Below are 144179 nucleotides of genomic sequence, written 5' to 3'. Positions count from 1 at the left end.
CGTAATTCACAGTGAGAGAGTGTGAGAGGAGTGGGATCATTTAGAGTGAGAGAGTGAGAGGAGTGGGGTCATTTACAGTGAGAGAGTTGAGAGGAGAGGGGTCATTCACAGTGAGAGAGTGTGAGAGGAGTGGGGTCATTTACAGTGAGAGAGTGTGAGAGGAGTTGGGTCATTTACAGTGAGATTGTGTGAGAGGAGCGGGGCCATTTACAGTGAGAGAGTGTGAGAGGAGCGGGGTCATTTAGAGTGAGAGAGTGTGAGAGGAGTGGGGTCATTTACAGTGAGAGAGTATGAGACGAGCGGGGTCATTTACAGTGAGAGAGTATGAGAGGAGCGGGGTCATTTACAGTGAGAGAGTGTGAGAGGAGCGGGGTCATTTACAGTGAGAGACTGTGAGAGGAGCGGGGTCATTTACAGTGAGAGAGTGTGAGAGGAGCGGGGTCATTTACAGTGAGAGAGTGTGAGAGGAGTGGGGACATTTACAGTGAGAGAAGTGAGAGGAGCGGGGCCATTTACAGTGAGAGAGTGTGAGAGGAGCGGGGTCATTCACAGTGAGAGAGATTGAGAGGAGCGGGGTCATTTACAGTGAGAGATTGTGAAAGGAGCGGGGTCATTTACAGTGAGAGAGTGTGAGAGGAGTGGGGTCATTTACAGTGAGAGTGTGAGAGGAGCAGCGTCATTTACAGTGAGAGAGTGTGAGAGGAGCGGGGTCATTTACAGTGAGAGGGTGGGAGAGGAGCGGGGTCATTTACAGTGAGACATTCTGAGAGGAGCGGGGTCATTTACAGTGAGAGATTGTGAAAGGAGCGGGGTCAATTACAGTGAGACAGTGTGAGAGGAGTGGGGTCATTTACAGTGAGAGAGTGTGAGAGGAGCGGGGCCATTTAAAGTGAGAGAGCGAGAGAGGAGCGGGGTCATTTACAGTGAGAGAATGTGAGATGAGCGGGGTCATTTACAGTGAGAGTGTGTGAGAGGAGCGGGGCCATTTACAGTGAGAGAGTGTGAGAGGAGCGGGGTCATTTACAGTGAGAGAGTTTGAGGGGAGCGGGGTAATTCACAGTGAGAGAATGTGAGAGGAGCGGGGTCATTTACAGTGAGATTGTGTGAGAGGACAGGGTCATTTATAGTGTGAGAGTGTGAGAGGAGCGGGGTCATTCACAGTGAGAGAGTGTGAGAGGAGCTGGGCCATTTACAGTGAGAGAGTGTGAGAAGAGAGGGGTAATTTACTGTGTGAGAGTATGAGACGAGCAGGGTCATTTACAGTGAGAGAGTGTGAGAGGAGTGGGGTCATTTACAGTGAGAGACTGTGAGAGGAGCGGGGTCATTTACAGTGAGAGAGTGTGAGAGGAGCGGGGTCATTTACAGTGAGAGAGCGTGAGAGGAGTGGGGTCATTTACAGTGAGAGAGTGTGAGAGGAGCAGCGTCATTTACAGTGAGAGGGTGTGAGAGGAGCGGGGTCATTTACAGTGAGAGAGTGTGAGAGGAGCGGGGTCATTTACAGTAAGAGAGTGTGAGAGGAGCGGGGTCATTTACAGTAAGAGAGTGTGAGAGGAGCGGGGTCATTTACAGTGAGAGGGTGTGAGAGGAGCGGGGTCATTTACAGTGAGAGAGTGTGAGAGGAGCGGGGTCATTTACAGTAAGAGAGTGTGAGAGGAGCGGGGTCATTTACAGTGAGAGTGTGTGAGAGGAGCGGGTTCATTTACAGTGAGAGTGTGTGAGAGGAGCGGGGTCATTTACAGTGAGAGTGTGTGAGAGGAGCGGGGTCATTTACAGTGAGAGAATGTGAGAGGAGCGGGGTCATTTACAGTGAGAGAATGTGAGAGGAGCGGGGTCATTTACAGTGAGAGAATGTGAGAGGAGCGGGGTCATTTACAGTGAGAGAATGTGAGAGGAGCGGGGTCATTTACAGTGAGAGAGTGTGAGAGGAGTGGGGTCATTTACAGTGAGAGAGTGTGAGAGGAGCGGGGTCATTTACAGTGAGAGAGTCTGAAAGGAGCGGGGTCATTTACAGTGAGAGTGTGTGACAGGAGTGGGGTCATTTACAGTGAGAGAGTGTGAGTGGAGTGGGGTCATTTACAGTGAGAGAGTGTGAGAGGAGCGGGGTCATTTACAGTGAGAGAGTGTGAGAGGAGCGGGGTCATTTACAGTGAGAGAGTGTGAGAGGAGCGGGGTCATTTACAGGGAGAGAGTGTAAGAGGAGCGGGGTCATTTACAGTGAGAGAGTGTGAGAGGAGCGGGGTCATTTACAGTGAGAGAGTGTGAGAGGAGCGGGGTCATTTACAGTGAGACAGTGTGAGAGGAGCGGGGTCATTTACAGTGAGAGAGTGTGAGAGGAGCGGGGTCATTTACAGTGAGACAGTGTGAGAGGAGCGGGATCATTTACAGTGAGAGAGTGTGAGAGGAGCGGGGTCATTTACAGTGAGAGAGTGTGAGAGGAGCGGGGTCATTTACAGTGAGAGAGTGTGAGGGGAGCGGGGTCATTTACAGTTAGAGAGTCTGAAAGGAGCGGGGTCATTTACAGTGAGAGAGTGTGAGAGGAGCGGGGTCATTTATAGTGAGAGAGTGTGAGAGGAGCGGGGTCATTTACAGTGAGAGAGTGTGAGAGGAATGGGGTAATTTACAGTGAGATAGTGTGAGAGGATCGGCGTCATTTACAGTGAGAGTGTGAGAGAGGAGCGGGGTCATTTACAGTGAGAGAGTGTGAGGGGAGCGGGGTCATTTACAGTTAGAGAGTCTGAAAGGAGCGGGGTCATTTACAGTGAGAGAGTGTGAGAGGAGCGGGTCATTTAGAGTGAAAGAGTGTGAGAGGAGCGGGCCCATTTACAGTGAGAGAGTGTGAGAGGAGCGAGCTCATTTACAGTGAGAGAGTGTGAGAGGAGCGGGGTCATTTACAGTGAGAGAGTGTGAGAGGAGCGGGGTCATTTACAGTGAGAGAGTGTGAGAGGAGCGGAGTCATTTACAGTGAGAGTGTGTGAGGGGAGCGGGGTCATTTACAGTGAGAGAGTCTGAAAGGAGCGGGGTCATTTACAGTGAGAGAGTGTGAGAGGAGCGGGGTCATTTACAGTGAGAGAGTGTGAGGGGAGCGGGGTCATTTACAGTGAGAGAGTCTGAAAGGAGCGGGGTCATTTACAGTGAGAGAGTGTGAGAGGAGCGGGGTCATTTACAGTGAGAGAGTGTGAGAGGAGCGGGGTCATTTACAGTGAGAGTGTCTGAAAGGAGCGGGGTCATTTACAGTGAGAGAGTGTGAGAGGAGTGGGGTCATTTACAGTGAGAGAGTGTGAGAGGAGCGGGGCCATTTACAGTGAGAGAGTGTGAGAGGACCGGGGTCATTTACAGTGAGAGAGTGTGAGAGGAGCGGGGTCATTTACAGTGAGAGAGTGTGAGAGGAGCGGGGTCATTTGCAGTGAGAGAGTGTGAGAGGAGCGGGGCCATTTACAGTGAGAGAGTGTGAGAGGACCGGGGTCATTTACAGTGAGAGAGTGTGAGAGGAGCGGTGCCATTTACAGTGAGAGAGTGTGAGAGGAGCGGGGTCATTTACAGTGAGACAGTGTGAGAGGAGCGGGGTCATTTACAGTGAGAGAGTCTGAAAGGAGCGGGGTCATTTACAGTGAGAGAGTGTGAGAGTAGCGGGGTCATTTACAGTGAGAGAGTGTGAGAGGAGCGTGGTCATTTACAGTGAGAGAGTCTGAAAGGAGCGGGGTCATTTACAGTGAGAGAGTGTGAGAGGAGAGGTGTCATTTACAGTGAGAGTGTGTGGGAGGAGCGGGGTCATTTACAGTGAGAGAGTGTGAGAGGAGCGGGGTCAATTACAGTGAGAGAGTGTGAGAGGAGCGGGGTCATTTACAGTGAGATTGTCTGAGAGGAGCGGGGTCATTTACAGTGAGATTGTCTGATAGAAGCGTGGTCATTTACAGTGAGATTGTCTGAGAGGAGCGGGGTCATTTACAGTGAGAGAGTGTGAGAGGAGCGGGGTCATTTACAGGGGGAGACTGTGTGAGAGGAGCGGGGTCATTTACAGTGAGAGAGTGAGAGAGGAGCGGGGCCATTTACAGTGAGAGATTGTGAGAGGAGCGGGGTCATTTACAGTGAGAGATTGTGAGAGGAGCGGGGTCATTTACAGTGAGAGAGTGTGAGAGGAGCGGGGTCATTTACAGTGAGAGAGTGTGAGAGGAGCGGGGTCATTTACAGGGAGAGAGTTGAGAGGAGCGGGGTCATTTACAGTGAGAGAATGTGAGAGGAGCTGGGTCAATTACAGTGAGAGAGTGTGAAAGGAGCGGCGTCATTTAAAGTGAGAGAGTGTGAGAGGAGCGGGGCCATTTACAGTGAGAGTGTGAGAGGAGCGGGGTAGTTACTGTAACAGTGTGAGAGGAGCGAGGTCATTTACAGTGAGAGAGTGGGAGAGGAGCGGCGTCATTTACAGTGAGAGATTGTGAGAGGAGGGGGGTCATTTACAGTGAGAGAGTGTGAGAGGAGCGGGGTCATTTACAGTGAGAGAGTGTGAGAGGAGCGGGGTCATTTACAGTGAGAGAGTGTGAGCGGAGCGGGGTCATTTATAGTGAGAGTGTGTGAGAGGAGCGGGGTCATTAACAGTGAGAGAGTGTGAGAGGAGCGGGGTCATTTACAGTGAGAGAGTGTGAGAGGAGCGGGGTCATTTACATTTAGAGAGTGTGAGAGGAGCGGGGCCATTTACAGTGAGAGAGTGTGAGAGGAGCGGGGTCATTTACAGGGAGAGAGCGTGTGAGAAATAGAGTGGTCATATACAGGGAGAGAGTATGAGAGAAAAAGAGTGGTCATTTACAGGGAGAGACTGTGTGAGAGAAATAGAGTGTTCATTTACAGGGAGAGACTGTGTGAGAGAAATAGAGTGGTCATTTCAAGGGAGAGAGTATGAGAGATATAGAGTGGTCATTTACAGGGAGAGAGTGTGTGAGAAATAGAGTGGTCATTTACAGGGAGAGACTGTGTAAGAAATAGAGTGGTCATTAACAGGGAGAGTGTGCGTGAGAAATAGAGTGGTCATTTACAGGGAGAGAGTATGAGAGAAATAGAGTGGTCATTTACAGGGAGAGAGTGTGTGAGAAATAGAGTGGTCATTTACGGGGAGAGACTGTGTACGAAATAGAGTGGTCATTTACGGGGAGAGACTGTGTAAGAAATAGAGTAGTCATTTTCAGGGAGAGAGTGCGTGAGAAATAGAGTGGTCATTTACAGGGAGAGATTGTGTAAGAAATAGAGTGGTCATTTACAGGGAGAGACTGTGAGAGAATTAGAGTGGTCATTTACAGAGCGAGAGTATTAGAGAAATAGAGTGGTCATTTACAGGGAGAGAGTATTAGAGAAATAGAGTGGTCATTTACATGGAGAGAGTGCGTGAGAAATAGAGTGGTCATTTACAGGGAGAGAGCGTGAGAGAAATAGAGTGGTCATTTACAGGGAGAGAGTGCGTGAGAAATACAGTGGTCATTTACAGGCAGAGAGTTTGTGAGAAATAGAGTGGTTATTAACATAGAGAGACTGTGTAAGAAATAGAGTGGTCATTTACAGGGAGAGAGTTTGAGAGAAATAGAGTTTTCATTTACAGGGAGAGACTGTGAGAGAAATAGAGTGGTCATTTACAGAGAGAGAGTGTGTGAGAAATAGAGTGGTTATTTACAGGGAGAGATTGTGAGAGAAATAGAGTGGTGATTTACAGGGAGAGACTGTGAGAGAAATAGAGTGGTCATTTACAGAGCGAGAGTATTAGAGAAATAGAGTGGTCATTTACAGGGAGAGAGTATTAGAGAAATAGAGTGGTCATTTACAGGAAGAGAGTGTGTGAGAAATAGAGTGGTCATTTACAGGGAGAGAGTGTGTGAGAAATAGAGTGTTCATTTACAGTGAGAGACTGTGTGAGAAATAGAGTGGTCATTTACAGGGAGAGAGTGTCTGAGAAATAGAGTGGTCATTTACAGGGAGAGACTGTGTGAGAAATGGAGTGGTCATTTACAGGGAGAGAGTGTGTGAGAAATAGAGTGGTCATTTACAGGGAGAGAGTGTGAGAGAAATAGAGTGGTCATTTACAGGGAGAGACTGTGAGAGAAATAGAGTGGTCATTTACATTGAGAAAGTGCGTGAGAAATAGAGTGGTCATTTACAGGGAGAGACTGTGTGAGAAATAGAGTGGTCATTTACAGAGAGAGACTGTGTGAGAAATAGAGTGGTCATTTACAGGGAGAGAGTGTGAGAGAAATAGAGTGCTCATTTACAGGGAGAGAGTGTGTAAGAAATAGAGTGGTCATTTACAGAGAGAGAATGTGTGAGAAATAGAGTGGTCATTTACAGGGAGAGAGTATGAGAGAAATAGAGTGGTCATTTACATGGAGAGAGTGTGTGAGAAATAGAGTGGTCATTTACGGGGAGAAACTGTGTAAGAAATAGAGTGGTCATTTACAGGGAGAGACTGTGTAAGAAATAGAGTGGTCATTTTCAGGGAGAGAGTGCGTGAGAAATAGAGTGGTCATTTACAGGGAGAGAGTACGAGAGAAATAGAGTGGTCATTTACAGGGAGAGACTGTGTGAGAAATAGAGTGGTCATTTACATGGAGAGAGTGCGTGAGAAATACAGTGGTCATTTACATGGAGAGAGTGCGTGAGAAATAGAGTGGTCATTTACAGGGAGAGAGCGTGAGAGAAATAGAGTGGTCATTTACAGGGAGAGAGTGCGTGAGAAATACAGTGGTCATTTACAGGCAGAGAGTGTGTGAGAAATAGAGTGGTCATTTACATAGAGAGACTGTGTAAGAAATAGAGTGGTCATTTACAGGGAGAGAGTTTGAGAGAAATAGAGTGGTCATTTACAGGGAGAGACTGTGAGAGAAATAGAGTGGTCATTTACAGAGAGAGAGTGTGTGAGAAATAGAGTGGTCATTTACAGAGCGAGAGTATTAGAGAAATAGAGTGGTCATTTACAGGGAGAGAGTATTAGAGAAATAGAGTGGCCATTTACAGGAAGAGAGTGTGTGAGAAATAGAGTGGTCATTTACAGGGAGAGAGTGTGTGAGAAATAGAGTGGTCATTTACAGTGAGAGACTGTGTGAGAAATAGAGTGGTCATTTATAGGCAGAGAGTGTCTGAGAAATAGAGTGGTCATTTACAGGGAGAGACTGTGTGAGAAATGGAGTGGTCATTTACAGGGAGAGAGTGTGTGAGAAATAGAGTGGTCATTTACAGGGAGAGAGTGTGAGAGAAATAGAGTGGTCATTTACAGGGAGAGACTGTGAGAGAAATAGAGTGGTCATTTACAGGGAGAAAGTGCGTGAGAAATAGAGTGGTCATTTACAGGGAGAGACTGTGTGAGAAATAGAGTGGTCATTTACAGAGAGAGACTGTGTGAGAAATAGAGTGGTCATTTACAGGGAGAGAGTGTGAGAGAAATAGAGTGCTCATTTACAGGGAGAGAGTGTGTAAGAAATAGAGTGGTCATTTACAGAGAGAGACTGTGTGAGAAATAGAGTGGTCATTTACAGATAGAGACTGTGTGAGAAATAGAGTGGTTATTTACAGGGAGAGACTGTGAGAGAAATAGAGTGGTCATTTACAGGGAGAGAGTGTGTGAGAGAAATAGAGTGGTCATTTACAGGGAGAGAGTGTGTAAGAAATAGAGTGGTCATTTTCAGGGAGAGAGTGCGTGAGAAATAGAGTGGTCATTTACAGGGAGAGAGTACGAGAGAAATACAGTAGTCATTTATGTGGAGAGAGTGCGTGAGAAATAGACTGGTCATTTATAGGGAGATAGTGTGTGAGAAATAGAGTGGTCATGTACAGGGAGAGAGTGTGTGAGAAATAGAGTGGTCATTTACAGGGAGAGAGTACGAGAGAAATAGAGTGGTCATTTACATGGAGAGACTGTGTAAGAAATAGAGTGGTCATTTTCAGGGAGAGAGTGCGTGAGAAATAGAGTGGTCATTTACAGGGAGAGACTGTGTAAGAAATAGAGTGGTCATTTTCAGGGAGAGAGTGCGTGAGAAATAGAGTAGTCATTTACAGGGAGAGAGTACGAGAGAAATACAGTGGTCATTTACATGGAGAGAGTGCGTGAGAAATAGACTGGTCATTTACAGGGAGAGAGCGTGAGAGAAATAGAGTGGTCATTTACAGGGAGAGAGTACGAGAGAAATAGAGTGGTCATTTACAGAGAGAGACTGTGTAAGAAATAGAGTGGTCATTTACAGGGAGAGACTGTGTGAGAAATAGAGTGGTCATTTACAGGGAGAGACTGTGAGAGAAATAGAGTGGTCATTTACAGAGCGAGAGTATTAGAGAAATAGAGTGGTCATTTACAGAGAGAGACTGTGTAAGAAATGGAGTGGTCATTTACAGGGAGAGAGTTAGAGAGAAATAGAGTGGTCATTTAGAGGGAGAGAGCGTGTGAGAAATAGAGTGGTCATTTACAGGGAGAGACTGTGAGAGAAATAGAGTGGTCATTTACAGAGCGAGTGTATTAGAGAAATAGAGTGGTCATTTACAGAGAGAGACTGTGTAAGAAATAGAGTGGTCATTTACAGGGAGAGAGTGAGAGAGAAATAGAGTGGTCATTTACAGGGAGAGAGTATTAGAGAAATAGAGTGGTCATTTACAGAGAGAGAGTGTGTGAGAAAAAGAGTGGTCATTTACAGGAAGAGAGTGTGTGAGAAATAGAGTGGTCATTTACAGGGAGAGTGTGTGTGAGATATAGAGTGGTCATTTACAGTGAGAGACTGTGTGAGAAATAGAGTGGTCATTTACAGGGAGAGAGTGTGTAAGAAATAGAGTGGTCATTTACAGGGAGAGAGTGTGTGAGAAATAGAGTGGTCATTTACAGAGAGAGAGTGTGTGAGAAATAGAGTGGTCATTTACAGGGAGAGACTGTGTAAGAAATAGAATGGTCGTTTACAGGGAGAGACTGTGTGAGAAATAGAGTGGTCATTTACAGAGCGAGAGTATTAGAGAAATAGAGTGGTCATTTACAGAGAGAGACTGTGTAAGAAATAGAGTGGTCATTTACATGGAGAGAGTGTGTGAGAAATAGAGTGGTCATTTACAGGGAGAGAGTGTGAGAGAAATAGAGTGGTCATTTACAGAGAGAGAGTGTGTGAGAAATAGAGTGGTCATTTACAGAGAGAGACTGTGTAAGAAATAGAGTGGTCATTTACAGGGAGAGTGTGAGAGAGAAATAGAGTGGTCATTTACAGGGAGAGACTGTGTAAGAAATAGAGTGGTCATTTACAGGGAGAGTGTGAGAGAGAAATAGAGTGGTCATTTACAGGGAGAGACTGTGTAAGAAATAGAGTGGTCATTTACAGGGAGAGAGTGTGTGAGAAATAGAGTGGTCATTTACAGGGAGAGAGTATTAGAGAAATAGAGTGGTCATTAACAGAGAGAGAGTGTGTGAGAAATAGAGTGGTCATTTACAGGGAGAGAGGTGTGAGAAATAAAGTGGTCATTTAGAGGGAGAGAGTGTGTGAGAAATAGAGTGGTCATTTACAGGGAGAGAGTGTGTGAGAAATAGAGTGGTCATTTACAGTGAGAGACTGTGTGAGAAATAGAGTGGTCATTTACAGGGAGAGATTGTGTAAGAAATAGAGTGGTCATTTACAGAGAGAGAGTGTGAGAGAAATAGAGTGGTCATTTACAGGGAGAGAGTGTGAGAGAAATAGAGTGGTCATTTACAGAGAGAGACTGTGAGAGAAATAGAGTGGTCATTTACAGAGAGAGTGTGAGAGAAATAGAGTGGTCATTTACAGGGAGAGAGTGTGTGAGAAATAGAGTGGTCATTTACAGGGAGAGACTGTGTAAGAAATAGAGTGGTCATTTACAGGGAGAGAGTGTGTGAGAAATAGAGTGGTCATTTACAGGGAGAGAGTGTGAGAGAAATAGAGTGGTCATTTACAGGGAGAGAGTGCGTGAGAAATACAGTGGTCATTTACAGGCAGAGAGTGTGTGAGAAATAGAGTGGTCATTTACAGGGAGAGACTGTGTAAGAAATAGAGTGGTCATTTACAGGGAGAGAGTTTGAGAGAAATAGAGTGGTCATTTACAGGGAGAGACTGTGAGAGAAATAGAGTGGTCATTTACAGAGAGAGAGTGTGTGAGAAATAGAGTGGTTATTTACAGGGAGAGATTGTGAGAGAAATAGAGTGGTCATTTACAGGGAGAGACTGTGAGAGAAATAGAGTGGTCATTTACAGAGCGAGAGTATTAGAGAAATAGAGTGGTCATTTACAGGGAGAGAGTATTAGAGAAATAGAGTGGTCATTTACAGGAAGAGAGTGTGTGAGAAATAGAGTGGTCATTTACAGGGAGAGAGTGTGTGAGAAATAGAGTGGTCATTTACAGTGAGAGACTGTGTGAGAAATAGAGTGGTCATTTACAGGGAGAGAGTGTCTGAGAAATAGAGTGGTCATTTACAGGGAGAGACTGTGTGAGAAATGGAGTGGTCATTTACAGGGAGAGAGTGTGTGAGAAATAGAGTGGTCATTAACAGGGAGAGAGTGTGAGAGAAATAGAGTGGTCATTTACAGGGAGAGACTGTGAGAGAAATCGAGTGGTCATTTACAGGGAGAAAGTGCGTGAGAAATAGAGTGGTCATTTACAGGGAGAGACTGTGTGAGAAATAGAGTGGTCATTTACAGAGAGAGACTGTGTGAGAAATAGAGTGGTCTTTTACAGGGAGAGAGTGTGAGAGAAATAGAGTGCTCATTTACAGGGAGAGAGTGTGTAAGAAATAGAGTGGTCATTTACAGAGAGAGACTGTCTGAGAAATAGAGTGGTCATTTACAGGGAGAGAGTATGAGAGAAATAGAGTGGTCATTTACAGGGAGAGAGTGTGTGAGAAATAGAGTGGTCATTTACGGGGAGAAACTGTGTAAGAAATAGAGTGGTCATTTACAGGGAGAGACTGTGTAAGAAATAGAGTGGTCATTTTCAGGGAGAGAGTGCGTGAGAAATAGAGTGGTCATTTACAGGGAGAGAGTACGAGAGAAATAGAGTGGTCATTTACAGGGAGAGACTGTGTGAGAAATAGAGTGGTCATTTACATGGAGAGAGTGCGTGAGAAATACAGTGGTCATTTACATGGAGAGAGTGCGTGAGAAATAGAGTGGTCATTTACAGGGAGAGAGCGTGAGAGAAATAGAGTGGTCATTTACAGGGAGAGAGTGCGTGAGAAATACAGTGGTCATTTACAGGCAGAGAGTGTGTGAGAAATAGAGTGGTCATTTACATAGAGAGACTGTGTAAGAAATAGAGTGGTCATTTACAGGGAGAGAGTTTGAGAGAAATAGAGTGGTCATTTACAGGGAGAGACTGTGAGAGAAATAGAGTGGTCATTTACAGAGAGAGAGTGTGTGAGAAATAGAGTGGTCATTTACAGAGCGAGAGTATTAGAGAAATAGAGTGGTCATTTACAGGGAGAGAGTATTAGAGAAATAGAGTGGCCATTTACAGGAAGAGAGTGTGTGAGAAATAGAGTGGTCATTTACAGGGAGAGAGTGTGTGAGAAATAGAGTGGTCATTTACAGTGAGAGACTGTGTGAGAAATAGAGTGGTCATTTATAGGCAGAGAGTGTCTGAGAAATAGAGTGGTCATTTACAGGGAGAGACTGTGTGAGAAATGGAGTGGTCATTTACAGGGAGAGAGTGTGTGAGAAATAGAGTGGTCATTTACAGGGAGAGAGTGTGAGAGAAATAGAGTGGTCATTTACAGGGAGAGACTGTGAGAGAAATAGAGTGGTCATTTACAGGGAGAAAGTGCGTGAGAAATAGAGTGGTCATTTACAGGGAGAGACTGTGTGAGAAATAGAGTGGTCATTTACAGAGAGAGACTGTGTGAGAAATAGAGTGGTCATTTACAGGGAGCGAGTGTGAGAGAAATAGAGTGCTCATTTACAGGGAGAGAGTGTGTAAGAAATAGAGTGGTCATTTACAGAGAGAGACTGTGTGAGAAATAGAGTGGTCATTTACAGATAGAGACTGTGTGAGAAATAGAGTGGTTATTTACAGGGAGAGACTGTGAGAGAAATAGAGTGGTCATTTACAGGGAGAGAGTGTGTGAGAGAAATAGAGTGGTCATTTACAGGGAGAGAGTGTGTAAGAAATAGAGTGGTCATTTTCAGGGAGAGAGTGCGTGAGAAATAGAGTGGTCATTTACAGGGAGAGAGTACGAGAGAAATACAGTAGTCATTTATGTGGAGAGAGTGCGTGAGAAATAGACTGGTCATTTATAGGGAGATAGTGTGTGAGAAATAGAGTGGTCATGTACAGGGAGAGAGTGTGTGAGAAATAGAGTGGTCATTTACAGGGAGAGAGTACGAGAGAAATAGAGTGGTCATTTACATGGAGAGACTGTGTAAGAAATAGAGTGGTCATTTTCAGGGAGAGAGTGCGTGAGAAATAGAGTGGTCATTTACAGGGAGAGACTGTGTAAGAAATAGAGTGGTCATTTTCAGGGAGAGAGTGCGTGAGAAATAGAGTGGTCATTTACAGGGAGAGAGTACGAGAGAAATACAGTGGTCATTTACATGGAGAGAGTGCGTGAGAAATAGACTGGTCATTTACAGGGAGAGAGCGTGAGAGAAATAGAGTGGTCATTTACAGGGAGAGAGTACGAGAGAAATAGAGTGGTCATTTACAGAGAGAGACTGTGTAAGAAATAGAGTGGTCATTTACAGGGAGAGACTGTGTGAGAAATAGAGTGGTCATTTACAGGGAGAGACTGTGAGAGAAATAGAGTGGTCATTTACAGAGCGAGAGTATTAGAGAAATAGAGTGGTCATTTACAGAGAGAGACTGTGTAAGAAATGGAGTGGTCATTTACAGGGAGAGAGTTAGAGAGAAATAGAGTGGTCATTTAGAGGGAGAGAGCGTGTGAGAAATAGAGTGGTCATTTACAGGGAGAGACTGTGAGAGAAATAGAGTGGTCATTTACAGAGCGAGTGTATTAGAGAAATAGAGTGGTCATTTACAGAGAGAGACTGTGTAAGAAATAGAGTGGTCATTTACAGGGAGAGAGTGAGAGAGAAATAGAGTGGTCATTTACAGGGAGAGAGTATTAGAGAAATAGAGTGGTCATTTACAGAGAGAGAGTGTGTGAGAAATAGAGTGGTCATTTACAGGAAGAGAGTGTGTGAGAAATAGAGTGGTCATTTACAGGGAGAGTGTGTGTGAGATATAGAGTGGTCATTTACAGTGAGAGACTGTGTGAGAAATAGAGTGGTCATTTACAGGGAGAGAGTGTGTAAGAAATAGAGTGGTCATTTACAGGGAGAGAGTGTGTGAGAAATAGAGTGGTCATTTACAGAGAGAGAGTGTGTGAGAAATAGAGTGGTCATTTACAGGGAGAGACTGTGTAAGAAATAGAATGGTCGTTTACAGGGAGAGACTGTGTGAGAAATAGAGTGGTCATTTACAGAGCGAGAGTATTAGAGAAATAGAGTGGTCATTTACAGAGAGAGACTGTGTAAGAAATAGAGTGGTCATTTACATGGAGAGAGTGTGTGAGAAATAGAGTGGTCATTTACAGGGAGAGAGTGTGAGAGAAATAGAGTGGTCATTTACAGAGAGAGAGTGTGTGAGAAATAGAGTGGTCATTTACAGAGAGAGACTGTGTAAGAAATAGAGTGGTCATTTACAGGGAGAGTGTGAGAGAGAAATAGAGTGGTCATTTACAGGGAGAGACTGTGTAAGAAATAGAGTGGTCATTTACAGGGAGAGTGTGAGAGAGAAATAGAGTGGTCATTTACAGGGAGAGACTGTGTAAGAAATAGAGTGGTCATTTACAGGGAGAGAGTGTGTGAGAAATAGAGTGGTCATTTACAGGGAGAGAGTATTAGAGAAATAGAGTGGTCATTTACAGAGAGAGAGTGTGTGAGAAATAGAGTGGTCATTTACAGGGAGAGAGGTGTGAGAAATAAAGTGGTCATTTAGAGGGAGAGAGTGTGTGAGAAATAGAGTGGTCATTTACAGGGAGAGAGTGTGTGAGAAATAGAGTGGTCATTTACAGTGAGAGACTGTGTGAGAAATAGAGTGGTCATTTACAGGGAGAGATTGTGTAAGAAATAGAGTGGTCATTTACAGAGAGAGAGTGTGAGAGAAATATAGTGGTCATTTATAGGGACAGAGTGTGAGAGAAATAAAGTGGTCATTTACAGAGAGAGACTGTGAGAGAAATAGAGTGGTCATTTACAGAGAGAGTGTGAGAGAAATAGAGTGGTCATTTACAGGGAGAGAGTGTGTGAGAAATAGAGTGGTCATTTACAGGGAGAGACTGTGTAAGAAATAGAGTGGTCATTTACAGGGAGAGAGTGTGTGAGAAATAGAGTGGTCATTTACAGGGAGAGAGTGTGAGAGAAATAGAGTGGTCATTTACAGGGAGAGAGTGCGTGAGAAATACAGTGGTCATTTACAGGCAGAGAGTGTGTGAGAAATAGAGTGGTCATTTACAGGGAGAGACTGTGTAAGAAATAGAGTGGTCATTTACAGGGAGAGAGTTTGAGAGAAATAGAGTGGTCATTTACAGGGAGAGACTGTGAGAGAAATAGAGTGGTCATTTACAGAGAGAGAGTGTGTGAGAAATAGAGTGGTTATTTACAGGGAGAGATTGTGAGAGAAATAGAGTGGTCATTTACAGGGAGAGACTGTGAGAGAAATAGAGTGGTCATTTACAGAGCGAGAGTATTAGAGAAATAGAGTGGTCATTTACAGGGAGAGAGTATTAGAGAAATAGAGTGGTCATTTACAGGAAGAGAGTGTGTGAGAAATAGAGTGGTCATTTACAGGGAGAGAGTGTGTGAGAAATAGAGTGGTCATTTACAGTGAGAGACTGTGTGAGAAATAGAGTGGTCATTTACAGGGAGAGAGTGTCTGAGAAATAGAGTGGTCATTTACAGGGAGAGACTGTGTGAGAAATGGAGTGGTCATTTACAGGGAGAGAGTGTGTGAGAAATAGAGTGGTCATTTACAGGGAGAGAGTGTGAGAGAAATAGAGTGGTCATTTACAGGGAGAGACTGTGTGAGAAATAGAGTGGTCATTTACAGGGAGAAAGTGCGTGAGAAATAGAGTGGTCATTTACAGGGAGAGACTGTGTGAGAAATAGAGTGGTCATTTACAGAGAGAGACTGTGTGAGAAATAGAGTGGTCTTTTACAGGGAGAGAGTGTGAGAGAAATAGAGTGCTCATTTACAGGGAGAGAGTGTGTAAGAAATAGAGTGGTCATTTACAGAGAGAGACTGTCTGAGAAATAGAGTGGTCATTTACAGGGAGAGAGTATGAGAGAAATAGAGTGGTCATTTACAGGGAGAGAGTGTGTGAGAAATAGAGTGGTCATTTACGGGGAGAAACTGTGTAAGAAATAGAGTGGTCATTTACATGGAGAGAGTGCGTGAGAAATAGAGTGGTCATTTACAGGGAGAGAGCGTGAGAGAAATAGAGTGGTCATTTACAGGGAGAGAGTGCGTGAGAAATACAGTGGTCATTTACAGGCAGAGAGTGTGTGAGAAATAGAGTGGTCATTTACATAGAGAGACTGTGTAAGAAATAGAGTGGTCATTTACAGGGAGAGAGTTTGAGAGAAATAGAGTGGTCATTTACAGGGAGAGACTGTGAGAGAAATAGAGTGGTCATTTACAGAGAGAGAGTGTGTGAGAAATAGAGTGGTCATTTACAGAGCGAGAGTATTAGAGAAATAGAGTGGTCATTTACAGGGAGAGAGTATTAGAGAAATAGAGTGGTCATTTACAGGAAGAGAGTGTGTGAGAAATAGAGTGGTCATTTACAGGGAGAGAGTGTGTGAGAAATAGAGTGGTCATTTACAGTGAGAGACTGTGTGAGAAATAGAGTGGTCATTTATAGGGAGAGAGTGTCTGAGAAATAGAGTGGTCATTTACAGGGAGAGACTGTGTGAGAAATGGAGTGGTCATTTACAGGGAGAGAGTGTGTGAGAAATACAGTGGTCATTTACAGAGAGAGAGTGTGAGAGAAATAGAGTGGTCATTTACAGGGAGAGACTGTGAGAGAAATAGAGTGGTCATTTACAGGGAGAAAGTGCGTGAGAAATAGAGTGGTCATTTACAGGGAGAGACTGTGTGAGAAATAGAGTGGTCATTTACAGAGAGAGACTGTGTGAGAAATAGAGTGGTCATTTACAGGGAGAGAGTGTGAGAGAAATAGGGTGCTCATTTACAGGGAGAGAGTGTGTTAGAAATAGAGTGGTCATTTACAGAGAAAGACTGTGTGAGAAATAGAGTGGTCATTTACAGAGAGAGACTGTGTGAGAAATAGAGTGGTTATTTACAGGGAGAGACTGTGAGAGAAATAGAGTGGTCATTTATAGGGAGATAGTGTGTGAGAAATAGAGTGGTCATGTACAGGGAGAGAGTGTGTGAGAAATAGAGTGGTCATTTACAGGGAGAGAGTACGAGAGAAATAGAGTGGTCATTTACATGGAGAGACTGTGTAAGAAATAGAGTGGTCATTTTCAGGGAGAGAGTGCGTGAGAAATAGAGTGGTCATTTACAGGGAGAGACTGTGTAAGAAATAGAGTGGTCATTTTCAGGGAGAGAGTGCGTGAGAAATAGAGTGGTCATTTACAGGGAGAGAGTACGAGAGAAATACAGTGGTCATTTACATGGAGAGAGTGCGTGAGAAATAGACTGGTCATTTACAGGGAGAGAGCGTGAGAGAAATAGAGTGGTCATTTACAGGGAGAGAGTACGAGAGAAATAGAGTGGTCATTTACAGAGAGAGACTGTGTAAGAAATAGAGTGGTCATTTACAGGGAGAGACTGTGTGAGAAATAGAGTGGTCATTTACAGGGAGAGACTGTGAGAGAAATAGAGTGGTCATTTACAGAGCGAGAGTATTAGAGAAATAGAGTGGTCATTTACAGAGAGAGACTGTGTAAGAAATGGAGTGGTCATTTACAGGGAGAGAGTTAGAGAGAAATAGAGTGGTCATTTAGAGGGAGAGAGCGTGTGAGAAATAGAGTGGTCATTTACAGGGAGAGACTGTGAGAGAAATAGAGTGGTCATTTACAGAGCGAGTGTATTAGAGAAATAGAGTGGTCATTTACAGAGAGAGACTGTGTAAGAAATAGAGTGGTCATTTACAGGGAGAGAGTGAGAGAGAAATAGAGTGGTCATTTACAGGGAGAGAGTATTAGAGAAATAGAGTGGTCATTTACAGAGAGAGAGTGTGTGAGAAATAGAGTGGTCATTTACAGGAAGAGAGTGTGTGAGAAATAGAGTGGTCATTTACAGGGAGAGAGTGTGTGAGATATAGAGTGGTCATTTACAGTGAGAGACTGTGTGAGAAATAGAGTGGTCATTTACAGGGAGAGAGTGTGTAAGAAATAGAGTGGTCATTTACAGGGAGAGAGTGTGTGAGAAATAGAGTGGTCATTTACAGAGAGAGAGTGTGTGAGAAATAGAGTGGTCATTTACAGGGAGAGACTGTGTAAGAAATAGAATGGTCGTTTACAGGGAGAGACTGTGTGAGAAATAGAGTGGTCATTTACAGAGCGAGAGTATTAGAGAAATAGAGTGGTCATTTACAGAGAGAGACTGTGTAAGAAATAGAGTGGTCATTTACATGGAGAGAGTGTGTGAGAAATAGAGTGGTCATTTACAGGGAGAGAGTGTGAGAGAAATAGAGTGGTCATTTACAGAGAGAGAGTGTGTGAGAAATAGAGTGGTCATTTACAGAGAGAGACTGTGTAAGAAATAGAGTGGTCATTTACAGGGAGAGTGTGAGAGAGAAATAGAGTGGTCATTTACAGGGAGAGACTGTGTAAGAAATAGAGTGGTCATTTACAGGGAGAGTGTGAGAGAGAAATAGAGTGGTCATTTACAGGGAGAGACTGTGTAAGAAATAGAGTGGTCATTTACAGGGAGAGAGTGTGTGAGAAATAGAGTGGTCATTTACAAGGAGAGAGTATTAGAGAAATAGAGTGGTCATTTACAGAGAGAGTGTGTGTGAGAAATAGAGTGGTCATTTACAGGGAGAGAGGTGTGAGAAATAAAGTGGTCATTTAGAGGGAGAGAGTGTGTGAGAAATAGAGTGGTCATTTACAGGGAGAGAGTGTGTGAGAAATAGAGTGGTCATTTACAGTGAGAGACTGTGTGAGAAATAGAGTGGGCATTTACAGGGAGAGATTGTGTAAGAAATAGAGTGGTCATTTACAGAGAGAGAGTGTGAGAGAAATAGAGTGGTCATTTACAGGGAGAGAGTGTGAGAGAAATAGAGTGGTCATTTACAGAGAGAGACTGTGAGAGAAATAGAGTGGTCATTTACAGAGAGAGTGTGAGAGAAATAGAGTGGTCATTTACAGGGAGAGAGTGTGTGAGAAATAGAGTGGTCATTTACAGGGAGAGACTGTGTAAGAAATAGAGTGGTCATTTACAGGGAGAGAGTGTGTGAGAAATAGAGTGGTCATTTACAGGGAGAGAGTGTGAGAGAAATAGAGTGGTCATTTACAGGGAGAGAGTGCGTGAGAAATACAGTGGTCATTTACAGGCAGAGAGTGTGTGAGAAATAGAGTGGTTATTTACATAGAGAGACTGTGTAAGAAATAGAGTGGTCATTTACAGGGAGAGAGTTTGAGAGAAATAGAGTGGTCATTTACAGGGAGAGACTGTGAGAGAAATAGAGTAGTCATTTACAGAGAGAGAGTGTGTGAGAAATAGAATGGTTATTTACAGGGAGAGATTGTGAGAGAAATAGAGTGGTCATTTACAGGGAGAGACTGTGAGAGAAATAGAGTGGTCATTTACAGAGCGAGAGTATTAGAGAAATAGAGTGGTCATTTACAGGGAGAGAGTATTAGAGAAATTGAGTGGTCATTTACAGGAAGAGAGTGTGTGAGAAATAGAGTGGTCATTTACAGGGAGAGAGTGTGTGAGAAATAGAGTGGTCAATTACAGTGAGAGACTGTGTGAGAAATAGAGTGGTCATTTACAGGGAGAGAGTGTGTGAGAAATAGAGTGGTCATTTACAGGGAGAGAGTGTGAGAGAAATAGAGTGCTCATTTACAGGGAGAGAGTGTGTAAGAAATAGAGTGGTCATTTACAGAGAGAGACTGTGTGAGAAATAGAGTGGTCATTTACAGGGAGAGAGTATGAGAGAAATAGAGTGGTCATTTACAGGGAGAGAGTGTGTGAGAAATAGAGTGGTCATTTACAGGGAGAAACTGTTTAAGAAATAGAGTGGTCATTTACAGGGAGAGACTGTGTAAGAAATAGAGTGGTCATTTTCAGGGAGAGAGTGCGTGAGAAATAGAGTGGTCATTTACAGGGAGAGAGTACGAGAGAAATAGAGTGGTCATTTACAGGGAGAGACTGTGTGAGAAATAGAGTGGTCATTTACATGGAGAGAGTGCGTGAGAAATACAGTGGTCATTTACATGGAGAGAGTGCGTGAGAAATAGAGTGGTCATTTACAGGGAGAGAGCGTGAGAGAAAAAGAGTGGTCATTTAGAGGGAGAGAGTGCGTGAGAAATACAGTGGTCATTTACAGGCAGAGAGTGTGTGAGAAATAGAGTGGTCATTTACATAGAGAGACTGTGTAAGAAATAGAGTGGTCATTTACAGGGAGAGAGTTTGAGAGAAATAGAGTGGTCATTTACAGGGAGAGACTGTGAGAGAAATAGAGTGGTCATTTACAGAGAGAGAGTGTGTGAGAAATAGAGTGGTCATTTACAGAGCGAGAGTATTAGAGAAATAGAGTGGTCATTTACAGGGAGAGAGTATTAGAGAAATAGAGTGGTCATTTACAGGAAGAGAGTGTGTGAGAAATAGAGTGGTCATTTACAGGGAGAGAGTGTGTGAGAAATAGAGTGGTCATTTACAGTGAGAGACTGTGTGAGAAATAGAGTTGTCATTTATAGGGAGAGAGTGTCTGAGAAATAGAGTGGTCATTTACAGGGAGAGACTGTGTGAGAAATGGAGTGGTCATTTACAGGGAGAGAGTGTGTGAGAAATAGAGTGGTCATTTACAGGGAGAGAGTGTGAGAGAAATAGAGTGCTCATTTACAGGGAGAGACTGTGAGAGAAATAGAGTGGTCATTTACAGGGAGAAAGTGCGTGAGAAATAGAGTGGTCATTTACAGGGAGAGACTGTGTGAGAAATAGAGTGGTCATTTACAGAGAGAGACTGTGTGAGAAATAGAGTGGTCATTTACAGGGAGAGAGTGTGAGAGAAATAGAGTGCTCATTTACAGGGAGAGAGTGTGTAAGAAATAGAGTGGTCATTTACAGAGAGAGACTGTGTGAGAAATAGAGTGGTCATTTACAGAGAGAGACTGTGTGAGAAATAGAGTGGTTATTTACAGGGAGAGACTGTGAGAGAAATAGAGTGGTCATTTACAGGGAGAGAGTGTGTGAGAGAAATAGAGTGGTCATTTACAGGGAGAGAGTGTGTAAGAAATAGAGTGGTCATTTTCAGGGAGAGAGTGCGTGAGAAATAGAGTGGTCATTTACAGGGAGAGAGTACGAGAGAAATACAGTAGTCATTTATGTGGAGAGAGTGCGTGAGAAATAGACTGGTCATTTATAGGGAGATAGTGTGTGAGAAATAGAGTGGTCATGTACAGGGAGAGAGTGTGTGAGAAATAGAGTGGTCATTTACAGGGAGAGAGTACGAGAGAAATAGAGTGGTCATTTACATGGAGAGACTGTGTAAGAAATAGAGTGGTCATTTTCAGGGAGAGAGTGCGTGAGAAATAGAGTGGTCATTTACAGGGAGAGACTGTGTAAGAAATAGAGTGGTCATTTTCAGGGAGAGAGTGCGTGAGAAATAGAGTGGTCATTTACAGGGAGAGAGTACGAGAGAAATACAGTGGTCATTTACATGGAGAGAGTGCGTGAGAAATAGACTGGTCATTTACAGGGAGAGAGCGTGAGAGAAATAGAGTGGTCATTTACAGGGAGAGAGTATTAGAGAAATAGAGTGGTCATTTACAGAGAGAGAGTGTGTGAGAAATAGAGTGGTCATTTACAGGAAGAGAGTGTGTGTGAAATAGAGTGGTCATTTACAGGGAGAGAGTGTGTGAGATATAGAGTGGTCATTTACAGTGAGAGACTGTGTGAGAAATAGAGTGGTCATTTACAGGGAGAGAGTGTGTAAGAAATAGAGTGGTCATTTACAGGGAGAGAGTGTGTGAGAAATAGAGTGGTCATTTACAGAGAGAGAGTGTGTGAGAAATAGAGTGGTCATTTACAGGGAGAGACTGTGTAAGAAATAGAATGGTCGTTTACAGGGAGAGACTGTTTGAGAAATAGAGTGGTCATTTACAGAGCGAGAGTATTAGAGAAATAGAGTGGTCATTTACAGAGAGAGACTGTGTAAGAAATAGAGTGGTCATTTACATGGAGAGAGTGTGTGAGAAATAGAGTGGTCATTTACAGAGAGAGAGTGTGAGAGAAATAGAGTGGTCATTTACAGAGAGAGAGTGTGTGAGAAATAGAGTGGTCATTTACAGAGAGAGACTGTGTAAGAAATAGAGTGGTCATTTACAGGGAGAGTGTGAGAGAGAAATAGAGTGGTCATTTACAGGGAGAGACTGTGTAAGAAATAGAGTGGTCATTTACAGGGAGAGTGTGAGAGAGAAATAGAGTGGTCATTTACAGGGAGAGACTGTGTAAGAAATAGAGTGGTCATTTACAGGGAGAGAGTGTGTGAGAAATAGAGTGGTCATTTACAGGGAGAGAGTATTAGAGAAATAGAGTGGTCATTTACAGAGAGAGAGTGTGTGAGAAATAGAGTGGTCATTTACAGGGAGAGAGGTGTGAGAAATAAAGTGGTCATTTAGAGGGAGAGAGTGTGTGAGAAATAGAGTGGTCATTTACAGGGAGAGAGTGTGTGAGAAATAGAGTGGTCATTTACAGTGAGAGACTGTGTGAGAAATAGAGTGGTCATTTACAGGGAGAGATTGTGTAAGAAATAGAGTGGTCATTTACAGAGAGAGAGTGTGAGAGAAATAGAGTGGTCATTTACAGGGAGAGAGTGTGAGAGAAATAGAGTGGTCATTTACAGAGAGAGACTGTGAGAGAAATAGAGTGGTCATTTACAGAGAGAGTGTGAGAGAAATAGAGTGGTCATTTACAGGGAGAGTGTGTGTGAGAAATAGAGTGGTCATTTACAGGGAGAGACTGTGTAAGAAATAGAGTGGTCATTTACAGGGAGAGAGTGTGTGAGAAATAGAGTGGTCATTTACAGGGAGAGAGTGTGAGAGAAATAGAGTGGTCATTTACAGAGCGACAGTATTAGAGAAATAGAGTGGTCATTTACAGGGAGAGAGTGTGTGAGAAATAGAGTGGTCATTTACAGGGAGAGAGTGTGTGAGAAATAGAGTGGTCATTTACAGGGGGTGAGTGTTTGAGAAATAGAGTGGTCATTTACAGGGGGAGAGTGTGTGCGAAATAGAGTGGTCATTTACAGGGAGAGAGTGTGTGAGAAATAGGGCGGTCATTTACAGGGGGAGAGTGTTTGAGAAATAGAGTGGTCATTTACAGGGGGAGAGTGTGTGAGAAATAGAGTGGTCATTTACAGGGAGAGAGTGTGAGAGAAATAGAGTGGTCATTTACAGGGAGAGAGTGTGTGAGAAATAGAGTGGTCATTTACAGGGAGAGACTGTGTAAGAAATAGAGTGGTCATTTACAGGGAGAGAGTGCGTGAGAAATAGAGTGGTCATTTACAGAGAGAGTGTGAGAGAAATAGAGTGGTCATTTACAGGGAGAGAGTGTGTGAGAAATAGAGTGGTCTTTTACAGGGAGAGACTGTGTAAGAAATAGAGTGGTCATTTACAGGGAGAGAGTGTGTGAGAAATAGAGTGGTCATTTACAGGGAGAGACTGTGTAAGAAATAGAGTGGTCATTTGCAGGGAGAGACTGTGAGAGAAATAGAGTGGTCATTTGCAGGGAGAGAGTGTGCGAGAAATAGAGTGGTCATTTACAGGCAGAGAGTGTGTGAGAAATAGAGTGGTCATTTACAGGGAGAGTGTGTGTGAGAAATAGAGTGGTCATTTACAGGGAGAGACTGTGTGAGAAATAGAGTTGTCATTTACAGGCAGAGAGTGTGTGAGAAATAGAGTGGTCATTTACAGGGAGAGACTGTGTGAGAAATAGAGTGGTCATTTACAGAGAGAGAATGTGAGAGAAATAGAGTGGTCATTTACAGGGAGAGAGTTTGAGAGAAATAGAGTGGTCATTTACAGGGAGAGAGTTTGAGAGAAATTGAGTGGTCATTTACAGGGAGAGAGTGTGTGAGAAATAGAGTGGTCATTTACAGGGAGAGAGTGTGTGAGAAATAGAGTGGTCATTTACAGGGAGAGAGTGTGTGAGAAATAGAGTGGTCATTTACAGGGAGAGAGTGTGTGAGAAATAGAGAGGTCATTTACAGGGAGAGACTGTGTGAGAAATATAGTGGTCATTTACAGGGAGAGACTCTGTAAGAAATAGAGTGGTCATTTACAGGGAGAGAGTGTGTGAGAAATAGAGTGGTCATTTACAGGGAGAAAGTATGAGAGAAATAGAGTGGTCATTTACAGAGCGAGAGTATTAGAGAAATAGAGTGGTTATTTACTGGGAGAGAGTGTGAGAGAAATAGAGTTGTCATTTACAGGGAGAGAGTGTGTGAGAAATAGAGTGGTCATTTACAGGCAGAGAGTTTGTGAGAGAGGAGCGGGGTCATTTACAGGGAGAGACTGTGAGAGAAATAGAGTGGTCATTTTCAGGGAGAGACTGTGAGAGAAATAGAGTGGTCATTTACAGGGAGAGACTGTGAGAGAAATAGAGTGGTCATTTATGGAAGCAAGTGCGAGAGCAGCGGGGTCTTTAACAGTGAGAGTGTGAGAGAAGAGTGTGAGACCAACAAAGAGCGCGAGGGGGAAAAGGGCATGGAGAGCAGCTGATTGGTGAGTAGGATTGACGAATATGTCTAGTCTTTAAAGTAAAGCTCTTTAATTTGTGTTTAGATCTCTAGTCTTTTTTTCCTCTTTTTCTTAAAGATTGATTCTTAAGTCTAAGATCGATACTGCTGTGTATAAAAAAAACAATTACAATAAAATGTAAAGAGTGGCGATACTAGAGTAATTAATTAAAAAATTGAATAAAATACAATTGGGATGGCAGGATGGGTGATGTGTTGCTGCTGCAGCATGTGGGAGCTGCTGGACACCGAGGTGATCCAGACTGAACACATCTGTACCAAGTGTTTGTAGCTTGAGGAACTTTGGATCTGAGTTGAGGGCCTGGAGTCTGAGCTGCAGACATTGCCCCACATCAGGGAGGGGGAAAGTTAGCTGGACAACTTGCTCCAGGAGGCTGTCCTACTCCTTAGGTAATTCAAATCTGGTCTGTGATCAGGGACAGGAGGGTGTGACTGCAGGTGAGGCAGGTGTGGGGACCCAGGGGGTAGTGTTCGAGGGGTCTCAGCCCCTGCAATTGTCCAACAGTTACGAGGTTCTTGCAAGCTGTGTGGACAAGAGTGGGGACTGCAGGGAGGAGGAGTGAAATGACCACGACACCATGGTACAGGGAGCCATTCAAGTGGGGAGAGGAAATGGGAACGTGGTAGTGGTTGGGGACAGTATAATTAGGGGGATAGATACTGTTCTTTGCAGCTGTGAGCGTGAGCTCCGAAGGCTGTGTCCAGTGCCAGGGTTAAGGACATCTCGTCAGGGCTGGAGAAGAACCTGAAGTGGGAGAGGAGGGACCCAGTTGTTGTCATCCACTTTGGTACCAGTGACATTGATAGGACGAGAAAGGAGGTTCTGCTGAAAGAATTTGAACAGCTAGGAGCTAAATTAAAAAGCAGAACCTCCAAGGTAATAATCTCGGCATTGCTACCTGAGCCACAGGCAAACTGGCACAGGGTAAATAAAATCAAGGAGTTAAATGCGTGGCTCAGAGATTGGTGTGGGAGTGTCGCGGAAAAACGGAGTGAACACTCAGAACCCGGAGGTTTGTCTAGGAAGTCTTTATTTAAGTCATGATATCACGGAGAGCCTAGTCGCATACAACGGAGCGAACCAGTCTCTGCCTAACACCTCTTTACACACACAGATATAGCAAAAGGTTCGTGACAGAAACTTGGGCAATTACAATAGTTTCAAATGGTTTCAACAGATAGCGATCAGTGTTAATGGTTTAACGATTAGACAGGACAATGTCAATGGTTTAGCAAACAGACAGGACAATGTCAATGGTTTAGCAAATAGACAGGACAATGTCATTGGTTTAGCAATTAGACAGGACAATGTCAATGGTTTAGCAAATAGACAGTGCTAATTGGTTACATATCCTGGGCAATGCACACACACAATAGTTTTTTTCTTAGATTTTGCCACCGTATCTGACATCCGGAGCCCCTTAGTCTGGGAAGGTAGCTCCGGCCCTTTGATTTGCTAATTTATGTGCTGGCTGTGTGACTGTTTGGGGACAGTCTACAGTAAATTACATTATACGTGTATTTTAAGTTTATTTCTCTCACAAATATCGGTGTATTTTATTTATTTCACAATTATACGTGTATTTTATTTCATTCCCAATTACACGCGTATTTTATTCCTCCACAGTGAGGAATGAGTTTCAGTTCAAGGGGAACTGGCTCCAGTGCTGGGGTAGAAGGGAGCTGTTCCAGTGGGGTGAGCTTCACTTGAACCGTGACGAGACCAGTGTCCCGGTGGAGCGAATAACTAGGCTGTAGTGAGGGATTTAACCTGAATGTGGGAGGTTCTGGAATGGGGATACGTAGACTTACAAAGCAAAAGGACATGGCAGCATTGCAGGGCAGCTATTTAGGTAATGATTCCCAGAGTGTGACAGGAAGGGACAGAGTGTACAAACATAAAAAACCAGCAGCAAATAGGGTCAAAGGGGGAAAAAATGGTAAAAAGGCAAAATTAATGGCTCTCTACTTAAACGCACGTAGTATTCAGAACAAGATAAATGAATTAACGGCACAAATAGAGCTCAATGGGTATGATCTTAAAGCCATTATGGAGACATGGTTACAAGGAGATCAAAGCTGGGAACTAAATATTGAGGGGTATGTGACTTTTTGAAAGGACAGGCAGGAAGGAAAGGGTGGTGGGGTAGCTTTGTTAGTACGAGATGGAATAAGTACGATAGCAAGAAAGGATCTTGGATCGGAAGATGTAGGATCCATATGGGTGGAGGTAAGAAATAACAAGGGGAAGAAGACATTGGTGGGAGCAGTCTATAGGCCCCCTAACAATAGCTATACTACACGACAGGGAATAAATCAGGAGATAATGAGGGCATGTAAAAAAGGTAATACATTAATCATGGGTAACTTTAATCATCATGTAGATTGGGAAAATCAAATTGGCAGAGGTAGACATGAGCAAGAATTCATAGAATGTATTCAGGACAGTTTATTAGAACAATATGTTGTGAATCCAACCAGGGGTCAGGCTATTTTGGATCTGATAATGTGCAATGAGGCAAGTTTAATAAATGAACTCAGAGTAAAGGATCCCCTAGGAAACAGTGACCATAATATGGTAGAATGTAGCATTCAGTTTGAGAGTGAGAAACTTGGGTCAGGAACAACTGTGTTAAACTTAATTAAGGGTAATTACAATGGAATGATTACAGAGTTGGCTGGAATGGACTGGGAAAGCAGTTTAGCTTTAAAAGGCAGTTGATGAACAATGGCAGACATCTATGAAAATAGTTTATCACTCACAACAAAGATATATCCCAGTGAGGAAGAAGGATTCAAGGAAGGGGATAAACCAACCATGGTTAACCAAGGAAGTTAAGGACAGTAACAAATTCAAAGAAAACACATAGATTGTGGCAAAGATTAGTGGGAAGCCAGAGGATTGGGAACATTTTAAAAGCCAACAAAAGATGACCAAAAAAAGTAAAGAGGGAGACAATAAATTTTGAGGGTAAACTAGCAAGTAATGTAAAAATGGACAGTACGAGCTTCTTTAAATATAAAAAAAGGAAGAGAGATTCCAAAGTGAAGATAGGCCCCTTGGAGAATGAGGCTGGCAAAATAATAGTGGGGAACCAGGAAATGGCAGAGGAGTTGAATAAATAATTTGCTTCAGTCTTTACGGTAGAAGATATGAATAGCATTCCAAAAATACTAAATAATCAAGGGGCAAAAGTGGGGGAGGAAATAAATACAATGACTATCACGAGAGAAAAAGTACTAGGGAAACTGAAGGGGCCAAAGGCCGATAAGTCCCCTGGACCTGATGGGTTGCATCCTAGGATATTAAAGAAAATAGCTGCAGAGATAGTGGATGCGCTGGTAGTAATCTTCCAAGAATCCTTAGACTCTGGAAAAATCTCAGAGGGTTGGAGAACAGCCAATTCAAAAAGGGAGGGAGACAAAAAATAGGTAACTATAGGCCAGTTAGCTTAACATCTGTCATTAGGAAAATGTTGTAGTCTGTTATAGAGGATGTAATAGCAGAGCACTTAGAAATGCATAATCTAATCAAGCAAAGTCAGCATGGCTTCATGAAGGGGAAATCATACCTAACAAATGTATTAAAATTCATTGAGGAGGTAACAAGCAGGATAGATAAAGGCGAACCAGTAGATGTAATATATTTGGACTTCCAAAAGGCATTCGATAAGGTACTGCACATAAGGCTACTTAGTAAGATAAGAGCCCATGGTGTTGGGGGTAGTATATTAGCATGGATAGAGGATTGGCTAACTAATAGAAGACAGAGAGTTGGGATAAGGGGGGCATTTTCGGGATGGCACCCTGTAACTAGTGGAGTGCCACAGGGATCAGTGCTGGGTCCTTAACTATTTACAATATATATTAATGACTTGGATGAGGGAAGTGAATGTACTATTGCCAAGTTTGCAGATGAAACAAAAATAGATGGGAAGGCAAGAGCTGAGGATGGCACAAGGAGTCTACAGAGGGATATAGGCAGTTTAAGTGAGTGGGAAAAAACTTGGCAGATGGAATATAATGTGGGAAAGTGGGAGATTATACACTTTGGCAGGAAGAATAGAGGAGCTGAATATTATTTAAGTGCAGAGAGACTGCAGAAAGCTGCAGCACAGAGGGATTTGGGATGAATCCCAAAAAGCTAACATACAAGTTCAACAGGTAATAGGGAAAACAAATGGAATGTTGGCCTTTATTTCAAAGGGAATAGAGTATAAAAATAGGGACAAAAATAAAAATACAAATACCTGGAAAAACTCAGCAGGTCTGGCAGCATCTGCGGAGAGGAACACAGTTAACGTTTCGAGTCCGTATGACTCTTCAACAGAACTAAGTAAAATAGAAGAGAGGTGAAATATAAGCTGGTTTAAGGGAGGGTGGGACAATTAGAGCTGGATAGAGGGCCAGTGATAGGTGGAGATAACCAAAAGATGTCACAGACAAAAGGTCAAAGAGGTGTTGAAGGTGGTGATATTATCTAAGGAATGTGCTAATTAAGGGAAGAAAGTAGGACAAGCAAGGTACAGATAGCCCTAGTGGGGGTGGGGTGGGGTGAAGGAATCGAAAAAGGCTAAAAGGTAGAGATAAAACAATGGATGGAAATACATTTAAAAATAATGGAAATAGATGGGAAAAGAAAAATCAATATAAATTATTGAAAAAAAAAGGGATGAGATCCTAATAGCAGAATATAGGGAGTTAGGGAGTAAGTTGAAAAGTAGGACCTCACAGGTAGTGATCTCAGGATTACTACCAGTGCCATGTGCCAGTCAGAGTAGAAATAGCAGGATATATCGGATGAATACGTGGCTGAAGAGATGGTGTGAAGGGGAGGGTTTCAGATTCCTGGGGCATTGGGACCGGTTCTGGGGGAGGTGGGACCAGTACAAACTGGAGGGATTACACCTGGGCAGGACCGGGACTGATGTCCTAGGGGGAGCGTTTGCTAGAGTGGTTTGGGAGGGTTAAAACTAAAATGGCAGGGGGAAGGGAACCTATGCAAGGAGTCAGAGGACGGGGAATCATGGACAAGAACAAAAGACAGAAAGTGGAATAAGGAAAGTGATAGAGAAATCAAGGGCAAGAATCAAAGAGGGCCTCAGTGAAAAATAGTGGGAACGGGACAAGTACTGTTAAAAAGACAAGCCTTAAGGCTTTGTGCCTTAATGCGAGGAGCATTCACAATAAAGTGGATGAATTAACCGTGCAAATAAATGTAAACAGGTGTGATATAGTCGGGATTAGGGAGACATGGCTGCAGGGTGACCAGGGATGGGAACTGAACATCCAGGGGTATTCAGTATTTAGGAAGGACAGACAAAGAGGAAAAGGCGGTGGAGTTGCATTGCTGGTTAAAGAGGAAATTAACGCAATAGTGAGGAAAGATATTAGCTCCGACGATTTTGAATCTGTATGGGTAGAGCTGAGAAACACTAAGGGGCAAAAAACGTTAGTGGGGGTTGTATATAGACCCCCAAACTGTAGTGGTGATGTTGGGAATGGCATTAAACAGGAAATTAGAGATGCATGTAACAAAGGAACATCTGTAATTATGGGTGACTTTAATATGCATATAGATTGGGCAAGTCAAATTAGTAACAATACTGTAGAGGAGGAATTCCTGGAGTATATACGGGATGTTTTTCTGGACCAATACGTTGAGGAACCAACGAGAGAACAGGCCATCCTTGACTGGGTATTGTGTAATGAGAAAGAAATAATTGGCAATCTAGTTGTGCGATGCCCCTTGGGGGTGAGCGACCATAATATGGTAGAATTCTTCATCAAGATGGAGAGTGACATAGTTGATTCTGAGACTTGGGTCCTGATTTTTAATAAAGGAAACTACGATGGTATGAGGCGCGAGTTGGCTATGATGGATTGGGAAACGTTACTTAAAGGGATGACGGTGGATAGGCAATAGCAAACATTCAACAAGCACATGGGTGAACTGCAACAATTGTTTATTCATGTCTGGCACAAAAGTAAAACAGAAAGGTAGCCAAACCATGGCTTACAAGGGAAATTAGAGATAGTATTAGATCCAAGGAAGAGGCATACAAATTGGCCAGAAAAAACAACAGACCTGAAGATAGGGAGCAGTTTAGAATTCAGCAAAGGAGGACCAAGGGATTGATTAAGAAGGGGAAAATAGAGTACGAGAGTGAGCTTGCAGGGAACATAAAAACTGACTCTAAAAGTTTCTATAGGTATGTGAAGAGAAAAAGATTGGTGAAGACAAATGTAGGTCCCTTACAGTCAGAAACAGGGGAATTTAAAATGGGGAATAAAGAAATGGCTGACCAACTAAAGACCGCTTTGCAGAACACCTTCGGTCTGCACTACCCAGACCTCCCTGTCGCTGGCCATTTCAAAACTCCACCCTGCTCTCATGCCCACATGTCCATCCTTGGCCTGCTGCATTGTTCCAGTGAAGCTCAACGCAAACTGGAGGAACAGCATCTCATCTTCCGACTAGGCACATTACAGCCTTCCGGACTGAATATTGAGTTCAACAATTTTAGATCATGACTCTCTCCTCCATCCCCACCCCCTTTCAGATCCCCCCCCCTTTTTTTCTCGCAATAATTTATATAGATTTTTCTTTTCCCACCGACTTCCATAATTTTTAAATGTATTTCCATCCATTGTTCTATCTCTACCTTTTAGCCTTTTTCGATTCCTTCACCCCACCCCACCCCCACTAGGGCTATCTGTACCTTGCTCGTCCTGCTTTCTACCCTTAATTAGCACATTCTTTAGATAATATCACCACCTTCAACACCTCTTTGACCTTTTGTCTGTGACATCTTTTGGTTATCTCCACCTATCACTGGCCCTCTATCCAGCTCTACTTGTCCCACCCTCCCCTTAAACCAGCTTATATTTCACCTCTCTTCTATTTTTACTTAGTTCTGTTGAAGGGTCACACGGACTCGAAACGTTAACTGTGCTCCTCTCCGCAGATGCTGCCAGACCTGCTGAGTTTTCCAGGTATTTTTGTTTTTGTTTTGAACTAAATACATACTTTGGTTCTGTCTTCACAAAGGAGGACACAAATAACATAACAGAAATGTTGGGGAACACAGGGTTTAGTGAGAGGGAGGAACTGAAAGAAATCAGTATTAGTAGGGAAATGGTGTTGGGGAAATTGATAGGATTGAAGGCTGATAAATCCCCGGGGCTTGATAATCGACATCCCAGAGTACTTAAGGAAGTGGCCCTAGAAATAGTGGATGCATTGGTGGTCATCTTCCGAGATTATATAGACTCTGGAACAGTTCCTACAGATTGAAGGGTAGCTAAAGTAACCCCACTATTTAAAAAGGGAGGCAGAGAGAAAACAGGGAATTATAGACCAGTCAGCCTGACGTCGGCAGTGGGGAAAATTCTAGAGTCCATTATAAAAGATTTAATAGCTGAGCACCTGGAAAACAGTGGCAGAATCGGACAGAGATTTATGAAAGGGAAATCATGCTTGACAAATCTACTGGAATTTTTCGAGAATGTAACTAGTAGAGTTGATGAGGGGGAGCCAGTGGATGTGGTTTATTTGGACTTTCAGAAGGCTTTCGACAAAGTCCCACATAAGAGATTGTTGTGTAAAATTAAAGCACAAGGGATCGGGGGTAGTGTATTGAGATGGATAGAAAACTGGTTGGCAGACAGGAAACAAAGAATAGGAATAAACGGGTCTTTTTCCGAATGGCAGGCAGTGACTAGTGGGATACCGCAGGGATCGGTGCTGGGACCCCAGTTATTCACAACATATATTAATGATTTAGATGAGGGAATTAAATGTAATATGTCCAAATTTGCGGATGACACAAAGCTGGGTGGGAGGGTGAAGGAGCTCTGATTGGAGGGCCAAAGAGCACAAGGGGTGAAATCGGGGTCTGTCATTGGAGGATTTATGAGCAGGAATGGGGATCAGGGGCTGTGATTGGAGGATCAGTTATTGGGAGGTGGGTTAGAGGGCTGGAAGCTGCAGGAGGTACAATGGAGAAATAGGAGTCTGTGATTGGAGGATTAGTGACCAGGTGGGGACAATGGGAGGAGGGGGTGGGGGAGAGGAGGGAGAAGGGGAAGGAGAGAGAAGGGGTTGCAGGGAGGAGGGGGCAGGGGAGAGGAGGGAGTAGGGGGCAGGAGGGAAGGGGGGGCAGAGGGAGGGTGTCGGGAGGAGGTGGAGGGTGGGGGGGAAGGAGGGGGGAGAGGAGTGGGTTGGAAGGGAGGAGTGGGGAGGGGGTAGTGGATGGGGAGTGGGGGAGTGGGTTGGAGGGGGAAGTAGTGGGGGACGGTGAGAGGGAGGAGGGAGAGAGTAGATGCTCTAATAGGCCAGTGACCCAGCATGAGAGGTGCAGACAGGCACTTCTGCAGCTGTAGACGTGACTCCAGGATGGTGTGTTGCCTCCCTGGTGCCAGGGTCAAGGGTGTCAGGGTATTCTGAAGGGTGAGGGCAAACACCCTTCAAGAGGTCGTGGTTCGCATTGGTACCAACAACATGGGTAGAAAGAGGGATGAGGTTCTGCAACAAGAATTTAGGGAGCTAGGTAGCAGATTGAAAAGCTGGATGTCAATGGTTATAATCTGTGGATTAAAACCTGTGCCACATGCTAGTGAGTATAGGAATAGGAGGATAGAGAGGATGAATATGTGGCTGAAGAGATGGTGCAGGATGGAGGGCTTCAGTTTCCTGGATCACTGGGTCTGTTTCTGGTGAAGGTGGGGCCTGTACAAGTCGAATGGGTTGCAATTGAACTGGAATGGGACCAACATCCTTGCAGAGAGGTTTGCTAGTGCTGTGGGAGTGCGGGGTTCAATCTAATTTGGCAGGGGGATGGGATACAGAGTGGAGGTACAGTAGGGGGTGATGTACAGCCAAATATCGAAGAGAAGCTAAGTCAGTCTGGAAGGCAGAGCAAATGTAGAACTGTTAAGGTGCACAGGAATAATACAAGACTGGATTGCATCGATTTTACCGCAAGGAGTTTTAGATGAATTGAGGGCGTTGATTAACACATTGGAACATGATATTGATGCTATCACAGAGACATGGTTGAGGGAACGGCAGGACTAGCAGCTCAATATTCCAGGGTGATAGGGTGGGGCGGGGTGGGGTGTAAAAGAGGAGGTGGCGTTACACTATTGATCAAGGAGTCAATTACTGCAATAAGGAGGGATAGTATCTTAGAAGGTTCCTCAAATGAGGCCATATGGGTAGAACTTAAAAACAAAAAGGGTGCATTCGTTTTGTTGGGAGTGTACTATAGGCCTCCAAACAGTCAGGGGGAGATAGAGGAACAGATATGTAGGCAAATCTCAGAGAAGTGTAAAAATAATAGTAGGGGATTTCAACTTCCCCAATATTAACTGAGATAGTCTTTGTGTGAAAGGCTTGTGGGGGGTGGAATTCTTAAAGTGGAGAGCTTTTTGAGCCAGCATGTAGAAAGTCCTACAAGAGAAGGGGCAGTACTGGACCTAATCTTAGGGAAGGAAGCCGGGCAAGTGGTAGAAGTGTCATTGGGGGAGCATTTCGGGGATAGTGACCATAACTTTGTAAGGTTTAAGGTAGTTATGGAAAAGGACAAAGATGGACTGGAAATAAAAATCCTGAATTGGGGAAGGCCGATTTCAACATGATAAGACAGGATCTGCCCAAATTGGACTGGGAGCAGTTACTTATAGAAAAGTCTACATCAGACCAGTGGAAGTCAATCAAAAAGGAAATAGTGAGAGTTCAGGACTAACATGTTCCCATAAAGGTGAGGGGTAGGACCAACAAGTCCAGGGAACCCTGAATGTCGAGGGATATAGAGGATTGGCTAAGGAAAAACAAAGGAGGCCTATACAGAGGGCTGAAAACAGCGGAAGCCCTAGAAGAGTATAGAAAGTGTAGGGTGGTACTGAGAAAAGTAATTAGGAGAGCGAAGATGGGGCTTGAAAAATCACTGGCAGGCAAGATAAAGAAAAATCCCAAGGCATTTTACAAATATATATTGAGGACAAGAGGATAACCATGGAAAGAGTAGGGCCCATTAGGGACCAAAGTAGCAATCTGTGTGTGGAGCTGGAAGACGTCGGTAAGGTTTTGGATGATTACGTTTCATCTGTGTTCACTATTGAGAAGGATGATGTAGGTGTAGAAATCAGGGAGGGGGAGCTGTGATATACTTGAACAAATTAGCATTGAAAGGGAGGAGATAGTAGCGGTTTTAGCGGGTTTAAAGGTGAATAAATCCCCAGGCCCAGGTGAGATGCATCCCAGGCTGCTATGTGAGGCAAGGGAGGAGATTGCAGGGGCTGACACTAATTTTCAAATTCTCTGGCCACAGGCGAGGTGCCAGAGGACTGGAGGACAGTGAATGTGGTAGCATTCTTCAAGTAGGGATAAACCAGGTAATTATAGGCCAGTGAGTCTAACATCAATGGTAGGGAAACTATTCAAAAAAATCCTGGGGACAGGATTAATCTGCACTTGGAGAGGCAGGGATTAATCAGGGATAGTCAGCATGGCTTTGTCAGGGGAGATCATGTCTAACAAATTTGACTGAATTTTTTGAGGAGGTGATCAGTTGTGTAGATGAGTTTAGTACAGTTGATGTAGTCTACATGGGTTTCAGTAAGGCTTTTGACAAGGTTCCGCATGGGAGAATGGTCAAGAACGTAAGACCCCAAGGGATCCAGGGCAATTTGGAAAATTGGATCTGAAATTAGCTTAGTGGCAGGAGGGAGAGGGTGATGGATAAAGGTTGTTTTTGCGATTGGAAGCCTGTGTTGAGTGGTGTACTGCAGGGATCGGTGCTGGGACCCTTGCTGTTTGTAGTGTACATTAATGATTTAGACGTGAATATAAGAGGTATGATCAGTAAGTTTGCAGATGACACGAAAATTGGTGGTGTCATAAATAGTGAGGAGGAAATCCTTGGATTACAGGATGATATAGATGGGCTGGTAAGATGGGCAGAGCAGTGGCAAATGGAATTTAATCCTGAGAAGTGTGAGGTGATGCATTTTGGGAGGACTAACATGGCAAGGGAATATATAATGAATGGTAGGACCCTAGGAAGTACAGAGGATCAGGGGGACCTTGGTGTACATGTCCATAGATCCCTGAAGGCAGCAGCACAGGTAGATAAGGTGGTTAAGAAGGCATATAGGATACTTGCCTTTGTTAGTCAAGGCATAGAATATAAGAGCAGGGAGTTTATGTTGGAGCTGTATAAAATGCTAGTTAGGCCACAGCTGGAGTACTGTGTGCAGTTTTCATCTCCACACTGTAGAAAGGATGTGATTGCACTGGAGAGGGTGCACAGCAGATTCACCAGGATGACCATGGACCATGGATGTCCAATCCCTCTACACCTCTGTCTCCACTGGGATGGTCTGAGGGCTCTCCGCTTCTTCCTTGAACAGAGGCCCGAACAATCCCCAACCACCACAACTCTCTTCCGTCTGGCTGAACATATTCTCTCACTGAACAAATTCTCCTTAAACTTGACTCACTTCCTCCAAATAAAAGGTGTGGCTATGGGTACCCGCATGGGCCCCCAGTTACGCCTGTCTCTTTGTGACGTATGTGGAACATTCCTTGTTCCAGTCCTACTCAGGCCCCCTCCCACAACCCTTCTTTCAGTACATCGATGACTGTTTCAGTGCCGCTTCATTCTCTCGCCTGGACCTGGAAAAATTTATCAATTTTGCTTCCAATCTCCACCCCTCCATCACTTTCACATGGTCCATATCCGACACTTCCCTTCCCTTCCTTGACCTCTCCATCTCAATTTCTGGTGATAGACTGTCCACCAATATTCATTACAAGCCTACCGACTCCCACAGCTACCTCGAACTCAGCCCCTCACACCCCGCTTCCTGTCAGGACTCCATCCCATTCTCTCAGTTCCTTCGCCTCCGTCGCATCTGTTCTGATGATGCCACTTTCCAAAACAATGCTTCTCAAATGTCTTCCTTCTTCCTTAACCGAGGTTATTTTTTTTTTTATTTAATTTGAAGAAAATTTTCATTAATATTTTTTCTTTCCCCACTTATTTTCATGATTATTATTTTTTTACATTTATTTCCATTCTCATTCATTGTTTCATCCCCAGCTTTTACCCTATTTTCAACCTTTCTTCCCCCACCCCACCCCCACTAGGGCCAGCTGTCACTTTCCAGAGTGCTCACCCTGGTCTGGCCATTATCATATCTTGCTTCCTTAATGTCACCATTAGCACCTCCTTTAGCCAGTACAGCCACCATTAACAACTCTTTGACCTTTTGTTTATGTTAGCTTTTGCCATCTCTCCTTTGCCTCCACCTATCACTGGCCTTCTATCCAGCTACACCGGTTCCACCCCGCTTAATCAGTATATTTCATCACATCTCTACCTCCCTTTAGATCTGGAGAAGAGTCATTTGGACTCGAAACGTTGTCTCTGTCTTTCTCTCCACTGATGCCGTCAGACCTGCTGAGTGTTTCCAGGTATTTCTGTTTCTGGATAGAGCTGGGGTTGTTTTCCTTAGAGCAGGGACGGCTGAGGGGGGGACCTGATAGAGGTATACAAGATTATGAGGGGCATAGATAGGGTAGATAGGAAGAAACTTTTCCCCTTAGCGGAGGTGTCAATAGCCAGGGGGCATAGATTTAAGGTAAAGGGGCAGGAGGTTTAGTGGGGATTTGAGGAATATTTCTTTCACCCAGAGGGTGGTTGGATTCTGGATCACACTGCCTGAGGGGGTGGTAGAGGCAGAAACTCTCACAACAATTCAAAAGTATTTAGATGAGCACTTGAAACACCGCAGCATGCAGGGCTACGGGCCAAGTACTGGAAAACGGGATTAGGATAGATAGGTGCTTGATGGCTGGCATGGCATGATGGGCCGAAGGGCCTGTTTCTGTGCTGCATTACTCCTCGGGATCTTCTGGTCCCGCCGCAAGTCAATGGACTTCTGGCGGGGGTGCCGCCTCGCCCGCGGCGGGTCCCACCCGCGACCGGACCAGAAAAATCCCGGCCTCAGACCCTATGAGGCGCGGGCAGGGTAGACAGGATGCTCTGATTGGTCGGCGGCCCTGCGGCGGCATGGGAGATGGGAAGCTCTGATTGGCCGGTGAGCCAGCACGAAGCGCGGGCAGTCGAGGCGGGAAGCTCTTATTGGCTGGTGGGGGGGTGGGGGGGGCGGAGAGAGAGAAAGTGTGTGTGCGTGCGGCGGTTTCGGGGGTGGGGGGGCATTGTGTGGAAGCTCTGATTGGCCGGTGAGGCAGCATCAAGCACAGGTTGGAGGTGTGGGGGGTGAGGGCGGGACGGCGGAGAGAGAGAGAGAGAGTGCGCGTGGCGGGGTGGGTGGGGGTGGTGTGTGGAAGCTCTGATTGGTTGATGACCCTGCACGAGCCACGGGGCGGTTGAGACGGGAAGCTCTGATTGGCCGGTGAGGCAGCACGAGCGATGTTTTGAACCGTCGAAACTTGGAGGGCAGCGGAGAGCGTTTGGGAGCAGCGAGCGGTTGGCGGTGTAAGTATTGAAGTGAGCGCCGAGGAAAACAAGGCAAACGGACGCTTTTTGGACGATGCGACGCTCTAAATTAATCAATAAAAGTTGTCGGCCAAGGAGACGGTTATTGAGAAAATACCGCCTTCGGACTTCCCCGCCCCCCACCCCCGCCACTCCCCCGCCCCCGGTACCTCTCAGACCCAAAATCAAATCTCAGCCCATTTCTCCCACAGCTTTAACGAACACCCATTTCTTTTCACACCATCCGCCGTCATCATTTTATCGTCGTTCCAATTCATTCCTTGCTGACAGTCGCCACATTTAAAGAAAACTCAATCCGTCACAGAAATGATCAGTAAATCAACAACTTGTATTTAAGGTGATTAAAAAGTCCTAAGGTACTTCACAGCACTTGGGCTGACAGGTGGTAAGTAACATTCACACCACACAAGTGTGCCAGGCAATGACCATCTCCAACAAGAGAGAATCTAACCATCGCCCCCTTGACATTCAATGGCATTACCATCACTGAATCCTCCACTATCAACATCCTGGGGGTTACCATTGACCAGAAACTGAACTGGACCAGCCATATAAATACTGTGGCTACAAGAGCAGGTCAGAGGCTGGGAATCCTGCAGCGAGTAACTCACCTCCTGACTCCCCAAAGCCTGTCCACCATCTACAAGGCACAAGACAGGAGTGTGATGGAATACTCCCCACTTGCCTGGATGAGTGCAGCTCCCACAACACTCAAGAAGCTGGACACCATCCAGGACAAAGCAGCCCCGTTGGATTGGCACCCCATCCACAAACATTCACTCCCTCCACCACCGACGCACAGTAGCTCAGTGTGTACCGTCTACAAGATGCACCGCAGGAATTCGTCATGGCTCCTTCGACAGCACCTTCCAAACCCATGACCACTACCATCTAGAAGGACAAGGGCAGCAGATATATGGGAACACCACCACCTGGACGTTCCCCTCTAAGTCACTCACCATCCTGACTTGGAACCGTTCCTTCACTGTTGCTGGATCTAAATCCTGGAACTCCCTCCCTAATAGCTCTGTGGGTGTACCCACACCGTATGGACTGCAGCAGTTCAAGAAGACAGCTCACCACCACCTTCTCAAGAACATCTAGGGTCAAAGTGAGCTTGCACTGGAACCTGAACCAGCCTCACAAGTGGGACCACGGAACCAGGGGGAAAAAAATTCACTTGAGTCTTTTTTTATATTCATCCATGGGATGTGGGCTTTGCTGGCTGGGTCAGCATTTATTTATTGCCCATCCCTAGTTGCCCTTGAAAATGTGGTGGTGAACTACCTTCATGAACCGTTGCAGTCTTTGTGGTGTAGGTACACCTGTGGAGCTGTTAGGAAGAGAGTTCCAGGATTTTGACCCAACGACTGGCTACCTGCAGTAACTTGAACTGCAGGAGGTGCAGGCACAAGTTCTAATGTACACTCTGGTGGAAAAAGGTTGGTCCAATGTTTAGATTGGGGTGGGTGGGGGTGGTGATGGCTGTGGAGATATGGTATCACATGCACCATCACCACTGTGATCCTCATCATGTGCAGCATCAGCAGAAGACAGCACACAAGCTCGTGAGCCTTTGGGGCAAGTGTGATCCCTACCATCACTGTCCTATCCAGTTCAGGCACACGAGGTGGATAAGAACGAGAAGAGCTCTGCCTTGGCCAGACTCTCCCCAACCCATATTCTCCAACCTGAACGAAGAAGAAAAGGTTGCAAAACACCATGATTGCCGCACACATGATATGTTAACTTGTTCTGCCAAAACATTGATGTTAAAATTGTCCAAGTTTGTGATGCAATAAAAGGTCAAATCCTTGAAATAAAAGCAGAAAAGGCTGGAAAACACTCGGCAAGTCATCAAGAACTTTTATGTACTACCTCTAAGGTAATGAAATGTCCCAAGACACTACACAGAAGCATTAGAAAACAAAGTATGATGGAGCTGCAAGGCGATATTAGGCCAGATGACCAAGAGCTTGAGATGATATCGCTGAGGGGCAGCATGTAGATGAGAAATTGAGGGCCAAGTATGGATTCTTGGGTAACACCAGAGGTAATGGTGCTTGAGCAGTTAGCCATTGCAAGTGATTCTCTGGCTGCGATTAGATAAGTAAAAACAGAACCAGGTGACAGCAGCCCCACCCAGCTGGAAAACAGTGGAGAGGCATTGGAAGAGGATGGTGTCATTAACTATGTCAAAGGCTGCAGTCAAGAAGGACAAGGAGGGAAAGGTTCCCCTTTTCACAGTCACATCGGGTGTCATTTGTCACTTTGATAATAGCTGTTCTGGTACTGTGGCAATGATGGAAACTTGATTGGAGGGATTCAAACATGGAGTGCCAGGAAAGATGGTGTTGCCTCCAAAATCCGTGTATGTCCATGTTCAAGAACTTTGGAGAAGAAAGGGAGGTTGGAGATGGGATGGTAGTTTGCAAGGACGTGGGGAGAAGGTTTTTTTTTAGATGAGGAATAATGGTAGGGAGGGACAGCAGCTGAACAGAGAGAATCATTTAGAATATTGGCTAAAATGGGGATGAGTTGGGGAAGTTATTTTTTATTCTTTCATAAGATGTTGGTATCACAGGTAAGGCCAGCATTTGTTGCCCATCCCTAAATGCCCTTGGGAAGGTGGTGGCGAGCTGCGTTTTTGAACTGCTGCAGTCCCTGTGGTGTAAGTACACTAAGAGTGCTGTTAGGTGGGGAATTCCAGCATTTTGACCCAACAATAGCGAAGGACACTGCTGCCACTGTACATAGATGGTGGAGGGAGTGAATATTTAAGGCGGTGGATGGGGTGCAGACCAGGCATGCTGCTTTGTCCTGGATGATGTCGAGTTTCTTGACTGTTGGAGCTGTATTCATCTAGGCAGGTGGAGATTATTACATCACTGAAGAAGGTACACTCTCCGATCCTGCAGCGACCACATAGGCCAGTTGAAGAGGGGAAGTTACCCTCTCCGATCCCACAGCGACCTCAGAAACTCAGGCTTCCTTTTAACCGGTTTCATTCAAGTAAGGGAGCCGCAATCATTCCTAAGAATGAAGACGCAGCTCCCAGATTAATTACATTTCATTACTTCTGTACTTTTTCTTATCATAATACATTTGACTACATTTGAATACATCCAATCGGTAACCGACAGACCAGTCCCATGCTAATTCTATCCTATTGAGTACATAAACAGGTCATTTTGCTAACCAATTATTCTAAAGGATGGGTACATAATTATATTATTGAATCAAAATTAAAACAAGTACACAAGGACCTTGGTTCCCACAATTCAAGACTTTGTGTTTCATCAAAGCCCCCTCTTTGTCCATTGTTCATCTCCCCATATCTAAGCTAAAACCACCTGCCCCTTTCCTATGTGAGAGGGGAGTACACTTAACCTAATTGATGTCATACTTTTGTCTGCAGTCTGACTCGCAAGGCTGTGCAATGTTCATCTGGTAATCTTCAACTCTTAATATGTTTAGCAGCCATGTCTGCCTGGAGATTTTAAGGGTTTTTCAGTAAATTCTTACTGTATTCTCTTTTGGCATTTTTAATTTCCCCCGAACAGTCCCCCCTTTTGGCCCTTGGCAAAGCCCAAGCTGGCCACACCTTAAATTGAGAATTCCTCTTCTGGTCCTTCGGGTGGCCAGTCGTCCAGACCGCCAGAGGAATCCTAAACCACCTGGTTGTATAACCTAACTTCCCCTTCTCCTGTCTTCTCCCTTGGAGTACGCATAGGTCGGGGAATTGATGCGCACCTTTGGTTTGTTGCTGTCTGTGCCTGGAGAATCCCTTTCCAGGTTTTATGTTGGTAGCAGCAGAGTCCGATAGCCCATAAGAGCATAATTCCTGTGACTATTGTCATACCCATTCTAACAATCTCCCACCAATTCATCAATCTTCCGGCCGTAGCATAGCAAGTAGCTGATTGGGCTAACCTCCTGGCCGATTGGGTGGCTAAGTCCACTTGCACACGCTCCCTCGTGATGTGCTTTCTAGAAGCTTCTACATACGATTGAGCTATTCTTGTGGCTTCCTGCATGGCTAGGTGTGCTATTCTGACAGGAGTTTAATCAGTGAACAATCCCACCAAGGGCTAAACAAGTACCCTGTGGTTCTGCCTGGCAAATGGAAGTCTCCTATAGTAAAGGATCGGTCACCTGTAGGCAAAAACTCGAGTTGGTAGCACAAAGTAAGTCCCAATAAAGGAACTCAGCCTCACTGGTCATGAAGCACCATTGAGTTGAGGATACCTGAATTGCCTTAAATGCTTCCTGAATTGGTAAAGCGGTGAATGTAACTTTGCTTATGTTTGTAAATACCTCCAGTGTTTGACATGAGCACACAATGTAATTTCTTGATTCTGAATGACAGTCTCTAGTACTCATCAGTACCATGTGTTTTACATAGGATATATATCCACTTAGCCCTACGCGGAATACCAACCCCCCTCATCTACTCCTCGGACTCAAACCTATAGCTGTTCAGGAAAGCCTCGTTTGGATGGTGTTCTTGGGGAATGGCCATGATAAATTTTATAACTCCATCCACTCCTCCACCTTGGGATGGTGTAATCACCAATTCCTGTCGCTCCTTGCGTAAATTTATGAGGTTTAATTGGTAAACTGACCCGAACATGTGTTTGGGAATTGTTCCGAACCTGATATCTTCAATGTCGGATTTTGCCCCATCATTTAGATCTCGTGCTAGCATATCCCATGCCCTCCCTGTGGCTTGTGATTCGGGTGTGTCTATTATCCTGTCTGCAGTCTGCCTAAGGTTCCTCCTTGTAGCTCCATGGATGTCAGGGTGTGTCCTGTCCCGCGCGCACTGTAATGCAATCTTCGGACAGTCTCAGCGGCCACCCAGGAGGCATCATCATGACCCTGGAGAATTCCACTGCATATATTCCTCCAATCCATAAAGCAACTGTCCACCACTACACTTTATATCCTGACACTAGCAATTTCAGAACCTTGCTGCCACTGTCCCTTTTATTCCATGGGCTTCAGCTTTGCTGACAAGACAGTAATGTGACACTTCATCAAACACTTTTGGGAAGTTCATGTACACCACATCAACCAATCAACTCCCTCCAAGCCTCACATCATCCTGATTTGGAAGTATATTGGCGTTCCTTCACTGCCTTTGGATCAAAATCCTGGAACTTCCTTCCTAACAGCGCTGTAGGTGTTCATGGTTTTTGGACTTGTGTGTCCGGTAAGACACAAATAATGAGGACAGACAGACAAATGTTTAATAAAACCTGTAGGAGTAATAGATCAGGTTTGATCTTTGTGTCTGGAGACTTGATGCTGATTCTTAAGCGTTGATGTTTTCGTTGTTGTAGACGTTCTGAGTCAACTGTTACTGAGGCAGCAGAAAGACCCTCACAGAGAAGTTTAAAAATTCAATAGCATTTAAAATCAAACTGGAGATAACATTGCCTGATGTGGAGAACAGGTGATTTGGAAGGGGTGGGAAGGCCCTCCCTATCCTTTGGCCTCAGTAAGACACTGTGCCCAGTGCAGGCTACTTAACACTGCCAAAATAAAGAAAGGAATGACTAATATCTTTGTCACTGATAAACCACAACCATTATAATGGGGTACATCAGCAGTGGATATTAGGACCACCGTTTTTCTTGATCGATACACAAGACCCAGAGTTTGGCGTGTTGGGCAAAATTTCAGAATGAGCAGATGTCACGACACCTGGGAGTACTGTGAGTAGATTAGTGATAGACTTCAAGAGGACACGGAGAATGGGTGGACACAGGGCACAGATTAAATTTAATGCAGATGTTGTGGTATCTTTGACAAATGGACCACAGGAGGCTCAGGTACAGGTCACGATCGTTTATTTGAGCAATTGCAAGGAGAGAACCATCTCAAGGCAGCTTGAGATAGCCCTCTTCCAAACTACAAGCATATAGCTTATTTTCTACACAGAGATAAAAACAAAAAACTATTGCGGATGCTGGAAATCCAAAAACAAAAACAGAATTACCTGGAAAAACTCAGCAGGTCTGGCAGCATCGGTGGAGAAGAGAAGAGTTGACGTTTCGAGTCCAATAACCCTTCAACAGAACTGAGTGTAGTTAGGAGAGGGGTGAAATATAAGCTGGTTTAAGGTGGGGGGTGGGGTGGGGGGAGAGAAGTTGAGGGTGGGGTGGTTGTAGGGACAAGCAAGCAGTGATAGGAGCAGAGAATCAAAAGATGTCACAGACAAAAGGATCAAAGAGGTGCTCCCAATGCGGTCTCCTCTACATTGGAGAGACCAAACGCAAACTGGGCGACCGCTTTGCACAACACCTGCGGTCTGTCCGCAAGAAAGACCCAAACCTCCCTGTCGCTTGCCATTTTAACACTCCACCCTGTTCTCTTGCCCACATGTCTGTCCTTGGCTTGCTGCATTGTTCCAGTGAAGCCCAACGCAAACTGGAGGAACAGCACCTCATCTTCCGACTAGGCACTTTACAGCCTTCCGGGCTGAATATTGAATTCAACAACTTTAGATCTTAAACTCCCTCCCCCCATCCGCACCCCGTTTCTTCCCCCTCCCTTTTGTTTTTTTCAATAATTTATATAGATTTTTCTTGTCCCACCTATTTCCATTATTTTTAAATCTACAACTAATACCTTGTCAATCTTTCCACCCCACCTCCACTAGAGCTGTACCTTGAGTGTCCTGCCATCCATTCTTAATTAGCACATTCTCTTAGATAATATCACCACCTTTAACACCTCTTTCACCTTTTGTCTGTGACATCTTTTGATTCTCTGCTCCTATCAGTGCTTGCTTGTCCCTACAACCACCCCACCCTCAACTTCTCTCCCCCGACCCCACCCCCCACCTTAAACCAGCTTATATTTCACCTCTCTCCTAACTACACACAGTTCTGTTGAAGGGTCATTGGACTCGAAACGTCAACTCTTCTCCGCCGATGCTGCCAGACCTGCTGAGTTTTTCTAGGTAATTCTGTTTTTGTTTTTATTTTATACACGACTGATCACGTACAAGAACAATGTTCAAATTCCAATCTTGTCAGCATATCGGTTACATCTTACATGCTCTTTCACGTCGACAGAGACCTCTCCCTCTATCTAGGCTGGGACCATCTGACCTTTCCTTATCTGTTGAAGAGCACTTAATCTATGTTGTTGCCATCCTCTGATTCCAGTCTGACTCCCAAGGCCTTTCTGTTGTTTGCAGGCCCTAAGGCGATGCAAGATTCATCTGGTAACCTTTAACTGTTAATGTGCTTGGTAGCACTGGCTGCCTGGAGATTTTAAGTAATTCATTCCCTTTCATTAAATTGGTACTGTATTTCCCCTAATGGGTGGACACAGCACAGATTAAATTTAATGCAGAGAAGTATGAAGTAATACATTTTGATAGGCAGAATGAGGTGAGTAGAGAGGTAGACAGGGAGAAACTGTTCCCACTGGCAGAATGGCTGAGAATCAGAGGATGCTCAATTAGGTGAATGGCAAAATAACCAAAGGCCACATGAGGTGAATGGACTCCTTCTGGGCGTTAACATTCTGTGATTCTTGATTTTTTTATGCAGCGAGTGGTTAGGATCTGGAATGCATTGGAGGAGGTAGAGCCAATTGCAGCTTTCAAAAGGAAATTGGATAATCATCCAAAGAGTAAAAAATTCAGGGCTATGGGGGAAGGGCAGGTTAGTGGGACTAGCTGAGTTGCTTTTGCAGAGAGCTGACGAAGGGCCGAATGGCCTCCTGTGTTGTAACCATTGTATGATTCTGTGTCGCCCCAATTCATGTTGTCACTTTCTCCGCCTGCTCACACTGAGACTCTCCCCAACCTCATCCTCCCCAGTTCATTCTGAGACTCCCCCACCCCCAGCTGCCCCGGTTCACATTGACACAGGAATAAGGGGCTGGGGAATGATCCCCTGGAGAAATTTTGGAAATTGGTTTATTTCTTTGTCATTTCTAGTCAAAGCAGAAATAGGGATGAAAGAACATGTTTATAATTTTGCTGTCGTCACTGATTTGGAAAATCCACTGTTCCAATTACAGTGAGAAATTCTCCCCAGTTTGGAACTGAGACCTCTGGCTACAGTAGCAAGTATTCAGATGGAATTCCTTGCTCAGTTATTCTAACCAAGGGATAAAACCATTTTAAATGTCAGGATGAGTGCAGCCTCATTAGTTGAATGTAAATCTCCCACTGGCATGAAATCAGGATTCACAGTATCCAGAAGGACATATGATGGGTGTTTCCTCACATCCTATCCTGCAAAGGACTGAAACATTTACATGCAGAAATCTCTTGCTCTCATAGCACTAAATGAGCTCTAATTATATGGAAGCAATTATCTTCAGGAGGACTGTTCCCGGATGCACAATATCGGAGCGGTCTAATCGTTTGCCGGACTTCCTATTCCCGGGGTACAGCACAGAGCTTATAGGGTTTGGGAAAATATATTTGTCCATGAACAGGCGTGAGGTCCAGGTCAGTCACATCGGCTGGTGCCTGGAACTTAAGCTTCTGCAGCAAAGTTGTGAAAAACAGGAAGAGCTCCATCTTGGCCAGACTCTGCCCAGCACAAACCCTAGAGCCTGAGGAATAATAAAAGAGGTTTTAAAAGATGGTGTAAATATTCAGTTTTACCAAACAAAATATTGTTCTTCAATACATATTCTACTGATAGTACAACCCGTTACCAATTAATGTGTCCACCAGATAATCTCAATGCCACCTGCCTCTTGTGTAAGCAAGCTCCTCGTCCACTACACTCTGGAAAATGCCTTTTCTCCCCAGCCTCTGTCCATACAAATCCAAACAGCCAATTATGGCCTCACCTGTCTACTCTCGGTTATCAGCAAAGCGATAGAAGGTGCCGTTGACAGGTTCATCAAGCGACACTTACTCAGCATGCTCTGTTTGGGATCCGCTGTGACTACTCGACACCTGACCTCATTACACCCTTGGTCCAAACATGGACAAAAGAGCAGAACTCAACAGGTGAAGTGAGAGTGACTGCCCTTGACATCAAGGCAGCATTTGACCGTGTGGCAGCAAGGAGCCCTAGCAAAACAGAAGTCAATGGGAATCAGGGGGAAAACTTTGCACTGGTTGGAGTCATATCTAGCACAAAGAAGATGGTTGTGGTTATTGGGGGGCAATCATCTCAGTTCCAGGACATCACTGCATGAGCTCCTCAGGGTATAGAGATCTTCAGCTACTTTATCAATGATCTTCCCTCCATTAGAAGTAGGAATGTTTTTTTTGGACTGCACAATTACATTGGCAACTTCTCAGATTTTAAAGCAGTCTGTGTCCATGTGCAGCAAAACCTAGACAACTTTCAAGCTTGGGCTGATAAGTGGCAAGTAACATTCACACCACTGAAATGCCAGGCCATGACCATCGCCAACAAGAGATCTATCCATTTCCCATTGACATTCAGCGGCACTTTCACTGTTGAAACCTGCTGGATTGGGGTTTCATCCTGGAGGTAACCATTGAGCAGGAACCTAACTGCAGCAGCCAGTATAAATTTTGCTTTCAAAAGCAGGTCAGAGGCTGGGAATTCTACTGTGAGTAACTTACTCCTAACTCCTCAAAGTTTGAGACAAGGCACAGTCAGGAGTGTGATGGAATACCGCCACTTGCCTGGGTTAGTGCAGCTCCAACAAGACTCAAGAAACTTGACACCATCCAAAACACACACTTTAATGTTCCAGTAAAGCTGAACGCAAGCTTGAAGAATAGCACCTCATCTTCCGATCAGACTTTCTGGACTCAATATTGAGTTAAACAATTTCAGACCATGAACTCTATCCTTCATTTTGTAATTTTTTTCCCTGAGTGCTGGTCTGTATTTCGTTCTCATGCTTTTCTTTCAGACAGTGCTGATCTTTATTTTGTATTAATATATTCTGCTATTTTGCTTTCAGACAGCGCCTACCTCTATTCTGCTATTAATGCCTTCTCCGGACCAATAATTTGTTCCTTTACTACTACCATTCCCAATCCCTTTGCATTTTGTTCCATGACATCTTTGTAATTTAATTTCCCAGGCCCTCCACCCTATCCCTGACCTTCCCTTTGTTTCCACCTGACCCTCTCACTTTTTCAACAGCATAAAACCCATCACATTTCTGACTCTCCAGTTCTGAAGAAGAGTCATATAGGACTAGAAACATTAACTCTGTTTCTCTCTCCACAGATACTGCCTGAGCTGTTGAGTTTTTCCAGCACTTTTTGTTTTTATTTCAGGATCTCAAGCACGCACAGTATTTTGCTCTTATTACCACCCGGCACAAAGCAGCCGCTTGATCAGCACCCCGCCACCACTCTAAACATTCACTCACTCCGATTGGCGCACAGTGGCTGTAGAATGTACCATCTACAAGATGCATTGCAGCATCTAGTTCCTTTAATAACAGCCACGAAACCCAGGACCTTCTATCACAACGGCAGCAGATGTATGCATGGGAAGACCACCACCTGAAAGTTCTCCAAGTCCCACACTGTCCTGACTTGGAACTATATCGCCATTCCTTCACTGTCATTGGGTCAAAAATCTGGAACTCCCTAACAGCAATGTGGGTATTCAAGAAGGCAACTCACCACCACCTTGTGTACAAAGTATGATTCAAACCTGGTTCTCAGTGCTGGGGCCTAAGTTATTTACAATATATGTTAATGACTTAGATAAAGGGATAGAGAGTAATGTTTGCTAATGATGCAAAACTAGTTGAAAATGCAAGCTGTAAGGAGAGCACAAAGTGGCTGCAAAGAGATCTAGACAGGTTAAGAGAGTGGGCAACAAGGTGGCAGACAGGGTATATAATGTGTGAAGCTATTCACTTTGGCTGTAAGAGTAGAAAAGCAAAATATTTTTAAAAAGATACAAAACATGTAAATGTTGATGTTCAGTGGGACTTGGGTGTGTTTGGACAAGGAAGTCAACAAGCAGGTACAGGAAGCAATGAGGAAGGCAAATGGCAGGTTGACCTGTATTTCAAGGGAATTGGAGTACAGGAATAAATAAGACTTGCTATAATTGTACAGGGATTTGATGAGACCTCACCTGGAATACTGTGTGCAGTTTTGGTCTCCATATTTAAGGAAGGATATGCTTGCATTGAAAGTGGTACAGTGAAGGTTCACTAGACTGGTCCCCGGGATGAGAGGCTTGTCCTATGATGAGAATCTGAGGAAATCGCATTGATATTCACTGGAGTTTAGAAAAATGAGGGGTGATCTCATTAAAACATAAAATATTCTGAAGGGGCTTGAGATGGGGGACATTGAGAAGTTGTTTCCCCTGGTTGGGGAACCTAGGACACGGGGGCACAATGTCAGGGTAAAGGGAAGATCACTTGGGACTGAGATGAGGAGAAATTTTTTCACTCAAAGGGTTGTGAATCTTTGGACTTCTGTTCTCAATGGTTCTGAAGGAGAGTATCGGACTTAAAACGTTAACTCTGTTCTCTCTCCACAGATGATGCCAGAGTGTTATCATAACTTCTGGTTTTATCCCTCCTGCAGAAGGTTGTGGATGCTCCATCGTTGACTATATTTAAGGCTGGGATGGACAGATAGTCTCTCAGGAAAACTAGCGATATAAGGAGCAGGCAGGAAAGTGGGGTTGACGCCGAAGATCACGCATGATCATATTGAATGGTGGAGCAGGCTCCTGGGGCTGTGTCATCTATTCCTGCTCCTATTTCTTATATTATGTCCTCAGAGTTCTCCTGTGAGGATCTCTCCTTGCCCTCCACCTCCCCCACTATTTCTCTTATTTCCCCTCATAGATATTGTCCAACATTCATCAGATCCCACCTGTCCACTGAAAACGCTCAGGCGATATTTCAGCACTGCCTCCCATGGCCCCTCTAGTGCCTCTCTGTCATCGCTCTGAATGAGCCAGAATTTTCTTCAATTAGACATTCACTCACTAAGCCTCTCTATCTCTCTCTTCCCACCTTTAAGACACTCCCTAAAATCTACATCTCTGTTCAAGCTGTCGGTCACCTGTCTTAATAGCTCCTTTTAGTCATTTGGTAGAACAGAACTTGAGTATTGCTGAAAAAAGAGACATGCAGTCGAAGATTTTCATCTTGCACCCATCAGGTCAGTAAAGGAAAACAAGAATTTATACTGCATGAGAAGAGAGTGCTGATTGGTTGGCAAGTGGACTTTGATTGCTAGTGATGTTGGCATGGAGAATGTAACCGAAAACAGTTAACTGTTAACAAGCTTTTCAAATTCAAACCAGGCAAATCGACTGATTGGTCAAGGCATGGGAAATGAACCAGGGAATGGCGGTTCCCCAAGCTTTTGTTTAGTTAGAAAAGGCATAATACACAGGTGTGTTCCTTCTGACTGCAAAGCCCAGGGCTCTGTGTGTGTGAATAAATGTGGCTTCTAGCATGCGAGCCTGACTGACAAACTTTAATTGGTCTTCAGTGTAATTCTTAGCACAGTCAGGATTGTTTAGCAAGTGTTGCCAAATGATGGAATCATATCTAACGTTGGACATTCTGGGGGGAATTTTTTTCCCCACCAGCAGCTGGGTTTGTGGCTGGCAGGGACGGAGAACACGTTGGGATGATGCAAATTGGGCTCCCGATGGCAGTAAACGCTGGCGGGAAACTGCGGTCCTGGTCGTCATGGTGGTTAATGGCAGGTCGCTATTGAGGCTAAAGGCATCTTACCGAAATACTGTCCCGGCCGGCATATTATCTGCTTGGCCAGCGGGAGTTTACTCCTGTCCAGAACACGATCGCACTTACCGGGAAGGCGCAGGCTGCTTCACTTGGTGGAAAGTGCGTGCCAATCACGTGGGGTGGGGTGCTGAAACATGGAGGTGGTGGGGAAGAGGTAGCAGAGAGGGGGGTGGGAATGCCGGGAGTGGGAGGAAGTCAAACCAGGGAGCCTTGCAGGGAGTGGTGGGGTTGAAGGGACAGGGGAGCAGTACAGGGACCATGGGAAAGCAAGGGCTAGCGAGGGGTGAGAAAGGAGGGGACAGTGATGGGTGGTATTCAGAGGGAGGGGGTCTGTGGTATCAATGGGGGAATCTTGGGGGGCTAACTGAGGGTAGTCATGCTGGGAGGGTACAGTTGATGTTTGAGGGGGCAGTAGGATGTGATATGGTGGGGGGTGGGGGGGGTGAGGGTCCATCTGTGGCGGGTGAAGGGTCAGTTTGAGTGGTTGCAGGGGACAGGGTAAGGTGTCTGAAAAGTTTGAGCAGCTAGCCATTGCACACTGTTACTGTGCTGTAGCAACACGAGTGGCTTTCTCCACTTACAGGATGTTGCCATCAAACCAGAAAGTAATTCTGTCTATCACAAATGAGTATGTGTTGATTTGAATTTTAGTGTCGGTGTGATGCCAGGTATGTAGGCCATGTGTCGCAATGACTGGCAGATCATATCGAACAGCACCTTCCCTTCCCAGGAGGAGGCCATTCAGCCCTTCAAGCCTGCTCCACCATTCAGTAAGATCATGGCTGATCTGGTTGTGGTCTCAACTCCACTTTCCTGTCTGCCCCCCATAACCCTTGACTCCCTTGTCAATCAAAAATCTGGTGAGCTCAACCTTGAATATATTCAATGACCCAGCCTCTCCTGCTGTCTGTGGAAGAGAATTCCAAAGACTAACTAGCATCTGGGAGAGAAAAATTCACCTTATTTCTGTCATAAATGGGAGACCCCTTATTTTTAAACTGTGTCCTCTATTTCTAGACTCCCCCATAAGGGGAAACGTCCTCTCAGCAACACCCTGTCAAGCCCCCTCAGAATCCTATGTGTTTCAATAAGATCACTTCTCATTTGTCCACTTCTCATTTGTCTAAACAACAGTCGGTATAGGCCCAACCTATTCAACCTTTCCTTATACGATAAGCCCTTCAACCCAGGAATCAGTTGAGTGAACCTTCTCTGAACTGTTTATAATGCAATTATTTCCTTTCCTAAGTAAGGAGACCAGCACTATACACAGTACTCGAGGTGTGCTTTCCTTAAAGTCCTACAGCTGTATCAATGCTTCCCCACTTTTATATTCCATTCCCGTTACAATAAACACCAACATTCCATTTGCCTTCTGAATCACCTGCATACTAACATTTTGTGATTCATGTACCAGGACGCCCAGATCTTTCTGTTCTGTAGAGTTCTGCAGTCTCTCCATTAAAATAATATTCTGCTTTTCTATTCTTCCTCCCAGGGTGGTAATTTTAGCTCCTGGTAGCCCCATGTACATGGATGTCAGGCAAGAGGACAACACAGAAGGGAGACATTTGAGTCCTCAGCTCAGGTAATTGTTGAGTTAGACTCTGCCCCATCGTCAGGCATGGCAGGAGATACAGGAGCCGCAGATGTAATAAGCCTACTATGAGTGACACTAGAGGTGTTGGCCCAGGCAGTCAATTGTATCTCTCAGCAATAAGAACTTTAACACGTTTCCTGAGTTGTTTATTACCTGCACCGAAAGGCAGGAAAGCCTCTCTCTTAACAAGTCTCCCCTCAGAGTTCAGAAAGTGGGACGGGTTGAATTCATCCGGCTTCTCCCATTGAGTTTTATCCCGCAGCACTGACAAAAGCACAACTATGATGTGACTTTTCTGTAAAAGAATAACAAACTAGATCAGCAGCAGGTAGCATGTGGTTTAATTCCTGTCCTGGAACCAAGCCATTTAATCTTCTCACTGTGGTGGATCGGAAACATTTTCAAACCATTTATAACATTCTCCCAAAAGTTGCTGTTTTCTGCTGATGAACTTTGCTGATTATCTCCTCGTGTGTGGGATTTTAACTTCATTCATACTGAGAAACAGCAGCATCATTCTACACCCACAAGAGTTTTATGTCTTTCGCATCCATGTATCCCTCTCTAGATTTCTCTCTCTGTCTCTACCTGTGTCTCACTCACGCTCTCTATCTCTCTTGGCCTCTGCCTGTCTCTCTCTGCCTGCGTTCCCAACGTCATCATGCTGGAAGAAACAATCCTCTCTAGGAATTGGGAGCTTGCCCACCATATTCAAATTGTCCATTAATAGATACTTGGGCTCTTTAGCCATTCACTCAACTGCAGCAATGCATGCTGAGGGGACATTTAGAGTGTGAGAAAACTGCCAGGTGGGAAACTCATTTTTCTCCATGGTTGTATGCCTGGGTGTGTTTAAAAACTGCAGTTGGATTCAGTGTTTGACTTCTGCATTCCAGCCTGCTGTGAATTGTGTGTAGTTATTCTTGGAGGGCGTATATTCAGTGTCATCTATAGGTGTTTCAATCTGAATGTTGAGTGTAGACGTGTGCTCCTAGTGCCTCATCTGCATTGCAGCCTTTATGCTGTGATCAACATGAGGGTAGCGGTCTCCATGGGAAAAGCATCCTCCACTGAGGCAGAGAGGAGAAGGAGGAGATTGAGAAGGGGAGGGTGAAGGCCAGATGGTCAGGGTCAGGAGTCACTGAAGGTATGTGAGGGTGTCCACAGGAGCAAGGGGCCACTGAGGACGGGATACTGCAACCTTGGAGGCATGGAAGAACGTCTATCCTCCCAGTTGGGTGTAGAGGGTGAGAATAAGTTACCTTCAAATGTCTGAGACACAGCGCCATAGGAGCCTCAGCCTGTCAAGATCCAAAGTAACCTCTCTATGTGAAATGCCGGCTGGGACATCACTTCCAAAAGCGCGGGGAGGTCATCCAGTGCCATTTTCCGCTCTGGCGCTGAATCTTTTGCAATTGGATCCTTGCTGTATGTGGAGACATCAGTGGAATAATGCAGCCCGATGCCCATCACTGCATAAGGGCTTTTGTGAATGCAATGTTCTGAAGGGCAGGTCAGTTTATTGCATTCTCCATGGACTACCACAATCAATTTCAATGGGCCAGAGGGTTCGCGGCAATGACAGGTTTACCCAGGGTTCGGGGAATGATAGGCTACACACATGTCACCATGAGGCCTCCAGTAGGCCAGCTGTGTACATTTATAATCAGCAGGGCTATAGCACTCTAAATGTGCAATTAGCATGTGACCACCGTCAGAGAATTAAGTTGAGATGTGCCCTAAAAAATGTAACAAAAGGTAAGGTTTTGTAGACAGGAATTGCATTTTGATGTGAGTGTTTTAGTATCATGTGGACAGATGATATGGGGGGAGGGGTGACGTTGTGGTATTGTCATTGGGCTGATAATCCAGAGACCCAGAGAAACGCTCTGGGGACCTGGGTTCGAATCCTGCCATGGCAGATGGTGGAATTTGAATTCTATAAAAATCTGGAATTCAAAGTCTGATGATGACCATGAAACCATTGTCGATTGTTGTAAAAACCTATCTGGTTCACTACTGCCCCTTTAGGGAAGGAAATCTGCTGTCCTTACCTGGTCTGCCCTACATGTGACTCCAGACCTACAACAATGTGGTTGACCCTTAACTGCCCTCTGCAATGGCTGAGCAGGCCACCCAGTTCAAGGGCAATTATGGATGGTCAATAAATGCTGGCCTAGCCAACGATGCCCACATCCCATGAACGAATATAAAAAAAGTCATTTTGATGATGCCAAAACCTTTACCAATTTTACCCTCATAACTGAAGTTTTTTAACAGCCGTATGAAAAGACATTGGCTGCAATTTTCCGCCTCCATTTGCGGTGGGCGGGAGCGGAAAGTACTGCGAGATTGCAATTTACGTCATCGTGCGCTCCACCTGTCAATGGCGTTTCCTGCCGCGGCATGTCTGGAACGTTATTTTAATACATTTCCATCTCATTATAAGCCCTGCTCACCGGAATCATCCCCACACGCTGGATCATCAGGCCATGTGCAATCAGGCGTGCAATTAGAGCGATGTGTTTCACAAGGACACGTAAGTGACATGCACCTGGCGACCTGTGCTTCACTCGTCACTTCGAGCTTAGTTCGCCCGCCGTACATCGTGCAGCACTCGCGACATTCAGTGCCAGGCTTTTGCAGGGAACACCGCATTGCATTCAGGGGTTGGAATCTGCATGTCTCTACCTACCAAACCAAGGTAATGCAGGGGTGGCTGGGTTCCACTGGGGAGGGGAGGCAGCAGGCCTCAGGCAGCATAAGGGGCTGCAGGGCTAGGCCTATACTGGGGGTTACGAGTAGGGAAGGTTGCACTCAGACTCGGGGAGGGTGAGTGTGTGGCATATGTTGAACAGTGTAAGAGGACTCAAGATGGAGGTGGGTGAGGTGCACATGGGCCATAGGCATATCCACTTCAAAATGTTCAGGGGCTAACAAACAGACAGGCACCAGAAGCACGATGGGATCAAGGAATACAGGGGGTGGATGGAGAGGTCTGCAAGGCCCAAGGGTGTTTTGTTGAAGTTGGGTTTGTGAATATTTGTTGGGACAGAAGGCAATGGGAAGTCCTCGGTAGCTTCAACATAATCTTGACGTGGGAGTGATTGCCACTTGGTGCGAGAAGTAGAACAGTAATCCAGTTTTCAACAATGTCATTCTTCACAGTGATGACTACAAAAGTATAACATACCAAAAAAAAGACAATAATATACATTACAGGTAACAGGCAAGAGTTAGTATACAGTACATTTCTGTTGCTATGCAAGACATGGTTGGCCGTGATTCAAATGGTTGAATAGCCTATTACGTCTTACATGTAATTTATGTAATTACACATTCACTGCTGATAATCTGGTGATTTTACATCTCTTTGCTCTAACCTAGGATATACCTTAATGGTAGGCCTTTCAAAGTTTTATTTTGGGTTCATCAGAAATCAGTGATTATTAATCATAATGTTTGATTGAATCTCATCTGCACTCTGGAGGTGAGATATTGCAGCTGTTATCAGTCTTAGCTACGGTCTGTTGGAAACTGAGTTAAAACATCCAAAACTCATTTCACTTGCACTCACTCACTGTGCAAGGAGTCAAGATTTGTTCTTCCATTAGTCTGGACAGTATACAAACTACCAAAGGTGAAGGGAACAGTGCTAGCCACAACTTATTTTGCCAACTAATTATTTCCAAATTTTGGAACATTATCTAAATTTGTATTTTATTGGCATCCAATTGCAGTTCCATTCACATCTACTCAGATAATGAAGCCAGCATGCAGCAGGACCTGGACAACATTCAAATTTGGCAAGTAACATTCATGCCACACAAATGCCAGGCAATGACCATCTCCAACAAGAGAAAACCTAACCATCTCCCTTTGACATTTAACAGACCACCAGTGATCCGGCGTGTTTCCTGTGCATCATAATTAATGACGGCACAAAAACCCACCATTGCAGCTGATGGGAAAAACTCCAGTATCGACGCCCGCTCCCGCACTTAGTACAATGCCGGGAAAATCCCGCCCTATGTAACTGGAAACCCCATAATTGCTGAGAGGCACAATCATCCAACCTTTCAACTCTCACCATCTGCAGTTTTACCTTGGGAATAAAATACCCCTTGAGGTGTGTGTCAGCATTATTTTCACGAGTAATCATTGTAGCGACATTGGCAAACCTCATGACCTCATATATCACAGCATTGGTGTAGGGTAACCTTTGCTGATCTTCCATTCTGGGGGGACGCTCGGTTCCAATCTCCCGATCAATTTCTTCCTGCACTCTCTCTAAAAGGCAAACCAGTAATGTTGGGTGTCAGATAGCAAAAAAAAGTGAGATACTCTTTAGCTCAGAGTCTGGTCCCTTCCCTTGGAACATAGGAACAGGAAGAGATCATTCAGCCCTTCTAGCTTGTCCCTGCATTAAATTAGATCAAGGCTAATCCGCATCTCATCTTCACTCACCCATCTTTGCTCCATATCCATCAATGCCCCTACCCAACCTAAAAATCTATAGATCTTGATAATTTCAGTTGACCCCTTTTGAGGGAGCCTGACCCGTCTTCAGATAAAGGATGTGCAAAATTCAACGTCAGTGGTGGTGCAGAACAGTCATTACCAGGAAATTGAAAAGGATAATACTGCAGATACTGGAAATCTGATATAAAAACAGAAAATACTGGAAAAAGCTTAGCAGGACAGGCAGCATTTGTGTTGAGAGAGAAACAGTGTTAACATTTCCAGGTCTGTGACTTTGGAAAAATTGGAGATGTAATAAATTTTGAGCAAGGGGTGGCTGGGACATTGGCAAAAAGGTAGGGTCTGTGATAGGGTGGAAGACAGGAGAGATTGAAAGACAGAAGAGTTAGTCTTCCGAGGCCAAGGGCATGGTGGTGTGGCAAGAAAAGAAACAGAAGATGTGCATAGAGCAGTGATGCTACTGACTGAAAGAAAAGAAAAACGAAACAAGTGAGGAGAAGGAAACAAAATGGGAGACAGGGTTTATGATTTGAAATTGTTGAACTTATTGTTGAATCCAGAATTAAGGCCATAAAGTTCCTAATTGAAAGATGAAGTGTTAGCCTCACTGGAACAGTGCAGCAGACCGAAAAGTCAGTGTGAGATAAAGGTGAGGATTTAAAGTGACAGGCCCCTGGAAGCTTGGGGTCGTGCTTCCAGACTCAGAGGAGGTGTTCCACAAAGTGATTACTCAGTCTGCATCTGGTCTCCAACTCTGTGGTGTAGAGGAGTCCACATCGTGAGGAGCGAATACAATAGACTGGATTGAAAGAAATACAAGTAAAGCACTGCTTCACCTGGAAGGAGTGTTTGGGGCCTTGGATAGTGAGCAGAGAGGAGGTAAAAGGGCAGCTGTTACATCTCCTGAGTTTGCATGGTAAGGTGCCATGGGAAGAGGTGACTGAGAAATGGACCAGCGTATTATGGAATGAAAGGGGTGGGAAGGGGAAGAGGAGTTTGGTTGTGGCAATACCAGGAGATGGGGGAAAAGAAGAGGGAGAGATTGGGAGAGGGAACACACAGAAGATGTAAGGCATTGGAGAGGGGGCTGTGAACATGGAGTAGGGCAAGCAGGAGAGGGGCCCAATTGGGAAACGTTATGAATATCAAGGGGCCTATGGGGGGTAATCAGGAGAAAGGGAGATCATCAGGAGGGTAATTGAGAGAGGGAGTATGCAGAGTGAGGCGATCAGAGAACAGATAGTGAGGAGAAGTGGAACAGGGAGAGCGAGGAATAATCAGGAGAGCAGTGAGGGGCTTTATATTCTGGAGAGGGAGGGTACAATCTGCTGCATGTGGCCTTTCATTCATGTGAAATGTTCCCACTGGTGACTGCTCTGAGTCACCACCAAACCTACCCTGGGTGGCCTCCAGATGCCTGTTTCCAGAGGGTCATTGACTGATTCGGCACCAAACATCTGCTCACCTCTCCCCTTGCCCTCTTGTCCCATTCCCTTGTCTTACCCACCCTATCGGAAGTTAAAATCCACCAATGTTTCTGTTCTCTATAATTTTCCTTCTCGACTCAGAAGTAAGTGCTTGAATAAATAAGTGAAGAGAAATTTCTTGAGTACTTACTCTGAATCTCTGGGTATTTCATGATGAGGAGCAGACCCCAGCAAAGGGTGGTGGACGTGGTTTCTGATCCAGCAGCGAACAGTTCAGTGATCAACCTGAACATATTTTTGTCATGGAAAAAGGAGTCCGGATTCCCTGCTTCCTTGAGGTGAGAATTGAAAGGTGAGCAATTAGGTTTCAATAAAACTGTCCATTTTACAACTGGCAGGAGTGAAAGAGACCCTGATAATCAGGGTAACCAACTGCCCTGTATTTTAAGGGATTGCCCCTTATATTCACTGTTTGTCCTGCATCCCTTAAAGGATGCCTTTTGTACATTATTTCTGGGACAACCAGTGGTGACTGAGTTTGGGAGTGTCAGTTGAGTGATTTGAGCAGAACTGCAAGTCTGTGAAGTGACCGACAGAGAGATGATAATGTTGTGACTCCACAAGATAAGTTGTAAGTTTTTGTTGCTTTAATGCCACCCCTGCCCCCAACCAACTCGTTGCCTCTGCTCTTAAGGTCACCAGAAACACCCATATCCACAACGCCACAACACCTTCCTCCCCTCCAACTACCCCAGCCCTGCAGCCCCGCTCTTAGACTCGCCAACGCCATCTTATTCAATGGGTCACCAGCAAATTGTACTCCCTCCCACTTCCCAGTCTCATTGTTGAAGTGTCACTTATTTCATAAGAGTTGGTCACCCTGCTGACAATATTGGATTGTCATGAAAGACCAATTGGTTCTTTCATGTCACTTGGGGAGAAAGTGACTGCTGCCCTTATCCAGGCTGATCTATATCTGACTCCACTCCCACATTAACATGATTGACTCTTAAAACTGCCCTCTGAGGTAGCCGAGGTGAAGTAGTTGGAATGGCGGGTTGCAAATATCATACCCCAGTTCACAAAAGGCCAGTGGGATAAACCCAGCAATGACACGTCAGCCGATGCTGACTTTTAGAGTCCATTTGGTAAAGTGTAGAGTATTAAATGAATACCAGCACAGACTTATTAAAGATAAATCATGTTTGTCTAACTTGATTGAGTTCTTTGATGAGGTAATGGCTGATAAGGGTAATATGATTGACTTTCAAAAGGTGTTCCCAGAGTTCTGAATAATAAACTTGTGAGCAAAATGAAATGAGATGAAATGGCAGTGTGTACACTAATTGACAGGAAGCAGAGATTAGTGGTAGTAAATAGTTGTTTTTCAGACTGGAGGGAAGCCTATTCCCACTGTTTGGTATTAGGTCACTATAGTAACTGTAGCTTTAATGAATATAGTGACTGTAGCTTTAAGACTTATTGGTCTGAATATTACCTTTAGCAGGCAGGTGTGCGCGATCGGCGAGCCAGGGAGCGGTTGGGAAACTGGACCCCAACCGTACTCGTTCCCTGACCGCAATTTCACGCTAGCTGACCCATTAACGGCTAGGCAGCGTGAAACGTGTGCTGAAAAGCTCAGCACTGTGGGGGTGGGAAGAGGGCGGGTGATGACGTCACCACGGGCGCAGGTGAGCGCTACGAGAAAGCTCCCTGAAGGCAGGCAGCTGCCTCAGGAAGTTGTCGACCTGAAAATGATCAAATAAAGATTTCAAAAGCTGCAAAAAAATTTCCATGCATCACAATCAAGCATCTGAAACTATTGCTGATAAAATTGCTGTCCACAAGTATTTATTTTAATTTTATTTCATAATGGAAATTTCATCCCACCTTTGGATGAGGTTTGATGATAAATGCAAAGGCCACCTCCGTCCATCCACCAACCATAAGGTTGGACGGGCCACAAAAAGATGAGAGACAATTGCACCATTAATGGGCTTAATTGCCTTCTTGATTGTCAGTGGGCGTGTTTCTGACTTTTGTGCGCGACCGCTGAACGAAGTATCGTGTGAGAGCATGATAACATTGGGACGCTCACCCAATGTCTTCTCGCGTGATGTTATGCCCGATCAGGTCAGGTGCACATCTCGGACATAAAATTCTGCCCATTGTGTTATGTAGTATCACGTGACAGTGTGAACTAATCAGTTCTAAGTGCGGGGAACCTTAGAATGGGGTTCTTCTTCTAGTTGTGGAGCTTGATGGAGGCATGTATCTGCTGCTGCACTCTGTAAATAAAGTTCAATGTTTCTGATGAGAAACCTATCTGGAAAATCAAGTCCATAACAAACTGGCGACGAGGATAAATCGGGTCTGGTGTTGTCCCTCACCCAGTGACTGTGAGTATCTTGTTTAACCAAAAGAAAAGTTAGATATACTCACCAGATATGCCACATTTTGGCAGGATCAACCCCTCTGAACCATCCACAGAGGATTGGTGTCAATATGTAGAACGCCAGACAAATTAAATAATGGGGAAGGGAAAGAGGAGAGCAATTCTCCTAAGCATTTGCGGGAGTAAAACCCTTAATTTAATCCGAAGTTTGCAGCCCCGAAGCCCCCAATTTGAAGACCTTCGGTGAATTGGTCAACCTAATTAAGGGACACTTTCAACCGAAACCCTCAGTCACCATGCAGAGGTCCAGGTTTAATTTGAGGGTGAGAGCCCTGGGGGAGACCATTGCTACATACGTGGCGAAATTGAACAACTGACTGAACACTATGATTTCGGGGAGACCCTAAGTGATATGCGCAGGGATCGTCTGGTCTACGGCGTGCAAGATGATGCCATTCAATGACGATTATTAGCTGAAGTTAACCTCAATTTTAAGAAAGCATTGGAACTAGCGCTCGCACAGGAAAGCGCCAAATGGGATGCGCAGGTTATACAAGTTGCATAAAATGATGCCGTTTTCCAGTTGGGTCGGGAACAGACCAGCCGGGTGTGGCGTGAAAAGCTGGGACTCCGGTGCGACGCGGAAGACTGTCCCCATTACCCGAAAATTTAAAATAAATACAGGAAACAGCTCAGCAGTAAATCTGAAAATGAATTGTTACCGATGTGGAAGCAATCATACTCCTGAAACGTGCCATTTTAAAGAGGTGGAGTGCTACTTTTGCCGTACTGAAGCATTGTAAAGCAAGATTGAGACAGACTCCCAGGCAGCAAACTAAGCTGATCGAAGTACACAATGTGGAAGAACCAGAAACCACTAATTCTGATGTTTACTCTCTATTTAATGTAAAAGTAGGGAAGACAGAGCTGATCACTGTTACTCTGCAGGTAAATAGAAAACCTTTCATGACGGAAGTGGATACTGGTGCTTCAACCATCATAATGGGAGAGCACACCTTCAAATATTTAAACAAGGGTACTCAACAATTGAATTTGGAGCAGATTTCAGCCAAATTGAAAACTTATACTGGCGAAGCTATCCAAGTGGAGGATATCACCACTGTACCTGTTTATTATCAGCGTCAAATAGCACAACGCCCAATGATGGTAGTAGAAGGTGAAGGACCAAGCCTTCTAGGTCGTGATTGTTTGAAAGAAATCAAAGTAAATTAGTATGAAATTTTCCAGCTCCAAGCAGGAGGACTGCCAGAGTTGCTAAAGAAATACGACAAGGTTTTTTGAGACGAACTCGGGAGAATCAAAGGCCTACAAGCTAAGATCTACGTTAACTCAATAGCAACTCCTTGTTTCTTTAAAGCAAGGCCAGTGCCATATGCTCTGAGGGAGAAGGTTGATACCAAATTGAACTGTTTAGTGAGGCAGGGGGTCATACAGCCGGTTCAATTCTCAGATTGGGCAGCATCTATAGTCCCTGGGTTAAAACTAGATCAGATCATCCGGAGCTGTTGAACGGATGTTGCAAGGAAACGGTCCCTGAAGAATTGAAGCCATTCTTCACTCGAATGAATTAATTGAGCAGTAAATAAAGCTGCTAAGTTGGACGAGTAGCCTATCCCCAAGATTGAGGATCTCTGTGCTAAATTAGCAGGGGGAACAACTTATACTAAACTAGATATGAGTCACGTGTATCAGCAACTGGCACTGTATGTTACCTCCAGAGAGTTTGTGACCATAAACACCCACAAAGCGATGCATCAGTACATGTGTCTACCCTTCGGTGTTTGTTTGACCTGCGCGATTTTCCAGAGGACATAAGAACTTAAGAACATAGGAACAGGAGAAGGCCATTCAGCCCATTGAGCCTGGAAAACCATTCAATATGATCACTTCAATGCTTTTTACCCACACTATTCCCATAACTCTTTACATTATTGTTAATCAGAAATCTGTCAATCTCTACCTTAAACATACTCAATGACTGAGCTTCCATGGCCCTCTGGGGTACAGAATTCCAAAGATTCACAACCTTCTGAGCAAAATAATTTCTCCCGTAGAAAAGAGAAGAGGCGAGCAACCTCATAAGTACTTGTGGGAGCAAAACCTACAGTCTGATTTGAAGTTTGGCACCCAGTGCCCCAGATTCGAAGAATTTCGATGGATTGGTGGACCTCATGAAGGGTCATTTTCAACCTAAGCCCTCAGTCACGATGCAAAGGTTCAGGTTTAATTCATAAAATAGAGCCCCGGGTGAGGCAATTGCATGCTACATGGCAAAGTTATAGCAGTTAATGGAGCATTGTAAGTTCAGTACAACTCTGAATGACATTCTCAGAGATTGTTTAGTGTGTGGTGTGAAAGAGGATACTATTCAGAAAAGATCATTGTCCGAAGTGAATCTGGATTTCAGGAAGGCGCTAGAGATAGCGCTGGCCATGGAAAGTGCAGTAAGAGATTCAAATGCAATGCAGGGTGCGCAAAACGGTGCCGTCCTCCATATCAAGTGCGAAACTTCAGCCAAAAGTGGTGCAAAAAAGCAGATTCTGCCAAGAAGCAGGAAACAAATGTTCCCATTACACCTATGTTTACCTATCGAACATTTCAAACCTACCTTATATTCTGTTACTCAAAGCCTCCAGACCAGCTGCTTTTAATTCAATTAAGTCACACACACACACACACACACACACACACACACACAGATCCCACCATTACTCTACTTTATAATAAATTCCAATAACATTATGAAAATTATTATACCTTCCTGACAGGAACATACTTTCAGATATTTGAGTAATGGTGAACATCAGTTAAGTTTGGAATGAACAGCGGCCAAGCTAAAAACATATACAGGTGAAGACATTCACGTAAAAGGCATAAACAAAGTAACTGTCCATTATGGAAGCCAATCGGCAAAGCTGCCAGCGTTGGTATTGAGAGGCAGAGGACCAAGCCTCCTAGGGTGAAATTGACTAAGGGAAATCAACCTTGATTGGCCACTGGGATTCAAAAAGGAAGCTGGAAGCATTCCTGTTCTGAAAAAGGAGTGTGTAAGGACTCAAAAACCTGAAGAAACACAGACTGTCTTAAGCCAAAACCTGGAAGAACAGCAGAAGATACTCGAAGAGACCCTACTTGATGACATAGTTCGAGACGAGGTGAGCAACCTTCGCAGGGAAAAAGAAAACCTGTTGAAAGACCTTCACACAATATAGGATTCTCTCAGGTCAAAGTTTGCACCTCTGGAAAAGTATGAAGAGAAACAGAAAGAATTTAGCACCTCTCTGAACAAACTGAAGAATGAATTGGCAGAGAAGACACAACAATGCTCAATTTTCAAGGAGGCAGCAAAAAATACAAAAAAGAGAGGTAAGAGCTTAAGTATCAGCTAAATGAAGCCAAAGAGGATTTGGAAGCAAAAGTCGCAGAATTTTCCAAGAAGCAGACAGATATTGGAATTTTGGGAGACTCAACCACTCAACTCAGACAAGTTGAGCTTGCATTTGAGAGAAGCCAGGCCAATAGTGAAGTCAAAAAGAAGGCCAAGATTAAAGTCTGCACTAGAAAAAAGAAAAGCACACGTTCCAAGCGAGGGAGGTAATCTGTTTGGGTCACCAGGTAGATTCACAGGGCCTCCACCTGATTGAGAAGAAAGTGAGAGCCATGAGAGGCACCTGTGCCAAAGAACGCCTCAGCTCAAATCATTCTTAGGAACGATCAGCTTTTACGGACGATTCTTGCTCAGCTTGTTTACAGTGCTGACCCCCTTACATTCTCTACTCAAAAAGAACCAACATTGGACCTGGGAGGTGCCCCAGAAAGAAGCTTTCATAAAGGTGAAGCGATTGTTGCGCTCATCCAATCTATTAGCGCATTATGACCAAATGAAAGAATTGGTCGGACATGTGACGCATCTCCCTACGGAGTGGGAGCAGTGCTCTCTCATCGGATGGATGACGGCACGGAACGGCCAATAGGTTACGTGTCAAGGCCGCTCACCACAGCGGAAAAGGGATATTCATAGATAGAAAAAGAAGGGCTGCTCTTTATCTTTGATGTCAAGAAATTTCACCAGAACGTACACGGCTGTCATTTTACAATCATTTCAGACCACAAACCATTGCTAGGACTGTTTAGTGAGGACAAGGCTATACCACCCATAGCCTCAGCAAGAATACAACGATGGGCCTTAATTCAGGCAGCATACGAATACACTTTCATTCATAGGCCTGCCAATTAAATCATCAACTCTGACACCCTTAGTCATTTGCCTTTACAAGAAAATGATGAACATGCCCCAGTTCCACAGGAACTTGTTTTATTGTTAAATTTCTTAGATTCTTCGCTGGTATATGCTCGTCAGATCAGAGACTGGACCAGTTGGGACCCAGTTCTATCTCAAGTACGAGAACAAGCGCTACATGGTTGGTATCAGGAGCCCACATCTGATGAAATGAAACCGTTCTCCAACAGAAGACGTGAAATAAGCAGCCAGGATGGCATCCTATTGTGGGGAGCATGAGTGATAGTTCCTCCAAAGGTAAGGGAGCCACTTTTAACTACACAGTGCCCATCCAGGAATTCCCCGAATGAAGACCATAGCACAGAGCTATCTATGATGACCTGGGATGGATGGCGAAATAGAGAGTTTAGTAAAGCACTGCGTGCAATGTCAACAACTGTAAAAGTTGCCAGTGACAGCTCTATTACACTCATGGGAGTGGCCAGGTAGGCCCTGGGTACGGTTACACATTGACTATATTGGACCTTTCCTGGGAACAATGTTTCTGCTCATTGTCGATGCCCATTCAAAATGGTTGAACGTATATGAGGTGAAGTCACCAACATCAGCCGCTACAATTGAGAAACTACGTCAGAGTTTTGCCATTCATGGATACCAGAAGTAGTCGTTTCCGATAATGGCACAGCATTTACTAGTGCTGAGTTTCAACGGTTTATCAGCCTCAACGGTCTCACTCGTGAAAACTGCACCGTGCCACCCTTCCTCAAATGGACTGGCCGAAAGGGTGGTTGAAACGTTCAAGACAGGGATGAAAAAGGTAACATGCATTTCCTTGGCAACCAAGCTAGCACGCCTTCTTTTTCATTACAGGGCTACACCTCACACGACAACACGTGTCACACCTGCGGAGCTATTGTTGAAACGCCGTCTCAGGATGAGATTGAGCTTAATGATGCTGAATTTAGAGGGGAAGGCGGACAGGAGTCAGGGAAGCAAGAAAACCGGACATGACTGGCATAGTCGCGAGTTGTACTATTAGTGATAGTGTTAATCTGCAGACACTTCTTGGGTGGAAAATTTAAGTTTATGTACAATATACTCAGCAGCAGCTGCATGTGTGCTTTCAACTCCAACTCTATCTCTACACTGCCTGCTGAGGTAGCCCGTGCTACTCTCCTATTGGTTACTACAGATCATGTTATATCTCCAAACAAGTATTAAATGTACTTTACACACTAAATAAAACCAAAATTACTGCATTCCTCCTCCTTTAACATGGCTATACATATTATTTTTACAGGTATATATTTTTCAAGACATACAATATTTATGCTGGGTAAGGAATTTACAAGTTCAGTCTTTCAGGTGGTTTCCTTGTACATGTGGAACATCGCAGCTCCACAACTTCAGACTCTTTGTCAGAAACCTCCTTTTCCAGAGTTGCCTGAACATCAGGTGCTTAGGTGGGCACTTGCAGTTCTGTATCCTCAACTCTTACAGGAACATCAGACGTGTCAGTCCTGGGTTGAGTATTCTCAACAGGAAAAGCAGACCCGGTCATGATCACTGGTGGAACCAAATCTTGGTGATTTATCTCTCTCTTCCTTAAATGGTCCACATGCTTACGAATGATCCGGCCTACCACCTCCACATGGTAAGATAGAGGTCCAGTCACCACACTTATTTCACCCGGTAACCACTTTGGTCCGTCCCTGAAGCCTTTCATGCAAACCGTCTCTCCCAAGGAGTCATCAGTCAGCTTTTCCTTACAACACCATGCAAGATGGAGGTGAGCAGGAATTTTTTCTCTCAGAGGACCGTTCGTGTTTAGTACTCTCTCTCCCATCGAGCAGCGGAGGCTGGGTCATTGAAGGTATTCAAGGCTGAGTTAGACAGAATTTTGGTTGACAAGACAGTCAAAGGTTATTGGGGTCAGGCAGCAAAGTAGACTTAAGGCCACAATCAGATCTGCCATGATCTAATTGACTGGTGGAGCAGGTTTCAGGGCAAATGGCCTCCTTCTGCTCCTATTTATTATGTTCTTACAAGGCTGGCAATCATGCACATTGCACTCCAAAGTTTGCCTCAAAGTTCACAAAGCCATTTAACATTAAATGGCTGATCTTTACTCAGTTGAGTCAATGGCGCAAGCCTACTGCCCTTACTAATGCAAGGTTAATTACTATAAGTTGCTGAAAACATTCTCTCAACTGTATTTTAAGGAAACTGTGCCTTCTATACCTTTTACAATGATTCTACCCCATTTAATATTAGATTAGTTGAAATTTGGCAGATTTTAATTTTGAATTTTAGTTTTAATTCCAATTCTCGAGTTGAGCTCCCTGGATGTCAAGGATCATTCAGAGTAGGATAAGAGAAAAAAAGGGAAGCTGATACCAAATGCCAAGAGTTCAAAACTGCAGAAAACCCACAGGAGTATTGGAATTAAAAATAAGAAAGCTAAGAGAGGGCACGAAATAATATTACCCAATAAAATCAAGCACCTGTCTTCACAAAAGAGGAGGATGATGCAGATGTTGCAGTTAACGAGGAGGAGTGTGAAACATTGCTTGGGATAAACAGACTGAGAGAGGAAATATCAAAGGATTTAGCAACTGCGTGACTGGATAAACCTGAATGGCCTGGATGAATTTTATTCCAGGCTGCTAGAAGAGAAGTAAGGTAGGAACTAGCTGAGACCCTGACCATCACTTTCCAATTCTCCCTGGGTGGTGGTGGGGGACTGTCAATGTTAAAATGAAAGATGGGCATTGACTGAGTAATTACAGGCCAGCCAGCCTAATCTGATAGTGGGAAAATTATTGGAAAATTCTGAGGCACAGGATAAATCTTTATTAAGAAAGACATGGATTAATCAACGACAGGTAACACGGATTTGTTAAGGAAAAGTGCTGTCCAACTAACATGATTGAATTTTTTTGCGGAGGCTACAAGGAGTGTTGATGAGGATGAGACGTTTCATGTAGTCATGGATTTAAGCAAGACTTCTGGCAACATTCCACATGGCAGATGTGTTAGAAAAGTAAAAGTCCATAGGGATCCAAGGTAAAGTGGCAAGTGGAATCCAAAAATGGCTTGTGGCAGGAAGCAATGAGAAGTGGTTGATGAATGTTTCTGCGATTGGAAGGTGGTTTCCATTGTGGTTCCGCAGGGCTCAGTACTAGGTCCCTTGCTTTTATATAGGGAGTATTATTAAGAAATTTGCTGATGATACGAAAATTGGCTATGTGGTTGGTAGTGGGGAAGAAAGCTGTAGACTGCAGGAAAATATCAATGGGCTGGAGAGGTGGGCAGAGAAATGGAAAATCCAGAGAAGTACATGATGATATATTTGGTAAGAGCAAACAAGGTGAGGAAATATACAATAAATGATAGGATATGGAAGAGTGTAGAGGAACAGAGGGACCTAGGAGTGTATGTCCACATATCCCTGAAGTAATTATGGGTGGAATCGTCCAGGATTTGCACTAAGTGAGGTGGCGTGCATGAAAAATAACATTTCACCCGCCAGACGCAAAGGCGGGTTTTTGCGCCTAGTCCTCCTTTTCCCGCCTCATAAATTATGTGGTCACAGGAAACACGCATCCTTGATGGCAGGTGGCCTCTGATTTGCCTGCAATGCCGTTACATCGCTGCTTCCTCAATCCGGGCACCATATTTAAACTGCAGCCATGCGCACAGTTCTCAATGCATGCAGCCCAGGACTGCTCCAGTGAATTCAATTCACTCCATGTGATATATAGAAACGACTGAAGACACTGGATACTGCAAAGGCTATGTGCCCTGAAAATATTCCGGCAATAGGACTGAAGACTTGTGCTCCAGAACTTGCCGCGCCCCTAGCCAAGCTGTTCCAGTACAGCTACAACACTGGCATCTATCTGGCTGTGTGGAAAATTGCCCAGGTATGTCCTGTACACAAAAAGCAGGACAAATCCAACCCAGCCAATTACTGCCCATCAGTCTACTCTTGATCATCATGAAAGAAATGGAAGGGGTCATCAATAGTGCTATCAAGCAGCACTTGCTTAGCAATAACCTGCTCATTCATGCTCAGTTTGGGTTCCGACAGGGTTACTCAGCTCCTGACCTCATCACAGCCTTGATTCAAACATGGACAAAAGAGCTGAATTCCCGAGGTGAGGTGAGAGTGACTGCCCTTGGCATCATGGCCACATTTGACCGAGTGTGGCATCAAGGAGCCCTAGCAAAACTGGAGTCAACGGGAATCAGGGGGAAAGCTCTGCATTGGATGGAATCATACCTAGCACAAAGGAAGATGGTTGTGGTTGTTGGAGGTCAGTCATCTCAGCTCCAGAACATCACTGCAGGAGCTCCTCAGGGTAGTGTCCTTGGCCCAATTATCTTCAGCTGCTTCATCAATGACCTTCCTTCCATCACAAGGTCAGAAGTGGGGATGTTCGCTGATGATTGCACAATGTTCAGCGCCATTCGCTACTCCTCAGATACTGAAGCAGTCCATGTCCAAATGCAGCAAGACCTGGGCAAAATCTAGGCTTGAGCTGCCAAGTGGCAAGTGACTTTTGCACCACACAAGTGCCAGGCAATGACCATCTCCAACAAGAGAAAATGTAACCATCGCCCTTTGATGTTCAATGGTATTACCATCACTGAATCCCTCACTATCAACATCCTGGGGGGTACCATTGACCAGAAACTGAACTAGACTAGACATATAAATACTGTGACTACAAAGAGCAGGTCAGAGGCTAGGAATTCTGTGGCGAGTAACTTACCTCCTGACTCCCCAAAGCCTGTCCACCATCTACAAAGCACAAGTCAGGAGTATGATGGAAAACTCTCCACTTGCCTGGATGAGGGCAGCTTCCACACACTCAAGAAGCTGGATACCTTCCAGGTCAAAGCAGCCCCGCTTGATTGGCATGACATCCACAAACATTCACTCCCTCCACCATCTACGCCCAATAGCAGTAGCGTGTACCATCTACAAGATGCTCTGCAGAAACTCACCAAGGCTCTTTCGACAGCACCTTCCAAACCCGCGACCACTACCATCTAGAAGGTTAAGGGCAGCAGATAGATGGGAACACCACCACCTGGAAGTTCCCCTCCAAGTCACTCAACATCCTGACTTGGAAATATATCGCCGTTCCTTCACTGTCGCTGGGTCAAAATCCTGGAACTCCCTCCCAAACAGCACATGGACTGCAGCGGTTCAACAAGGCAGCTCACCACCACCTAGGGATGGGCAATAAATGCTGGCCCAGCCAGCGAAGCCCACATCCTGTAAATGAATTTTTAAAAAAGCTATGGCCCCAACAGTCAAGCGGAGTCCAGCTCCCCAATTCAGTGTCGCATCCCTAGGAGGCTTTTAGGATACCGTGGAGGCCCATCGCGATGTCCTCTACCCCCGCTCAGTCTCACCGCTCTGGCTTGGGAGGCGGTGGCAGCGATGGGCAATGCCAATGCTGCACACAAGATGTCATCCGTGCTGCCCGGGTAAGTCAACCATTTCATCGCACTCAACTCACACACCCACAAGCCCATTATACATTCACAGGGACCTCGCTCACTGCTAGCTCAATGGACATCATCACTCACTGTCGTGCACACACCTTCACATGTCCACCTGGTCTCATTACCTCTGGAAAACGCTGCCTCACCCCATCCAATCAGCACAACACGCACGCCTGGCATCATTCTTATTTGGCCTGGGATGCCCCTTGCTCACAGTCTCTCTGTATGTCTTTATGGAGAATCAGATCGCGCACAATCAATGGGAGAGGTCCCAGACCATGGGTGGAGTGCCAGACATCAAAGCCCTCACTCCATGCGAGAATTGCGCGTTGGAGCTGGCCGGAGAGGATGTGGACCGTTCCTGGAGTGATGGTGAGGTCGGCAGAAAGCATCCAGGTGAGGATCCTGCACCAGATGATCCCTCTGTCAATGCTACTCTGAGTCCACTGTTCTGTGTGTAAGGCAGCTTCCAAGCACTAATTATCTACACTTTCTCTCCTAGGGACATCTGTCAAGTCGCCCTCAGGCAGCTTGACCCTTACGGCAGTGCCGAGAGCATCCTGGATGAGGATCCTGAGGACAGCAAAGCAGAAGACCCATCACGGCGCTCACCCACACGCTCCACCAGCGCAGCGACACACACCTTGGTAGGACCTAGATGCAGAGCCGGCTCAGCATCACAATCTGGTGAGCACAGCGCACAATCTGGTCCACAGCAGGCGGAGGCAGGTGGACATCCAAGGTCGCCAGTACTCAGAGGACCGCTGGAGACAAGGAGTCCAAGTCAGATGATGAGCCTCTGGTGCTGCAAAAACAATCACGGGAACATCAGGAAGGGATGTCTGGTGCACTCCTCAGATTGCAAGGGACGATGGAGGAGTTCATCCGGTTTCAGTTTGAGGCATGCTGATGCACCAAGGTCAACACTGGCAGAGTGGCGGACGCCATGGAGATCTTGGTCCAGAACATTGGTCCTGCAATGCTCCGTGGGCTGAACTCCATTACTGACACCATAATTGACCTCTAACAGTATCGATGCGGGAGGGGTGTGGCGCAGCTCAATCTCACTGCAGCTTCCCCTTCTCCTCAAGGAGTCAGCCAGGGGCTGTTGGGCACCCAGAGGGAGGAGGACCAGCAGCTTGACTCCAACCAGGTGACTCCAGGAATGTCTGGCCAATCCAAACCCTTTTCTGTGACCCCATCATCTCCAGCTCCACAGGCCGAGGAGGGCACACCTGGCCCATAATAGGATGCCCAAAGCAGGCCGGGACCCTCCAGGTCTCGGCCCTCCAGAGGATGCCCACCAAAGTCATCACAGACAGGGCGTAGCAGTCAGCAGGCTGCCTCCACCTCCACTGTGGGTGTCAGAGAGTACCAAAACGTAGCGGCAGGGTTAGGAAGGTTAAGAAGATGCAGTTACATTGCGTGGGCATAATGTTCACTATTGTAAATAAACTCCCAAGAATGTCTTCTTGTCCACAGCTCCTTGTTATGATGAACAGTGTTCGTGTCACTCAGATGTGAAAGCTTGGTTCCTGCACAAGATCAAAGCAAGTGTCTCAGTCCATGGCCTCTTCTTTGTGCATTGTGCAACTTTCAGGTCAAAGTGAAGTCCTGGCTTCACACTCACTGGACAGATTAATGATGCTTGCACCTCAATGGTACTTGCCATTGCTGCCAGAATGTCGTGGACAGGCATCACAGAGTCCTGTCATTTCCTCTGTGTGTTCTCAGCACCTCAGCTGGCTCCCCTATTTCATGGAATCCAACAAAGATGTTTGTGAGATCTGGGCATAGAGGGGATCCCATGGCAACACCATCTATTATTGCATACATGGTGACATTAAAACTGAACTCAAATGTGCCAGCTGCCGAGTTCATAAGTCCAATGAATATCGATTCACGCAATGGTGGTGGGTCTAGATCACCATGATATAGTGCTGTAGCACAAATATCTATGGCTTCCTTAAGTGGAATAATGGTGAATAGGCTAGCAATATATTTTTGCGCCTTCTCTGGTGCTGGCTCCTCTTCTTCTGAGCTGACTCTCTCTGGAAAACTACTTCCTTGGTCATGCTGAGATTACAATATCACTGTCACGAAGAGTTATTAATGTGTATAATGATATTGGAAATTATTTTTAAATTGGACTTGTAGCAGGGTGTGCCTATGTGTGCATCTGTGTGTGTCTCAATTGGATTAAAGCCAGCTAGTCTGGGTGCTTTGATATATAATAGTTTGATATGTCAATTAGATAGACGTAAATTAAAGGGTAAAGAGTACATTTGCATTTGTTGAATAAACCATTCAAAAGAAGGGAGTAAAATCTTGCACCAAGCTAGGAGTCACCAAGCAATGTGTTTATATTACTAATAAAATTGGTACTATGAAAGAGGTTTGATTGTTAGAAGAGGTGGAGTTCAAAGACCGAGTGATACAATGAGAATTTACATTCAAAGGGAAGGGTAGATATAAACAGAAAGGAGTTTTGCATGTGCAGGTCAGAGGCATGTAAGATCGAAGCAGCCTCTAAACCCTCCAACTGTGTCTGCAAAGGAACCAAATTGCAAGGAACCTCCTTTTGAATTCGTAAGGTAAAATATGCTTTGTCTAGTGTCTGTTTAAGCCTATGGGTTATTGTTGCCTTGATGAAGATTTACCCGGGAGTGATTAATTTGGGGATTTGTTTAAAAGTTATGGTGGTAATTTGTGGGCATGTGTATGTGTTTAATTTTTTGTTAAATTAATCAATGTTTAATTTAGTTTATACAAAAAACCTCTTCAGGCTTGGTGGTTTCATTTCTGAATTCAGAGCTGCTTCTCAAACATACCAATTGAAAATGTAGGTTATGATAGTTGTTCAAGTTTCCCTCTGGGATTTAAACAACTCAGCCTTTACTGCTGTGTTATAGCAACCACTTGAGATTGCAACTTGCAGGATCAGTGTAGGATATTGATGGGTGAATCTCATAAATAATTCAAACCATTTCCATTGAATGGTCAGAGTTAAAATGACCCCTTAAATGTTATATCAATATTGGTAGACAACCCATGGACTTCTGCACAGGACACAAGGTGAGATGTTTGTGTAGGACAGGAGCATTCAGTGGTTTCTAGGCAGGCACATTATTATAGTGTCTTACAGAAACAGGAATGAAATCAATACAAACACTGTAAATTGGGAAAGATTGTAAATGAATAGTTTTTCTTTAATGGGAGAGGTTTAGGTAATCAGTAAATGATGGGGGGGAGTTAACACACTATAATGTTTGAACAATGTTTCATGTTTCCTTTGGGGACGAGACTGCATGAAGAGCTGACAATTCCAATTAAACACATGTGTACTGTAAAAGGGATCCCAATAACTCAAACAGTACTGTTCCCAATAGAGGATCTGATTAAGCATGGTACCTCTTTCTGTTTGACCAGAAATGCCTCAATGAGGTTTCCCACATCATTTTCATTCAGCTGCTTACGAATCTTTGCAATTATAGTAATCAAAAATGCCGTCACTTCCTTTGTTTGATCCATGACTCTCTTGTGGGCTCCAGGTAGAAATTTCAGAAAGGGCAGTGCATTAGTTATCTGTAAAACACAATCAAATATTTCAGTTATAGGGGACAATAGCACAGTGGTAATGTTACTGTTCTGGTAATCCAGAGGCCTGGACTAATGGTCGAGAGACAGGAGTTCAAATCTCACCATGGCAAGGAGAGCAATTTAAATTCAATTGGTTAATAAATCTGGAGTAGAAAGTGAGTCTCAGTAATGATTATCTTCAAACCATCAGATTGTCATCAAAGCCCATTTGGTTCACTAATGTCCTTCAGGGGAGATAATCTGCCATCTTTACCTGGCCTGGCTAACATGTGACTCCAGACTCACAGCAATATGGTTCAATCTTAGTGACCTATGAGATGGCCCAGCGAGCCACTCATTTGTATCAAACCGATGAATAAGAACAACACTGGATAGACTGGCTGACATCAACCTGGAAATGACAAAGGCACACCCAGCCCAGTCCTCCTTACTAACATCTGGGGGTGTTGTATCAAAATGGGGAGAGCTGTCCCAAAGATTAGTCAGCCTAACATAGTCATACTCACAGATTATACCTTCCAACAAATGTCCCAGACGCCACCATCAAGGCCCTGGATATGCCTGCCCCATTGGCAGGATGGACCCAACAGAGTTGACAGCACAGTGGTGTACAGTCTGGAGGCAGTAGCCTTTGGAGTCCTTAACATTGGCTCTGGATCCCATGAAGTCTCATGGCATGAGGTCAAACATGGGCAAGGAAACCTCCTGCTGATTAAGCCCCAGCACCATCACTCAGTTGATGAACCAGTACTCCATGTTGAACACCATTAGGAAGAAACAATGAGGGCTGCAAGGCCACAGACTGTATTCTGAGTGGGGGACTTCAATGTCCACCACTAAGAGGGGCTTGGTAGTGCCACTACTGACCGAGCTGGCCGTTTCCAGAAAGGCATATCTTCCAGACAGAGCCTGCGAAAGGTATTGAAGGAACCAACAAGAGGGAAAAACTACCAAGCCCCATCCTCAACAAACTATGTCGCAGATGTACCTGTCCATGACTGTACTGAGCACTGCACAATCCTTGTGGAGACCAAGTCCCATCTTCACACTGAGGGTATGCTCCATTGTGTTGTGTGACACTTCCACCATAATAAATAAGGCAGACCCAGAACAGGCTGAGCAACTCAAAACTGGGCATCCATGAGGCATTGTGGACCATCAGCAGCAGAATTTTATTCAGCCACAATCTGTAACCTCATGGCCTGGCACATCCCTCACTCGACCAATGCCATCAAGCCAGGGGGTCAATCTTAGTTCAATGAACAGTGTTGGGGAGCTGGACAGGAGCAGCAACAGATATGCCTAAAAATGAGTTTCCAACCTGCTGAAGCTACAACACAGGACTAAACGCATGCTAGTCATCTGAGGCAGCATATTATAGACAGAGTTAAGCAATTCGACAACCAATGGGTCAGATCAAAGCTCTGCAGTCCTGCCACATGCAGTCATAAATGGTGGTGGACAATTAAACAGAGGAGGAAGCTCCACAAATACCCCCGTCCTCGATGATGGGAGAGCCCAGCACATAAATGCAAAAGTCAAGACTGAGCATTTGTAACCATCTTCAAACAGAAATGGCAAGTTGATGATCCATCTCGGCCAGCTCCTGAGGTCCCCAGCATCACAGATGCCAGTTTTCAGCCAATTTCATTTACTTCACGTGATATCAAGAAATGACTGAAGGCACTGGATACTGCACAGGCTACGGGCCCTGACGACATTCCGGCAATAGTGCTGAAGACTTGTGCTCCATAACTTGCCACGCCCCTAACCAAGCTGTCCTAGTAAAGCTACAACACTGGCATCTATCCCACAATGTGGAAAATTGCCAAGCAGAAAATCAGGCAAATCCAGTTCAGACAATTGCCACCCTATGAGTCTACTCTCAATCATCAGCACAGTGATGGAAGGGGTCATCAACAGTGCTATCAAGAAGCACTTGCTTAGCAATAACCTGTTTACTGATGCCCAGTTTGGGTTCCTCCACGGCCACTCAGCTCCTGACCTCATTACAGCCTTGGTTTAAACATGGACAAAAGAGCTGAGCTCCCGAGATGAGGTAAGAGTAACTGCCCTTGACATCAAGGCAGCAATTGACCGAGTGTGGCATCAAGGAGCCCTAGCAAAACTGGAGTCAATGGGAATCAGGGGGAATCTCTCTGCTGGTTGGAGTCATATCTAGCACAAAGGAAGACAATTGTGGTTGTTGGAGGTCAGTCATCGCAGCTCCAGGACATCACTGCAGGAGTCCCTCAGGGAAGTGTCCTCGGCCCAGCCATCTTCAGCTGCTTCATCATAAGGTCAGAAGTAGGGATGTTCGCTGATGATTGCACAACATTCAGCACCATTCAAGCCTCCTCAGATACTGAAGCAGTCCATGTCCAAATGCAGCAAGACCTGGACAATATCCAGGCTTGGACTGACAAGTGGCAAGTAACATTCACGGCACACAAGTGCCAGGCAAAGACCGTCTCCAACAAAAGAGAATCAAACCATCACCCTTTGGCATTCATTGGCATTCCCATCATTGAATCTCCCACTATCAACACCCTGATGTTTACCATTGACCAGAAACTGAACTTGAGTAGTCATATAAATACCATAGCTACAAGAGCAGATAAGTGGCTAGGAATCATGCTGCGAATGACTCACCTCCTGACTCCCCAAAGGCTGTCAACTATCTGCAAGGCAAAAGCAAGGAATGTGATGAAATATTCCCCAGTTGCTCGTATGAGTGCAGCTCCCATAACAGTCAACAATCTTGACACCATCTAGGACAAAGCAGCCCACTTGATTGGCACCACATCCACAAATGTTCACTTCTTCCACCACTGACACACAGTAGCAGCAGTGTGTACCTCCTACAAGATGCACTGCGGGAACTCACCAAGGCTCCTTAGGCAGCACCTTCCAAACCCATGACCACTACCAACTAGAAGGACAAGGACTACAGATAGATGGGAACACCACCACCTGCAAGTTCCCCTCCAAGATTCACACCATCCTGTCTTGGAAATATATCACCATTCCTTCACTTTCAATGGGTCAAAATCCTGGAACACCCTCCCTAACAGCACTGTGGGTGTACCTACACAACATGGACCACAGCGGTTCAAGAAGACAGCTCACCACCACCCTCTCAAGATCAATTAGGGATGGGCAATAAATGCACCCCATACATCCCATGAATGAATATATAAAAAAAGTTGGACTAAAATCCAGAATCTCTTGTAATATTCTATTGGAATCGGGTCCTAAAACCCATTGTATTATTCAAAATGAATAAGACCCTGAATCACATTGTATTATCCTATTGGAATAAGTTTTTGAAACCCATGTGGGACCTGAGTTCCTTTGTCCTTTCTTTCACTGTGAAGTAAACATCTTCGTTAAATCAGTTAGTTTCAGCTTCGCACATTTACCTGAACAGGGGGCAATGATTGTGTCCTGCAAATGATGACATATTTGGCCTTACCCGAACCATTCGACTTGATTTGTCCTTTTGCATTTGGTGCGAAGTTGTCAAGAATCTTCTGAGGGATTCATCTTCATAATCAAATCGTTGTTGAAACAACAGAACAGCAATGATATTAGCAGTGGCTGTGTCCAGAGCATTTTGAGGTTGGATAGGCTGACCTGGATGACAAGAAAAGCTGTTAGAATATATGATTCTGAACTTCAATTAATCCAACAACAGATAAATTATACAACATGTAAATCAGCCGCCCATTATGTTAATGAAAGAAGTTGGACAGGGTGTATAATGGGCAGGTGATTAGTCAACACTTTTTTTCTGCTCCCACTAACGGGCGCTTCTGGTTCTGCTAAATATTTCAACTGTTTTTGCAGTGCCAAACATGTTACGAGACACCAAGTCAGGAGTACAAGATGGAAAGAGAGAAGAATTCATGGGCTGAGTATTAAGTGGGGGAGGAAGCCAGCCCATCGACATGGAGCGAACCCACTTCGTTCCAGTCCATCCACCCCCACGCCCCCAACAGCCATAACGTGCTGCTGGAGGACTAAACAGAGGTAGTGTGGGACTTCAGTTCCAAGAGTGCATTAGTGGGTGATACCAGGACTCCACAAGGAGGAAAGCCCAGTATATCCCAGAGACAGGTAAGTCCTGTGTCTAGGGCAGGGAGGGTTTTGGCAGGTTAGGGAGGAGGGAGGTGATTGGTGGAGTGGGGGTAGTGAGTTTAATGTAGCAGGTGGGTCGAAAAGAAGTGTGGGATATCTTAGCGGGACTGACCCCAATCCACAAAGGGCAGCCCGCAGAGATAGAGACCAACCCTCCCTTTGTTCCCACTCTTTGAGGGATCTGTTATTAAAAATCGGGCTGCCCAATCCCACCTGCCTGCCCACGCCACACCATATTATGGCATGGGCAGCGCATTATCGGGGTTAATTGGCTTGGTAACAAACCATTGACCCTTGATTATCAATTTGAATATGGTAGGTGGACTGCCAATTTCAGTGCCCGCCCACCACCACCCCTGCTCCAATATAACCAAGGGGTTATGATCAAACACAAAACCTTAGTAACCCTGTCAGAGTGTTCGGTTCCACACTACAGGAAGAATATTGAGGCTCATGTGTGCAATGCCAATTCACCAGGATGCTGCCTGGTATGAGGAAATAGAAAGTCTTATTTGTTATGACCGATGCAGTTGGTAAAGCGGAGTTATTTAAAAATCTCAGAGGGAAACTTTAAACAACTGTCATAACCTATAATTTGAAGTGTTATGTTTGAGATGCGACTCTAAGTTCAGGAATCAGACCACCAGTTCTCGAAGTTTTACATTAAACTAAATTAAACATTTTATTAATTTACGCAGGTTAAAATATATATATATACACATAGCTACAAATTATGACTATCATAACTTTTAACAAATTCCCAAACTAATCTCCATTAAGGCAACAGCAACCCATAGACTCAAACAAACACCAGGCAAAGCATTTTCTCCTTACAACTTCAAAATGAAGTTCTTTTTACTTTGGTTGCTTGCAGACACAGTGGTAGGCTTACAGACTTTGATCTTATATTGCCTCTGCTCTGCAAACCCGCAAATTGCTGAAGTTATACCTATTGCTTCATTGAATGTTAATTCGTATTGTATCGACAACCGCTGAACTAAACCTCTCTAACAATAAAACCCCTTTCAAAGTACAATTTTATTAGTAATATAAACATATTGCTTGGTAGCTGCTAGAAAGGCGTCAAGTTTTTACCCCACTTCTTGAATGCTCTATTCAAAAAATGCAAATGCACCTATCTGTCTTACATATCAAAACGAGTTCATATCAAAGCACCCAGGCTAGCTGCCTTTAATCCAAATAAGACATGCCCACAGACTAAACCTCTATTTTAAAAGAAAAATATTTTCCAAAGATTGGCCGGGTGGTTAACAGTGAGGTTGAGTGTCTTGGGCTACAGGAAGATATAGACAGGATGGTCAAATGGGCAGACAAGTGGCAGATGGAATTTAACCCTGAAAAGTGTGAGGTGATACACTTTGGAAGGAGTAATTTGACAAGGAAGTATTCAATGAACGGCATGACACTAGGAAGTTCTGAGGAGCAAAGGGACCTCGGCGTGTGTGTCCATGGATCTCTGAAGGTGGAGGGGCACGTTAGTGAGGTAGTGAAAAAGGCATATGGGACACTTGCCTTTATCAATCGAGGCATAGATTACAAAAGTAGGGAGGTCATGCTGGAGTTGTATAGAACCTTGGTGAAGCTACAGCTGGAGTACAGTGTGCAGTTCTGGTCGCCACATTATAGGAAGGATGTGATTGCACTGGAGGGGGTGCAGAGGAGATTCACCAGGATGTTGCCTGGGATGAAACATTTAAGTTATGAAGAGAGGTTGGATAGACTTGGGTTGTTTTCATTGGAGCAGGGAAGACTGAGGGGTGACCTGATTGAGGTGTATAAGATCATGAAGGGCATGGACAGGGTGGATAGGGACCAGCTGTTCCCCTTAGTTCAAGGGTCAGTCACGAGGGGACATAAGTTCAAGGTGAGGGGGCAGGAGGTTTAGGGGGGATGTGAGGAAAAGCTTTTTTTACCCAGAGGGTGGTGACGGTCTAGAATGCACGCCTGGGAGGGTGGTGGAGGCGGGTTGCCTCACATCTTTAAGAAGTAGCTGGATGAGCACTTGGCACGTCATAACATTCAAGGTTATGGGCCAAGTGCTGGTAAATGGGATTAGGTAGGTAGGTCAGGTGTTTCTCACGAGTTGGTGCAGACTCAATGGGCCAAAGGGCCTCTTCTGCACTGTTTGATTCTTTGTGGTTCTGTGAAAATATTATATACATAATAGCTTCATGACGCATTGACTAAAGACTGAACCAAATGCCGTGTTTCCATCTCGTATCCATCATGCAATCTTACAATGTTGTGCATGTTGCTCCATTTGATTTGCATAGTTATGGTTACTCTACCCCTGATCTACATTCTTTAGTTTATCTTGGCTCAGATTTTCATCACGACAAAGAGCTTCTCCGTCATGGCAAAAATAGTGGAACTATCTGAAAATCCTAAGTCCTGCCCCTGAATACGGCACTTCTCATTATCACGGGAGACAAGCTGATTCTCCTTAATGATTTCAATGCCAGAATTGGAATAGACAGTAAAATCTCTGGAGAGACAGGATTGGCAAGGAAGGTGTATGGAAAGCTAACACCGACAAAGTCCCCCTTCTGATGAAATGCCTAGAACATGGTCTGAACATACTGAACACCTTATTTCATCAGAGAGACGAGTAAAAGACCCCATGGCAACACCCTCGCTCCAGACATTAGCACCTGCTTGACCATGTCATCATCCAAGCAAGGGACTGCAAGGATGTTCACATCACATGTGCCATGACAAGAGCTGACAGCTGCTGGAACAACCATTGCCTAACCTGGGCTACTATCTCCATCAACCTGGGCAATCAATGTTGATAGGCTCAAGGGCTCTGCGAAGAAATGCCTACCCAGGCAGTGTCTCACAAGTGACCTGGCCATGTTCAACGAACAGGAACCACAAAATGCCCACAGTGTCTGGTCTGCCCTAAAATCTGCCATAACCATCACCTGCAAGGATACTCTTGGTTTCTCCACCAGGAAACATCAAGACTGGTTTGACGAGAACGACCAGGAGATCCAGGAGCTGCTGAGTCACAAGCGCAAGGCATTCCTGAACCAGAACCACCGCCAAAATTCAAGGGAAAGAAAACAGGTCTACAGACACATGAAGGCTGAGGTCCAAACTATCATCGATGCATTCACAGAGGTGTATGAAAGAATGAGCCCTAGGCTAAACATCTGGAAGACAAAAGTCCTCTACCAGCCTGCTCCCACCGCGCAACACTGCCCCCACCCCACCCCCTCCAGCTATTGAGATCCACGGTGCACCATTGGACAATATGGATAATTTCCCAGACCTTGGGAGCCTCCTCTCAGTGAAGCGAGATATCAACAACGAATCGCCGTCAGTGTGCCAGCGTAGCCTTCGGCCGATTGAGGAAAAGAGTGTTTGATGACAAAGAGCTCGAACCTGGCATCAAGCTCATGGTCTACAGGACTGCAGCGCTACCTGCCCTCCTGTACGCATCAGAGACATGATAGTATGTAGCAAACAGCTTAAATCCCTGGAGAAATATCACCTACGATGCCTCCTGCAAATTCAATGGCAGGTTAGGTGCTCCAATATCAGAGTCCTCTGTCAGGCCAACATCCCCAGTATAGGCACTGGTTATGGTTAATCAGCCATGTTGGCTGGGCCACATCATCTGCATGTCTGATACAAGACCACCAAACCAAGCTCTCTACTCCGAGCTTCGTCATGGCAAGCGGTTACCGGTAGGGCAGAGGAAACATTTCAGGGACCTCCTCAAAGCCACCTTAAAAAAATACAACGTCCCCACCGATATGTCGGAATCTCTTGCTCGAGACTGTTCAAACTGGAGAAGAAGCATCTACGAAGGTATCGGCCATTCTTAACGTCTCCGACAGGTCCAGGTGGAGGCCAAGCACAAACAGTGGAAGGAGTGGACCAAAATCTGAGCATCCCACCCACCCTCCTCATCAAACTCTTAGTCACCTCAGAACTGACAACCCCGGAGTGGATGAAAGTCATCCTCGGTCCTGAGGGACTGCCAAAGAAGGAGAAGATGGAGTCCAGTCCCCCCCACCCCGCAACCAGGGACCGAAAATCGGAAGCTCGGCAGACATTTTTAGAGGTTGTGTTTGTGGAGCCAGTGATTCTCCTAACTCTGTGTACTTGACCCTGGAGCAAAAATCTGGGCACTTATGTTTGAAATACTCCAGCCTAAAAATCCCACTCTTTCCTGCCTGTTCTCTACAATAAACTCAAGACTCAATGTCAACTCTCCCACTCTTTTCCTATGGCCTCAGTGCTTAGAATTCTTTGTCTTCCAAATTCTCTTCCCATCCTGGTCTTTAAAACCCAGTTTGCATTACTTACCTTGATTTTTCACCTCATCTCAACCTCTGAGTTCTCTTATCCTCCCTAAATCTCTCTCCCTCCATACGAACTCCCCATCCCATATTTATAGCCATTCCCCTGACCTTGCCATCTCATTTGGTCTTGCTAATCGCATTGTATGAATCACAGATAAGGCCATCTCTGATTACTTCCTTATCACTCTCCACCTACGTCCGCCATCCTCACCCTGGCGATATCTCTTTCTGTATCTGTCCCTGGAAAAAACCGTCCCCCAATTCACTTCCAACTGCACTCTGAAATCCAAACTATCTCGCCTTCCATTCACCATGACATTTCCTTAGCTATTGGTTAACTCAATGGTACCCTCACCTCCATCTTTGATGTGCTAGTCTGCATTAACCATTATCCTCTCTCAGCCTGGCCATTCCCCCTGATATGACCCACATCTCCACTCTCTGAGGCCCATGGAATGTGAACATGGAAGACAATTGCTTTAGCCATGCACCACCAGATTTGCTTGGACCACTTAACACATTATCAGGTCTTACTCTCATTTGGTAAAACAGCTCACTATTCCTTGATCATCCTGGAATGCAAAGATAACCCCGGCTTCTTTTCTCTTCTGCAAACTATCACATGAAATCCATCTCCCTGTTGCCTCCATCCTCACCTCCAACAATAAATGAGAGGAGCTCATGGATTCCTTTGTCACTATGATGGAAACCATCCAGTCAGCTCCCTCTACTCTGTCCCTCCCTTCCATGAGTCCACTTGGCCAAACCTCCTCTAAAGTCCCTGGCTGCTGAACTCTGAACTCCCTGAACTCACATCTTTCTCTACTTTCTCTTCTATCTCTTCTCATGCCCTCTCTGAGCTCATCTTGTCCACTAGACCCACCTCCTACTCCCTTCACCCTATTCCTGCAAAATTACTGACCACCAGAATTCCCCTCCTGGTCCCCATGTTAATGATTTCTTTAAATTTACCATCATTTCCCCTCTCCTGAAAAAAAAAACCTTGGCCATAATTTTCCGGCCCCTCCTGACAGTGGGATCTTCCCTGCCAATGTTAATGCACATTTGAATGGCTCGCTGCATTCACCGCATGGGAACCCGCCACAGCGGGGCTGGGAAATCATGGCCATTGACCCCACATTTCTTGCAAACCAACATCCCTCCTTCAACCTCCCTTTCCTCTCCAATGTCCTTGAATATGTTATCGCCCCTCTTCCCATATTTTCCGAAACTGCATGTTTGAATCCCTGCTATCAACATTCTGTAGTGTTGCTGTACTGTAAAGTCAAAAGCCTGGTCAAAGTCAACATTGACATCCTATGTGAGAGTTACAAAGGTAAACTATCCCTCCTCATTCTTCATAACCTGTCTGCAGCCTTTGACATGGTTGACAACACCATCCTCTTCCAACGCCTCTCCACTGTCATCCAGCTGAGCAAAACTGCTGTCACCCAGTTTCATTCTTATCTTTAATCACAGCCAGATGTCACTTGCAAAATTTTCCCTTCCGTGCACGTGTTTCAACAAAATAAAGTCTTTATTGAAGTTGGGGCTCTCAGCCAAGCCTCATTATGTGTGACTTTGTTGAAACAGGTGCACAGAAGGGCAACAATGCTTGACTGATAGCTTTCCAAGCTTTGTTTCTGTGATCTATTTTGTCATTGGGTCAATATTTATGACACAAGATAAAAAAGTGCCAAGTGCTTATAGTTTCTGTTACTGATAGTCTAATGATCTGGTTGATTCACACTTTTATAGATTGGTGAAGCAACACTTTTTAAAGAAAATCATGAATGACTTTTTTTTTACATTTTCACACGTGCCTTTGTTACTATCGGGTTCATTAGTTCAATGCAGAGTATTTACTGGGTGCATTGGCATGGAAATGCTGTGAGTTGGAATGGGGGGGTTTAAGTGGTCATTGGGGGCTGGTGGGGGGCATGGATGGCATTATTTGTCATGGATGTGGCATGGGGAGTGGTTGGGGGGTTGAGGGGGTGTGAAGGGTGAGGGCTAGAGGGCCTAATATTTAACAAAACAACTGTCACTTAGTCCCAGAGAACTGAGGTGGGTCTGTTAAACAGCTCGCCTTGCCACTCAGCAGCTCCTGTATCCATTTCTGATCTGCGTCTGAGTGTGGTGGGCTTGACTCCATATTGCACACTTCCCCCAGAGCTCAACTCGTGCCATTCGGGGCACTTACCCCCGAGGTGGGTGCACCAAGCCGTGAAATTTCCCGACTCAAGCTACCCACCTCGATGGTGAAAACCCGGCTCCATGTCTCCTTATGTGGCTTTGTGTTTATTTTTATTTTGTTCCTGTGAAGTGCCTTGGGACATTTCATTATGTTTAAGCTGCTGTATAAATATAAGTAGTTGTTCACCCCTGGCCCTTTTCCCTATTTGTTGATCCCTGTACCATGAACCTCGATCCCATACCTGGTTTCTCAACTTTAAAAGTGAGTGAGATCTGAAACATGTGGCGAGTGAATCACAATTCAACCAATTAAAACGGTTAAACTCACCATTGTAAGATTTGAATAAATTGACCAGGAATCCCGCTTCTTCAATGATTTTCTCTTCAATTGATTTCTTGCCCATTCCAAAATCACGTAGAGTTGTTAGTGTGAATCTGCGCATTTGTCTCCACAATTCACCTTCTGAGAAAACTATACCTACAATTGTACCAGAAATAAACATTTAATCTGTTTGCTCGGGTAACAACCCACACTCTTGAGACTAAATAACAAACCTATTCTGAGATCTGATAGGAGTAGGAGTTGACCATACAGCCTGTTGAATCTGCTCTACCATTCAACATGATCATGGCTGGTCTTATGCTTCAATTGCACTTTCATGGCTGCTCTCCATATCCATGGTTTGCCTGTGAGATCAAAAATCTGTCTATCTCAGCCTCAAATATACTCAACAATAGCGTGCACACAATCCTCTAGGGGAGAGAATTCCAAAGATTCACAACCCTGTAAGTGAAGAAAATTCAACTCATAGTTCCTCTGGGTACTACAAGCCAGTCCACAGTACCATGGATGCCTCAACTGTATAGGGGATAGTGGGGTTGGCGGGGAGTTGGGGGGATGGAGCTGCAGGAGGAAGACTGAAAAAGCAGTAGTGACAGGGGATTTTTTTTTAATTGATTCATGGGTTGTGGGCTTTGCTGGGCCAACATTTATTGCCCATCCCCAGTTGCCCTTGAGAAGGTGGTGGTGAGCAGCCTTCTTGAACTGCTGCAGTCCATGTGGTGTAGGTACACCCACAGTGCTGTTAGGGAATGTGTTCCAGGATTTTGACCCAGCGACAGTGAAGGAACGGCAATATATTTCCAAGTCAGGATGGTGAGTGACTTGGAGGGAAACGTCCAGGTGGTAGTGTTCCCATGTGTCTGCTGCCCTTGTCCTTCTAGATGGTGGTGGTTGTGGGTTTGGAAGGTGCTGTCGAAGGAGCCTTGGTGAATTTCTGCAGTGCATCTTGTAGATGGTACATACTGCTGCTATTGAGCGTAGGTGGTGGAGGGAGTGAATGTTTGTGGATGTGGTGCCAAACCAGCGGGCTGCTTTGTCCTTGATGGTGTTGAGCTTCTTGAGTGTTGTGGGAGCTGCACTCATCCAGGCAAGAGGGAAGTATTCCATCACACTCCTGACTTGTGCCTTGTAGATGGTGGACAGACTTTGAGGAGTCAGGAGATGGGTTACTCGTCACACTATTCCTCTTACCTGCTCTTGTAGCCACAGTATTTATATGGCTAGTGCAATTCAGTTTCTGGTCAATGGTAACCCGAGGATGTTGACGGTGGGGGATTCAGTAACGGTAATGCCATTGAATAACAAGGGGTGATGGCTGGATTCTCTCTTGTTGGAGATGGTCATTGCCTGACACTTGTATGGTACAAATGTTACTTGCCATTTGTCAGCCCAAGCCTGGAAATTGTCCAGGTCTTGCTGCATTTGGACATGCATCTGGGGAGTCACGAATGGTGCTGAATATTGTACAATGATCAGCAAACATCCCCACTTCTGACCTTATGATGGAAGGAAGGTCATTGGTGAATCAGCTGAAGATGGTTGGGCCGAGGACACTACCCTGTGGAATTCCTGCAGTGATGTCCTGGAGCTGAGATGACTGACCTCCAACAACCACAACCATCTTCCTTTGTGCTAGGCATAACTCCAACCAGTGGAGAGTTTTCCCCCTTATTCCCTTTGACTTAAGGTTTGTTCGGGCTCCTTGATGCCACACTCTGTCAAATGCTGCCTTCATGTCAAGGGCAGTCACTCTCACCTCACCTCGGGAGTTCAGCTTTTTTGTCTATGTTTGAACCAAGGCTGTAATGAGGTCAGGGGCTGAGTGGCCCTAGCAGAGCCCAAACTAAGCGTCAGTGGGAAGGCTATTGCTAAGCAAGTGCCGCTTAGTAGCGCTGTTGATGACCCCTTCCATTAATTTACAGATGATGGAGAGTAGACTGATGGGGTCGTAATTGGCCGGGTTGGATTTGTCCTGCTTTTTGTGTACAGGAAATACCTGGGCAGTTTTCCACATAGCCGGGTAGATGCCAGTGTTGTAGCTGTACTGGAACAGCTTGGCTAGGGGTGTGGCAAGTTCTGGAGCCCACGTCTTCAATTCCATTGCTGGACCATTGTCAGGGCCCATAGCCTTTGCAGTATCCGGTGCCTTCAGTCGTTTCTTGATATCATGTGGAGTGGATCGAATTGGCTTAAGACTGGCATTTGTGATGCTGGGGACCTCCGGAGGAGGCTGAGATGGATCATCCACTCGGCAATTCTGGATGAAGATTGCAGCAAATGATTCAGCCGTATCTTTTGCACTAATGTGCTGGGCTCCTCCATCATTGAGGATGGGGATATTTGTGGAGCTTCCTTCTCCAGCGAGTTGTTTAATTGTCCACCACCATTCAATACTGGAAGTGGCAGGACTGCAGAACTTCAAGGGGATTCTATAGTCATAGGCCTAGTAATGTAGAGTCCCAGTCTGAGGCTAAGGCTCTGAGGATATGGATTCAAATCCCACCACAGCAGCTGATGGAACATGGGAAGGTAGGGAAACAGGTCTTAGGAGCAGAAGTAGGTCATTTGGCCCTTCAAGCCTGTTCTGCCATTCAGTAAAATCATGGCTGATCTGGTTGTTGTTTCAACTCCATTTTCCTGTCTGCCCCCCAAAACTCTTGACTCCCTTGTCTGTCCGACTCTGTTTCAAATAAGTTCAATGACCCAGCCTCCACTAGTCTCTGGGGAAGAAAATGCCACATACTTATGACCCTCAGAGAAAAAAATCTCCTCATCTGAGTGTTAAAAGGGAGACCTCTTATTCTGAAACTGTGTTCCCTTTTTCTAGTCTTCCCCACAATTGGAAACATCTGTCCTGTATCTGGTGTCAAGTCTCAGTTTCCTCTCATTCTTCTGAACTCCAATGGCTATAGGCCCAACTTGTCAACCTTTCTTCATAAGATAAGCCCTTCAACCCAGGAATGGGTCACGTGAACCTCCTCTCAACTGCTTCTAATGCTGATGATTGACCACTTCTGAGCTTCTGCCCATGTCAATAGCTTTCTTGAAAGGAAGTTTCTCTTCAGTGTGTGCTTGCTTCAGTCTGTACTTCAGAGCAGTGTGCTTGCACACGAACGGGGGAGAGACCTCATCCTCAGTGAGACACAGGCAGAGTGAGTGTGGGTATTGGCAATTTGGTGCACGGTGGGAATTGAACTGGTAAGTCTTTCTCTTTAACTTCTCCTTAATTTTTGTAAGTTCAGTAGTCTAGTTAAAAGTTTGGTAAGGCAGCTGACTCAGCTGACTGTGTGACAGTTAACTGTCTATCACCTGAAGCATGATTCGGGCCTGAATAGATGTTGATTACTAATTGAAGCTTAACTAGTGTGAGTCATCTCAGCTCACTTTAGCTCTATTTAAGAAAGGGACTATTAGAAGCACATGATCAGTGAGCTTGCACATGAGCAGGGGAGAGACCTCATCATGAACGAGACACAGCCAGAGTGAGTGTGGGTATTGGCAATTTGGCGCACAGTGGGATTTCGGTGCAGAAGGGAAGAGCGGCTCTTTGCATTTTTTCTTTGCTATCCAACTTCTTAAATCATCAGAGAGTGGTCTTGCCCTGCTGCAGCAGTAGAGGCTACAAGGGAGAGAAATGACTGGTAAGTAGTGGGCAAGGTCGGGTAAGTATTTACTACTTTTATCGCTCATAGTTTAAGGTCTTTTTGTGATTTATAGTTTGTATATTCTGTAGTAACAACGATCAGGAAAGAAGGGCCCTAGAGCAATTGATTTAAGAGGTTTAATTTAAAGGGATAAGTCATGGCAGGAGAGCTCAAAGCTGTGGTGTGCTCCTTGTGTTCCACATGGGAAGCCGGGAACATTTCCAGTGCCCGGGACCAGCATGTGTACAGGAAGTGTGTCCAGCTGCAGCTCCTGGAAGCTCGGGTTTCAGAGCTGGATCGGTGGCTGGGGACACTGGAGCATCTGTGAGTCTGAGAGCATCGTGGATAGCACATTTAGAGAGGTGGTCACACCGCAGATGAAGGGACTTAAGGAAGGGAATGGGTGACCACCAGGCAGTCCAAGAGAAACAGGCAGGTAGTTCAGGAGTCCCCTGGGGTCCCACTCGCAAATCGGTATTCCATTTTGGAGGCTGATGAGGGCGCTGGTTCTTCCAGGAAGTGCAGACAGAGCCAAGCTTCTGGCGCCATAAGCAGCCTGTCTGTACAGGAGGGGAAGAAGAGCAATAGTAATAGGGGATTCTATAGTCGGGGAACAGATAGGCGCTACTGTGGCCGTCAACATGACTCCAGGATGGTGTGTTGCCTCCCTGGTGCCAGGGTCCGGGATGTCATTGAATGGCTGCAGGGCATCCTGAAGGGGGAGGGTGATAAGGCAAAAGTCAAGGTACATGTTGGTACCAATGAAATAGGTAGAAAGAGGGATGAGGTCTTGCATCAAGAATTCAGGGAGTTAGGCAGTAGGTTATAAAGTAAGACCTCTCGGGTTGTAATCTCTGGATTACTCCCAGTACTACGTGCTAGCGAGCACAGAAATAGGAGAATAGCACAGATGAATACATGGCTTAAGAGTTGGTGCAGGAGGGAGGGTTTAGATTCCTGGATCACTGAGACTGTTTCTGGGGAAGGTGGGACCTGTACAAGCGGGACGGTCTACATCTGAACCAGAGCGGGACTGACATCCTTGTGGGCGGGTTTGCTAGTGCTGTTGGGAGGAGTTTAAACTAATTCGGCAGGGGAGGGGACACAGAATGTTAGCAGATAGGGACACATCATAATACAGTAAAACAATCAAGTCAGAGGGAGTACAGCTGCATTAAGTTTCAGGTGAGTAAGGCAAGGCTGGATGGCATCTACTTTAATGCCAGGAGTATTACAGGTAAAACGGATGAGTTAAGGGTGAGGATTGACACGTGGAACTGTGATTTAGTCACCATCACAGAGATGTGATTGAGGGAGGGGCAGGATTGGCAGCTCAACATTCCGGGATATACAATCTTCAGGCGAGACATGGGAGGGGGTAAAAGAGGAGAGGCATTGCATTATTAGTTAAGGAGTCAGTTACTGCAGTGAGGAGAGATGATATCTTGGAGGAGGCATCGAATGAAGCTTTGTGAGTAGAGTTTAGGAATAAAAAAGGGGCTTAGGAATAAAAAGTTATATTAGGTGATTTCAACTTTCCCAACATTAATTGGGATAGACATAGTGTTAAGGGCTTGGATGGAGTGGATTTCTTGAAATGTGTACAGGATAACTTTTTAGGTCAATATGTAGAGGGTCCAACAAGGGACGGTGCAATGCTGGACCTAATTCTGGGGAATAAAGCCGGACAGGTGGTTGAGGTGATGGTGGGGGAGCATTTTAGTGATAGCGACCACAACATGGTACAATTTAAGCTTATTATGGACAAAGAAATAGACAAGTTGCAAAAAAATGTTTTGGACTGGGGGACAGTGGATTTTTAGTAAAATAAGTCAGGATCTGGCCAAGGTAGACTGGAAACAGCTACTTGTGGGGAAATCTACAGAAGAGCAGTGGGGACATTCAAAAAGGATATGGGGAGGGTACAGGCTGAACATGTTCCCTCTAGGGAGATAGGAAGGAGTAACAAGCCCAGAGAGCCATGGATGACCAGAGATATTCAGGATACGATGAGAAGGAAAAGAGAGGCTTTTAGCAGGTACAAGGGAAGCAAATCTGCGGAGGCATTAGTGGAGTACAGAAAGTGCAGCTTAAGAAAGCAATTAGGAGAGCAAAGGGGGGATATGAGAAAGCTCTGTCTGGCAAAAGTAAGGAAAATCCCAAGATGTTCTATAAGTATATCAATGGGAAGAGGATAATCAGAGAAAGAGTAGGGCCCATAAGGGACCAAGGGGGCAATCTAAGGGTGGAGCCAGAGGACATCAGTAGAGAGTTGAACGAATACTTCACATCCATCTTCATCCAAGAGAATGAGGATGAAGGTGTCGAACTCGGGGAGAGGGACTGCGAGGTTCTTGAGCAAAGTGATATAGGGAGTGACAAGGTATTGGAGGTGTTGGCAGGCTTAAAAGTGGGCAAATCTCCAGGTCCAGCTGATTTGTGTCCCAGACTGCTGAGGGAGACAAGGGAGGAGATCGCAGGGGCTCTGACCCAAATTTTTAATTCCTCTCTGGCCACGGGGGAGGTGCCAGAGGAATTTAGAACAGCTAATGTGGTTCCGCTATTTAAGAAGGGTTGTAGAGATAAGCCAGGGAACTACAGACCAGTGAGTCTCACGTCAGTGGTCGGGAAACTATTGGAGAAAATTCTGAAGGAGAGAATCTATCTCCACTTGGAGAGGCAAGGTTCGATCAGGGATAGTCAGCATGGCTTTGTCAGAGGGAGGTCATGCCTAACAAATTTGACTGAATTTTTTGAGGAGGTGACCAGGTGTGTAGATGAGGGTAGTGCAGTTGATGTAGTTCATATGGATTTCAGCAAAACCTTTGACAAGGTCCCACATGGGAGACTGATAAAGAAGGCAAACGCACATGGGATACAGGGTAATTTGATGAGGTGGATTCAAAATTGGCTTCGTTGTAGGAGGCAGAGGGTGATGACAGAAGGATGCTTTAGCAACTGGAAGCCAGTGTCCAGTGGCGTACTACAGGCATCTGTGCTCGGTCCCCTATTATTCGTCATTTATATAAACAACATAGATGACTATGGTCATGGGGGCTAGGATTTGTAAGTTTGTGGATGACACAAAGATTGGCTAGGTGGTTAACAGTGAGGTTGAGTGTCTTGGGCTACAGGAAGATATAGACAGGATGGTCAAATGGGCAGATAAGTGGCAGATGGAATTTAACCCTGAAAAGTGTGAGGTGATACACTTTGGAAGGAGTAATTTGATAAGGAAGTATTCAATGAACGGCATGACACTAGGAAGTTCTGAGGAACAAAAGGACCTTGGCGTGTGTGTCCATAGATCTCTGAAGGCAGAGGGGCATGTTAGTGGGGTGGTGAAAAAGGCACATGGAACACTTGCCTTTATCAATCGAGACATAGATTACAAAAGTAGGGAGGCCATATTGGAGTTGTATAGAACCTTGGTGAGGCCACAGCTGGGGTACTGTGTGCAGTTCTGGTCGCCACATTATAGGAAGGATGTGATTGCACTGGAGGGGGTGCAGGGGAGATTCACCAGGATGTTGCCTGGGATGAAACATTTAAGTTATGAAGAGAGGTTGGATAGACTTGGTTGTTTTTGTTGGAGCAGAGAAGACTGAGGGGCGACCTGATCAAGGTGTATAAGATTATGAAGGGCATAGACAGGGTGGATAAGGAGCAGCTGTTCCCCTTAGTTGAAGGGTCAATCACGAGGGGACACAAGTTCAAGGTGAGGGGCAGGAGGTTTAAGGGGAATGTGAGGAAAAACCTTTTTTTCCCCAGAGAGTGGTGACGGTCTGGAATGCGCTGCCTGAGAGGGTGGTGGAGGCGGGTTGCCTCACATCCTTTAAAAAGTACCTGGATGAGCACTTGGCACGTCATAACATTCAAGGCTATGGGCCAAGTGCTGGTAAATGGGATTAGGTAGGTAGGTCAGGTGTTTCTCATGTGTCAGTGCAGACTCGATGGGCCAAAGGGCCTCTTGTACACTGTGTGATTCTCTCAAAGATGTGCTCTCATGTTAGGATCTTTTGTTCCTAAGACAGTCCTATCTCTGATTAGATCATCCTTCAGTCACTCAAACTCACAAGATTCAGCTGGGTGTCTCAGCGCAGTCACATACTGATCCATATTCTAACCATTTTCCTGAGCTTTGGTTCCAAACATGTAGTGCTCATCAATAACATTAGTAGAGGGCTCAAAATGAGTCTTCAGAGCATTCAAGATTTCACAAGACAGGCTTTTCTGCTCCTCAGTGAGGTCCAGGGTACAATACAGCTTGTAGCACTCTTTCCCCAATACTGATAACCAAAGTTGCTGCTATTGTTTGTTCAGGTTTCTTGTTTAACTCTCTGGCAATTTCGTAGTTCTCCCATTGAAACCGGAAGAATTTCCAATTCATTTTCACATCTCCCTTCATCTCCATCGGAGTCGGTACTGTAATTTTCAAACCCATTCTGACTCACCCAGCAATCAAGGTTCTGATAAAGTCGCAGGCTGAAGTTTGAATTATACTCTGCTGTTTGATGCAGTGGCTGGCTCTTTATCAACTATCAAAATCCACTCAATTGCAACTGCACACTCCTGACTCCATGTTTTACGTGATGGGTAAAAATGGATTCTGCACAAAGCCTTTGTTTCACCCAAGATGTCCTCAGTAGTCACATGACCATGGTAAGCCACAGTACAAAAGAGGCAGCAGTGCACAGAAGCATTTCTCCAAACACCATCTCAGATAATTTAAACACTCCCCAACAGCAATTGTCAGCCATAATCCCAGATGTGATGAGGTGCAACCTGTCTGGCTAATACGGGTGCCACCTCTCCCAGAACTGGTCCCAAAGTCCTCCCTCCTACACCATCTCTCCAGCCATGCCTTCAACTGCACTATACTTTTATTTCTGTACTCACTAGCGAGTGGCACTGAAACCCAGAGATGACTACCTCTGAGCTCCTACTCCATCATTTCTTTCCTAGCTCCTTAAAATGTGCCTGTCGGTCCTCATTGCTCTTTTTACCTATGTCATTGGTATCGATATGGAACACCGGAACTGTATATATATCTCTTTGCAGACTCTCTAGCTCCTCTGGAGAATTTACTTTTGTACCTATCTTGGTGTCATCTGCAAATTCATTGAGTGGCTGTGGAACATTCCTCACCCGTCAGAATGCTCTGCAGCTGCTCAATGCATTTGCAGATGACACCAAGTTAGGTATGAAGTAAATTCTCCAGAGGAGCTAGAGAGTCTGCAAAGAAATATATACAGGTTAAGTGAGTGGGCAAAAATTTGGCAGATATAGTATAATGTGGGAAAATGTAAACTTGTCCACTTTGGCAGTAAGAATGGAAAACCAGTACACTATTTAAATAGAGAGAGATTGCAGAACTCACTGGTACAGAGGGATCTGGGTGTCCTGGTACATGATTGACAAAAAGTTAGTATACAGGTACAGCAAGCAATGAGGAAGGCAAATGGGATGTTCGTGTTTATTGCAAGGGGAACGGATATAAAAGTAGGAAAGCTTTACTGCAGCTGTGAGACCGCATCTGGAGTACTGTGGGAGAACTGACCAGGGTTTGCACTATGTTGAGAAACAGTTCAGGTCTTCCAAGCAGAAGACAATGGAGAAAAGGAAGAACTATTCACAGAACAACCAGCAACAAGGTCAAGTCCAGAGTACTGGATGTAAATATTGTAGAGGATGCCACAGAAAAGAAAAGGAAGCATTTCCAGCCTGGGGAAAACAGTGCTCTATCTGCAAGAAGCTGAGTCACTTTGCACACAAGTGCTTTGCTGGAAAGAAGAAAAGCCAGCCTATAAGGATGGTTGCTGGGGAGATGTCGAATGATGATTCTGGTGAATCACTCTACCTTAGAACAGGTTGGCACCGTCAAGTCTCTAGGTAAGAAATAGTTTGTGGCTATTGGAGTGATGACTGCAGAAGGAGAGCATCAAGTTAATATGAAGTGTCAGATAGACACCGATGTTATGTGCAACATTATGAACTTGCAGACCTGTGTGAAGTCGCTCGTGATGGTCACCCAGAAATATAGCCATCAAAGGTGAAGCTGAAGCTATACGATGGAAAGATGCTCAACCCAAGAGGACAACTAAACCGAGAGCCCAATGCAATTGGGAAGAAAGAAGATCTGCAGTTCCAGATATTAGACAGTAAGCAAAATCTCCTCATCTCAGCTGAAACAAGTCAAAAGTCACAAGTCCTGGATTGGAAACTCTCCATGTACCAGAAGAGCTTTGCAGTGTTTCGCATGACACCAAGCCATTGACTGCTAAACTTATAAATTAGAAAAATATTTTCACGGACTTTGTATGTCTGCCTGGTGAATATCATCTTGAAATAGATGATAGTGTGAGGCCAACTCAGCATCTTCCAAGGTGAGTTCCAGCGGCCCTCAAGTCCAGTCTGAGAGACAAGATAGAGGAGTTAGAAAAGATGGGAGTGATTAAGAAAGTGACAACTCCCACAGACTCGATTAGCAGCATGTAGCAGTGAAACAACCTGGAAAGTTGAGAGTGTGCTTGGATCTAATGAACCTTAATAAAGTTTTGAAGAGATCTCACTACCCAATGCCAACTACTGAAAAAACTTTGCCGCAACTTGCCAAGGCAAAGATCTTTACCACCCTGGATCCGAAGGATAGATAATGGTAAGTGAAGTTGATGGAAACAGCAGTTTTCTGACTGTTCTGGACACCATTTGGGAGGTACGGATGTTGGATTTGTGAACCACCTAGAAATGTTCTTGCCCAGTTTGTCATCAGATTGTGAAGCTCTGCAGAAGCTCACTGCAAAGGATGTTCAGTGGTCCTGGACCCAGAACAAGAAGCAGCTTTCACTTATATCAAAAAACTCGTGACAACAACGTCATTGCTGAGGTACTGGGATGTCAATGACAAAGTCACTCTGCAGTTTAATGCCAGTGAACCAAAACTTGGATCAAACCTCCTGCAGCAAGGACAACCAGTTGCATTTGCATTCACAGTGTTAAGGCAAACTGAACGACGCTATGGGCAGATTGAGAAAGAGTCCCTGGCTATTGTCTCTGCTTGTGAGAACTTTAATCAGTATCTGTTTGGGAGAGTCAAAGTGTCGGCAGATTCTGACCACAAACCACATCAAAGCACCTCTCTCAAATCACTTCTATCTGCTCCAAATCTTTTGCAAACAATGTTACTTAGTTTGTAGAGATATCATTTGGAAGTGAAGTACAAGGAGGGGAAGCAAATGCACATCTCTGACATGCTGTCGATAACTGCAGTCCCTTCGAAAGAAGTTTATGACGCTAATACAGAGTATGAAATCTTCCAGATTCAATGACATACAATGGCACAGCATACTCTGGAAGTCATCCCCCAGGCAGAGACATTGAACCTGACAGACAAGTGTCTTGCTCAGATCAAGCAAACTAAGCCACAAGATGCAACTCCCCAAGTGCTACAGGCAGTAGTGATGAAGGGATGGCCTGAAACCACCTAGGCCACACCTGTTGCTTCAAAAGAATATTAGGCAGACTGAGATGAAGTGATTGCCCAAGATGGCATCTTGTACAAACAAACCACCCCTGAGGAGATGAGACAGGGGATGCTGAAGTGCATCCATGCAAGCCATCAAGGAATTGAGTCTAGTCTGAGGAAGGCAAGAGAAATGTGCTACTCTATATGGGCAACGAAATCAAGGACCACATCAGTGCTTGTGATGAACATCAAGCTAAGCAAGCTAAAGAGTTGCTCATGATTCACGACATCCCAGACAAACTATTGATGAAGCTTGGAGTAGACCTCTTCACTGTATTTGGAATTAACTATCTCGCCACTGAAAGCACACTTCAGTTCTCAAGGCATTCCTGACATTGTTATGAGTGACAATGGCCCTCAGTTCTTGAGTGAAGAATTCAGTCATTTAATGAATGATTGGGAAAAATTCAGCACTAGACATCTCCACATTATCCTCAGTCAAATGGAACGGCTGAGGCAGTGGTGAAAATTGCCAAAGCAATCATCAAATAATTGAATAGATCCAGCACAGAGGTGTAGGGTGTGACCTTTGAGTGGAGAAACACAGCTACTGAAGGCATGGAAAGTAGTCCAGTCTAGCGACTAATGTCACACCGTACCCAAACTACTCTTCCAATAGCTAAAAAACTGCTGAGGCCAGATGTCCAGAAGTTGTAACAGGAGTGAGTGACAAGATCAAAGTGAAATGACAGCCAAAGTTCACTTTGATGAAGCAGCCAAATCACTGCCAGAGCTGAGAGCTGGATTGCTGGTCAGAGTGCAAACATTGATTGTACTCAACAAAAGTCAGCCCACTTGATAACTTGGAACCTGTATAGAGAAGTTGATAACTCAGTCTGAAACAATGAAAGTGAATGACCAGATATATTGTCGCAACTGCAGACACAAACGTGCAACCAGAGAAGCTTCTCCTTCACAGCAGACAGCTGATGAGGAAGAGTCGATCTCGCCAACTGAACAAGGAATGGAACGACCAACAGTCCCAGAAGTCAACTGCTCCCCAACAACTACAATTGATCAGTAGTAACACTTGCCATGGCAACGACATTTCCCAGAACAGCAATGTCACCCTAGGAACCAGCAGACACCAGACGAACAACAAACAATAACACATATGAGTACTATTAGTAGACTTGAATGCTTTAAAGATTATTAAATGCATGTGTAGAGGCAGACAAAAGTGAGACAGACTAGAATGAACATTTTTCTGATCGCTGTGATGACTTTTTGATAGACCCTGTATGTGAGTAACTTGCAACTGAAAATGATAGCGCATGCGATGAGTTTTTTCCCTTTATGAAAAGGGGATATTGGAGAAATGCCTTTGTGCTCTGCTACCTCTTGTGTATTGTGTCTTGCCATAGTCATGTGACCACTGAAGTCATCTTGCTTGAAACACAAGCATTGTGCAGAAGTCATTTTTACTGACCACATGAAACAATGGGAACATGAACATAGATTCAGAAGGAAGAGAAGCAAAACTGGAAATGGAAGAGAGGAAGTCAGAAAACAAGTCTGGAAGGCAGAGGAAGCAGAGACCAGAAAATAAACAACAGAAGAGTTGTTCAGTGATTAGCGGTATAAACTTCAACGCAAGCAGTCTAGTGAGTAAGGCAGATGGGTTGAGGGCAAAGATAGTCACTTGGAAGTATGATGTCACAGCTATTACTGAAACGTGGTTTAAAGAGGGGCAGGAATGGCAGGTCAACATTCCTGGTTACAGCGTTTTCAGACAGTATAGAGACAGGTAAAAATGGAGGTGGGGGTTCACAACACTGGTTAAGGAAATAATTGCAGCTGTGAGGAGGGATGATGTTCGAGAAGGATCATCAAATGAGACAGTATGGGTTGAACTGAAGGGAAAAAGGGACAATCACACTACTGGAAGTATCCTATAGACCCCTAAACAGTCAGGGAGATAGATTGCTGAGAATGCAGAAATTAAAGGGCAGTAATAATAGAGGATATCAACTAGCCTGAGATAGTATCAGTGTAAACAGTGTAGAGAGGGCAGAATTCTTAAAATTGCATTCACGAGAACTTTTCTTAGTTGATATATAGCAAGCCCAACAAGACAATGGGCAGTTAGTTTTAGGGAATTAATCTGGGCAGTTGGTAGGGATATCAGTGAGGGAGCACATTAGAAGAAGTGATCAGAATTTAGTTGGATTTAGCGTAGTTAAGGACAGAAATAGTCCAGGAGTAAAAGTTTTAAATTGGGGAAAGGCTCATTTGTAATAAGGTGAGATGTGATTTGGAAAAAGTGGACTGGAAACAGCTACTCAAAGGTAAATCGGTGTCAGAGCAGAGGGGAGGCATTGAAGGAGGAGACAGTGAGGGTTCAGAATAAATATGTTCCCAGAAAGCGAAAGGTTGGGACTCCCAAATCTAAAGCCCCTGGGATGTCAAAGAGTGAGTGCCTACAGAGTAGGCACAAACAGAAAGTTATGTTAAGTACCGAGCTCAATATTGCAGAAAGCCTAGAGGAGTACAAAACGTGTGAGGATGGAATTAAAAAGGAAATTAGGAAAAGAAAGAAGGGACAAGGGAAAATATTGGGCCGAATCATCCCAGATTTGCACTGAGTGCAGTAGCAGCTGGGAAAAAGAATATTTTACCCGCCGGTTGCAATGGAGGTTTTTCACACTTTATCATCACAACCCTGCCTCATTAATCATGCATTCCTGGAAACACCCCGGGTTGCTGGTGGGCAGACTCTCATTTTCCCACCCCGCCATCACCTCGCTGCTTCCTCACGCCGGGCGCCTTATTTAAAGTGTAGCCGCTTGCAGACCTGTCAGTGCTTCCTGCCCAGGACTGCTGCACAGAAGACAAGGCCCCAAAAGGCAACAAGACTGCAGACCCCGATTCATTGATGTGTCCCTGGAATGCCTTCTGGATGCTGTGGAGGCCTGCCTTGATGTCCTCTGACCCTGCTTTGGACAGAGGCCAGCAAGCAAGGTTACCAATCCAGCATGGGAGACAGTGGCAGCAGTGGCCAGCGCCAACAGCCAGCAAAAGAGGACAGCCACCCAGTGCCCAAAGAGGATGAATGGTCTCATCCGTGCTGCCAGGGTAAGTCACTCTTCACTCACACACTCACAAACCCATCCATCATCCACAGGGATCTCAAACCTCAAGGGACAACACCACTAAATCTCACACACCCTCACATCTCCATCAGGCCCATCTCCTCTCGAGCTCACATCCTCATCCCATCCATGGCTGCGCTCATCACACAAACGTTCCACGCATGTGTCCAGCTCACACTCTCTCCATCAGTTTTCATTCAGGAGAAGCTGGCTGACCACAGCAGGGAGGTGGTCCACATTATGCCCCTCGCTCACATTGAGAAGCGTGCCATTGTGCTGTCTGTTGAGGACATGGACCGAGCTTGCAGCGACGGTGAGATTGGCGACGAACACCCATTTGAGTATCCTGTACCACGTCATTCCTCTCTCAATGCAAACGTGAGTGCTCTCTCTCCTGTTTTTAACTCTGCTGCCATGCGCTAACTTGATTCACAGGGAGCTCTTCCAAGTGACTGACATCCTCGGCCAGCCTGTCCCTCAGCTCCATCCAGGTCCTCACCTCCAGCAAAGAGGACACCTCCTCCATAGAAGTGCTGGAAATAAGCAGCCTGGAAGACCCATCACAGCACTTACCCATGCCCTCCACCAGCGCAGCAACACACCTCGGTGGGACCTAGATCTAGAGCAGGCTCAAGTTCATAGAGGGAAACGGGGCATCTCGACGTCCCTCCAGGAGGGACTTCTCATGGAGTCAGGCCAGGGCCCTTGGGCACCTGAAGGGAGAAGGAGCGGCAGCTGGACGCCCCTGGGTCATCCACTCAGGAATCTCGGAGGCTGCCTTCTCCCTCTGAGTCTCGTTTGCCTGTGACCCCCTCAACCTCACCTTCTGTCACTGCAGAGGGAGCAGCTGGTCTACAGGAGGACAGCCAAAGCAAGCCGGGACCCTCAAGGCCTCGGCTCATCAGAGGACCCATGCCAAAGTCCTCAGAGGCAAAACCATTGCACAGGCTGGCTCCACCCCTACTGTGGATGTCAGGGCAGCACCTAGAAGTGTTAGGCCTAGAAAATTTAAGAAGTTCTGATCTCAAGTGGTTGCACGGGTGATCACATTTTGTCACTTCATAATCTGAAAATATATTCACTTTCACTGAATAATGTATAATGGTGTCTTTCAGCTTCATTGACAGGCTTCGCGAGTCCTCCCCCTACATCTCACCCCCATTAGCAGTTCAACAGCACACAGCCGGCCCACGAGTGATTCTGGAGGGAGAAGTGTGTGTGTGTGGCAGGACCTTTTGGAGCCTTGTATAAGCATTCTCCCTCGCATGCAGATCCATCCTCTATCACACTCATCTCAATGTCCTGAGCATTTTCAATGCTGCCTGCTGCAGTTCTCTTTCAGTTGTCCATCTGAACTGACCTGAATCTCCGCCCGCCCATTGATCACACTCCCATGCAGCACCTGTTCCTGCCCAACATGAGTCTTCTTTTACTTTTGGATTTAGAAGCATGGTGCACGTAGCATTCATTTTTAGCTTCCTCGTCCTTTCCCCTCCCCCAGTCACCCATGTCCTTTCCCCCATCACTGTTGACCCCCTGGCATCACCTTCCAATGCCAATCATCACCAACCAGCCAGAATCCTTTTCTTTCGAGGAAGTCCAGGAGAGCGTGCACATTCCCTACCTTTCTGAAAATCCCACCCCCATCCACATTGACCCCTCCGATCTCCTCCATCCTACCCTCAGGATCCATGTCTGCCTCCGCCCCACCAACTGCCGCTTCTGCTGACACTGTTGAACCCTCACCCTCCCACCTTAACGGCTCACTCTGACCTCTCTCTGTCTCACCCTCCCACCTTAACGGCTCACTCTGCCCTCTCTCAATCTCACCCTCCCACCTTAACGGCTCACTCTGACCTCTCTCAGTCTCACCATTCCCTCCTACCATGCCCACCCTCATTTCGCTTTTCAGGAGGCAGTTATCAACCCCACAGATCCCTCTCTTGCATGTTCACCTGAACAGCCTCACCCCACCCTTACTCCTTCCGCTCTCTGAACTCCTTCCTCCCCCTGAACTCCTTCCTCCCCCTGAACTCCTTCCCCAATCCGAATTCTTTCCCTTACACCTTCCTCTGCACTTAGACCTACCTTCCCCAGTTGCCCCCATTTCTCCCTCCCCCATACTCCCTCCCCACCTCCCATCTTCACACCCACCAACACCTTTATTCCCCCACTCCCAAACTCCACCCCGCACCCCCCACCCTGGACACACCTTCCACTCCCAGAAACTGAACTGGACCAGCAATATAAATCCTGTGGCTACAAGAACCGGTCAGAGGCTGGGAATCCTGTGGTGAGTAACTCACCTCCTGACTCCCCAAAGCCTGTCCACCATCTACAAGGCACAAAGCAGGAGTGTGATGGAATACTCTCCACTTGCCTGGATGAGTGCAGCTCCCACAACACTCAAGAAGATTGACGCCATCCAGGACAAAGCCGCCTACTTGATTGGCACCACATCCACAAACATTCACTCCCTCCACCACCGACAGACTCCCATGAGTGAATAATGAAAAAGTAAAACCTAGACCTTCCTCTCTACTCGCTCGGTACGTCTTCCTCTCCCACTCACACCTAGACCTTCCTCTCTACTCGCTCGGTACATCTTCCTCTCCCACTGGCACCTAGACCTTCCTCTGTACCCTCTTGGTACATCTTCCTCTCCCACTCACAGCTGGATCTTCCTCTCCACCCCCTCAATGATCATTCGTAGCAGAACATGGCCAAGACACTGAAACCCCGAAACGGAACCTCATCAGTGATTTTGCACCTTCCATGAGCTGCTTTGTCATGGAACCATGTCCATGAGAATCCACCCAGCAAGCCATGGACGTTCCTCCAGGTTCCCGTTGCTGTCGGGCTCCAGCATCTTCTGCTCCTTGAATGTCCACGATGTGAGCAAGGCCCTGGTGGGTAAGCACTTTTGCACGTCACACTTGTCAAGACGTGTTCTGCACCGACGTGTTTTCCCGCTGATTTGGGTGGTAAATTTGATGTTGGGGGGGGATGATTCCAGTGAGCTGGGCTTATAATGATATGCAGATGTATTACAATGAAGTTCCTGATGTGCGGCATTGGGAAATGCGGCCCGCCATTGACAGGCAGAGCAGACGATTGCAAACTGGTTTCACAACGTCGTGAAACCGATTTTCGGCCTTCCCGCCATATTGTCCGCTCATGCCCGCCATGACGCCTGACACCAGCGGGCACGGAAAATTCTGCCCATTGGCAAGTAAAATCAGCTGGGGTTGTTTCCTTTGAAACAGAGGAGCCTCAAAGGAGATTTAATGGACATGTATAAACTTATGAGGGGTCTTGATAGAGTGGATAGGAAACACCTATTTCCTTTAGCAGGGAAGTCAATAATAAGAGAGCAGAAATTTAATGTAATCTGTTTAAGGATTAGAGTGGAACTCTGGAGGTTTCTCACCCAAAGAGTGGTGGAGGTCTGGAACTCACTGCCTGACAAGGTGGTGGAGGCAGGAAACCTTACTGCATTTAAAATACACTTCGATAAGTACTTGAAATGTTGTAACCTACAGGACTACGGCTGAGGCGGTGTTAGGCTGAATAACTTTCTTTGGCTGGACAGATATGAGGGGCTGAATGGCCTTCAGTGCTGTACATTTGTCAAGTTTCTATGTGAAGGAAAGTTACCCTAAGACGTTAAGGAGTGCCATCCCAGAAAATTGAGAAATGTTATCCCAATGTTTCAAGGAATCTTATCCCAGCAAGTTAAAGAATGTCATTGGAGCTATTAGAAGTCATTACGTGAGCACATTAGGTACTGTTATCTGTCAGCAATAAGCAATTTCATCTCAGTATTCCGAGCTATGCAAAAACTACTAAGAAAACCATGTTTTATGGAATGCCAGAGTAACGAGTAATGTTGAGAAATGTTAGAATCATATCTCTCAAGATTGCATTTTTCTTTTACAAAATGGAAGGACTCGGTATTATCTGGACATCTGGATGTTCACCTGGGTTTTCTTTTTTAAAAGGTCATAAGTTCACCTTGGAGCTGTCAGCAAGCAGGCCACTTCTGAGAAATCATCTGACCCTTACGGTACTTGAGGAAGATTTGGTTGTTTGTTTTGAACTGCAATCACTAATTGATGGAGGAAACAATTGAAAAGGAAGGTTGATAACTTGCTGAAAATCACACAGGAGAGAGATAAAAAAACTTAGGTTGTGAACCTGCTGGTTTTGAAGGCAGTCTTGCTGGGGAACAAGCTGAGGAAGGAAAGCTACCCTGACTGGCTCGCTCTCTCTACATTGCCGGCAATTGTGTGGATATCAACCTGTAGCCAGAGAACCCTCATCTGAGTGTAACTGGTCTGCATTCAGACCTGCAAATCCGATACCAGTTAGTGAGAACTTCCAGACGTCCACCGGGACCAGCGACCCGTCTTCATACATGGGAACTCCAAGTTGACAGCGTCGAGACCCTGCAAACTTTATCCTTTATTTTATAACTCCCACCCTCCAAAGCCCATCTCTGCAGAGAGTTTTTATGTGTGTGTCTGTGTCAGTGTCTGTGTCTGTGTCAGTGTCTGTGTGTGTCTGTGTGTGTGTGTGTGTGTGCTGCGGGAGTTCTTTAGGAAGGGATAGATAGTTCCACTTCCCGATTACAATTGTGTGTTAACCAGTACTTGCAACTTGTTAAAAAGAAGTTTAGTTTTATAATAAACAATCATTCTGAGTTTATTTGAAAGAAGCCTGGTTGAAGACCCTTTTATCCTGGGCACCAGTAAGGAAAATAGACGATTGGCTATTTTAGTGAGAAAATTAAACTTTTAAATTAATTGTATGGCCTGCGGAGTAGTGAGGCTGGATGAAACACGCACTCCTCCCATCCCAGTTGTGACAGGAAGGTAATTTAAGCATGTTATGAGATATCACACAAGGACATGAAGGAATATCATCTGTGTTTTAAGAAAAGTAATTCCAGTGTATGAAGCTTGTCTAAGTTGTCAGAAATAAAAAAAATTATAGAAAAGACTGTCCTGCAACGAGCTTCTGGCTCAGTGGTGATATGTTACTGTTGGGAAATCCTAAAATAACAGCAATGGCCATGAAACACGATTGATGTGGCATATTCACAAATCAGTGCTGAATGTGTTTCTCTGACATTATTCTGTCCCCTAGGTTAGAGGATGCATCGTTTTGTATGTACATCAATTGGCTGCATCGGAAAGGAAGTTAGGAGGACTGTGCAGAGCCCAGGGATGGGAAAATGGGAAAAAGCTAGAAGCATAAAGATGGCAGATTGGGGGATGTCACAATAAAATGCAAATAGAACTGTCAGCCAAAAATACCAAGGACCTACCGAGTTTTTCACTGCTTGCTTCATTGATTGGTGTAACATATCTATCAGTGAATATATTGGCCTGGTCAACCAATGCATCCTTTATTGCCTCATAACCAGTCAGGACTGTGATTTTCTGATATCCGAGACAAATATTATACAAGTTGCCATATTTTTCTGCAAACTAAACACAGGGGAAAAATCAAATATATTTTTAATATTCTTTGTACATTTAATACATTTGAGCAGTGGCAGCAGAAGTGGTGAACCAAAGAGTATAAAGCAGTGAGAGAGAGTGAGTGAGAGAGAGGACCGAAGTAATGAGAGGATGTATTCAGAGAATTGAAAATAACAATAGAAGGAATGACATCCCAGGACAGCAGGTATGGGAGTATTGGAGTATTACTTTCCTTTCTAAGCTATGGAACTGGATTAAACTCAAAGCTGAGAAACTATGGCCAGGATTTTTTGGATGGTGGGGTTTCCCTTCCTGCGATCTGAGGAGCCGGGGTGGAGCAATATCCCGCTAACACTGTCTGACCTGCAGCAATTTCATCTCCAACGAGTGTTAATTGGCTGCAGGCAGGAATTCTGGCCCTCGTCCGGGAGGAAGTCCCGCCTTAGAGAGCTGTCGGTCATTCTGATTGGCCAGCAGACCTCTAGTCCCGGGATTCCAGGATGAGGTAAGTTTTGGTGGTCTCAGAACGGAGAGGGTAGGGGAGGCCTGCGGGGATAGACAGTGGGAGATTGTGGTGTCACAGGAGATGCGGGGGTGAAGGTGGTCTGGCAGTTACCGGACCTTAAGGGAAAGGCACCTGAAATTAAAGTGAAGCTGTTGTTGGAGACACCCCTCCACCCCTCCCGTGCGAGGCCTGAACCCGATTATTTTTGGACATCCCCCATGGAAAATAATTGGCCACTTAAGGGCCTCAATTGGGGCAAGGGCAGGCGGGCTTCCCATGGCTTCACCCACCCCAGCATAAAACTGAGAGAGGTCGGAGTGGGTGGGAACCCCATCTGAGGAATTTTACACTCATCCTCAAGCTACAAACCCACTGGCAGGGGAGAGTAAAATTCATGCCCGTAACTTGTTATTGCTTTTCGATTTATTAATGACTTAAACTGGATAAGTAGATAAACTGATTAACTAATATAAGAAAATTAAAACTAAAATAATCAATTACAATTGAAAACCTCAAGCTCATTTCTGGTATGGCTAGTTCGTTTAATCAATCTAGCCGTGGCAGGGGCCCTTAGTCCCATCGCATGGGCAGTTTTTTTTATTTGTTCATGGGATGTGGGCGTCGCTGGCTAGGCCAGCATTTATTGCCCATTCCTAATTGCCCTTGTTGAGAGGGCATTTTTAAGAGTCAACCACATTGCTGTGAGTCTGGAGTCACACGTAGGCCAGATCAGGTAACGACAGCAGGTTTCCTTCCCTAAGGACATAAGTGAACCAGATGGGTTTTTACAACAATCGGCAATGGTTTCATGGTCCAGAATTTTATTGAATTCAAATTTCACCATCTGACATGGTGGGATTGGAATCCAGGTCCCCAGAGCATTACCCTTGGTCTCGAGAAAACTAGTCCAGTGACAATACCACTATGCCACTGCCTCTCCTTAACATCTTGCTCCATGTGGAGCTGCTGGATGCTTCGTGTGTCCTGTATAACCATCTGTGCAGGAAGTGTTATCGCAGCTTGAACTCTGTTTTGTAACTTGAGCAGCAGCTGGCATCACTGCAGCACACCCATGAGGCTGAGAACTTTGTGGATGGCACATTTACAGAGGTGGTCGTCTCACAGCTTAAGAGTGTGCAGGTAGGTTGGGAATGGTTGGCTGCCAGGAAGTCAAGGAGAGGACCAGGCAGATAGAGAGAATCTCACTGTCTAACCGACACTCAGTTCTAAATACTGGTGAGAGTAATAGTTCACCTGGCCAGAAGCAAAATGGCTGGTTCAGCTGTACAGGGCGGCAGGAAGAAGATTGGGAAAGCAATAGTGATAGAAGATTCTATAGTGAGGGGAACAGAGAGCTGTTTCAGTGGCCACAGATGTGAATCCAGGATGGTAAGTTGCCTCCCTAGTGCCAGGGCCAGGGATTTTCCTGAGTGGCTACAGAACATTCTGGAGGGGACTGCTGAACGTCTAGAGGTGATGATCAATATCAGTACCAATGACATAGAGGACTGTGGTCCTACAGACAGATTTTAGGGAGTTAGTAAAAACTTAAACTGGAAAAGCAAAGTGGAGTTGAAAAAAAACAGCGCCTGCCATTTCACTCTGTCCATTGACATAAGCTTGAGGGCTCTCATTTTAGGATTTATGCTGCATGACTGATTTTACAACCTAACATTATCACAGTGGGGTGTCAGTTAAGTGAGCAGTTTGACAGCTCCAAGTTGTTTAGAATAAAAATGTTGATTTTCATAACAGAGTAGCTGAAGAAATTTCAATGTATTGGATGTTTTATCAATGCGAGTGTTTTTTTAAAATTGTGATGTCATCCATAGACACATAACTTGATTTTATGTCAGCATGGCTCCTGAGGTTTATCCAGGGTTGATACTAGCATGGCATGAAATGTGTAACGGCAAAGGGTGGTGTGTGGGGCCATGGATTGGCATGAGTTGGTACTAAGTTGGAATGGGAGCTATAAAGGGTGTGCATGGGTTGGCACAGGGGCTATAAAGGGCCATAGGATTGGCATGGGTTGGCATAGAGGCTATGAAGGGCCACAGTGTGGTTAAGATGGTAAAGAAAGCTTATAGAATGCTTTCCTTCATTGAACGAGGTATTGAATACAAAAGCAGGGGTATAATGTTGGAACTGTACAAAACGCTGGTTAGGCCACAGGTAATGAAAGGGTTCACCAACAGTGCTATCAAGCAGCACTTGCTTAGCAATAACCTGCTCATTCATGCTCTGTTTGGGTTCCGACAGGGTTACTCAGCTCCTGACCTCATCACAGCCTTGATTCAAACATGGACAAAAGGGCTAAACTCCAGACATGAGGTGAGTGTGATTGAACTTGAAATCAAGGCAGCATTTGACTGATTGTGGCATCAAGGAGCCCTAGCAAAACTAGAGTAAATGGGAATCAGGGGGAAAACGCTCTGCTGATTGGAGTCATACCTAGCACAAAGGAAAATGGTTGTGGTTGTTGGAGGTCAGTCATCTCAGTTCCAGGACATCACTGCAGGAGTTCCTCAGGGTAGTGTCCTCAGCCCAACCATCTTCAGCTGCTTCATCAATGACCTTTTTTCCACCATAAAGTTAGAAGTGGGGATGTTCGCTGATGATTGTACCATGTTCAGCACCACTTGCGACTCTTCAGATACTGAAGCAGTCTGTACTGAAATGCAGCAAGGCCTGGACGATATCCAGGCTTGGGCTGACAAGTGGCAAGTAACATTCGCACCACACAAGTGTCAGGTAATGACCATCACCAACCAGAGAGAATCTAACCATCGCCCCTTGATGTTCAATGGCATTACCATCACTGAATCCCCCACCATCAACATCCTGGAGGTTACCATTGACCAGAAACTGAACTGGACTAGCCATATAAATACTGTGGCTACAAGAGCAGGTCAGATGCTAGGAATCCTGCAGTGAGTAACTCACCTCCTGACTCCCCAAAGACTGTCCACCATCTGCAAGGCACAAGTCAGGAGTGTGATGGAATATTTCCACTTGTCTAGATGAGTGCAGCTCCCACAACACTCAAGAAGCTCGACACCATCCAGGACAAAGCAGCCGCTTGATTGGCACCCCATCCACAAACATTCACTCCCTCCACCACCGACACACTGTAGCAGCAGTGTGTACACTGCAAGAATTCACCAAGGCTCCTTCAACAGCACCTTCCAAACCCACGACCACTGCCATCTAGAAGGACAAGGGCAGCAGACACATGGGAACACCATCACCTGGACGTTCCCCTCTGACTCACACACCATCCTGACTTGGAAATATATTGCCGTTCCTTCACTGTCGCTGGGTCAAAATTTCTCCAAAGGACTTTTGTGAGCCAGACGGGTTTTTCCAACAATGGGCAATGGCTTCCTGGTCCTCATCAGACTTTTAATTCCAGATTTTTTAATGGACCAGACAGACTGCACAGAATTTGAAGAAGGCAGCTCACCACCTTCTCCTGAAGGGCAATTTGGGATGAGCAATAAATGCTGGGCCAGCCAACGACGCCCACATCCCATGAATGAATAAAAAGAACTCCTAAGTTTTCTCACTTCACTAACCCACAAAGAATTAATTAAACTACAAGGTTAGATGCTAGTTACTTATACTAAAGTTATATTTTAACAATTAATATCCTGATTAGTAACCTGATACTCTTACCTATAGGTTGTGTATATTTATCCTGTGTTACTCAGTGAATGTTATGGTTTGTATATTTTCATTATTTTACTCAGACCCTCGTACCAACCTTCAGCGAGTGACAATCTTTCAGCTCTTACCCTCATCAATGATCTGTGAAGATTCACCAAGTCCAGTTGGTGCAGGTTCCCAATCAATGGAAGAGGAGTTGGAGAAGGAGGAACTTTGAATGAAGATCTCTTGTTGGACCCTTTGATGTGGAAAATCACAAGGATTAGCAGGGTGATCAGCAGGAACATTGAGGTGGGGTCCAAGAGGCATATCTTCAACAAATTCATTGTAAACAGACTAACTGCAACTTAACTAAATGTGTAGCTACCCTTGCACTGTTTGTCAGCTCAGTTCAGTGGCCACAGCTTTATGAAGAGCAGGATCCTCCTCTTTCTACTGCACTTCTCATCTGTTAACTCTTTGCAGTGACATAGTGGTATTGCTAACAATATTGGGTTTGTAATCACCATAGGTCTGATTTTAGCTCCTTCACTGGCTGCTGCCCCTGGATATAAAGTTCCAATGCATGGATTAATGCCCCCCAGGCTGTACCATCAGGCCCTCCCCCTCTGATTAATGCCCCTCAGTCTGTACTATCAGTCCCTCCCCCTCTGATTAATGCCCCTCAGTCTGTACTATCAGTCCCTCCCCCTCTGATTAATGCCCCCCAGTCTGTACCATCAGGCCCTCCCCCTCTGATTAATGCCCCCCAGTCTGTACTATCAGGCCCTCCCCCTCTGATTAATCCCCCTCAGTCTGTACCATCAGGCCCTCCCCCTCTCATTAATGCCCCTCAGTCTGTACCATCAGGCCCTCCCCCTCTGATTAATGCCCCTCAGTCTGTACCATCAGGCCCTCCCCCTCTGATTAATGCCCCTCCGTCTGTACCATCAGTCCTTCCCCCTCTGATTAATGCCCCTCAGGCTGTACCATCAGGCCCTCCCCCTCTGATTAATGCCCCTCCGTCTGTACCATCAGTCCTTCCCCCTCTGATTAATGCCCCTCAGGCTGTACCATCAGTCCCTCCCCCTCTGATTAATGCCCCTCAGGCTGTACCATCAGTCCCTCCCCCTCTGATTAATGCCCCTCAGGCTGTACCATCAGTCCCTCCCCCTCTGATTAATGCCCCTCCGTCTGTACCATCAGTCCTTCCCCCTCTGATTAATGCCCCTCAGGCTGTACCATCAGTCCCTCCCCCTCTGATTAATGCCCCTCCGTCTGTACCATCAGTCCTTCCCCCTCTGATTAATGCCCCTCCGTCTGTACCATCAGGCCCTCCCCCTCTGATTAATGCCCCTCCGTCTGTACCATCAGGCCCTCCCCCTCTGATTAATGCCCCTCTGTCTGTACCATCAGTCCCTCCCCCTCTGATTAATGCCCCTCCGTCTATACCATCAGGCCCTCCCCCTCTGATTAATGCCCCTCCGTCTGTACCATCAGGCCCTCAACCTCTGATTAATGCCCCTCTGTCTGTACCATCAGGCCCTCCCCCTCTGATTAATGCGCCTCAGTCTGTACCATCAGGCCCTCCCCCTCTGATTAATGCCCCCCAGTCAGAACTGCTCTGGAATGAGGGATTTTAGTTACAAGGTTAGGTTGGAGAAGCTGGGGTTGTCCTCCTTGGAGCAAAGGAAATGGAGGTACAAGATTTTCCAGGTTTAGATAAGATAGACAAAGAAATGCTGTTTCCTTTTTTGTTGATTGTGCAAAGTGCAGGGGATATAGATTTAGGGTCTTGGGCAAGAGATATGGGGTGGAATGTAGGGAAGAATATTTTTAGACAGTGAATGGTAATGACCTGGAACTCGCTGTCTATGAGGGTGGAGGGAGCAGAGATGATCAATGATTTCAAAAGGAAATTGGATGAATGCTTGAGCGAAATAAATGTGCAGGGCTACGGACATAAGAGTGGGCGAGTGGAACTGACTGGATTGCTGTACAGAGCAGAATGGGCTTGATGGGCCGAATGGCTTCCTGTGCTGTATTGACTCTGTGACTCAATGCTGTGTCCAAGGGCGTGCAAACATCATACTAGAATTTAGAGGGATGAATTTTGAGGACAGTTTGCATAGACTCAATGTTCTGATCTGGAAATATTTCGTTGTTCCTTCATTGTCACTAGTCAAAATCCAGGAACTCCCTCCCTAACAGCACTGTGGGTCTACCTGCAACACATGGACTGCAGTGGTGCAAGTAGGCAGCTCACCACCACCAGCACTGGTTTGGCCTCAACTGCAGTATTGTGTCCAGTCCTGAGCACCACACTTTAGGAAGGATCTGAAGACATTAGAGAGGGTGCAGAAAAGATTCACGAGAATTTTCCAGAAATGAAGAATTTCAGCTATATCGATAGATTGGAGAAGTTGGGGCTGCACTCCTTAGAGAAGAGAGGTTGAGAGGGGATTTGATATAGGTGTTCAAAATCATGAGGCGTGGCAGAGAAGATAAATCTGTTCCCACTGGTGGAAGGATCGAGAACCAGAGGTGACTGAAGGTGATTGGCAAAAGAACCAAAGGTGACATGAGGAAAATCTTTTTTATTCAGTGAGCGGTTAGGATCTGGAATGCATTGCCTGAGAATGTGGTGGAGGCAGATTCAATCATGGAGAATCTGAAGAAACTGAAAATAGAACAGCGAGAGGGGAAGTGAAGAAACTAATTAGAAAAGCAAGGAAGAGCATGAAAAGAGGCTGGCAGTGAACAGAGAAGGTTGATAAAGGAAATGCTGTTGATGTGGTGTATCTAGATTTTCAAAAGACATTTGATACAATGCCACACAACAGACTTGTGAGAAAAATTCTAGGTCAATAAATAAAAGGGAAAGTAAGCTCTGGATAAGAAATTGGCTGTGTGACAGGAAACAGAGAGCAGTGATAAATGGTTGTTTTTCAGATTGGAGGAAGGTTTGTAGTGGAGTTCCTCAGGGGTCAGTGTTGGGATCCTTGCTCTTCCTGATATATATTTATGACCTAGACTGGTGGGCAGGGCATGGTTTCCAAATTTGCAGATGATACGAAGATTGGAAATGTTGTCAACTGTGATGGGGATAGTCCTGAACTTCAAAAGGACATAGACATGTTGTTGGATTGGACAGGCAAGTGGCAGATGAAGTTCAATGCAGAGAAGTGTGAGGTGATTTGTTTTGGCAGGAAAGATGTGGTGAGGCGGCATAAAATAAAGGGAGAGCCTCTAAAGGAGGTGCAGGAACAGAGGGACCTCAGTATATATGTACATAGGTCATGAAAGATGGCAGGGCATGTTGAGAGAGCACTTAATAAATAGCACTTAATATAGCACCTTAGGCTTTATTAATAGGAGCATTGAGTACAAGAGTAAGGAGGTCATGTTGAACTTGTGTAAGACACTAGTTAGGTCTCATTTGGAGTACTGTGCCAGGTTCTGGGTGCCATACTTGAGGAAGGATGTGAAGGCATTGGAGAGAGTACAGAGGAGATTCACAAGAATGATTCCCAGGATGAAGAACTGTAGCTATGAGAATAGATTGGAGAGGTTGTGACTGTTTTCCTTGGAGAAAAGAAGGCTGAGAGGAGACTTGACAGAGGTATTCAAGATCCTGATGGACTGGGTAAATAGTGAGAAACTGTTCCCGCTCAAGCGAACATCAAGAACTAGAGAGCACAGATTCAAAATAATTGGCAAAAGGAGTAAATGTGATGTGAGGAAAGGTTTTATTCACCCAGAGGGTGGTTGGAGTCTGAAACAAACTTCCTGAAAGGGTGGTGGAGGCAGGTTTGATCAAGGTATTGAAAAGGGAATTGGATTGCTACCTGAAAAGAGAGAATGTGCAAGGTTACAGGCATAAGTCAGGGGAATGGGACCAAGTGGAATGCTATTTCAGAGAGCCAGTCCAGACTTGATGGGCCAAATGACCTCCTTCTGCACTGTAAAGACACTGTGCTACAGTGATATCATGGCTTTCAAAAGAGAATTGGATAGCTAGCTGAAAAGAAAAAAGTTTAAAGAGCTATTTGGAAAAGGCAGAGGACTCACTGAGTTGTTCTTGCAGAGAGGCAGTATGAATATGATGGGCCAATTGGCCTCCTTCTGTGCCATAACCATTCTACGTTTCTAGGTGATTAATATGTTTCAAGGATTTAACAGGGTAGATAGAGAGAAACTATTTCCTTGGATGAGGGAGTCCAGAAGAAGGGGAAGCTGTTCAGGGTTGATGTCAGCAAGCACTTCCTTCCACCAAGGGAAGAGGAAATTTAGCATTATCTTCCCTAAAAAACTATTGAGACTGGGCATTATTTGCAAATTGTAAACTGAGCTGGATGGCTTGTTAGATAAGAGTAATAAGGAATAAACATCCAAGGCTGATTGATGGAGTTAAGTTACAGATCGGTCATAGTTTAATTGCATGGGTGGAACAGATTCAAGGGGCTGAATGGCCTCCTCCTGTTTCAATGTTCCTATTATTAAAGTCAGGTAGTGGAGCACTTCGAGAGATGCTAGATGAATTAAAGATGAAAGTGCTGCCAGGGTAATTTAATTGGGAATACTTGATAAAGCAGCAAAATGTGTGGGTGAGGGTGAGCCTGTTAATGTGGTATCATTACATTTCACCAACCAAAACATGTTTTGTTCGTTACTTGTGAAAGTATCTCTCAATAACACTATCACGTATCAGATTGTTGTAACCATCATGTGAGGGGCTTGAGCAAGTGGTACATTATTCTGTAACATTGTGAAGAACTCATTACACAATTCTCTCAAGCAAACCACTGAACCTTGCCCCATTATCCAAGCCTCATTTGTCAGACTTAATCATTCCTCGTGTTCCCCTAAGTCATGAACCATAAAGTTTAACCTCTCCTATTTCTTATCTGGGGGTCGGTTAGCTCACTTGGCTAGATGGCTAGTGTGTGGATTGGAATATTGCCAACAGCATGAGGTTTGATCCCCGTTCAGGCTGAGGTAGATTTGGGGCCTGCCTCCTTGCCATACCCCTCGTGAAAATCACGGCACTTTGCTGTGGTTTGGCAAATAATCCTCAAGGAGCTGCCTTTGGGCGGAGAACTGAAGAAGCTTAAGTTCTTAGCTAAGCCCTCACTTGTAAGATGGTGGTGGTGTGTTACAGTTCACGCAGAGTCCACGTTGTTGTGGCTGCATACACTTCCACATGCATGTTGCAGTCTGGAGCTATGGATACTGGTGGTAGAGGATCCAATGTGCTTTCCACCACATGGCTGATGAGGAATCTCTCCTGCTCCTCTTGCAGCCTGCCATTGGCATGTGTTGGTAAGAATTACAGATTTATACTCAACTTGTTTGGCCGCGTTATAATATCACCTTCTATGACCATCCAGTCCTGGGATGAGACTTGAACCTGGAGCTTCTGGCTCAGAGGCAGGGACATTACCCACTGTGCCACAAGATCCCCTAACCAGACCTAAGATGCTGCTTGTTAATCCTTACCTAAACCTCAGTCACACGACCTCGCGCTTCCTAGTCCTTATCAAAGCCCTCAGGCGAGGGTACTGATTGCTAATGATTATCTAAGCCCTTGACCACAGGGCTTACTGCTTCCTTGTCTGTTACCCAAGCTCAAGGCTGTTTGACACAAAGATCAAGCCTTTGGCCAACATCACCTGCTTCCATATACAGTGAAGTGCCATTTGATTTGAACCAGAAATCACATGAGACTGTACTCTATCATGTTTTTATGGGTCATTGTTTTTTATAAACAATATAATGCAAACCTACCATCACCTGGCCAGTTGTTGTGTATGTTCTCAATTATGTGAATGGTGGTGGATAATGAAACCACTCACTGGAGGAGGGGGCTCTACAAATATCCTCATCCTCAATGATGGAGGAGCCCAGCACATCAGTGCAAAAGATAAGACTGAAGCATTTGCTACAGCCTTCAGCCAGAAATGCCAAGTGGATGATTCACATTGGCCTCTTCTGGTCCACAGTGAGCCTGGGTTTTGTCTGGTCACTAAGCTTAAGCAGTTTCACTGTGGACCATTTCCTAGACTGTCCTAGGACTTATCATGGACCGAATTCTATACTAGACCAGAGTCACAGTGGAGTCTAAATGAAATCCAGTCCCCAGCATCGCAGATGCCAGTCTTGACATTCAATGGCATTACCATCACTGAATACCCCACTATCAGCATCCTGGGGGTTACCATTGACCAGAAACTGAACTGGAACTAGCCATATAAATACTGTGGCTACAAGAGCAGGTCTGAGGCTGGGAATCCTGCGATGAGCAACTCACCTCCTGACTCCCCACAGCCTGTCCACCATCTACAAAGCACAAGTCAGGAGTGTGATGGAATACACTGCATTTTCCTGGATGTGTGCAACTCCAACACTGCTCAAGAAGCTTGACAACTTGATTGACACCCCATCCACAAACATTCACTCCCTCCACCACCAACTCGTAGTGCCAGCAGTGTGTAACATTTACAAAATGCAGTGCAGGAACTCATGAAGACTCCTTAGATAACACCTTCCAAACCTAAAACTGCTATCATCAAGAAGGACAAGGACAGCAGATACATAGGAACACAACACGTGGAATGTCCCCTCCAAGTCACTCACCATCCTGACTTGGAAATATATCGCCGTTCCTTCACCGTCGCTGGGTCAAAATCCTGGAACTCCCTCCCTAACAGCACTGTGGGTGTACCTAAACAACAGGGACTGCAGCGGTTCAAGAAAGCAGCTCACCACCACCTTCTCAAGGGCAGCTAGGGATGGGCAATAAATGCAGGCCTAGCCAGCGATGACCAGATCCCATGAATGATTTTTTTAAAATTACAGAGATGTGAGGGGAGAACTGTCTAAGGTCAATTGGGTAAATAGCCTACGAGGTAAGGAGGTAAATGAACAAATGTTCAACAAAAATACATTCCATGAAAAACAAAACTCAGCAAGAAGGACTCATCCGTGAAAAATGGTAGCAAGTCTGAGGATTGGGAGTATTTTAGAAACCAGCAAAAGGCCACTAAAAAGTTGGTCAAAAGAGAAAAAAATAGAATGAGAGTAAACGTGCCAGGAAGATAAAAACAGATTGGAAGAGCTTTTCTAAGTGTATAAAAAGGACAAGAGTAATTAAAGTAACCTCTTGTCTCTTAGAAGCAGAGGCAGGAAGAATTATCATTGGAAATGAGGAAATGGTAGAGGCATTGTACAAATATCTTGTGTCTATCTTCACAATAGAGGACACAAGTTCCATATCAAAAATAGACGATAACCTAGGGGCTAAAAAAGAGTGAGGACATTCGGGAAATTAATATCAGCAGAGATAAAGTATTGGAGAAACTTAAGGGACTAAAAACCGACAAATCCCCAAAACCTGATGACCTACGCCCTAGGGTTCCAAAAGAGATAGCTGCGGAGATAGTGATGTGCTAGCTATGATTTTCCAAAATTCCTTAGATTCAGGAACAGTCCCACTCAGTTGGAAGTTGGCAAATGTTACACTGCTTTTCAAGGAAGGAGGGAGAGGGAAAACAGTCAACTACAGGCCAGTTATCCCAAGAGCAGTTGTTGGCAAAATGCAGGAACCTATTATTAAGGAAGTCTTAACAAGGCACTTAGAAAAGCATAGTATGATTAGAACTGGTCAACATGGATTTACTAAAGGGAAATCCTGTTTAACAAATTTGTTAGAGTTTTTTGAGGATATAACTAGTAGGGTAGATAGAGGGGAACCAGTAGATGTAGTATCCCTTGAATTCCAAAAGGCATTTGATAAGGTGCCACGCAAAAGGTTAATAGATAATATAAGGGCTCATGGAGTCGGGGATAATAACATGGATAAAGGATTGGTTCACGGATAAAAACAGAGTGGGCTTCAATGGGGATTTTTCAAAGTTGGCAGGCAATGAATAGTAGAGTGCTGCAAGGATCAGTGCTGGGCCCTCAGTTACTTACAATCTATATTAATGACAGAGATGAAGAGACAGAGTAATGTGTCTAAGTTTTCTGATCATACTAAGCTAGGTGGAAAGTTAAGCTGCTGGAGGACACAGAGGCTGTAAAGAGATACAGACAGTTTAGGTGAACAACAAGATGGCGGATGGCATCTCATAAAGGGAAGTGTGAAGTTATTCACTTTGTTTGTTAAAATAGAAAAGCAGAATTTTTTTTTAAAAGGTAAGAAACTTGTAAGTGTTGATGTTCAAAGTGAGTTGGGTTTGCTTGTACAAGGAACACAAAGTTATCATGCTGGTGCAGAAAGCAATCAGGAAGGCAAATGGCATGTTGGCCTTTAGAATCACAAAAAGTTGACGGCACAGAAAAGGCCACTTGGCCCATCATATCTGTGCTGGCCGAGAAAGGAGCCAATGAGCCTAATCTCACTCTCCAGCATTTGGTCCGTAGCGCTGCAGGTTACGCACTTGAAGTGCACATCCGGAAAGACTTTTGAATGAGTTGAGGCAGTGAGATCCAGACCCCCTTAACCCTCTGGGTGAAAAAATGTTCCCTCATCTCCCCTTTAATCTTTTTACCAATCACTTTAAATCTATACCCCTAGTCACTGACTTCTCTGCCAAAGTAAATGGTGTCACGACTCACTGGGGATGGTGCGCTGCAATATCAAGCCCCACGGATCTCCGAGCCGTGACAATCTGAAATGTTTGATCAAACCACCTAATTGTTTAATTAAGTTAACAGAATACAAGCACCAGGTTTGCAAATTTAATAAGTAAATAACTGTTAATTGAACAAATTGTCTTTAACCAGTGGCAAAAGGAAGAATATGAACTGCTAATTTCTAACTCTATAATCTAAACTCTACCCCTTCTTAAATCCCTATACACACACATAAGACACACAAAAACAAGGATTTTAAGGGTGGGATAAAACAATTCAATAGCACCAATTCCGGAGCACAGGATTCGATGGGTTGATTTTGATCGACGTCTTCCAAATTCCTTTCAGTTCTTTGTTGGTGACAAGAGGTGGTCTTCCCAGCCCTTTCAGTCTTTAATTCACTGGTTGAGCACTTTCTATTCAATGTCTCTAACGGTAATTTTCCCGTTTTCCTCTTGACAGGAGTTTTCAGAAAGAGCGAGTTATGGAGATATGAGAAAAGAAACAGCTAGCTATTACTGTAGAATTACTGGAATCCTACACACACAGGAAAAAGAGGCTTTAGAGGCTTTTTTCAGGCTAGGAGCTGCACCGCTCTCACACAAACCCTGCTCGCCTGGTCAGGAGCTAATTAAAAGTTTTGGTGCCAGGCAGTTCCCCGTTAGACTGGACTCCTCCTCGGCACCATCCTGTCTTTCATGGCACACTCTGTTCCAGGACAGCAACATTGTATATATCCCTCACACTGTTCCAATAGACATTTCTTTCAAACTGCAGCCATTGTAATTTTAATCCACAGTCCAACAGAAATAAAAAGATATGTTCTTTATGATAGATCCTTCCCATCCACTCTACCCAGGCCCCTCACAATTTTGCATCTCAATCAAATTTCCCCTCAACTTCCTCTATTCCAAGGAGAACAACCTCAGCCTAAACACTGTGGCTACAAGAGTAGGTCATAGGCTAGGAATCGTGCGACAAGTAACTTGCCTCCTGACTCCAAAAGCCTACCCTCCATTTACAAGGTACAAGTCAGGAATGTGATGGAACACTCCCCACTTGCATGGATGAGTGCAACTCTTACAACACTCAAGAAGCTGGACACCATCCAGGACAAAGCAGTCCGCTTGATTGGCACCACATCCACAAACATTCGCTCCCTCCACCACCGTCGCACAGCAGCAGCAGTGTGTACCATCTACAAGATGCACTGCAGGAATTCACCAAGGCTCTTTCAAGCAAGTGAGTTCCAGACTCCCACCACCCTCTCGGTGAAAACATTTCTCCTCAATCCCCTCTTAGCCTTCTACCTCTTACCTTAAATCTATGCTCCCTGGTTATGGACCCCTCTACTAATGGAAAAGCACCTTCCTATCCTCCCTATCTATGCCCCTCATAATCTAATACACCTCTATCAGGTCCCTTCTTAACTCTTATTGCTCCAAGGAAAACAACCCCAGCCTATCCAATCTTTCCTCATAGCTCAAACCCTCCAGTCCAGGCAGCATCCTGGTAAATCTCCTCTGCACCCTCTCTGGTGCAATCACATCCTTCCTATAATGTGGTGACCAAAACTGCATGCAGTACTCCTGTTGTGCTCTAACCAGCGGTTTATACAGTTCCAGCATAACCTCCCTGCTCTTGTATTCTGTGCCTTGGCTATTAAAGGTAAGTATCCCATATGCCTTCTTAACCACCTACCTGCCCTGCTACCTTCAGGGATCTGTGGATATGCACACCAAGGTCCCTCTGATCTTCAGTACTTTCCAGGTCCCAGCATAATTCCTTGCCTTATTAGCCCTCCCCAAGTGCATCACCTCACATGTTCCGGGTTGAATTCCATTTGCCACTGCTATGCCCACCTGACCAGACCATTGATATCCTCTTACAGTTAATGGCTATCCTCCTCACTATTTACCAGCCTACCAATTTTTGTGTCAACCGCGAACTTCTTGATCGCACCCCTACATTCAAGTCCCATTCATTGATGTACACCACAAACAGCAAGGGCCCCAGCACTGAGCCCTGTGGATCTCCATTGGAAACAGACTTCCAGTCACTGAAACATCCCTCGACCATCACCCTCTGCTTCTTGCCTCTCAGCCAATTTTAGATCCAATGTGCCACCTTGCCTTGGATCCCATGGGCTCTTACTTTCTTGACCAGTCTGCCATGAGGGACCTTATCATAAGCCTTGCTAAATTCCATGTAGACCACATCAAATGCATTACCTTCATCAACACTCCTGGTTACCTCCTCAAAAAATTCACTCAAATTTGTCAAACACGATTTTCCCTTAACAAATCCATGCTGAATATCCCTGTTTAATCCATGTCTCTCCAAGTGCAGATATATTCTGTCCCTCAGAACTCTTTTTAGCAACTTCCCCCCCACTGAGGTTAGACTGACTGGCCTTTAATTTCCTGGTCTATCCCTTCCTCCTTTTTTTAATAATGGGACAATGTTAGCAGTTCTCCAGTCCTCTGGCACCTCACCTGTGGCCAGAGAGGATTTGAAAATGACTGCCAGGGCCCCTGAGATCTCTTCCCTTGCCTCCCTCAACAGCCTGGATACATCTCACCTGGGCCTGCAGGTTTATCTACTTTTAAGGCCGCTAAACCCGTGAGAATCTTCTCTCTCTCTCTCCCTGTTAATTTCCTCTAATATTTCACAGTCCTCCACCCTGATGCCTATACCTGGGTCGTCCTATTCCATTGTGAAGACCGATGCAAAGTATTCATTGAGGACTGTACCCACGTCTTCTGGGTCCACACACAGATTACCTCTATGGTCCCTAATTGGCCCTACTCATTCCCTAGTTATTCTCTTGCTCTTTATATATTTTTTAAAAAACCCTTTGGGTTTTCCTTTATTCTACCCACCAATGCTTTCTCATGCACACACTTAGCTTTCCTAATTTCCTTTTTCAGTTACCCCCTGCACTTTTTATACTCCTCTGGGGACTCTGCCATATTGAGCCTTCGGTATCTGCCATAAGCTTCTCTTTCTTTCTTAATCCTAACCTTTATGTCCCTTGACATCCAGAGTTCTCTGGATTTGGACCCCGCCTTTGTCCTTATGGGAACATATTAGCCCTGCACTCTCGCTATTTCCTCCTTCTATACCTCCAACTGCCCTGACACAGTTTTATCTACAAGTAGCTGCTCCCAGTTCACTGGGACCAAATTGTATCTCACCTTAGTAAAATTAGCCTTTCCCCAGTTTATCACAGAATCTCACAGAATCTCTCTCAGCCCATCGATTCTGCACCGACACATGAGAAACACCTAACCTACCTACCTAATCCCCTTTACCAGCACTTGGCCCATAGCCTTGAATGTTATACCTCATCCAGGTATTTTTTAAAGGATGTGAGGCAACCCGCCTCCACCACCCTCCCAGGCAGCGCATTCCAGACCGTCACCACCCTCTGGGTAAAAAAGTTTTTCCTCACATTCCCCCTAAACGTCCTGCCCCTCACCTTGAACTTATGTCCCCTTGTGACTGACCCTTCAGCTAAGGGGAACAGCTGCTCCCTATCCACCCTCAATCTTGTACACCTCGATCAGGTCGCCCCTTAGTCTTCTCTGCTCCAACAAAAACAACCCAAGTCTATCCAACCTCTCTTTATAACTTAAATGTTTCATCCCAGGCAACATCCTGGTGAATCTCCCCTGCACCCCCTCCAGTGCAATCACATCCTCCCTATAATGTGGCGACCAGAACTGCACACAGTACTCCAGCTGTGGCCTCACCAAGGTTCTATACAACTCCAACATGACCTCCCTACTTTTGTAATCTATGCCTGGATTGATAAAGGCAAGTGTCCCATATGCCTTTTTCACCACGCCACTAATATGCCCCTCCACCTTCAGAGATCTATGGACACACACACCAAGGTCCCTTTGTTCCTCAGAACTTCCTCGTGTCATGCCATTCATTGAATACTTCCTTGTCAAATTACTCCTTCCAAAGTGTATCACCTCACGCTTTTCAGGTTTAAATTCCATCTGCCACTTATCTGCCCACTTGACCATCCTGTCTATAACTTCCTGTAGCCCAAGACACTCAACCTCACTGTTAACCATCCGGCCAATTTTTGTGTCATCCACAAACTTACAAATCCTACCCCCCACATAGTCATCTATGTAGTTTATATAAATGATGAATAATAGGGGACCCAGCACAGGTCCCTGTGGTACGCCACTGGACACTGGCTTCCAGTCACTAAAGCATCCTACTGTCATCACCCTCTGTCTCCTACAACGAAGCCAATTTTGAATCCACCTTATCAAATTACCCTGTGTCCCATGTGCATTTGCCTTTATAAGTCTCCCATGTGGGACCTTGCCAAAGGCTTTGCTGAAATCCATATAAACTACATCAACTGCACTACCCTCATCTACACACCTGGTTACCTCCTCAAAAAATTCAGTCAAATTTTTTAGGCATGACCTCCATCTGACAAAGCCATGCTGACTATCCCTGATCAAACCTTGCCTCTCCAAGTGGAGATAGATTCTCTCCTTCAGAATTTTCTCCAATAGTTTCCCTACCACTGACGTGAGACTCACTGGCCTGTAGTTCCCTGGCTTATCTCTACAACCCCTCTTAAGTAGCGGAACCACATTAGCTGTTCTCCAGTCCTCTGGCACCTCCCCCGTGGCCAGAGAGGAATTAAAAATTTGGGTCAGAGCCCCTGTGATCTCCTCCCTTGCCTCCCTCAGCAGTCTGGGACACAAATCAGCTGGACCTGGAGATTTGTCCTATTTAAGCCTGCCAACACCTCCAATACCTTGTCACTCCCTATATCAATTTGCTTAAGAACCTCGCAATCTCTCTCCCCGAATTCGATACCTTCATCCTCATTCTCTTGGGTGAAGACGGATATGAAGTATTCATTCAAGGCTCTGGTGATGTCCTCTGGCTCCACCCATAGATTGCCCCCTTGGTCCCTTATGGGCCCTACTCTTTCCCTGGTTCTCTTCCCATTGATATACTTATAGAATATCTTGGGATTTTCCCTACTTTTACCAGACAGAGCTTTCTCATATCCCCTCTTTGCTCTCCTAATTGCTTTCTTAAGCTGCACTTTCTGTACTCCACTAATGCCTCCGCAGATTTGCTTCCCTTGTACCTGCTAAAAGTCTCTCTTTTCCTTCTCATCGTAACCTGAATATCTTTGGCCATCCATGGTTCTCTGGGCTTGTTACTCCTTCCTATCACCCTAGAGGGAACATGTTCAGCCTGTACCCTCCCCATTTCCTTTTTGAACACCCCCCACTGTTCCTCTGTAGATTTCCCCACAAGTAACTGTTCCCAGTCTACCTTGGCCAGATCCTGCCTTATTTTACTAAAATCCACTCTCCCCAATGCAAAACATTTTTTTGCAACTTGTCTATTTCTTTGTCCATAACAAACTTCAACTGTACCATGTTGTGGTCGCTATCACTAAAATGCTCCCCCACCACCACCTCAGCCACCTGTCCGGCTTCATTCCCCAGAATTAGGTCCAGCACTGCGCCATCCCTTGTTGGACCCTCTACATATTGACCTAAAAAGTTCTCCTGTACATATTTCAAGAAATCCACTCCATCCAAGCCCTTAACACTATGTCTATCCCAATTAATGTTGGGAAAGTTGAAATCACCTAATATATTTACCCTATTATTGTTTTTACACACCTCTGCAACTTGTGCACATATTTGCTCCTCAATTTCCTGCTGTCTATCTGGGGGTCTATAATAAACACCTAACAATGTGGCTGCCCCTTTTTTATTCCTAAGCTCTACCCACAAAGCTTCATTTGATGCCCTCTTCAAGATATCAGCTCTCCTTACTGCAGTAACTGACTCCTTAACTAATAATGCAACACCTCCTCCTCTTTTACCCCGTCCCCTGTCTTGCCTAAAGTTCCATTGGAACTTTTATTCCTGGCCCAATCTTACCCTTTTCCATAAGTATCCTAAATCTAACTGAGTTATGGTCACCATCTCCAAAATGTTCCCCTACTGATACACCTCCTACCTGCTTGGGCTCATTTCTGAATATTAGGGTCCAGAACTGCCCCCTCCCTTGTCGGGCTTTCTATGTACTGACTAAAAAAGTTCTCCTGGATGCTACGTAAGAATTTTGCTCCCTCCCTACCTTGCACACTACAACTATCTCAGTTTATATTTGGGTAGTTAAAATCCCCTACTGTTACTCCCCTATTATTCTTACACTTCTCTGAAATTTGATTACATATTTGATCCTCTATCTCTCCCTGAATGTTTGGGGGCCTATAGTACACACCCAACAGTGTGTTTGCCCCTTTTCTGTTTTTTACTTCTACTCATATGGCCTCATTTGATGATCCTTCCAAGATATCATCCCTCCTCACTGCTATAATTGATTCTTTGATCAATATTGCGACCCTCCCCTCCTCTTCTATCCCCCTCTCTATCTCATCTGAATACTCTATAACCAGGAATGTTGAGCTGCCAATCCTGCCCTTCTTTTAGCCAAGTCTCGGTCATAGCTATGATATCATACCCCAATGTGCCTATCTGTGCCCTCAGCTCATCTGTCTTATTCCTCAAGCTCCTTGCATTAAAATATATTCCATTTAGCCTTTGTTAAACTCACTTCTTTCTTATCTAGCCTATGGTTCCTCTGCCTTCCAGACTCGCTTACTAGTGTTTTAACTTCTAATTCCATCTCAGCTTCTCTCCCCTCTGAACTACTTTTCAGGATCCCACCCCTCTGCCAATTTAATTTAAATCCACCCCAACAGCATTAGCAAACCTCCCCGCGAGGATGTTGGTCCCGTTCCTGTTCAGTTGTAAACCCACCCAATTTGTACAGCTCCCACCTCCCCCAGAAACGGTCCCAATGCCCCGGAAATCCAAAGCCCTCCCTCCTGCACCACCTCTCCAGATACGCATTCATCTGCTCTATCCCTCTGTTCCTTTACTCTGTACTACGTGGCACTGGGAGTAATCCAGAGATTACTACCTTTGAAGTCCTGCTTTTCAATTTCCTACCTAACTCCCTAAAGTCTGCTTGCAGGACCTCATTTCTCTTTCTTCCTACGTCATTGGTCCCAACATGGACCATGACCTCTGGCTGTTCACCCTCCCCCTTCAGAATGTCCTACAGCCATTCCGTGACATCCTTGACCCTGACACCCAGGAGGCAACATACCATCCTGGAGTCACATCTACGGCCGCAGAAGCGCCTGCCTACTCCCCTCACTAACGAATCCCCTATCACTATTGCCCTTCCACATTTCTTCCTCCCCCCCGAGCAGCTGAACCACTCACAGTGCCATTGCCTTTGCTCTGGTTGGCCTCCTCAGAGGACGAAAAACGGTTTAGGAGCGAGATGCACTACCTGCCTGGTCCCCTTCTTCTGTCTGGCGGTCACTCATTCCCTCTCTGCTTCCATTTCTTTAAGCTGTGAGGAGACCACATCCTGAAACGTGTTATCCACAAACCCCTCAGCCTCGTGAATGCACCGTAGTGCCCTCAGGACTGAGGCTCAGGACTGAGATGTGGATAAATTTCTTCACTCGAGGGGTTGTGAATCTTTGGAAATCTCTCCCCCAGAGCGTTGTGAATGCTCCATTATTGAATATATTTAAGGCTGCTGCACACAGATTTTTGGTCTCTCAGGGAATGAAGGGATTTGGGAGTGGAGGGATAATGGAATTGAAACCTAAGATCAGCCATGATTGTATTGAGTATTGGAGCAGGCTCAATGGGCCATGTGGTCTACTCCTGCTCCTATTATGCAAATAAACCGGTCCACAGTGAGCCCAGGTCTAGTATAAACACCGGTTCACAGTGAGTCCGGGTCTAGTATAGACACCAGTCCACAGTGAGTCCGGGTCTAGTATAGACACCGGTTCACAGTGAGTCCGGGTCTAGTATAGACACCGGTCCACAGTGAGTCTGGGTCTAGTATAGACACCGGTCCACAGTGAGTCCGGGTCTAGTATAGACACCGGTCCACAGTGAGTCCGGGTCTAGTATAGACACCGGTCCACAGTGAGTCCGGGTCTTGTATAGACACCGGTCCACAGTGAGTCCGGGTCTAGTATAGAGACCGGTCCACAGTGAGTCCGGGTCTAGTATAGACACCGGTCCACAGTGAGTCCGGGTCTAGTATAGACACCGGTCCACAGTGAGTCCGGGTCTTGTATAGACACCGGTTCACAGTGAGTCTGGGTCTAGTATAGACACCGGTCCACAGTGAGTCCGGGTCTAGTACAGACACCGGTTCACAGTGAGTCTGGGTCTAGTATAGACACCGGTCCACAGTGAGTCTGGGTCTAGTATAGACACCGGTCCACAGTGAGTCTGGGTCTAGTATAGACACCGGTCCACAGTGAGTCTGGGTCTAGTATAGACACCGGTCCACAGTGAGTCCGGGTCTAGTATAGACACCGGTCCACAGTGAGTCCGGGTCTAGTATAGAGACCGGTCCACAGTGAGTCCGGGTCTAGTATAAGCACCGGTCCACAGTGAGTCCGGGTCTAGTATAGACACCGGTCCACAGTGAGTCCGGGTCTAGTATAGGGACCGGTCCACAGTGAGTCTGGGTCTAGTATAGACACCGGTCCACAGTGAGTCCGGGTCTAGTATAGACACCGGTCCACAGTGAGTCCGGGTCTAGTATAGACACCTGTCCACAGTGAGTCTGGGTCTAGTATAGAGACCGGTCCACAGTGAGTCCGGGTCTAGTATAGAGACCGGTCCACAGTGAGTCCGGGTCTAGTATAGAGACCGGTCCACAGTGAGTCCGGGTCTAGTATAGACACCGGTCCACAGTGAGTCCGGGTCTAGTATAGACACCGGTCCACAGTGAGTCCGGGTCTTGTATAGACACCGGTCCACAGTGAGTCCGGGTCTTGTATAGACACCGGTCCACAGTGAGTCTGGGTCTAGTATAGACACCGGTCCACAGTGAGTCTGGGTCTAGTATAGACACCGGTCCACAGTGAGTCCGGGTCTAGTATAGAGACCGGTCCACAGTGAGTCCGGGTCTAGTATAGACACCGGTCCACAGTGAGTCCGGGTCTAGTATAGACACCGGTCCACAGTGAGTCCGGGTCTAGTATAGAGACCGGTCCACAGTGAGTCTGGGTCTAGTATAGACACCGGTCCACAGTGAGTCCGGGTCTAGTATAGAGACCGGTCCACAGTGAGTCTGGGTCTAGTATAGACACCGGTCCACAGTGAGTCCGGGTCTAGTATAGACACCGGTCCACAGTGAGTCCGGGTCTAGTATAAACACCGGTTCACAGTGAGTCTGGGTCTAGTATAGACACCGGTCCACAGTGAGTCCGGGTCTAGTATAGACACCGGTCCACAGTGAGTCCGGGTCTAGTATAGAGACCGGTCCACAGTGAGTCTGGGTCTAGTATAGACACCGGTCCACAGTGAGTCCGGGTCTAGTATAGACACCGGTCCACAGTGAGTCTGGTTCTAGTATAGACACCGGTCCACAGTGAGTCTGGTTCTAGTATAGACACCGGTCCACAGTGAGTCCGGGTCTAGTATAGAGACCGGTCCACAGTGAGTCCGGGTCTAGTATAGACACCGGTTCACAGTGAGTCTGGGTCTAGTATAGACACCGGTCCACAGTGAGTCTGGGTCTAGTATAGACACCGGTCCACAGTGAGTCCGGGTCTAGTATAGACACCGGTCCACAGTGAGTCTGGGTCTAGTATAGACACCGGTCCACAGTGAGTCCTGGTCTAGTATAGAGACCGGTCCACAGTGAGTCTGGGTCTAGTATAGAGACCGGTCCACAGTGAGTCCGGGTCTAGTATAGACACCGGTCCACAGTGAGTCTGGGTCTAGTATAGAGACCGGTCCACAGTGAGTCCGGGTCTAGTATAGACACCGGTCCACAGTGAGTCCGGGTCTAGTATAGAGACCGGTCCACAGTGAGTCCGGGTCTAGTATAGACACCGGTCCACAGTGAGTCCGGGTCTAGTATAGACACCGGTCCACAGTGAGTCCGGGTCTAGTATAGAGACCGGTCCACAGTGAGTCCGGGTCTTGTATAGACACCGGTCCACAGTGAGTCCGGGTCTAGTATAGAGACCGGTCCACAGTGAGTCCGGGTCTTGTATAGACACCGGTCCACAGTGAGTCCGGGTCTAGTATAGACACCGGTCCACAGTGAGTCCGGGTCTAGTATAAACACCGGTCCACAGTGAGTCCGGGTCTAGTATAGAGACCGGTCCACAGTGAGTCCGGGTCTAGTATAGAGACCGGTCCACAGTGAGTCCGGGTCTAGTATAGAGACCGGTCCACAGTGAGTCCGGGTCTTGTATAGACACCGGTCCACAGTGAGTCTGGGTCTTGTATAGACACCGGTCCACAGTGAGTCTGGGTCTAGTATAGACACCGGTCCACAGTGAGTCCGGGTCTAGTATAGAGACCGGTCCACAGTGAGTCCGGGTCTAGTATAGACACCGGTCCACAGTGAGTCCGGGTCTAGTATAGACACCGGTCCACAGTGAGTCCGGGTCTTGTATAGACACCGGTCCACAGTGAGTCTGGGTCTAGTATAGACACCGGTCCACAGTGAGTCCGGGTCTAGTATAGAGACCGGTCCACAGTGAGTCCGGGTCTAGTATAGACACCGGTCCACAGTGAGTCCGGGTCTAGTATAGACACCGGTCCACAGTGAGTCCGGGTCTAGTATAGAGACCGGTCCACAGTGAGTCCGGGTCTAGTATAGACACCGGTCCACAGTGAGTCCGGGTCTAGTATAGAGACCGGTCCACAGTGAGTCCGGGTCTAGTATAGAGACCGGTCCACAGTGAGTCCGGGTCTAGTATAGACACCGGTCCACAGTGAGTCTGGGTCTAGTATAGACACCGGTCCACAGTGAGTCCGGGTCTAGTATAGAGACCGGTCCACAGTGAGTCCGGGTCTAGTATAGACACCGGTCCACAGTGAGTCCGGGTCTAGTATAGGGACCGGTCCACAGTGAGTCCGGGTCTTGTATAGACACCGGTCCACAGTGAGTCCGGGTCTAGTATAGAGACCGGTCCACAGTGAGTCCGGGTCTAGTATAGAGACCGGTCCACAGTGAGTCCGGGTCTAGTATAGAGACCGGTCCACAGTGAGTCCGGGTCTTGTATAGACACCGGTCCACAGTGAGTCCGGGTCTAGTATAGACACCGGTCCACAGTGAGTCCGGGTCTAGTATAGACACCGGTCCACAGTGAGTCCGGGTCTAGTATAGACACCGGTCCACAGTGAGTCCGGGTCTAGTATAGAGACCGGTCCACAGTGAGTCCGGGTCTAGTATAGACACCGGTCCACAGTGAGTCCGGGTCTAGTATAGACACCGGTCCACAGTGAGTCCGGGTCTAGTATAGACACCGGTCCACAGTGAGTCCGGGTCTAGTATAGAGACCGGTCCACAGTGAGTCCGGGTCTAGTATAGAGACCGGTCCACAGTGAGTCCGGGTCTAGTATAGACACCGGTCCACAGTGAGTCCGGGTCTAGTATAGACACCGGTCCACAGTGAGTCCGGGTCTAGTATAGAGACCGGTCCACAGTGAGCCCGGGTCTAGTATAGAGACCGGTCCACAGTGAGTCCGGGTCTAGTATAGACACCGGTCCACAGTGAGTCCGGGTCTAGTATAGACACCGGTCCACAGTGAGTCCGGGTCTAGTATAGAGACCGGTCCACAGTGAGTCCGGGTCTAGTATAGACACCGGTCCACAGTGAGTCTGGGTCTAGTATAGACACCGGTCCACAGTGAGTCTGGGTCTAGTATAGACACCGGTCCACAGTGAGTCCGGGTCTAGTATAGAGACCGGTCCACAGTGAGTCTGGGTCTAGTATAGACACCGGTCCACAGTGAGTCCGGGTCTAGTATAGACACCGGTCCACAGTGAGTCCGGGTCTAGTATAGACACCGGTCCACAGTGAGTCTGGGTCTAGTATAGACACCGGTCCACAGTGAGTCCGGGTCTAGTATAGAGACCGGTCCACAGTGAGTCCGGGTCTAGTATAGACACCGGTCCACAGTGAGTCCGGGTCTTGTATAGACACCGGTCCACAGTGAGTCCGGGTCTAGTATAGGGACCGGTCCACAGTGAGTCCGGGTCTAGTATAGACACCGGTCCACAGTGAGTCCGGGTCTAGTATAGACACCGGTCCACAGTGAGTCCGGGTCTAGTATAGACACCGGTCCACAGTGAGTCCGGGTCTAGTATAGACACCGGTTCACAGTGAGTCCGGGTCTAGTATAGACACCGGTCCACAGTGAGTCCGGGTCTAGTATAGACACCGGTCCACAGTGAGTCCGGGTCTAGTATAGAGACCGGTCCACAGTGAGTCTGGGTCTAGTATAGACACCGGTCCACAGTGAGTCCGGGTCTAGTATAGACACCGGTCCACAGTGAGTCCGGGTCTAGTATAGACACCGGTCCACAGTGAGTCTGGGTCTAGTATAGACACCGGTCCACAGTGAGTCCGGGTCTAGTATAGACACCGGTCCACAGTGAGTCCGGGTCTAGTATAGACACCGGTCCACAGTGAGTCCGGGTCTAGTATAGACACCGGTCCACAGTGAGTCCGGGTCTAGTATAGACACCGGTCCACAGTGAGTCCGGGTCTAGTATAGGGACCGGTCCACAGTGAGTCCGGGTCTTGTATAGACACCGGTCCACAGTGAGTCCGGGTCTAGTATAGACACCGGTCCACAGTGAGTCCGGGTCTAGTATAGAGACCGGTCCACAGTGAGTCCGGGTCTTGTATAGACACCGGTCCACAGTGAGTCCGGGTCTAGTATAGACACCGGTCCACAGTGAGTCCGGGTCTAGTATAGGGACCGGTCCACAGTGAGTCTGGGTCTAGTATAGATACCGGTCCACAGTGAGTCCGGGTCTAGTATAGACACCGGTCCACAGTGAGTCTGGGTCTAGTATAAGCACCGGTCCACAGTGAGTCTGGGTCTAGTATAGACACCGGTCCACAGTGAGTCCGGGTCTAGTATAGAGACCGGTCCACAGTGAGTCCGGGTCTAGTATAGACACCGGTCCACAGTGAGTCCGGGTCTAGTATAGACACCGGTCCACAGTGAGTCTGGGTCTAGTATAAGCACCGGTCCACAGTGAGTCTGGGTCTAGTATAGACACCGGTCCACAGTGAGTCCGGGTCTAGTATAGAGACCGGTCCACAGTGAGTCCGGGTCTAGTATAGACACCGGTCCACAGTGAGTCCAGGTCTAGTATAGACACCGGTCCACAGTGAGTCCGGGTCTAGTATAGACACCGGTCCACAGTGAGTCCGGGTCTAGTATAGAGACCGGTCCACAGTGAGTCCGGGTCTAGTATAGAGACCGGTCCACAGTGAGTCCGGGTCTAGTATAGAGACCGGTCCACAGTGAGTCCGGGTCTTGTATAGACACCGGTCCACAGTGAGTCCGGGTCTAGTATAGACACCGGTCCACAGTGAGTCCGGGTCTAGTATAGACACCGGTCCACAGTGAGTCTGGGTCTAGTATAGACACCGGTCCACAGTGAGTCTGGGTCTAGTATAGACACCGGTCCACAGTGAGTCCGGGTCTAGTATAGACACCGGTCCACAGTGAGTCCGGGTCTTGTATAGACACCGGTCCACAGTGAGTCTGGGTCTAGTATAGACACCGGTCCACAGTGAGTCCGGGTCTAGTATAGAGACCGGTCCACAGTGAGTCCGGGTCTAGTATAGGGACCGGTCCACAGTGAGTCCGGGTCTAGTATAGACACCGGTCCACAGTGAGTCCGGGTCTAGTATAGACACCGGTTCACAGTGAGTCCGGGTCTAGTATAGACACCGGTCCACAGTGAGTCCGGGTCTAGTATAGACACCGGTCCACAGTGAGTCTGGGTCTAGTATAGACACCGGTCCACAGTGAGTCCGGGTCTAGTATAGAGACCGGTCCACAGTGAGTCCGGGTCTAGTATAGACACCGGTCCACAGTGAGTCCGGGTCTAGTATAGGGACCGGTCCACAGTGAGTCCGGGTCTAGTATAGGGACCGGTCCACAGTGAGTCCGGGTCTAGTATAGAGACCGGTCCACAGTGAGTCCGGGTCTAGTATAGAGACCGGTTCACAGTGAGTCCGGGTCTAGTATAGACACCGGTCCACAGTGAGTCTGGGTCTAGTATAGAGACCGGTCCACAGTGAGTCCGGGTCTAGTATAGACACCGGTCCACAGTGAGTCCGGGTCTAGTATAGACACCGGTCCACAGTGAGTCCGGGTCTAGTATAGACACCGGTCCACAGTGAGTCCGGGTCTAGTATAGACACCGGTCCACAGTGAGTCTGGGTCTAGTATAGACACCGGTCCACAGTGAGTCCGGGTCTAGTATAGAGACCGGTCCACAGTGAGTCCGGGTCTAGTATAGGGACCGGTCCACAGTGAGTCCGGGTCTAGTATAGAGACCGGTCCACAGTGAGTCCGGGTCTAGTATAGGGACCGGTCCACAGTGAGTCCGGGTCTAGTATAGACACCGGTCCACAGTGAGTCCGGGTCTAGTATAGGGACCGGTCCACAGTGAGTCCGGGTCTAGTATAGACACCGGTTCACAGTGAGTCCGGGTCTAGTATAGACACCGGTCCACAGTGAGTCCGGGTCTTGTATAGAGACCGGTCCACAGTGAGTCCGGGTCTAGTATAGACACCGGTCCACAGTGAGTCCGGGTCTAGTATAGACACCGGTCCACAGTGAGTCCGGGTCTTGTATAGAGACCGGTCCACAGTGAGTCCGGGTCTAGTATAGACACCGGTCCACAGTGAGTCCGGGTCTAGTATAGACACCGGTCCACAGTGAGTCCGGGTCTTGTATAGAGACCGGTCCACAGTGAGTCTGGGTCTTGTATAGACACCGGTTCACAGTGAGTCTGGGTCTAGTATAGACACCGGTCCACAGTGAGTCTGGGTCTTGTATAGACACCGGTTCACAGTGAGTCCGGGTCTAGTATAGACACCGGTCCACAGTGAGTCTGGGTCTAGTATAGACACCGGTCCACAGTGAGTCCGGGTCTAGTATAGACACCGGTCCACAGTGAGTCCGGGTCTAGTATAGACACCGGTCCACAGTGAGTCCGGGTCTAGTATAGAGACCGGTCCACAGTGAGTCCGGGTCTAGTATAGAGACCGGTCCACAGTGAGTCCGGGTCTAGTATAGACACCGGTCCACAGTGAGTCTGGGTCTAGTATAAACACCGGTTCACAGTGAGTCCGGGTCTAGTATAGACACCGGTCCACAGTGAGTCTGGGTCTAGTATAGACACCGGTCCACAGTGAGTCCGGGTCTAGTATAGACACCGGTCCACAGTGAGTCCGGGTCTAGTATAGACACCGGTCCACAGTGAGTCCGGGTCTAGTATAGACACCGGTCCACAGTGAGTCCGGGTCTAGTATAGACACCGGTCCACAGTGAGTCCGGGTCTAGTATAGACACCGGTCCACAGTGAGTCCGGGTCTAGTATAAACACCGGTCCACAGTGAGTCCGGGTCTAGTATAGAGACCGGTCCACAGTGAGTCCGGGTCTAGTATAGACACCGGTTCACAGTGAGTCTGGGTCTAGTATAGACACCGGTTCACAGTGAGTCTGGGTCTAGTATAGACACCGGTCCACAGTGAGTCCGGGTCTAGTATAGAGACCGGTCCACAGTGAGTCTGGTTCTAGTATAGACACCGGTCCACAGTGAGTCCGGGTCTAGTATAGAGACCGGTCCACAGTGAGTCCGGGTCTAGTATAGACACCGGTCCACAGTGAGTCCGGGTCTAGTATAGACACCGGTCCACAGTGACTCCGGGTCTAGTATAGACACCGGTCCACAGTGAGTCCGGGTCTAGTATAGAGACCGGTCCACAGTGAGTCCGGGTCTAGTATAGACACCGGTCCACAGTGAGTCCGGGTCTAGTATAGACACCGGTCCACAGTGAGTCCGGGTCTAGTATAGACACCGGTCCACAGTGAGTCCGGGTCTAGTATAGACACCGGTCCACAGTGAGTCCGGGTCTAGTATAGACACCGGTTCACAGTGAGTCTGGGTCTAGTATAGACACCGGTCCACAGTGAGTCTGGGTCTAGTATAGGGACCGGTCCACAGTGAGTCTGGGTCTAGTATAGACACCGGTCCACAGTGAGTCCGGGTCTAGTATAGACACCGGTCCACAGTGAGTCCGGGTCTAGTATAGACACCGGTCCACAGTGAGTCCGGGTCTAGTATAGAGACCGGTCCACAGTGAGTCTGGGTCTAGTATAGACACCGGTCCACAGTGAGTCCGGGTCTAGTATAGACTCCGGTCCACAGTGAGTCTGGGTCTAGTATAGACACCGGTTCACAGTGAGTCCGGGTCTAGTATAGACACCGGTCCACAGTGAGTCTGGGTCTAGTATAGACACCGGTCCACAGTGAGTCCGGGTCTAGTATAGAGACCGGTCCACAGTGAGTCCGGGTCTAGTATAGACACCGGTCCACAGTGAGTCCGGGTCTAGTATAAACACCGGTTCACAGTGAGTCCGGGTCTAGTATAGACACCGGTCCACAGTGAGTCCGGGTCTAGTATAGAGACCGGTCCACAGTGAGTCCGGGTCTAGTATAAACACCGGTCCACAGTGAGTCCGGGTCTAGTATAGAGACCGGTCCACAGTGAGTCCGGGTCTAGTATAAACACCGGTTCACAGTGAATCCGGGTCTAGTATAGACACCGGTCCACAGTGAGTCTGGGTCTAGTATAGACACCGGTTCACAGTGAGTCCGGGTCTAGTATAGAGACCGGTCCACAGTGAGTCCGGGTCTAGTATAGACACCGGTCCACAGTGAGTCCGGGTCTAGTATAGACACCGGTCCACAGTGAGTCCGGGTCTAGTATAGAGACCAGTCCACAGTGAGTCTGGGTCTAGTATAGACACCGGTCCACAGTGAGTCCGGGTCTAGTATAGAGACCGGTCCACAGTGAGTCCGGGTCTAGTATAAACACCGGTCCACAGTGAGTCCGGGACTAGTATAGACACCGGTCCACAGTGAGTCCGGGTCTAGTATAGACACCGGTTCACAGTGAGTCTGGGTCTAGTATAGACACCGGTCCACAGTGAGTCCGGGTCTAGTATAGAGACCGGTCCACAGTGAGTCTGGTTCTAGTATAGACACCGGTCCACAGTGAGTCCGGGTCTAGTATAGAGACCGGTCCACAGTGAGTCCGGGTCTAGTATAGACACCGGTCCACAGTGAGTCCGGGTCTAGTATAGACACCGGTCCACAGTGACTCCGGGTCTAGTATAGACACCGGTCCACAGTGAGTCCGGGTCTAGTATAGAGACCGGTCCACAGTGAGTCCGGGTCTAGTATAGACACCGGTCCACAGTGAGTCCGGGTCTAGTATAGACACCGGTCCACAGTGAGTCCGGGTCTAGTATAGACACCGGTTCACAGTGAGTCCGGGTCTAGTATAGACACCGGTTCACAGTGAGTCTGGGTCTAGTATAGACACCGGTCCACAGTGAGTCCGGGTCTAGTATAGACACCGGTCCACAGTGAGTCCGGGTCTAGTATAGACACCGGTCCACAGTGAGTCCGCGTCTAGTATAGACACCGGTCCACAGTGAGTCCGGGTCTAGTATAGACACCGGTCCACAGTGAGTCCGGGTCTAGTATAGACACCGGTTCACAGTGAGTCTGGGTCTAGTATAGACACCGGTCCACAGTGAGTCTGGGTCTAGTATAGGGACCGGTCCACAGTGAGTCTGGGTCTAGTATAGACACCGGTCCACAGTGAGTCCGGGTCTAGTATAGACACCGGTCCACAGTGAGTCCGGGTCTAGTATAGACACCGGTCCACAGTGAGTCTGGGTCTAGTATAGACACCGGTTCACAGTGAGTCTGGGTCTAGTATAGACACCGGTCCACAGTGAGTCTGGGTCTAGTATAGACACCGGTCCACAGTGAGTCCGGGTCTAGTATAGACTCCGGTCCACAGTGAGTCTGGGTCTAGTATAGACACCGGTTCACAGTGAGTCCGGGTCTAGTATAGACACCGGTCCACAGTGAGTCTGGGTCTAGTATAGACACCGGTCCACAGTGAGTCCGGGTCTAGTATAGAGACCGGTCCACAGTGAGTCCGGGTCTAGTATAGACACCGGTCCACAGTGAGTCCGGGTCTAGTATAAACACCGGTTCACAGTGAGTCCGGGTCTAGTATAGACACCGGTCCACAGTGAGTCCGGGTCTAGTATAGAGACCGGTCCACAGTGAGTCCGGGTCTAGTATAAACACCGGTTCACAGTGAGTCCGGGTCTAGTATAGACACCGGTTCACAGTGAGTCTGGGTCTAGTATAGACACCGGTCCACAGTGAGTCCGGGTCTAGTATAGAGACCGGTCCACAGTGAGTCTGGGTCTAGTATAGACACCGGTCCACAGTGAGTCTGGGTCTAGTATAGACACCGGTCCACAGTGAGTCCGGGTCTAGTATAGACACCGGTCCACAGTGAGTCCGGGTCTAGTATAGACACCGGTCCACAGTGAGTCCGGGTCTAGTATAGGGACCGGTCCACAGTGAGTCCGGGTCTAGTATAGACACCGGTTCACAGTGAGTCCGGGTCTAGTATAGACACCGGTCCACAGTGAGTCCGGGTCTAGTATAGAGACCGGTCCACAGTGAGTCCGGGTCTTGTATAGACACCGGTCCACAGTGAGTCCGGGTCTAGTATAGACACCGGTCCACAGTGAGTCCGGGTCTAGTATAGACACCGGTCCACAGTGAGTCCGGGTCTAGTATAGACACCGGTCCACAGTGAGTCCGGGTCTAGTATAGAGACCGGTCCACAGTGAGTCCGGGTCTAGTATAGACACCGGTCCACAGTGAGTCCGGGTCTAGTATAGACACCGGTCCACAGTGAGTCCGGGTCTAGTATAGAGACCGGTCCACAGTGAGTCCGGGTCTTGTATAGACACCGGTCCACAGTGAGTCCGGGTCTAGTATAGACACCGGTCCACAGTGAGTCCGGGTCTAGTATAGACACCGGTCCACAGTGAGTCCGGGTCTAGTATAGAGACCGGTCCACAGTGAGTCCGGGTCTAGTATAGACACCGGTCCACAGTGAGTCCGGGTCTAGTATAGACACCGGTCCACAGTGAGTCTGGGTCTAGTATAGAGACCGGTCCACAGTGAGTCTGGGTCTAGTATAGACACCGGTCCACAGTGAGTCCGGGTCTAGTATAGACACCGGTCCACAGTGAGTCCGGGTCTAGTATAGAGACCGGTCCACAGTGAGTCCGGGTCTAGTATAGACACCGGTCCACAGTGAGTCCGGGTCTAGTATAGACACCGGTCCACAGTGAGTCCGGGTCTAGTATAGAGACCGGTCCACAGTGAGTCCGGGTCTAGTATAGACACCGGTCCACAGTGAGTCCGGGTCTAGTATAGACACCGGTCCACAGTGAGTCCGGGTCTAGTATAGACACCGGTCCACAGTGAGTCCGGGTCTAGTATAGACACCGGTCCACAGTGAGTCCGGGTCTTGTATAGACACCGGTCCACAGTGAGTCTGGGTCTAGTATAGACACCGGTCCACAGTGAGTCCGGGTCTAGTATAGACACCGGTCCACAGTGAGTCCGGGTCTAGTATAGACACCGGTCCACAGTGAGTCTGGGTCTAGTATAGAGACCGGTCCACAGTGAGTCCGGGTCTAGTATAGAGACCGGTCCACAGTGAGTCCGGGTCTAGTATAGACACCGGTCCACAGTGAGTCCGGGTCTAGTATAGAGACCGGTCCACAGTGAGTCTGGGTCTAGTATAGAGACCGGTCCACAGTGAGTCCGGGTCTAGTATAGACACCGGTCCACAGTGAGTCCGGGTCTAGTATAGGGACCGGTCCACAGTGAGTCCGGGTCTAGTATAAACACCGGTCCACAGTGAGTCCGGGTCTAGTATAGACACCGGTCCACAGTGAGTCCGGGTCTAATATAGACACCGGTCCACAGTGAGTCCGGGTCTAGTATAGACACCGGTCCACAGTGAGTCCGGGTCTAGTATAGACACCGGTCCACAGTGAGTCTGGGTCTTGTATAGACACCGGTCCACAGTGAGTCCGGGTCTAGTATAGACACCGGTCCACAGTGAGTCCGGGTCTAGTATAGACACCGGTCCACAGTGAGTCCGGGTCTTGTATAGACACCGGTCCACAGTGAGTCTGGGTCTAGTATAGACACCGGTCCACAGTGAGTCCGGGTCTAGTATAGAGACCGGTCCACAGTGAGTCCGGGTCTTGTATAGACACCGGTCCACAGTGAGTCCGGGTCTAGTATAGACACCGGTCCACAGTGAGTCCGGGTCTAGTATAGGGACCGGTCCACAGTGAGTCCGGGTCTAGTATAGAGACCGGTCCACAGTGAGTCCGGGTCTAGTATAGACACCGGTCCACAGTGAGTCCGGGTCTAGTATAGAGACCGGTCCACAGTGAGTCCGGGTCTAGTATAGACACCGGTCCACAGTGAGTCTGGGTCTAGTATAGAGACCGGTCCACAGTGAGTCCGGGTCTAGTATAGACACCGGTCCACAGTGAGTCTGGGTCTAGTATAGACACCGGTCCACAGTGAGTCCGGGTCTAGTATAGAGACCGGTCCACAGTGAGTCCGGGTCTAGTATAGACACCGGTTCACAGTGAGTCCGGGTCTAGTATAGACACCGGTCCACAGTGAGTCCGGGTCTAGTATAGACACCGGTCCACAGTGAGTCCGGGTCTAGTATAGACACCGGTCCACAGTGAGTCCGGGTCTTGTATAGGGACCGGTCCACAGTGAGTCCGGGTCTAGTATAGACACCGGTCCACAGTGAGTCCGGGTCTAGTATAGGGACCGGTCCACAGTGAGTCCGGGTCTAGTATAGACACCGGTCCACAGTGAGTCCGGGTCTAGTATAGAGACCGGTTCACAGTGAGTCCGGGTCTAGTATAGACACCGGTCCACAGTGAGTCCGGGTCTAGTATAGACACCGGTCCACAATGAGTCCGGGTCTAGTATAGAGACCGGTCCACAGTGAGTCCGGGTCTAGTATAGGGACCGGTCCACAGTGAGTCCGGGTCTAGTATAGACACCGGTCCACAGTGAGTCCGGGTCTAGTATAGGGACCGGTCCACAGTGAGTCCGGGTCTAGTATAGAGACCGGTCCACAGTGAGTCCGGGTCTAGTATAGACACCGGTCCACAGTGAGTCCGGGTCTAGTATAGGGACCGGTCCACAGTGAGTCCGGGTCTAGTATAGACACCGGTTCACAGTGAGTCCGGGTCTAGTATAGACACCGGTCCACAGTGAGTCCGGGTCTTGTATAGAGACCGGTCCACAGTGAGTCCGGGTCTTGTATAGACACCGGTCCACAGTGAGTCCGGGTCTAGTATAGGGACCGGTCCACAGTGAGTCTGGGTCTAGTATAGACACCGGTCCACAGTGAGTCCGGGTCTAGTATAGACACCGGTCCACAGTGAGTCTGGGTCTAGTATAGACACCGGTCCACAGTGAGTCCGGGTCTAGTATAGACACCGGTCCACAGTGAGTCCGGGTCTAGTATAGACACCGGTCCACAGTGAGTCCGGGTCTAGTATAGGGACCGGTCCACAGTGAGTCCGGGTCTAGTATAGACACCGGTCCACAGTGAGTCTGGGTCTAGTATAGACACCGGTCCACAGTGAGTCCGGGTCTAGTATAAACACCGGTCCACAGTGAGTCCGGGTCTAGTATAGACACCGGTCCACAGTGAGTCCGGGTCTAGTATAAACACCGGTCCACAGTGAGTCCGGGTCTAGTATAGACACCGGTCCACAGTGAGTCCGGGTCTAGTATAGACACCGGTCCACAGTGAGTCCGGGTCTAGTATAGACACCGGTCCACAGTGAGTCCGGGTCTAGTATAGAGACCGGTCCACAGTGAGTCCGGGTCTAGTATAGGGACCGGTCCACAGTGAGTCTGGGTCTAGTATAGAGACCGGTCCACAGTGAGTCCGGGTCTAGTATAGACACCGGTCCACAGTGAGTCCGGGTCTAGTATAGACACCGGTTCACAGTGAGTCCGGGTCTAGTATAGACACCGGTCCACAGTGAGTCCGGGTCTAGTATAGAGACCGGTCCACAGTGAGTCCGGGTCTAGTATAGACACCGGTGCACAGTGAGTCCGGGTCTAGTATAAACACCGGTCCACAGTGAATCCGGGTCTAGTATAGACACCGGTCCACAGTGAGTCCGGATCTAGTATAAACACCGGTTCACAGTGAATCCGGGTCTAGTATAGACACCGGTCCACAGTGAGTCCGGGTCTAGTATAGACACCGGTCCACAGTGAGTCCGGGTCTAGTATAGACACCGGTCCACAGTGAGTCCGGGTCTAGTATAAACACCGGTTCACAGTGAATCCGGGTCTAGTATAGACACCGGTCCACAGTGAGTCCGGGTCTAGTATAGACACCGGTCCACAGTGAGTCCGGGTCTAGTATAGAGACCGGTCCACAGTGAGTCCGGGTCTAGTATAGACACCGGTCCACAGTGAGTCCGGTTCTAGTATAGGGACCGGTCCACAGTGAGTCTGGTTCTAGTATAGGGACCGGTCCACAGTGAGTCCGGGTCTAGTATAGACACCGGTCCACAGTGAGTCCGGGTCTAGTATAGAGACCGGTCCACAGTGAGTCCGGGTCTAGTATAGAGACCGGTCCACAGTGAGTCCGGGTCTAGTATAGACACCGGTCCACAGTGAGTCCGGGTCTAGTATAGACACCGGTCCACAGTGAGTCCGGGTCTAGTATAGACACCGGTCCACAGTGAGTCCTGGGTCTAGTATAGACACCGGTTCACAGTGAGTCCGGGTCTAGTATAGAGACCGGTCCACAGTGAGTCCGGGTCTAGTATAGACACCGGTCCACAGTGAGTCTGGGTCTAGTATAGAGACCGGTCCACAGTGAGTCCGGGTCTAGTATAGACACCGGTCCACAGTGAGTCCGGGTCTAGTATAGACACCGGTCCACAGTGAGTCCGGGTCTAGTATAGACACCGGTCCACAGTGAGTCCGGGTCTAGTATAGACACCGGTCCACAGTGAGTCCGGGTCTAGTATAGACACCGGTCCACAGTGAGTCCGGGTCTAGTATAGACACCGGTCCACAGTGAGTCTGGGTCTAGTATAGACACCGGTCCACAGTGAGTCTGGGTCTAGTATAGACACCGGTCCACAGTGAGTCCGGGTCTAGTATAGACACCGGTCCACAGTGAGTCCGGGTCTAGTATAGAGACCGGTCCACAGTGAGTCCGGGTCTAGTATAGACACCGGTCCACAGTGAGTCCGGGTCTAGTATAGACACCGGTCCACAGTGAGTCCGGGTCTAGTATAGACACCGGTCCACAGTGAGTCCGGGTCTAGTATAGAGACCGGTCCACAGTGAGTCCGGGTCTAGTATAGAGACCGGTCCACAGTGAGTCCGGGTCTAGTATAGGGACCGTCCACAGTGAGTCCGGGTCTAGTATAGACACCGGTCCACAGTGAGTCCGGGTCTAGTATAGACACCGGTCCACAGTGAGTCCGGGTCTAGTATAGAGACCGGTCCACAGTGAGTCCGGGTCTAGTATAGACACCGGTCCACAGTGAGTCCGGGTCTAGTATAGACAACGGTCCACAGTGAGTCCGGGTCTAGTATAGACACCGGTCCACAGTGAGTCCGGGTCTAGTATAGACACCGGTCCACAGTGAGTCCGGGTCTAGTATAGACACCGGTCCACAGTGAGTCCGGGTCTAGTATAGAGACCGGTCCACAGTGAGTCCGGGTCTAGTATAGACACCGGTTCACAGTGAGTCCGGGTCTAGTATAGACACCGGTCCACAGTGAGTCCGGGTCTAGTATAGACACCGGTCCACAGTGAGTCCGGGTCTAGTATAGACACCGGTCCACAGTGAGTCCGGGTCTAGTATAGACACCGGTCCACAGTGAGTCCGGGTCTAGTATAGAGACCGGTCCACAGTGAATCCGGGTCTAGTATAGACACCGGTCCACAGTGAGTCTGGGTCTAGTATAGAGACCGGTCCACAGTGAGTCCGGGTCTAGTATAGGGACCGGTCCACAGTGAGTCCGGGTCTAGTATAGACACCGGTCCACAGTGAGTCCGGGTCTAGTATAGACACCGGTCCACAGTGAGTCCGGGTCTAGTATAGGGACCGGTCCACAGTGAGTCCGGGTCTAGTATAGAGACCGGTCCACAGTGAGTCCGGGTCTAGTATAAACACCGGTCCACAGTGAGTCCGGGTCTAGTATAGACACCGGTCCACAGTGAGTCCGGGTCTAGTATAGACACCGGTCCACAGTGAGTCCGGGTCTAGTATAGAGACCGGTCCACAGTGAGCCCGGGTCTAGTATAGACACCGGTCCACAGTGAGCCCGGGTCTAGTATAGACACCGGTCCACAGTGAGTCCGGGTGTAGTATAGACACCGGTCCACAGTGAGTCCGGGTCTTGTATAGAGACCGGTCCACAGTGAGTCCGGGTCTTGTATAGAGACCGGTCCACAGTGAGTCTGGGTCTAGTATAGGAACCGGTCCACAGTGAGTCCGGGTCTAGTATAGACACCGGTCCACAGTGAGTCCGGGTCTAGTATAGAGACCGGTCCACAGTGAGTCCGGGTCTAGTATAGACACCGGTCCACAGTGAGTCCGGGTCTAGTATAGACACCGGTCCACAGTGAGTCCGGGTCTAGTATAGACACCGGTCCACAGTGAGTCCGGGTCTAGTATAGAGACCGGTCCACAGTGAGTCCGGGTCTAGTATAGAGACCGGTCCACAGTGAGTCCGGGTCTAGTATAGACACCGGTCCACAGTGAGTCTGGGTCTAGTATAGACACCGGTCCACAGTGAGTCTGGGTCTAGTATAGACACCGGTCCACAGTGAGTCCGGGTCTAGTATAGACACCGGTCCACAGTGAGTCTGGGTCTAGTATAGACACCGGTCCACAGTGAGTCCGGGTCTAGTATAGACACCGGTCCACAGTGAGTCTGGGTCTAGTATAGACACCGGTCCACAGTGAGTCCGGGTCTAGTATAGACACCGGTCCACAGTGAGTCCGGGTCTAGTATAGACACCGGTCCACAGTGAGTCCGGGTCTAGTATAGACACCGGTCCACAGTGAGTCCGGGTCTAGTATAGACACCGGTCCACAGTGAGTCCGGGTCTAGTATAGACACCGGTCCACAGTGAGTCCGGGTCTTGTATAGACACCGGTCCACAGTGAGTCTGGGTCTAGTATAGAGACCGGTCCACAGTGAGTCCGGGTCTAGTATAGACACCGGTCCACAGTGAGTCTGGGTCTAGTATAGACACCGGTCCACAGTGAGTCCGGGTCTAGTATAGACACCGGTCCACAGTGAGTCCGGTCTAGTATAGACACCGGTCCACAGTGAGTCCGGGTCTAGTATAGACACCGGTCCACAGTGAGTCCGGGTCTAGTATAGAGACCGGTCCACAGTGAGTCCGGGTCTAGTATAGACACCGGTCCACAGTGAGTCCGGGTCTAGTATAGACACCGGTCCACAGTGAGTCCGGGTCTAGTATAGGGACCGGTCCACAGTGAGTCCGGGTCTAGTATAGACACCGGTCCACAGTGAGTCTGGGTCTAGTATAGACACCGGTCCACAGTGAGTCCGGGTCTTGTATAGACACCGGTCCACAGTGAGTCTGGGTCTAGTATAGACACCGGTTCACAGTGAGTCCGGGTCTTGAGTATAGAGACCCGTCCACAGTGAGTCTGGGTCTAGTATAGAGACCGGTCCACAGTGAGTCCGGGTCTAGTATAGACACCGGTCCACAGTGAGTCCTGGGTCTAGTATAGACACCGGTCCACAGTGAGTCCGGGTCTTGTATAGACACCGGTCCACAGTGAGTCCGGGTCTAGTATAGAGACCGGTCCACAGTGAGTCCGGGTCTAGTATAGAGACCGGTCCACAGTGAGTCCGGGTCTAGTATAGACACCGGTCCACAGTGAGTCCGGGTCTAGTATACACCGGTCCACAGTGAGTCCGGGTCTAGTATAGAGACCGGTCCACAGTGAGTCCGGGTCTAGTATAGACACCGGTCCACAGTGAGTCTGGGTCTAGTATAGACACCGGTCCACAGTGAGTCCGGGTCTAGTATAGACACCGGTCCACAGTGAGTCCGGGTCTAGTATAGACACCGGTCCACAGTGAGTCCGGGTCTAGTATAGACACCGGTCCACAGTGAGTCCGGGTCTAGTATAGACACCGGTCCACTGTGAGTCCGGGTCTTGTATAGACACCGGTCCACAGTGAGTCCGGGTCTAGTATAGGGACCGGTCCACAGTGAGTCCGGGTCTAGTATAGACACCGGTCCACGGTGAGTCTGGGTCTAGTATAGACACCGGTCCACTGTGAGTCCGGGTCTTGTATAGACACCGGTCCACAGTGAGTCCGGGTCTAGTATAGGGACCGGTCCACAGTGAGTCCGGGTCTAGTATAGACACCGGTCCACAGTGAGTCTGGGTCTAGTATAGACACCGGTCCACAGTGAGTCCGGGTCTTGTATAGACACCGGTCCACAGTGAGTCTGGGTCTAGTATAGACACCGGTTCACAGTGAGTCCGGGTCTTGTATAGACACCGGTCCACAGTGAGTCCGGGTCTAGTATAGACACCGGTCCACAGTGAGTCCGGGTCTAGTATAGACACCGGTCCACAGTGAGTCCGGGTCTAGTATAGACACCGGTCCACAGTGAGTCCGGGTCTAGTATAGACACCGGTCCACAGTGAGTCTGGGTCTAGTATAGACACCGGTCCACAGTGAGTCCGGGTCTAGTATAGACACCGGTCCACAGTGAGTCTGGGTCTAGTATAGACACCGGTCCACAGTGAGTCCGGGTCTAGTATAGACACCGGTCCACAGTGAGTCCGGGTCTAGTATAGACACCGGTCCACAGTGAGTCCGGGTCTAGTATAGAGACCGGTCCACAGTGAGTCCGGGTCTTGTATAGACACCGGTCCACAGTGAGTCTGGGTCTAGTATAGAGACCGGTCCACAGTGAGTCCGGGTCTAGTATAGACACCGGTCCACAGTGAGTCCGGGTCTAGTATAGACACCGGTCCACAGTGAGTCCGGGTC

General features: G+C 46.5%; 1 protein-coding gene across 1 annotated transcript; it reads right to left on the bottom strand.

The window, feature by feature from the left end:
- Positions 1-44484: 44484 nt before the first annotated feature.
- Positions 44485-108738, bottom strand: LOC144674974 (cytochrome P450 2K6-like). The gene is made up of 9 exons (XM_078536065.1): positions 108541-108738; positions 104082-104244; positions 84477-84626; positions 76954-77114; positions 73247-73463; positions 57893-58093; positions 55899-56083; positions 51947-52088; positions 44485-46071 (listed from the first exon to the last, which is right to left on the bottom strand). The coding sequence occupies exons 1-9, from the start codon at positions 108736-108738 to the stop codon at positions 45890-45892; spliced, it is 1599 nt and encodes a 532-aa protein (XP_078392191.1). The 3' UTR covers positions 44485-45889.
- Between the last annotated feature and the right edge of the window lie 35441 nt (positions 108739-144179).

Source organism: Cetorhinus maximus, unplaced genomic scaffold (genome assembly GCF_964194155.1).
Source record: "Cetorhinus maximus unplaced genomic scaffold, sCetMax3.hap1.1 HAP1_SCAFFOLD_878, whole genome shotgun sequence".
NCBI lineage: Eukaryota > Metazoa > Chordata > Chondrichthyes > Lamniformes > Cetorhinidae > Cetorhinus > Cetorhinus maximus.
Note: the sequence above shows the minus strand (reverse complement) of the source record. Positions and strands in the feature narration are given on the sequence as shown.

Excerpts from the sequence above, each read along its gene's own strand:
- LOC144674974 (XM_078536065.1), bottom strand. The coding sequence starts at position 108,738 with ATGAATTTGTTGAAGATATGCCTCTTGGACCCCACCTCAATGTTCCTG. Across the intron at positions 104,245-108,540 it reads TTCACAGATCATTGATGAGG|TTTGCAGAAAAATATGGCAA; the intron begins GTAAGAGCTGAA and ends CCCTGTGTTTAG. Across the intron at positions 58,094-73,246 it reads TATTGGGAACAGTACTGTTT|TTGTAAAATGGACAGTTTTA; the intron begins GAGTTATTGGGA and ends CACTCCTGCCAG.